We start from the raw sequence: 144,179 nt of genomic DNA, 5'->3' as shown, positions 1-144,179 counted from the left end.
ACCTGCTAGAGCAGTACTGTCAGACCTGGGCCTTGGCAGTAAACCCCCACAGCACCTGGCCTACAACAGAGCCTGGACCTGCTAGAGTACTGCCAGACCTGGGCCTTGGCAGTAAAACCCCACAGCACATGGCCTACAACAGAGCCTGGACCTGCTAGAGTACTGCCAGACCTGGGCCTTGGCAGTAAACCCCCACAGCACATGGCCTACAACAGAGCCTGGACCTGCTAGAGCAGTACTGTCAGACCTGGGCCTTGGCAGTAAACCCCCACAGCACCTGGCCTACAGCAGAGCCTGGACCTGCTAGAGCAGTACTGTCAGACCTGGGCCCTGGCAGTAAACCCCCACAGTACATGGTCTACAGCAGAGCCGGGACCTGCTAGAGCAGTACTGCCAGACCTGGGCCCTGGCAGTAAACCCCCACAGCACATGGCCTACAACAGAGCCTGGACCTGCTAGAGCAGTACTGCCAGACCTGGGCCTTGGCAGTAAACCCCCACAGCACATGGCCTACAACAGAGCCTGGACCTGCTAGAGTACTGCCAGACCTGGGCCTTGGCAGTAAACCCCCACAGCACATGGCCTACAACAGAGCCTGGACCTGCTAGAGTACTGCCAGACCTGGGCCTTGGCAGTAAACCCCCACAGCACATGGCCTACAACAGAGCCTGGACCTGCTAGAGCAGTACTGCCAGACCTGGGCCCTGGCAGTAAACCCCCACAGCACATGGCCTACAACAGAGCCTGGACCTGCTAGAGCAGTACTGCCAGACCTGGGCCTTGGCAGTAAACCCCCACAGCACATGGCCTACAACAGAGCCTGGACCTGCTAGAGTACTGCCAGACCTGGGCCTTGGCAGTAAACCCCCACAGCACATGGCCTACAACAGAGCCTGGACCTGCTAGAGCAGTACTGCCAGACCTGGGCCTTGGCAGTAAACCCCCACAGCACATGGCCTACAACAGAGCCTGGACCTGCTAGAGTACTGCCAGACCTGGGCCTTGGCAGTAAACCCCCACAGCACATGGCCTACAACAGAGCCTGGACCTGCTAGAGCAGTACTGCCAGACCTGGGCCCTGGCAGTAAACCCCCACAGCACATGGCCTACAACAGAGCCTGGACCTGCTAGAGCAGTACTGTCAGACCTGGGCCCTGGCAGTAAACCCCCACAGCACATGGCCTACAACAGAGCCTGGACCTGCTAGAGCAGTACTGCCAGACCTGGGCCTTGGCAGTAAACCCCCACAGCACATGGCCTACAACAGAGCCTGGACCTGCTAGAGCAGTACTGTCAGACCTGGGCCTTGGCAGTAAACCCCCACAGCACATGGCCTACAACAGAGCCTGGACCTGCTAGAGCAGTACTGCCAGACCTGGGCCTTGGCAGTAAAACCCCCACAGCACATGGCCTACAACAGAGCCTGGACCTGCTAGAGCAGTACTGTCAGACCTGGGCCTTGGCAGTAAACCCCCACAGCACATGGCCTACAACAGAGCCTGGACCTGCTAGAGCAGTACTGCCAGACCTGGGCCTTGGCAGTAAAACCCCAGAAATACTAAAATAATGATTTTCCAGAGAAGATCCAGATCTCAGGGAATTAGATTAAAGTTCTCAATTGGTACAAAATACATAGAGTACTGCACAAACTACAATTACTTAGGTTTAAAAATAAGCTCAACTGGACACCTTAATGAGGCAGTGAATGAACTGAGAGAGAAAGCACGCAGGGCATTCTACACCATTAAAAAGCTCATTCAAATTCAAAATACCTATTCAAATTTGGCTACAACGAATTGAATATGTCATTGAACAAATTGCACTTTATGGCAGCGAGGTGTGGGGTCCCCTTGCAAAACAAGATTTCATCAAATGGGACAAACACTCCATTGAAACCCTGAATGCAGAGTTCTGCAAGATTCCCCTACATGTCCAGAGGAAAACTACAAACAATGCATGCAGGGCAGAATTAGGCAAATATCCACTAATAATAAAAACTCAAAAAATAGCAATGCAGTTTTGGAAACATCTAATATACAGTGACCACCTCTCATATCATTACCAAGCCCTGCAATGCCAAGAGCTGAGCAAAGAAAAGAGTCCCCCCATCCAGCTAGTCCGGGGGATGAGTTCACAAACCTGTTCTACTAACACACTGAAGCCTCAGGACCAGAACATCCAATCAATCAGAATAAACCAAATTACAACACAGTCAAAACAAAACTATATTGCTTATTGGGAAACACAAGCACAAACACAAACAAAATGCAGTACTATCTGGTCCTAAATCGACAGTACACTGTGGCTAAATATTTGACCATGGTTACTGATCAAAACCTGAGAAAAACCTTGACAAAGTACAGGCTCAGTGAGCACAACCTTGCCATTTAGAAGGGTAGACACAGGAAAACCTGGCTCCCTGTAGAGGAAAGGCTGTGCAACCACTGCACAACAGCAGAACCTGAGACGGAGCTGCATTTCCTGACAAAATGTCAAAAATATAAAACAATTAGAGAGTGTCATTTTCCCAAATTTGAAACCCTTATTCAAGGTTTCAAAGACCTCACTGATGAGAGTAGGCAACCCGTCCTGTTGGGGGAGGACGCAGAGAGCTGTGGGTTGGCAGTGCACTACATTGCTGCCTGCCATAAGTTGAGGGACAGTGTCTGACAGACCAATCAACCTGCACATGTACTCTACTGTATGCTTATTGTTATTGTTGAATGTATGGTTATTTTGACACTTGGTTATTGTTGTTACTGTTGTCCCGTTGACAATTTGATTCTCATTTTTATATTGCAAATATCCAAAAAAAGCTTTGGCAATATGTACATTGTTACATCATGCCAATAAAGCAAATTGAATTGAAATTGAATGAGAGAGAGAGAGAGAGAGAGAGGGAGAAGGAAAGAGAGAGAGAGAAGGAAAGATAGAGAGAGAGAGAGAGGAGAGAGAAAGAGAGAGAGAAGAGAGAGATGGAAAGAAGGAAGGAAGGAAAGAGAGAGAAGGAGTGAGAGAGAGAATGAGAGAGAGAGAATGAAGGAGAGAGAAGGAAAGAGAGAGAGAGAGAGAGAGACAGCGAGAGAGAGAGAGAGAGAGAGCGAGAGAGAGAAGGAAGGAAGGAAGGAAGGAAGGAAGGAAGGAAGGAAGGAAGGAAGGAAGGAAGGAAGGAAGGAAGGAAGGAAGGAAGGAAGGAAGGAAGGAAGGAAGGAAGGAAGGAAGGAGAGAGAGAGAAGGAGAGAGAGAGGAGAGAGAATGAGAAAGAGAGAATGAGAAAGAGAGAGGAGAGAGAGAGAGAGAAGGAAATAGAGAGAGAGAAGAAAAGAGAGAGAGAGAGAGAGAGAGAAGGAAGGAAGGAAAGATAGAAAGGGAGAGAGAGAGAGAGAGAGAGAGAGAGAGAGAGAGAGAGAGAGAGACGCCTTTACTATGTTGAATCACTAAACAATATGGAAAAAGAAGGAACAGCACGCCAGAAATCAGCTCAATGTAATTGAAGCATCCATAGACTCTTACCACTTCTGGGAAAATTGGAAGACACTAAACAACAACAACACAAAGAATTATCTATCCAAAACGGAGATGTTTAGGTAAACCACTTCTCCCATCTTTTTGGCTCTATAACAAAGAACAAACAGCAAAAACATATACATGATCAAATACAAATCTTAGAAACAACTATTAAAGTCTACCAGAACCCAGTGGATTCTCCAATCACATTGAATGAGCTACAGGTCAAAATAAAAACCCTCCAACCCAAAAAGGCCTGTGGTGTTGATGGTATCCTCAATGAAATGATCAAATATACAGACAACAAATTCCAATTGTCTATACTAAAACTCTTTAACATCATCCTTAGCTCTGGCATCTTCCCCAGTATTTGGAACCAAGGACTGATCACCCCAATTCACAAAAGTGGAGACAAATTTGACCCCAATAACTAACGTGGGAAATGCGTCAACAGCAACCCTGGGAAAATCCTCTTCATTATCATTTACAGCAGACCCGTACATTTCCTCAGTGAAAACAATGTACTGAGCAAATGTCAAATTGTCTTTTTACCAAATTACTGTACAACAGACCACGTATTCACCCTGCACACCCTAATTGACAAACAAACAAACCAAAACAAAGGCAAAGTCTTCTCATGCCTTGTTGATTTCAAAAAAGCCTTCGACTCAATTTAACATGAGGATCTGCTATACAAATTGATGGAAAGTGGTGTTGGGGGAAAAACATATGACATTATAAAATCCATGTACACAAACAACAAGTGTGCTGTTAAAATAGGCAAAAAAAATCACTAATATCTTCCCACAGGGCCGTGGGGTGAGACAGGGATGCAGCTTAAGCCCCACCCTCTTCAACATATATATCAACGAATTGGCGCAGGCACTAGAAAAGTCTGCAGCACCCGGCCTCACCCTACTAGAATCTGAAGTCAAATGTCTACTGTTTGTTGATGATCTGGTGCTTCTGTCACCAACCAAGGAGGGCCTACAGCAACACCTATATGTTGTGCACAGATTCTGCCAGACCTGGGCCCTGACAGTAAATCTTAGTAAGACCAAAATAATGGTGTTCCAAAAAAGGTCCAGTTGCCAGGACCGCAAATACAAATTCCATCTAGACACTGTTGCCCTAGAAAACTATACATACCTTGGCCAAAACATCAGCGCCACAGGTAACATCCACAAAGCTGTGAACGATCTGAGAGACAAGTCAAGAAGGGCATTCTATGCCATCAAAAGGAACAAAATTCAACATACCATCTAGCTAAAAATACTTGAATCAGTTATAGAACCCATTGCCCTTTATGGTTGTGAGGTCTGGGGTCCGCTCACCAACAAAAAAAAATCACAAAATGGGACAAACACCAAATTGAGACTCTGCATGCAGAATTCTGCAAAAAAATCCTCCGTGTACAACGTAGAACACCAAACAATGCATGCAGAGCAGAATTAGGCCGATACCCGCTCAAAATTCCGAAAAGAGCTGTTAAATTCTACAACCACCTAAAAGGAAGCGATTCCCAAACCTTCCATAACAAAGCCATAATGTACAGAGAGATGAACCTGGAGAAGAGTCCCCTAAGCAAGCTCGTCTTGGGTCTCTGTTCACAAACACAAACACACCCCACAGAACCCCAGGACAGCAACACAATTAGACCCAACCAAATAATGAGAAAACAAAAAGAGAATTACTTGACACATTGGAAAGAATTAACAAAAAAACAGAGAAAACTAGAATGCTATTTGGCCCTAAACAGAGAGTACACAGCGGCAGAATATGTGCACACTGCCCATAAAATGAGGTGGGAACTGAGCTGCACTTCCTAACCTCCTGCCCAATGTATGACCATATTAGTGACACATATTTCCCTCAGATTACACAGATCTACAAAAAATTTGAAAACAAACCTGATTTTGATAAACTCCCATATCTACTGGGTGAAATACCACAGTGTGCCATCACAGCTACAATATTTTTGACCTGTTGCCACAAGAAAAGGTCAATCAGTGAAGAACAAACACCATACAACCCATATTTATGTTTATTTGTTTTCCCTTTTGTACTTTAACCATTTGTACATCATTACAACACTGTACATAGCCATAATATGACATTTGTAATGTCTTTATTCTTTTGAAACTTCTGTGAGTAATGTTTACTATTAATTTTTATTGTTTATTTCACTTTTGTATATTTTCTACCTCACTTGCTTTGGCAATGTTAACATATGTTTCCCATGCCAATAAAGCCCCTTGAATTACATTGAATTGAATTGAGAGAGTGAGAGAGAGCATGGCCACAGCAATTAAAAATCCTCGACCAATTGACTGTGCTCATGGAGTACGGGAGGGAGGGGGTGGAGCTGGGGCCTTGAGTGTAATGCCTAATGAAAAAATGAGGGTGTATGCAGATTGAAGGGCCGCGGCTGAGGCCATTAACTGGCCATTTATGGGCGATTAGGACTCTGAGCCCCCGAGGTTTCCCCTAACCCCTGGGTTCCTTAATTAGAGACCCCAAGGACACAGACACACACACACACACACACACACACACACACACACACACACACACACACACACACACACACACACACACACACACACACACACACACACACACACACACACACACACAGATGTGTTCCAGCTTCCAACTCAGAAACACAAACACGTACAGCCTAGACCAGGGGACGAAATGAGAATGATAAATCGTTTTTTGACACGCGGCCCTCCTGTCACATCGATGACAATGTCGAGGCGGGGACAAGTGATCTCAGCAGCCCTCCTCGAGTGGGACTGACCTCTAGGAGGAGACAGCAGTGTCTCGTTAATGGCAATTAGGCCTAATTAATAATTATGTGAGCTGGCCATTCCTGTAGGCGATTTAGGGAACACACCCTATTATGGAGTGAGCTTATACCTACGCAGCTAGTAGGGTACTGGTCTGGTCTGATACCTACACAGCTAGTAGTGTACTGGTCTGGTCTGATACCTACACAGCTAGTAGTGTACTGGTCTGGTCTGATACCTACACAGCTAGTAGTGTACTGGTCTGGTCTGATACCTACCCAGCTAGTAGTGTACTGGTCTGGTCTGATACCTACACAGCTAGTAGTGTACTGTTCTGGTCTGATACCTACACAGCTAGTAGTGTACTGGTCTGGTCTGATACCTACACAGCTAGTACTGTACTGGTCTGGTCTGATACCTACACAGCTAGTAGTGTACTGGTCTGGTCTGATACCTACACAGCCATGTAGGGCACTGGTCTGGTCTGATACCTACACAGCTAGTACTGTACTGGTCTGGTCTGATACCTACACAGCTAGTAGTGTACTGGTCTGGTCTGATACCTACCCAGCTAGTAGTGTACTGGTCTGGTCTGATACCCACACAGCTAGTAGTGTACTGGTCTGGTCTGATACCTACACAGTTAGTAGTGTACTGGTCTGGTCTGATACCTAAACAGCTAGTAGTGTACTGGTCTGGTCTGATACCTACACAGCTAGTAGTGTACTGGTCTGATCTGATACCTACACAGCCATGTAGGGCACTGGTCTGGTCTGATACCTACACAGCTAGTAGTGTGCTGGTCTGGTCTGATACCTACATAGCTAGTAGTGTACTGGTCTGGTCTGATACCTACACAGCTAGTAGTGTACTGGTCTGGTCTGATACCTACCCAGCTAGTAGTGTACTGGTCTGGTCTGATACCTACACAGCTAGTAATGTACTGGTCTGGTCTGATACCTACACAGCTAGTTGTGTACTGGTCTGGTCTGATACCTACACAGCCATGTAGGGCACTGGTCTGGTCTGATACCCACACAGCTAGTACTGTACTGGTCTGGTCTGATACCTACACAGCTAGTAGTGTACTGGTCTGGTCTGATACCTACCCAGCTAGTAGTGTACTGGTCTGGTCTGATACCCACACAGCTAGTAGTGTACTGGTCTGATCTGATACCTACACAGCTAGTAGTGTACTGGTCTGGTCTGATACCTACACGGCTAGTAGTGTACTGGTCTGGTCTGATACCCACACAGCTAGTAGTGTACTGGTCTGATCTGATACCTACACAGCCATGTAGGGCACTGGTCTGGTCTGATACCCACACAGCTAGTAGTGTACTGGTCTGGTCTGATACCTACACGGCTAGTAGTGTACTGGTCTGGTCTGATACCTACCCAGCTAGTAGTGTACTGGTCTGGTCTGATACCCACACAGCTAGTAGTGTACTGGTCTGATCTGATACCTACACAGCTAGTAGTGTACTGGTCTGGTCTGGTCTGATACCTACACGGCTAGTAGTGTACTGGTCTGGTCTGATACCCACACAGCTAGTAGTGTACTGGTCTGATCTGATACCTACACAGCCATGTAGGGCACTGGTCTGGTCTGATACCCACACAGCTAGTAGTGTACTGGTCTGGTCTGATACCTACACGGCTAGTAGTGTACTGGTCTGGTCTGATACCTACACAGCTAGTAGTGTACTGGTCTGGTCTGATACCTACACAGCCATGTAGGGCACTGGTCTGGTCTGATACCTACACAGCTAGTAGTGTACTGGTCTGGTCTGATACCTACACAGCTAGTTGTGTGCTGGTCTGGTCTGATACCTACACATCTAGTAGTGTACTGGTCTGGTATGATACCTACCCAGCTGGTAGTGTACTGGTCTGGTCTGATACCTACACAGCTAGTAGTGTACTGGTCTGGTCTGATACCTACCCAGCTAGTAGTGTACTGGTCTGGTCTGATACCTACACAGCTAGTAGTGTACTGGTCTGGTCTGATACCTACCCAGCTAGTAGTGTACTGGTCTGGTCTGATACCTACACAGCTAGTAGTGTACTGGTCTGGTCTGATACCTACACAGCCATGTAGGGCACTGGTCTGGTATGATACCTACCCAGCTGGTAGTGTACTGGTCTGGTCTGATACCCACACAGCTAGTAGTGTACTGGTCTGGTCTGATACCTACCCAGCTAGTAGTGTACTAGTCTGGTCTGATACCTACACATCTAGTGGTGTACTGGTCTGGTAACTTTTCGATTCTTGCACAGGTACATGCTAATAGAATGTCCGCTATAGTTCTTTCTTTCTCTGCCTCGATCTTGTTTGCTTATGATTTTTTTTGTCCATTAACAATACAGTTTATGGAATCCCATTGCTATTGATATAGTATTGTGTGTTTTGCTAACATATTAGAATCCTTTCTACATTCAAACCTTCCTGCAATACGCACTGTTTTGAGAAGTGCACTAACTGTACGGCTCTATCTAAGTATGTACAGAGGTTTTGTGCTTTCCCGTTCTCTTCTACCATTCCCTCCCTTCACTCATTAGTGACATTTGATGTATTAGTGTTGGGCTATAGCAAACATGTGCCATGGCGGAGTTGGGAAACACTTCTCTGGAAAGTCTTGTCTGGCATAATAGTATAGCATCCATGGCTGCAGGCAGTGGAGCAGGGTTTGGGCTGTGTTGAGATGACCTCTACTGGTCTACTGGGTGAATGACATCACCAAAGCCAGGGTCCATATCCATGAAGCCTTTCTGAGTAGATGTGCTGATCTAGAATCAGTTTCACCTTTTATATCATATTGAATAAGATCAAATGGACAGGTTGGGATCCTACATCAGATCTCCTACTCACATGCTTCGTGGAATAGGGGTTAGATGTTTAGCTAGCATTTCTCATGCACAGTTAAATAAAGGTCAAATAAATGTTTACAAATTAACTGTGAAATACACCATAAGACAACTGTTTCTGTAAATTTCCACAGAACAGGAGAAACAAAGCATTTATAGGAATCAAATCAGATGCAAACTACAAAAAATATAATTTTCATTCACATTTCTTGTAATGGCAGTTGAGTTGATACATAAAGTACAATTTGAATCTGGACTTTCTGCCCAACTTCCTGGTTAATGGGGACACTTCTTGCTGTACTTCCTGGCCACTGGTCACTTCTAGTAATTGTATTTCTATATATAACATCACGAAATACCATCACAAGAATCATATAAAGGACACTTAACTAGTCCTTGTTAAAATTAAATATGAGTTTGGCACATTCTTAATATCTGAAAATGGGAGCAATATCTGCCAAGCCAAGAACATAAATGGACATTAATCAACACTAATATCAGTTATGACATTATTCCATTATCCCTGTGTCAGTACCGAACCAGACACCATACCTTTATGACACATAAAGCCAAATCCTCAGCCTAACGTATTATCGATTGGTCCAACCCTCCAACCAACCGTACCTTTACCCTGTTACAACAAACACAGTGATAGGCTATTCATCTAGCTCACGTCTCCGGGGATGACCATGTATATTAGAAAGGTTGCAATCAAAGGAGAGGCCAATTATTTTGGTGTGTGGGATGAGGTGTGTGTGTGCGTGTGTCTGTGTGTGTTCGAGAGGGCTAACTGATTTCCACAGGGTTCCTTCAGAGGATAGTAGCAGTTTATCAGGAGCTTGTTGGCCCATTATAAGTCAATTGAACTGGTGACACATGAACTTCACAGTATGCAAGCTTTAAAGGCCATAGGTATACAGTTGAAGTCGAAGTTTACATACACTTAGGTTGGAGTCATTAAAACTCGTTTTTCAACCACTCCACAAATGTCTTGTTAACAATCTATAGTTTTGGCGAGTCGGTTAAGACATCTACTTTGTGCAAGACAAGTAATTTTTCCAACAATTGTTTACAGACAGATTATTTCCCTAATAATTCCCTGTATCGCAATTCCAGTGGGTCAGAAGTTTACATACACTAAGTTGAATGTGCCTTTAAACAGCTTGGAAAATTCCAGAAAATGATGTCATGGCTTTAGAAGCTTCTGATAGGCTAATTGACATCATTTGAGTGAATTGGAGGTGTACCTGTGGCTGTATTTCAAAGCATACATTCAAACTCAGTATCTCTTTGCTTGACATCATGGGAAAATCAAAAGAAATCCGCCAAGACTGCAGAAAAAAAGACCTCCACAAGTCTGGTTCATCCTTGGGAGCAATTTCCAATTGCCTGAAGGTACGACATTCATCTGTACAAACAATAGTGTGCAAGTATAAACACCATGGGACCACACAGCCGTCATACCGCTCAGGAAGGAGACGCTTTCTGTCTCCTAGAGATGAACGTACTTTGGTGCGAAAAGTGCAAATCAATCCCAGAGCAACAGCAAAGGACCTTGTGAAGATGCTTGAGGAAACAGGTACAAAAGTATCTATATCCACAGTAAAACGAGTCCTATATCGGTATAACCTGAAAGGCCGCTCAGTAAGGAAGAAACCAGTGCTCCAAAACCGCCATAAAAAAGCCAGACTACGGTTTGCAACTGCACATGGGGGACAAAGATCGTACTTTTGGAGAAATGTCCTCTGGTCTGATGAAACAAAAATAGAACTGTTTGGCCATAATGACCATTGTTTTGTTTGGAGGAAAAAGGGTGAGACTTGCAAGCCGAAGAACACCATCCCAACCGTGAAGCACGGGGGTGGCAGCATCATGTTGTGGGGGTGCTTTGCTGCAGGAGGGACTGGTGCACTTCACAAAATAGATGGCATCATGAGGTAGGACAATTATGTGGATATATTGAAGCAATATCTCAAGACATCTGTCAGGAAGTTGAAGCTTGGTCGCAAATGGGTCTTGCAAATGGACAATGACCCCAAGCATACTTCCAAAGTTGTGGCAAAATGGCTTACAGACAACAAAGTCAAGGTATTGGAGTGGCCATCACAAATCCCTGACCTCAGTCCTATAGAAAATGTGTAGTCAGAACTCAAAAAGTGTGTGCGAGCAAGGAGGCCTACAAACCTGACTCAGTTACACAAGCTCTGTCAGGAGGAATGGGCCAAAATTCACCCAATTTATTGTGGGACGCTTGTGGAAGGCTACCCGAAACGTTTGACCCAAGTTAAACAATTTAAACGCAATGCTACCAAATACTAATTGAGTGTATGTAAACTTCTGACCCACTGGGAATGTGATGAAAGAAATAAAAGCTGAAATAAATTATTCTCTCTACTATTATTCTGACATTTCACATTCTTAAAATAAAGTGTTGATCCTAACTGACCTAAGACAGGGATTTTTACTAGGATTAAACGTCAGGAATTGTGAAAAACTGAGTTGAAATGTATTTGGCTAAGGTGTATGTAAACTAAGGTGTACAGTTGAAGTCGGAAGTTTACATACACCTTAGCCAAATACACACAATAGGTCTCTCTCTCTCTCTCGCTCTCTCTCTCTCTCTCTCTCACAGTTTCAAAGGAATGTAAAGATTAAACACAGCGTGTTGTTCAAGGTTAAACACAACGTGTTGTAAAGGTTAAACACAGCGTGTTGTAAAGGTTTAACACAGCATGTTGATCAGGTTAAACACAGCGTGTTGTAAAGGTTAAACACAGCGTGTTGTAAAGGTTAAACACAGCGTGTTGTAAAGGTTAAACACAGCGTGTTGATCAGGTTAAACACAGTGTGTTGATCAGGTTAAACACAGCGCGTTGTAAAGGTTAAACACAGCGCGTTGTAAAGGTTAAACACAGCGTGTTGTAAAGGTTAAACACAGCGTGTTGATCAGGTTAAACACAGTGTGTTGATCAGGTTAAACACAGCGCGTTGTAAAGGTTAAACACAGCGCGTTGTAAAGGTTAAACACAGCGTGTTGTAAAGGTTAAACACAGTGTGTTGATCAGGTTAAACACAGCATGTTGTAAAGGTTAAACACAGCATGTTGTAAAGGTTAAACACAGCATGTTGTCCAGGTTAAACACAGCGTGTTGATCAGGTTAAACACAGCATGTTGTAAAGGTTAAACACAGCATGTTGATCAGATTAAACACAGCATGTTGATCAGATTAAACACAGCATGTTGTAAAGGTTAAACACAGCATGTTGTAAAGGTTAAACACAGCGTGTTGTAAAGGTTATTCACAGCGTGTTGTAAAGGTTAAACACAGCATGTTGTCCAGGTTATTCACAGCATGTTGATCAGGTTAAACACAGCATGTTGATCAGGTTAAACACAGCATGTTGATCAGATTAAACACAGCATGTTGATCAGGTTAAACACAGCATGTTGATCAGGTTAAACACAGCATGTTGTCCAGGTTATTCACAGCGTGTTGATCAGATTAAACACAGCATGTTGATCAGATTAAACACAGCGTGTTGATCAGATTAAACACAGCATGTTGATCAGGTTAAACACAGCATGTTGATCAGGTTAAACACAGCATGTTGATCAGGTTAAACACAGCATGTTGATCAGGTTAAACACAGCATGTTGATCAGGTTAAACACAGCATGTTGATCAGGTTAAACACAGCATGTTGATCAGGTTAAACACAGCATGTTGATCAGGTTAAACACAGCATGTTGATCAGGTTAAACACCGCATGTTGATCAGGTTAAACACAGCATGTTGATCAGGTTAAACACAGCATGTTGATCAGGTTAAACACAGCATGTTGATCAGGTTAAACACAGCATGTTGATCAGGTTAAACACAGCATGTTGATCAGGTTAAACACAGCATGTTGTAAAGGTTAAACACAGCGTGTTGTAAAGGTTATTCACAGCGTGTTGTAAAGGTTAAACACAGCATGTTGATCAGGTTAAACACAGCATGTTGATCAGATTAAACACAGCGTGTTGACCAGGTTAAACACAGCATGTTGATCAGGTTAAACACAGCATGTTGATCAGGTTAAACACAGCATGTTGTAAAGGTTAAACACAGCGTGTTGTAAAGGTTATTCACAGCGTGTTGATCAGGTTAAACACAGTGTGTTGATCAGGTTAAACACAGCATGTTGTAAAGGTTAAACACAGCATGTTGTAAAGGTTAAACACAGCATGTTGTCCAGGTTATTCACAGCATGTTGATCAGGTTAAACACAGCGTGTTGATCAGGTTAAACACAGCATGTTGATCAGGTTAAACACAGCATGTTGTAAAGGTTAAACACAGCATGTTGATCAGGTTCAACACAGCATGTTGATCAGGTTAAACACAGCATGTTGTAAAGGTTAAACACAGCGTGTTGTAAAGGTTATTCACAGCGTGTTGATCAGGTTAAACACAGCATGTTTATCAGGTTCAACACAGCATGTTGATCAGGTTCAACACTGCATGTTGATCAGATAAAACACAGCATGTTGTAAAGGTTAAACACAGCATGTTGTAAAGGTTAAACACAGCTTGTTGATCAGGTTAAACACAGCATGTTGATCAGGTTCAACACAGCATGTTGATCAGATTAAACACAGCATGTTGATCAGGTTAAACATAGCATGTTGATCAGGTTCAACACAGCATGTTGTAAAGGTTAAACACAGCGTGTTCTAAAGGTTATTCACAGCGTGTTGATCAGGTTAAACACAGCATGTTGATCAGGTTCAACACAGCATGTTGATCAGGTTCAACACAGCATGTTGATCAGGTTAAACACAGCATGTTGTAAAGGTTAAACACAGCATGTTGTAAAGGTTAAACACAGCATGTTGATCAGGTTCAACACAGCATGTTGATCAGATAAAACACAGCGTGTTGATCAGGTTAAACACAGCGTGTTGTAAAGGTTAAACAGAGTGTGTTGATCAGGTTAAACAGCGTGTTGATCAGGTTAAACACAGCGTATTGTAAAGTTTGAAATCCTGGCCAATGGTGTGCCTATGACATGTACACACACACGTGCTGTCTCGTGCTTTATAGGGTCTTTATAGGGACCTCCTTGGATCCCACATGGAGACCTCCCTGTACAACAACTGTGTAGCGGACACTCAATTACACCCCTCTCTCTCTGCCCCACCTTCTTTAGTCATCCACCTCCTTTTCCTTGTTGTTTTGTTTATCTGACGTCTTGCTCTTGACACTTCTCCCTCTGTCTCCCTCCCTCTCTATTTCTGTCTCGCTCCCTCTCTCCTCAGCCATTTCTCCCTCTGTCTCTCTCTCACTCTTTTTCCACTCTCTCTCCCTCTCCTTCTCTTTCCCCTCTCTCTCATTCCCTTGGCTGCCTCCTCTCTCTCTCTCTCTCTCTCTCTCACTTTCTCTCCCTCACTCTCTCCCAAACACAGCCATCCACACACCCTTTTAGGAATGTCTCTCTAACTTTCTGTCTTGCCTCTCGTTCCCCTGTACTCCCTTTATCTCTGTCTGCCCTTTTTCTGCTCTCTCTCTCTCTCTCTCTCTCCCTCTCCCTCTCTTACCCTCTCTCTCTCAAACCCTTGGTTGATTAATCTCTCTCTCTCTTTCTCTCTCTCCCTCTCTTTCCCTCTCTCTCAAACCCTTAGTTGACTCATCTCTCTCTCTGTCTTTCACTCTTTCCCTCTCTCTCAAACCCTTGGTTGACTCACCTCCCTCCCTCCCTCCCTCCCTCCCTCCCTCCCTCCCTCCCTCCCTCCCTCCCTCCCTCCCTCCCTCCCTCCCTCCCTCCCTCCCTCTCTTTCCCTCTCTCTCAAACTCTTGGTTGACTCATCTTTCTCTCTCTCTTTCTCACATGGTCTCTTTCTCTTTCTCTCTCTCTGACTTTCTCTCTATCGCTCTCTCACTTTATCTCTCTCTCCTGGGCTGTCTCCCCTCTCACCACAAAGCTTGGGAGCTGACTCCCCCTTCAGTCCTGTCACTCACTCAGGTGAAGGGGGTGCTCTGAAAGGGGACCTATAGTAGCTCCATCGAGCCCTCCATGCTCCAGGCTCTTTAATGGGCCACACTGGGAGGAAAGGCTGTCCCATAGCATCTGCCTTTGTCCCTTCCAACAACCCCCTCCTGCCCTCCCCTGGCAGCCAAAGAATGAGCCCCTGGTGAATAGAGGAGGATGTTCGTCTCTATTAAGGGGCATCTCTTCAGTCTGCTGCCCAACAAGGCTTCACACAAAGCTTTTAATTCACAGGGGCAAGCTTTTCTCCTCCTCCTCTTCCTCCTCCATCCTCCTCCATCTCCTCCTCCTTGCTTTTCTCTGGCTGTCCTCTTCTATTGCTCTCTGTCACTTGTTCTCTTTTGAGAGGAATTAGAGCCATTTTTGACAGATAGGAGTTTTTTGTGTTGAATGTATCTTTGGGGTTTTGTAGTCGGCTAAAGGGGTTCATCCTGCTGTCAAGGTTTCTTAAGGTTGTGAATGGGTTTGAATGAGGTTTGCTCTCTGCAGGGTGTTTCAGGGTTTCTGGGCTTTGAGAGAGAGGTCGCAGACGGGGTTGAACCGAGGTCTGTCCATCCCGAGACATACAAACGCTCTTGTGTTTGTGTGTGTGAATGTGTATGCGTGTTTGTGTGTGTGTTTGTGTGTGTGTTTGTGTCATCTCTTACTTTGTTGATTGAGAAAACGGATGCATTATTTATTATCATAAGTTATACATTCCTATTACAATGTTTGCCCAGGACAAAGTGGAGAAAACAATCCAAGCCAAGCTCCAACATCAGCAGAGCTGAGGCACATTGGGGAAGATTTCCAGAGACCGGGAGAAGTGGAGAACCTTTGTTGCGGAGCAATGCACCAGCCGATGAGACAGAAGAGTGAGCCATTACAATACTCTCTCCCTTCAACGTTTTCTACAGACAGAGAGAAATAGAGAGAGAGAGAGAGAGAGAGAGAGAGAGAGAGAGAGAGAGAGAGAGAGAGAGAGAGAGAGAGAGAGAGAGAGAGAGAGAGAGGAGAGGAGAGGAGAGGAGAGGAGAGGAGAGGAGAGGAGAGGAGAGAGAGAGAGAGAGAGAGAGAGAGAGAGAGAGCTCTGTTTTAGCACTGTGAGGGGTTGTGTACTGCAGTTGCATATTTGAGGTGTCAGTATAACTAGTGAGAGAACCAGAACCAGAGGGAGAATCAGAACCAGAGGGAGAACCAGAACCAGAGGGAGAATCAGAACCAGAGGGAGAACCATAACCAGAGGGAGAACAAGAACCAGAACCAGAGGGAGAAGAAGAACCAGAGGGGGAATCAGAACCAGAACCAGAGGGAGAACCAGAACCAGAGGGCGAATCAGAACCAGAAGGAGAACCAGAACCAGAGGGAGAATTAGAACCAGCGAAGGCCCTTAATTAAAGATATGAAATGCCGGTGTCAAACTGTACATCAACACACACAACAACAACAGTAAATAACTACCTCGTCATGTACGCATCACTTTTTCATTCCAGGAACTGCATTGCAAATGTCTTGACCAAATTAGCTAGCCAAATGTCACCTAAGTTTGTGTGTGTGTGTCTGTGTGTGTGCACATGCACTTAGATGTGTGTGTGTGTGTATGTGTGTGTGTGTCTGTCTCTGTTTCTCTGTGTGAGAGAATGTGTGTACGTCTCTAGGACAAAGAATAATGAAATACACGATATATGCACATATACACACATTCACAAACATACTCTCCCATCCTGGGCTTCAAAGGCTCTTTGATCACGATGCTGTCATCTCATATCTCCAATCCTTCTTCATCAGAAGAATATCATATCTGACGGCTTTGACTTTCATTTGGCGTTCGCTCCTCAAACCTAGAATAAGAAGTCAGTTATGTTCATGTGCATCTAGTCAAAGTTTTGTCACTTTAAGCCGCCCACGTCTACGGGAGAGTATGTACAGTAGGAAACAGAATAGTATAATATAGAGCAATATCAAAAAAATGCACACAACCCCCCCACAGACGCACACAGACAAACACACACATACAAGTACGCATGCAAAACAACAGGCATGCATGCACACACACGCATGTACGCACACACGTACATACACAGGCCGTGTAGGAAACGCCATAATTTTGAGTATCCGATAAAACAAAGTTTTATAGTAAGTGACATTTTTTAAATATAGTATGCTTTAAATGCCAGGATGTCATTTTTCATCAAGTAGAATTTACTGTTAGCCAGCAGATTCCGGCCCTACCGTTATTCTTGTTTACACAGAGTTGCACTGGGGTCAGAACGCAATCATGGTAACATTAAGACACTGTGGAGCCAGACTGCCTTTTTGGAATGACAGTGTCAGCTAATCAGCTCCTTTGATTTTCAACACAATGTGCCATTCCATAATGGCTGCTGTTACTACCGCTAGCTAGCATGACGATTAAAAGGGAAGTTTTCTTGGAAAACTAGCAGTATTTCAAGCTTCTCGATGGAGCAGTGTGAACAACGGTAACATTTGGAGTAGAGTGGCATATCCCATCCCTGCATTGAGGTACGTTTTCCGACCCATATCGCGCGCCGGCTCAACGGTGTCTTATTAACGCAACCATGATTGCATTCGGACACAGTGCAGATCAATGCAGAAAGTTGTCAAAAGTAAGAGAGAATATCTTTAAACAATACACATTTATTTATAAAGCCCATTTTTACATCAGCAGCTGTCACAAAATGCTTGTACAGAAACTCTAAAAGAGAGTCTAAAACCCCAAACAGCAAGCAATGCAGATGTAGAAGCACGGTGGTTAGGAAAAACTCCCTAGAAAGGCCAGAACCTAGGAAGAAACCTAGAGACGATCCAGGCTCTGAGGGGTGGCCAGTCCTCTTCTGGTTGTGCTGGGTAGAGACTAGAGTACATGGCCATTAAGGCCAGATTGTACAGTTACATTCTAGATGATTCTGTGCTTCCAACGTTGTGGCAACACTTTGGGGAAGGCCCTTTTCCTGTTTCAACATGACAATGTCCTCTTGCACAAAGTGTGATCTTTAAAGAACTGGCCCACAGAGCCTTGACCTCAACCTCATCCAACACCTTCGGGATGAATTGGAAGGCTGACTGCGAGCCAGGCCTAATTGCCCAACCTCACTAATGCTCTTGTGGCTGAATGGAAGCAAGTACCTGCAGCAATGTTTCAACATCTAGTGGAAAGCCTTCCCAGAATAGTGGAGGCTGTTGTGGCAGCAAAGGTGGTACCAACTCTTTATTAATGCCCATGATTTTGGAATGAGAAGTTCGACGAGCAGGTGTCCACATACTTTTGGTCATGCGGTGTAGATTATTGCGGCATAGATCTTTGAAAGGCCCCATTGTGTCATATCAATCAATCAATCAATCAAATATTCATAAAGTCCTTTTTACATCAGCAGATGTCACAATGTGCTATACAGAAACCCAGCATAAAACCCCAAACAGCAAGCAATGCAGATGTAGAAGCATGCAGTTACTGTAAGTGAGCATCTCAGTTGTTCTGTATGACCCTGAGAATAGTTTGTTTTCAAAATGTCTAACAACCATGATGATTGCTCATGTCCACAAAAGGGGAAAACTAAGTTAGAATAGGAAATATGACTACAGGAAACATGAGACTAATAAGACTACAGGAAATATGAGTTAGGCTGATCTGTCAGAATACATGTATGTATCATTCACCTCTAAAATAAACCCTTTCCTGGAGTCAGTTTGTTCCCAGGGACACTACCAAACATCTATGAAACTTACCATACTTTATGTGATCCAAGACCTGTATGGTGGGGAAAACTATGAAGGGGAAAAGAGATCACTGTTACAGCGTAATAAACACACAAATCACATTATATAAACACTGGACATATGTCAACAGTCAAGTTGTGTTGAAGAAATATATACATTTTGCGAATTTATCCACAGATTTTATCCAGAGTTGGATTAGATAGAAGAGGGATATACTGTAGCATGGAACGTAAAGTTGCATAGGCGAGGTTTGAATCTCTGCCTTCAGGATTAAGTGTAGACCAGGGGTGACATGATCTTCATCAGTTTTTAAAACTGCTGGGACTGGGTGTGTATATTTACTGCAGTCATGTCTTACCTTGTGTGTGCTATTACTTGCATTGTATTATTTTGTATGCAGTCCAACAAATGCAGTAATTATGTTTTGTATTTTTTACTGCAAAATCTGTCTAGACCGACAGCAGTTTCTAATACTCCAGGATGTACAGTGCATTTGGAAAGTACTCAGACACCTTGACTTTTTCCACATTTTATTACATTACAGCCTTATTCTAAAATTGATTAAATAAAAAATGGGCATCACCAATATACACACAATATCCCATAATGCCAAAGCAAAAACAGCTTTTTAGAAATGTACATAAGTATTCAGATTCTTTGTTATGAGACTCGAAATTCAGCTCAGGTGCATCCTGTTTCCATTGATCATCCTTGAGATGTTTCTACAACTTGATTGGAGTCCACCTGTGGTAATGTAACGGTTTTCTTCTGTTGAGGGAGAGGAGGACCAAAATGCAGCGTGGTTAGTGTTCAACATCTTTAATATAGACGATAAACGAGAACACTACAAAATACAAAACAACAAATGTGAAAACCAAAACAGTCCTATCTGGTGCAATGACACAAAGACAGAAGACAACCACCCACAAAACCCAACACAAAACAGGCTACCTAAATATGGTTCCCAATCAGAGACAATGACAAACACCTGCCTCTGATTGAGAACCATATCAGGCCAAACAACAAACCCAACATAGAAACACAAAACATAGAATGCCCACTGAGCTCACGTCCTGACCAACACTAAAACAAAGAAAACACAAAAGAACTATGGTCAGAACGTGACAGGTAATTTCAATTGATTGGACATGATTTGGAAAGGCACACACCTGTCTATATAAGGTCCAACAGTTGACAGTGCATGTTAGAGCAAAAACCAAGCCATGAGCTCGAAGAAATTGTCCGTAGGCAGGATTGTGTAGAGAGACAGATCTGGGGAAGGGTAAAAAAAAATGTCTGCAGCATTGAAGGTGCCCAACAACACAGTGGCCTCCATCATTCTTAAATGGAAGAAGTTTGGAACCACAAAGACTCTTCCTAGAGCTGGCCGCCCAGCCAAACTGAATAATCGGGGGAGAGGGGCCTTGTTCAGGGAGGTGACCAAGAACCCGATGGTCACTCTAGAGTTCTTCAGTGGAGATGGGAGAACCTTCCAGAAGGACAACCATGTCTGCAGCACTCCCCCAATCACATGACAGACCGCTTGGAGTTTGCCAAAGCCACCTGAAGGACTCTCAGACCATGAGAAACAAGATTATCTGGTCTGGTGAAACCAAGATTGCTATGTGGCATTAATGCAGGCATCACATCTGGAGGAAACCTGGCACCATCACTACGGCAGCGTTTTTCAGCAGCAGGGAATGGCAGACTAGTCAGGGTCGAGGGAAAGATGAACGGAGCAAAGTAGAAAAGAGAGATCCTTGATGATAAGCTGCTCCAGAGCGCTCAGGACCTCAGACTGGTGTCATGTATACTCCCTCTCCGGCACTCGATGTCGTCAGGTTGCTCATTATTACGCACACCTGTCACCATCGTTACGCGCATCAGTGCCTCATCAGACTCACCTGGACTCAATCACCTGCCTGATTACTTTCCCTGTATATGTCACTCCCTTTTGTTCTTTCCCGAGGCGTTATTGTTTCTGTTCCAGTGTTCATGTCTGTAAGCTACCTGTGTTTCTTGTTTTGTTTCTATGTTCATTTATTCATTAAATACACTCCCTGAACTTGCTTCCCAACTCCCAACGTACACGTTTACAACTAGGGTGAACATTCACCTTCCAACAGGACAACGACCCGAAGCACACAGCCAAGACAACGCTGATTTGGCTTCGGGACAAGTCTCTGAATGTCCTTGAGTGGCCCAGCCAGAGCACAGACTTGAACCCGATCGAATATCTCTGGAGAGACCTGAAAAAAGCTGTGAAGCAACGCTCCCCATCCAACCTGACAGAGCTTGAGAGGATCCGCAGAGAAGAATGGGAGAAACTCCCCAAATACAGAGTGCCAAGCTTGTAGCGTCATTCCCAAGAAGACTCGAGGCTGTAATCTCTGCCAAAGGTGCTTCAACAAAGTACTGACTAAAGGGTCAGAATGCCTATGAAAATGTGATATTTCAAAAACTTTTTTTATTTTTGAATTAGCAACATTTTCAGCAAACCTGTTTTTGCTTTGTCATTGTGGGGTATTGTGTGTAGATTGATGAAGAAAAACAACTATTTAATCCATTTTAGAATAAGGCTGTAACGTAATTATTTTGTGGAAAATGTCAAGGGGTGTCAGGCTGTGTATGAAGGCGAAGTCAGATGCAGGAGAGCAGAGTATGATTAAATAAAACGCACTTTATTATAGTTCCAAACCGGGAGCACAACAACAAAAAAACGCGCTCAAAAAAACAGAACAATAAAGTAAAGCGCTTAACAACCACAACATAACATGAAAATAATTACACACAAAACAGAGGGTTAAATACAAGTTGATTGATTGGGGAAATGCAAACCAGGTGTGTATGAAAACAAGACAAGACAAATGGATAAAAATGGAGCAGCGATGGCTAGAAAGCCGGTGACATAGATCACCGATCGCCGAACGCCGCCCGAACAAGGAGAGGAGCCGAAGTTGTGACAAGGTGTCTGAATACTTTTAAAATGTACTGTATTCTGATCAACTGGCTTGTTCTTGTGTCAGGAAAAGGACCTAATTAATCAGATAATATACCTGGCCATTACAACAGATCAAAGATTTCTGATCAAATTCGCAGTTACTGCGTTTTGCCTCTGTAGGTTAGTATGGTTCTTGCAGTATTTTGTATTTTCACAATTTTGGAGAACTAATTGCAAATCTGTCCAATATGTTTCTGTTTTGAACAGGCTTCAAGACAAATGAGCTGAAATCTCCTACTAATGAACCGGTCATGTACACCATAATTCAAGCTGGCTGTTGTTAAAACACATCTGATTTACACAACCTGAATAGTGTGTCTCAGCTAAAGGAGTCCCCGAAGTGAGTATTAAGGAAACAATGGTTCCCTCTTGATTCAGGCCCTATGTTTATTCTCCATTTACAAGCACCAAATGCACAGAGACACCTTAAATGCCATGTTGTTTTATTACACTCAGGCTTTGGGCTGCACGCACCCCGAAAATAGCTCCCCCTGGACCTCAACATGCAGGAACCTTTTAGATCTGACAGCAAGGCTCTTAACTAAACCATTGGGCCTTTCCTAGAGGGACAGAAGCTAAGGGACATTACATTCATCAAATAGCTTGTTGTTTTTCTCCCTCTCTCTGAACTGGAAAGAGATACCAACATCTCTGGATTAATGGAGAGATGGAAAGAGAGGGAGAAAAGAGAGAAAAGAGGGGGCTATTGCTGCTGGAGCCGCTGAACATGGCCTAACATAACTGAAGGAGCTTCTCTGAACATTTGCTTGTGTTTTCATACATGTTGTTTTTGTTCCAGACAGTGTATACATGTAATTAAACGATACAATGTGATCCGCTTTTCTCAATACAGTATTCATGCCATAAGGTTTTATTTCCCAGCGATTGATCTAGTTGAAACTGTGATTGCACTGATGTAAATAGTTCCAGTGTAACCCTGCAATTAAAGACTTGCTCCCAAATTTTGGCGATTAGCAAGTCTTTCTAAAACCTCCCAATTTGGGCTGGATGTGTCAAGGTGTAGTTCATACATGCATAATCTATAAGCAGATTTACTGTCTTACCTCAATTAGCCACGAAATCCCTAGATTGAATGCTGCTGTTTTCTGGAAGCTGTGCAGCACCATTTCCCCTACATTTTCTCACACATGGGCCTGCCCCCTAGCAATTTGAGTTCCAGCCAATGAGCTTCAGCCCCTCACCAATTGAGTGACAGCTAGCAAGATGCACAAACTGAAGAGTGAGAGAGCAAAGAAATGGTGAACATATATTTACATATGTGACGTAGTACGCAATGTTCGGGGACCACTTTTGACTCGTGAAAGCTACTTTCAGAACTACTGGCTAAAAGGTTGACAAAAGTACTTTCTTCAAGATGTTCAAATGTTCAGCAGGGTCAAATAATAATCACAGTGGTTATAGAGGGTCCAACAGGTCAGCACCTCAGGAGTAAATGTCAGTTAGCTTTACATAGCCGAGCATTCAGAGGTCGCGACAGCAGGTGCGGTGGGGGGAGGGGGGTGGAGCATACCTAAGCTCACACAGGACACCAGATAAGTGGAAAATGCCGCCGACGGACAGGGCTGCAGTGCTTCTAGCTCTTAGGAAACTTTGCAGTATTTTGTTTTTTTATGTGTTATTTTAAGCATTATTAGCGCATTCATTTTTTTGTGTTATTACATACTGCCGGGAAGAACTTTGGATATCAGAGCGATGGTAACTCACAAGCATTGCCAGCATTACGAAAAGGAATACGACTTTACCGAATCGGATCCTATATTCGAACCCTCCAGGGTAATTGTACTGATTTCAGAGGCTGTTCCAAAACACCGCAGGTGGAAAAGAGGTACACGGACTTCTAGTCTGACTCAGGAGGCGCACACCACCCACCGCTTCCGAGTATGCTACTCGCTAATGTTCAGTCTCTGGATAATAAAGTTGACAAGCTTATGGAGAGGATTTCCTTCCAGAGAGACATCAGGGATTGTAACATACTCTATTTCATGGAAATATGGCTCTCTCCATTCAGGGTTCTCAGTTCATTGCGACAGGAATACATATCTCACCAGGAAGAAGAAGGGCAGGGGTGTATGTTTCCTGATTAACTACTCATGGTGTGATTGTGATAACATATAGGAACTCAAGTCCTTTTGTTCACCCGACCTAGAATACCTCACAATCAAATGCCGACCGTATTACCTCCAAAGAGAATTCTCTTCTGTTATAGTCACAGCCGTGTATATTCTCCCTCAAACCGATACCACGAAGGCCCTCAAAGAACGTCACTGGACTTTATGCAAACTGGAAACCACATATCCTGAGGCCGCATTTGTTGTATCTTTGGATGCTAAGGACTATTCAACGCTGGTCTGACCAATTGGAATCCGCGCTTCAAGATTGTTTTGATCACACGGACTGGCATATGTTCCGGGTAGCCTCTGTGAACAACATAGACGAATACACTGGTGACTGAGTTTAGCAGGAGGTATACAGGAGATGTTGTACCCACTGTGACTATTAAAACCTACCCTAACCAGAAACTGTGGATAGATGGCAGCATTCGCGCAAAACTGCGCAAACCATCGCATTTAATCATGGCAAGGTGACTGGGAATATGGCCGAATACAAACAGTGTAGTTATTCCCTCCTTAAGGCAATCAAACAGGCAAAACGTCAGTATAGAGAAAAAGTGGAGCCGTAATTGAGGCTCAGACATGAGACGTATGTGGCAGAGTCTACAGACAATCACGGACTACAAAGGGAAAACCAGCCACATCGCAGACACCGACATCTTTCTTCTGGACAAGCTAAACACCTTCTTCGCCCGCTTTGAGGATAACAAAGTGGGCCGCTACCAAGGACTGGGGGCTCTCCTTCTCCATGGCCGACGTGAGTAAGACATTTAAGCGTGTTAACCCTCGCAAGGCTGCCGGCCCAGATAACATCCCTAGCCGTGCCCTCAGAGCATACGCAGACCAGCTGGCTGGAGTGTTTACGGACATATTAAATATCTCCCTATCCCAGTCTGTTGTCCCCACATGCTTCAAGCTGTCCACCATTGTTCTTGTCCCAAAAAAGCAAAGGTAACTGCATTAAGTGACTATCGCCCCGTAGCACTCACTTCTGTCATCATGAAGTGCTTTGAGAGACTAGTCAAGGAGAGACTAGTCCCCCCAATTTTTGGGGGGAGTGGCCTCCCGGTCTTTAGTGCCAGCCGTGACCCTGTGTAATCCCGGGCCCTCTTTCTCGCTGCCTCCGCCCTCCTCTCTGCTTCCACCTGCTCCCACGGCAGGCGATCCTTTCCGGCCAGGATTTCCTCCCACGTCCAGGATCCCTTGCCGTCCAGGATGTCATCCCATGTCCAGTCCTACTTTTTCCCACGCTGCTTAGTCTTTTGGTGGTGGGTAGTTCTGTCACGCCCGTTGCTGGAAGAAGACCAGCGTGTTGAGCGTACATTTATTTTTATTTAAGATAAATGTTGCCAACAAAACAACAAAACAAGAAAACGACCGTGAAGCTCAACAGGGCTAAGTGCCACAAACAAAGTTAACTACCCACAAAGACAGATGGGAAAAAATGGCTACCTAAGTATGGTTCCCAATCAGAGATAACGATAGACAGCTGTCCCTGATTGAGAACCATTCCCGGCCAAAACAAAGAAATACAAAAACATAGAAAATAGAACATAGAATGCCCACCCCACATCACACCCTGACCAAACCAATTAGAGAAATAAAACAGCTCTCTAAGGTCAGGGCGTGACAATGTCACAATTTGCTATACAGAAACCCTGCCTAAAAACCCAAACAGCAAGCACTGCAGATGTAGAAGCATGCAGTTACTGTAAGTGAGCATCTCAGCTGTGCTGTATGACCCTGAGAATAGTTTGTTTTCAAAATTCCTAACAACCATTCTGATTGCTCATGTCCACAAAAGGGGAAAACTAAGTTAGAATAGGAAATGTTTTATGAACAATGTTGCATTATAATACCTCTATACTGAGAGAAAAAGGAGAACCAGTTATCTAGCAATATATTACAATATTTATTGGTGAGGCAAAGATGGCGATAGTGAGCCACCTGAGACAAGCCTTGACGAAGACAATGTGAGCAAAACACTTGTAAGACTACAGGAAATATGAGTTAGGCTGATCTGTCAGAATACATGTATGTATCATTCACCTCTAAAATAAACCCTTTCCTGGAGTCAGTTTGTTCCCAGGGACACTACCAAACATCTATGAAACTTACCATACTTTATGTGATCCAAGACCTGTATGGTGGGGAAAACTATGAAGGGGAAAAGAGATCACTGTTACAGCGTAATAAACACACAAATCACATTATATAAACACTGGACATAAAGGTGACATATGTCAACAGTCAAGTTGTGTTGAAGAAGTATATACATTTTGCGAATTTATCCACAGATTTTATCCAGAGTTGGATTAGATAGAAGAGGGATATACTGTAGCATGGAACGTAAAGTTGCATAGGCGAGGATTGAATCTCTGCCTTCAGGGTTAAGTGTAGACCAGGGGTGGCATGATCTTCATCAGTTTTTAAAACTGCTGGGACTGGGTGTGTATATTTACTGCAGTCACGTCTTACCTCGTTTTGATGAATCACCCTGCTGTCTTCCCATTTATGCTTTTTGTCCTGGTTGGAACCCAAGGCAGCGTCAAGGCATTGCGGTCCTGTGACAATGATATGAAGAGGGAGAGGGGGGTGTATGTGGGCCTTTTAATGGTAAAGATATCACTAACATTATTCTAAGACCTTTCTTGTGGAGATGTTAGGAGTTGTTATTAGGCTTTTCGTGGCTGCTGTTTTGGTACATCATTATGTTCAAAATCGCCACTTGACCTGGATATCATGCACATAAGAAAAGATACGCAATTTATGGAGGCTTCATCATACCACTGACCCAGAAAAACCAAGGCATTTCTAGGTTCGGTGCTGCAATACTTCAATCCTCAGGGAGGTAGTAGCAACGCTAACTAAGCCATCCGCTTCATTTGGCAACAGTCTATCAGAGAGTGATGTGTGTGTGTGTGTGTGTGTGTGTGTGTGTGTGTGTGTGTGTGTGTGTGTGTGTGTTTGTGTGTGTGTGTGAGCATGCGCTTAGTCATGTGTTGCCTTAAGCAGCAGCAGCAGATTAGAAGCAGAGTGTGCTTCATTAGTTATTCATTAGTTATTTTGAGAAAGGACAGAGCAAGAGGGGCAAAAGAGAGAGAGGAGGAGGAATAGAGGAGGAAGAGAGAAGAGGAGGGAGAAGTGAGAGGTGGAGGAAGAGAGAGAAGAGGAGGTAGAAGAGAGAAGAGGAGGAAGAGAGAGGATGAGGAAGAGAGAGGAGGAGGAAGAGAGAGGAGGAGGAAGAGAGAAGAGGAGGAGGAGAGGAGAGGAGAGGAGGAGGGGAAAGAGAGAGCGAATTCAGCCAGAAGAGGTCTAGTTGTTGACAAGACACTCAACACGAGGACAGCAACTGTAGGCCCTACTAGGCTGATAGCACGCCAAACAACTACATTACGGTAACATATTGGACTTTGATCCAACCAGGGCATCTGTCATGATTGACGTGAAAGCTTTGAATCTGTGACACCTGTGTAAATCTGCAAAATTTGCCAAGTGACATAAACCCTAGTGCCATTTTTACATTTTAAGAACCAACGTCACTCTTATTGCTGCCATTAGTACAATAGTGTTATGTCATTTGTCATAAACTAACATCAAATCAAATTTTAGTGGTCGTGTATACAGATTTGCAGATGTTATTGCAGGTGGAGCGAAATTCTTGTGTTTCTAGCTCAAACAGAGCAGTGATACCCAGCAATTAAATGTAATCAACTATGCACACATAATAATTAAGAAATATAATAATTAATAATAAAAAAATATACACTGTATATATATATATATATATATATATATATATATATATATATATTCGGGTCTCTTACATTGCTCGTTCTGATATTTCTTAATTATTATGTGTGCATAGTTGATTAAATTTAATTGCTAGGTATCACTGCTCTGTTGAAGCTAGAAACACAAGAATTTCGCTTTACCTGTGATAAAATCAGAAAATCTGTATACGCGACCAATAAAATGTGATTTGATTTGATGTTAGTTTATGACAAATGACATAACACTATTGCACTAAAGGCAGCAATAAGGGTGACTTTGGTTCTTAAAATGTAAAAATAGAACTATGGTTTATGTCACTTGGCAAATTTAGCCGATACACAGGTGTCACAGATTCAAAGCATTCACATCAATCATGACAGATGCCCTGGATGGATCAAAGTCCAATATGTTAACGTAATGTAGTTGTTTGGCGTGCTATCAGCCTAGTAGGGCCTACAGTTGCTGTCCTCGTGTCCTGTCAACAACTAGAGCTCTTCTGGATCAATTCACTCTCTCTTTCCCCTCCTCTCCTCTCCTCCTCCTCCTCCTTCTCTTTCTTCCTCTTCTTCCTCCTCTCTTCCACCTCCTCTTTAAAAATAAAAAACGGAAATATTCAGACCCTTTACCCAGTACTTTATTGAAGTACCTTTGGCAGCGATTCTTGGGAAGAGACGCTACAAGCTTGGCATACCTGTATTTGGGGAGTTTCTCCCATTCTTTTCTGCAGATCATCTCAAGCTCTGTCAGATTGGATGGGGAGCGTCACTGCACAGCTATTTTCAGGTCTTTCCAGAGCTCCGGCGGGGCCCCTTCAGAGTCTTGTCCCAAAGCCATTCTTGGGTTGTCTTGGGTGTGTGCTTAGGATCGTTGTCCTGTTGGAAGGTTAACCTTTGCCCCAGTCTGAGGTTCTGAGTGTTCTGGAGCAGGTTGTCATCAAGGATCTCTCTGTACTTTGCTCCGTTCATCTTTCCCTCTATCCCGACTAGTCTCCCAGTTCCTGCCGCTAAAAAACATCCCACAGCATGATGCTGCCACCACCATGCTTCACCGTAGGGATGATATCAGGTTTCCTCCAGACGTGACGCTTGGCATTCAGGTCAAAGAGTTCAATCTTGGTTTCATCAGACCAGAGAATCTTCTTTCTCATGGTCTGAGAGTCTTTAGGTGCCTTTTGGCAAACTCCAAGCGGGCTGTTATGTGCCTTTTACTGAGGAGTGGCTTCCGTCTGGCCACTCTACCATAAAGGCCTGATTGGAGAGGAGTGGAATGGTGGAGTGCTGCAGAGATGGTTGTCATTCTGTAAAGTTCTCCCATCTCCTCAGAGGAACTATGGAGCTCTGTCAGAGTGACCATCGGGTTCTTGGTCACCCGCCCTTCTTCCCTGATTGCTCAGTTTGGCTGGGCGGACAGCTCTAGGAAGAGTCTTGGTGGTTCCAAACTTCTTCCATTTAAGAATGATGGAGGCCACTGTGTTGTTGGGGACCTTCAATGCTGCAGAAATTAGTTGGTTCCTCGACACAATCCTGTCTCGGAACTCTATGGACAATTCGTTCGACCTCATGGCTTGGTTTTTGCTCTGACATGCACTGTCAACTGTGGGACCTTATATAGACAGGTGTGTGCCTTTCCAAATCATGTCCAATCAATTGACTTTACCACAGGTGGACTCCAATCAAGTTGTAGAAACATCTCAAGGATGATCAGTGGAAATAAGATGCACCTGAGCTCAATTTCAAGTCTCATAGCAAAGGGTCTGAATACTTATGTAAATAAGGTATTACTGTTTTTTAGTTTTGATACATTTGCAAACATTTCTAAAAAGCTGTTTTCGCTTTGGCATTATGGGATATTGTGTGTATATTTTTATATACATTTTAGAATAAGGCTGTAATGTAACAAAATGTGGAAAAAGTCAAGGGGAGTGTAAAGATAGTATACGAATATAAAAGGTGTACAGCAGTAGTTATATGGGATAAGACATGAATAGAACACAGTATATACCGTACGTTTTAAAGTGGGTGAAATTGCATGTAAACATTATTAGTGACCATCTATTTCAAATAATCATCTCATCATCAAGCTTTGTGCACCCCTGGGAGGCCCCAGGACCGAGTTGAGGAAACCCTGTCCTACAGGATATGCAGGCCATGTTACTCATTCTTGTGTCAGAGACGTTATGAGCAAGTGTCTGCTTGTCCTACCACTCGCCTTCGAAAGCTGTGGGCCTCCGAATCAGTGCGATGCAACTAATTTTTCTGGGGAAAATATGTTTCACAACATGCACAGCCCCAGGGCATACAAGGCATTACACAAATCACCAGAGCACAACTATTGGGAATATCTCTGAACAAGAGTTCCTTTATGAGAATGTATCTATCCTTTAACTGTTGCTTGGCTAAAAGTCAGAGAGAGGTTAACATGTCAGTCTATCAATGCATAGCCTACTACAGAATGTACTGTGCTACACAGCTTTTTACAGTATGGACTGTATATATGTTGGTAGGTTTGAAGGACACTGGGGTTATTGTATGGTAATTTTGACCTAATCGTTTTTTTATGTTAGGTTTTATAAGGAAGGTCAACACACAAGATTACAGTTCAAAGAGATTTCTTGTAGATATTCTTGATGTAGAATGTCAAATTGATGTGTATAAATACATTTTTTATTGCCTTGATTTCACTTTTAAAATAAACAAATGAAATCAGTCAGGTGAGCTCTGACAAAACATGTTTGCCAAGTTATCCTCAGTCTGAACTGTTGACACAAGATACTTTATGATAACCATCCTTCCTTGCATAGTTCTCAACCAATGATCTGCTCCCAAGTGGCGCAGCGGTCTAAGGCACTGCATCTCAGTGCAAGAGGCGACACTACAGTCCCTGGTTTGAATTCAGGCTGAATCACATCCGGCTGTGTTTGGGAGTCCCATAGGGAGATTGGCCCAGCGTCATCCGGGATTGCCTGGGGTAGGCCGTCGTTCTAAATAAGAATTTGTTCTTAACTGACTTGCCTAGTTAAATAAAGGTTAAACATATATTTTATTAAAGATGTCTGAACATAGTCTATACAGTAATCGTTATATGCATAATTCAAAACAGTCACATAGAATAATCTAAACAACCTATGCGATCATACAATAATACAACAATACAAGTTGATAAATAAAATATGTTTGGTGTATATCATCAAGATAAAAAAGTGTGATATGGAAGTTACATAAATTAACTTTGTAGGTCCTAAATTATATCTGTATCGAAAGTGCATGACCATGCTTCACGTGACTGTAAAACTATTAGGTCTACTCTGAAGGAAAAAAAGCAGAATGGGTTTTATGATAGTGGTTCAAAAATATATACTTTTTGACCTAATTTTATGAAACTGAGTAGGCTATAGATACGCTACATTGGAAAATATTATCGCAGCCTATACCTCTATTCATCAGTAATATGCAGTGGGTTGAGTTTCTGTGCTATTTGACGTTTGACCCAATTTTCGAAAAACATGCAGTCCATGTGACGTTGATTCGCGCCCTCGACTATTGAATTGACTGCACGAGCGACCTTCCTCCTACAGTTTCTCCTCTCGGTAAAAGAATAAGTGTGGTCAGATTCGTTTGAGTGGCCTTCGTGGCATGCGACAGTAAAAGAGGCGCGGGACAGAGAGAGCGACGGAGAGAAAGAGAGAGCGACAGAGAGAGAGAAAGAGAGAGAGAGAACTTTAGAGCTGTAGAAGGGGGAGTTGCACAACACGGATTAATGTAACTCTGTTTACACCTTCCTTATTCCAAAACGTCAGCGTGAAGAGAAAAACTCAGCAAAATCAGGTAAAATACTCAAACGTGTTGAATTCATTACTTTTTTAGAACCATTGTCATTGTAGCCAACATAGTTGCAAACTTGAAGACAGCCCAGCACTTGACTTAGTGACAAAAGTTACAAAGTAGCGCGGGACTCGGCTGTCATTTCTGTTGCATATTTTGTTTCGTTCACGGAGTGTTTACCAGTGTCTCCCTGTGTCTCATGCGTTCTGGGGAATTGTCAAAAAAAGTTCTAAATCTAGATTTTGCGCGGAATCATTCGTCAAAGAATACTGTAGCTACAGGGTATGGCAGTTTGGCTGCGGTACGGACTGGCAGCATTAGCCAAAAACAAGGTTGGTCAAATTCGACAACCATACTGTAGTTGCATATGTTGCGACAGTTTACCACACCAACGCTACTTGAGTAAGTACGGGAAACGTTGTTTTTTTTATTATCAACTCACGCTCAAATTGTCTTTTTATAGCTGCTATAAATTTAGAATATTCTGACAATGTAAATTATATTTAGTCTAATTTAAAACATTTAATTGATATGGAAGGCTTTCACAAGAATACAGTGCCTTCAGATAGTATCCATACCCCTTGACTTATTACACATTTTGTTGTGTTACATTAGGAATACAAAATGTATTAAATATATTTTTCCTCTCACCCATATACATACAATGCCCAAAATTGACAAAGTGAAAACAAGGTTTTAGACACTTTTGCAAATTTATTGAGAATGACATACAGAAATATCAAATTTACATAAGTATTCACATCCCCGAGTCAATACTTTGTAGAAGCACATTGCCAGCGATTGCAGCTGTGAGTCTTTCTTGGTAAGTTTTCAAGAGCTTTCAACACCTGAATTGTGCAACATTTATCCATAATTATTTTGAAAATTATTCAAGCTCTGTCAAATTAGTTGTTGATCATTGCTAGACATTTTCAGGTCTTGTCATAGATTTTCAAGTAGATTTAAGTCAAAACTGTAACTCGGCCATTCAGGAATATTCACTGTCTTCTTGGTAAGGAACTGCAGTGTAGATTTGGCTTTGTGTTTTATGTTATTGTCCTGCTAAAAGGTGAATTGGTGGCAAGTAGACTGAACCAGGTTTTCCTCTGGGATTGTGCCTGTGCATTGCTCCCTTCTGTTTATTTCTTATCCTGAAAAACATTCCAGTCCTTAACAATTACATGCATACCCATAACATGATGCAGCCACCACAATGCTTGAAAATATGGAGAGTGGTACTCAGTAATGTGTTGCATTGGATTTGCCCCAAACATAACACATATTCAGGAAAAATAGTTAATTGATTTGCCACATTTTATGCAGTATTGCTTTAGTGTTTTGTTTTCGTTCTGTCACTTAGGTTTGCAATGTTTTGATCCATCCTCAGTTTTCTCCTATCACAGCCTCTGTAACTGTTTTAAAGTAATCATTGGCCTCTTGGTGAACTCCCTGAGTGGTTTCCTTCCTCTCCAGCAACTGAGTTAGAAAGGACGCCTGTAACTTTGTAGTGATTGGGTGTATTGATACACCATCCAAAGTGTAATTAATAACTTCATCATGCTCAAAGGGATATTCAATGTCTGCATTTGTTTTATTCCTCCCCATCTACCAGTAGTTACCCTTCTTTGTGAAGCATTGGTAAATCTCCCTGGTCTTTGTGGTTTGAATAAAATAAAAAAAAAGTGAAACAACAGCGTTACTAATGTGTAAAATAACAGGTTGTATTACACGTTCTCCTTTTCGACAACCAGAAAATGATAACCAGATGTTAGCCCAGGTTTCGATGTGAGAGATCCATTTGTTTACAGTGAAATCGGAGTATGATGCACGTCATGGCGATCCTGTTTATTTGTCATTGATGCGGTGGTATAAACGAATATGACGCGAATATGACGCGCGAAGGGTGGGTATGAGGGGAACTGTGTGGTGGTTGGAGGTTGTTAGGATGCCTGGGCATACCAGGCCCAATACCTCGCTAAAATTAGTCACGTGTCAGCTGCGTTGTGGGCAGGTGCTAGTGGTGAGTGCTACAACAAGGGTCTAACACCACCAGCATGTGGAAAGCGAACAGCCCCTCTCACCCTTTGGTTTGGAATAGTAATGGCATGATGTGCCAAGATGCAATGCACATTTCAGAGACCTTCATGCAATTCCCATGGGCTGCTACAATACATAGGCATCATGCTTATGAAAAGGCTAGGAGGTAATCAAAATTAACTGGGAAGTGACCTCTCCTTGTTTTGAACTGGTCTGGTGTTGATCCAGAGAACCAAAATGTCTGCTCCAAAAAGTGTTGACATTTGTTGCTATTTGCAGATGCTCATAGGTGGAACTAAAGGCCAAATATGTGTCTTTCTTTCAACTGCCTGAAACCACTCTGAGCCTGTGTGAGTACAGAATCCTCTTGTAGGGTCTCTTTCATAGAAAGCAGACCGTGGACTGATGGCTTTTACAATCTGACGCAACGCAGCTGTCACACAGAACACTACATAAATGCAAAAGGAGTGACCAAGAGGCCCGATATAGACGCTTGTATTTTTAGACCATCTCACCCATACTTTAACTCATTGCTCTTTGGTAATTGGATATCGCCCACTTCCACCCGCCCCACTCACCCGTACGCGTGGTTCGGCCCACTTGGGCCCTGGATGCAGTGAGGGCGTATGTCGGACAGCGCTCTTAAAATGGAACAGGCCATTTCTGGAAGCCGCTGTCATTCAAAACGGCACGAAAATACCCCATCGTCACTTGCAGTTATTTGAATAAACTGTAGACTGGGCACTGACAGTGTGCGTGATTGACAAAACTGTGGCCTGGAGTCAGAGGTGAAATACCAACGCAACAATTTTGGCAACTGCAAGAGGATGGGCAAAACAAATGTGGCCTCCGTCAAGCAGATCAACAGGGACCCGCGTGTCTGAAGAATCAGGCCAGTTCAGTCGTGACGACATACCCAAGACGATTAAAGTCATTATCTGCTTCATCAGTGTTATGAGAGCAACATGTATTAGATAACATCTGTGGTTTGTGGGATATAACTCACACACACAACCACCAAAAGGGAACCTAAGACTGTTCCTGGACTGAACTACACTTAGTGATCAAAAGATGTATGTCCTTATTACCAAGTATTGAGGAGGTTGACATTTATTGTCATGAGTCATGTCCCGGAGGCAGAAGTGAGCAATTTCTCCTTAGATAGGCCAGCTGCAAAGTCAAAATTGTCTATACTGTAAAAATTCATGAAAACAAAAATGAGCTTTAAGGTTAGGGTTAGGCATTAGAGTTAGCAGTATGGTTAAGGTTATGAGTTAAGGTTAGGGTTAGGTTTCAAATCTGATTTGATGACTGTGGCTGTGTCAGCTAGTGACAACTCTGTCGAGCTGCCCTTAGAACAAGATTCATGGCGAAAAACTCTAACATGCACGTAATTATGTATATTTGACTTTGGTGTTGTTTGTCTATGAACAACCGTTTAGTCTAGTATTAGCCAGGTTTAAGTATCAAGCTCCTCACCATAAGAATGACCGAAGACCCATTTTTCACTATGTATCACTATGTTGATTGGTGAACCAAGCTCACTTGATGAGTAAACTTGCCTTAAACCTGAAGATTTGTATAAGCCCCCCAGAACTAATGCATAAGCTTTTGCTCATAGGGCCAACACAGTCATGCATATGAGCTAGGTTCAAACCCCCGTCAGTCAAAACAACACATCATGCTATGCCATGATAGGAAATATTTCCTATGATTTTCAGTACGTTTATTCAGAAATATCCAATGGCTAGTAGAGAAAGGGCAGTTTAATTTTCCTCTCTTCCAGTGCAGTTGACAATAATACCATTAATGTTATCAAATGCACAAGGTGATAATAGTAAGAGAAGGTGAATATATGCGGTTCACAGAGTGACAAGGTCGGGAGGTGGGCTTTAAACTGGATGATGTTGACGGCACATCATCCAGTATAATGGACGAGTGTGGGGATGATGGACCAGTGAAGAATTGGTGGAGGGAGAAAGACTAATGTATGGGTATCTTTATGGAGGTATGGACCATAGCTACCTACCTCAGATGGTATTGCTGATTTGATACACATTATCATTATTTGATAAAAGACCTCGTGCTCAATCAACCTTATCTTGCCGGTTCCTTCCAATCTGAAACCTACTTCCTACCATACAAATGATCACTTCTTCATTGTCACTTCCCCTCTTATACCTGAGTCTGACTGCTCGGAAAATGAGTCTAAATCAACCAAGCATGCTAATTAAAATGTAAGACAAGACAGAAGTTTTGCAAGAAAAACATGCAAAATAAGCTGTTTTTCTCCTCCTCTGTGGTAGAGGGCTGTGCCTCAGCCATTGATATCCGGAGAGTCCCCCGTCTGTTCTCCCCCCTCAGAACTTTCCCAGGCATTCTTGGGAGGCTTGGAGTGTGTGGAGCTACAAGCTGACGGGAGAAGGGGAAACAGCTGCACGGGGCTGGAGCTGACACAATGTCACATATTAGTGTCGTCGCTAGCGCTCTGCGTCTTGCTTAGCTGCTCGCTCCCTTTTGAGATTTATTTTCACTGGTGGAGAGATGAAAGGAGAGTATAAGACGAGCACCATTTCTGGAAGGCACCTCCTGGAGTCCCCCCTGCTGTCATTGCCAAGATTATTTATTTGTTGATGTGTTTCTTTATTTGATTGGTTTAGAAGATTTAAAAGAGAAATTTCAGGGACGATCTACTGCTGCAGTTGCCTTCTTGGAATATTATTTCTAAGATGTACAGGAAGATGTACTTTGATACATGATTACTGTGTAATAATTGTAATTTCGAAACATGTCCCAGTCAGAGGGTATCAAAGTAGAACCCAAGACAAGCCCAAGTCTGAAGCCCAAGTAGCTAATTCCTCAATTGAACACCAAGTAGGGGACCTACTGCCACCACAATGGCCAAGTTAAATGCTTAGTAGCACCCCACTACACATGCATCTCTCTCAACATGTGCCCAACATCATGGCACCAGGCCCGGTTGTCATTTGTAACTAATCAACAGTTATTAATGCAGCTGTATTGGTAGTGCAGAGGAGGTTAAGGTCGCTTGCCAGTTGGCACCGGTCTCAGACTCCAGTAAGCAATTACGACTGACTCATCATCAGAGATCGAGAAAGAGAAAGAGAAAGATATAGAGGAAGAGAGAGAATGTAAGTCAAATGCAAAATAATGCTTTTAATGCTCGGAAGGACAGGAAAGACAAGTCTCGGCACGCCCATACTGTTATTGTTTAAGGAGCCATGTGTGATCCCTTTTTTTCTTAAGAACTGGATTTGTGACTCACATTTTCTTCCAACAAACGAGGTTGTTTGTAATTTGAATGTCATAAATAGTAATCTAGTCACATTTGCAGTCCTTATTTCACGACTGAGTGGAAAAAAAAGCAACTCCCCTCTGCGGAGGATTGCGAGGAACGAGAAAAGTGAGAAATATCTGCCAAACTGTCAAAAGGTCATGGACTGCTTCCCCCAGCTGAGTATGGCAGGTCGCCCCGTCACCCTGGTGACCACCTCCCATTCGGTGTCAATGACCCAGTCCCAGGGCAAAGCCAAGCCAACTGGAAATCATTAATGTCGCTCAGGTACCACTAGGGATCCATTGTCCTCTCCGTGCAGGATGGAAGCAGGGAATCCAGGGATCTAGGTCAGGCCCAGAACCATTGGCAGCCAGTAGTGGCCCAGTGCTTTTAATTGCCGTAATCCTTACATCTAAGCTAACATATGGAATTGTTTTAAGATGGTCATACCAAGGATCATTTAGCTATTTTATTTTGAATCACAGGCAGGGTTCCCCAACTGGCCGCTCCCCAACAGGTTTTATTTGGCCCCCCAAGTTTTCATTGTTGGACATAAAAGACTGTAAAAACACCAGGAAATCAGATCCAATGAATCTAGCTATCAAACTAAGCCAATTTGCAAATGCTAAAATCAATATCTATATATTTTTAAAATTAATTCATTTAAGAAATCTATTCCCATGTATTCCCATGCATAATAGAGACACATGATTGTATATATAAATGTAAACAAGGTTTGAAATGATTGTTTTAGTCAAACATTATATCTGTTTGGGCTTCTTATTCGTAATTATGTTCCGGCCCTAAGACCATCCTGTCAAGAGAATTGGTCCACGGCTGAATCTAGTTGATGATCCCTGCATTAAGGTATCAAAAAATATATATAAACAAAGAATTTGATGAAACTTTGAATTTGGCCTTACTGCTATTAGCCAATAGAATCGCAATGATTAACAGTGTCATACATGAATAAATAGATAGTAAAACAAATATATCCATAGGAAATTTGTTCTGAAGTGTCTGTCTTATATCTGAGAGATACAAGAACGATCAGGAACCAATGATAAAAACATTTTTTACATGTATTTATTTTACATAGAGTGCATTTGGAAAGTATTTAGACCCCTTGACTTTTTCCACATTTAGTTAAGTTACAGCCTTATTCTAAAATGTATCAAATAGTTTTTTCCCCTCATCAATCTACACATAATACCTCATAATGACTAAGCAAAAACAGTTTTTTAGAAATCTTTCAACAACAAAAAATATACAGTATATGGTCAGAAGTTTACATGCACAAAGGTTGGAGTCATTGAAACTCGTTTTTAAACCACTCCACAAATTTATTGTTAACAAACTATAAGTTTGGCAAGTTGGTTAGGACATCTAATTTGTGCATGACACAAGTCATTTTTCTAACAATTGTTTACAAACAGATTAATTCACTTATAATTCACTTAATCACAATTCCAGTGGGTCAGAAGTTTACATACACTAAGTTGACTGTGCCTTTAAACAGCATGGAAAATTCCAGAAAATTATGTCATGGCTTTAGAAGCTTCTGATAGGCTAATTTACATCATTTGAGTCAATTGGAGCTGTACCTGTTGATGTATTTAAAGGCCTACCAGTGCCTCTTTGCTTGACATCATGGGAAAATCAAAAGAAATCAGCCAAGACCGCTGAAAAAAAATTGTAGACCTTCACAAGTCTGTTTCATCCTTGGGAGCAATTTCCAAACGCCTGAAGGTGCCATGTTCATCTGTACAAACAATAGTATGCAAGTATAAACACCATGGGACCACGCAGCCGTCATACCACTCAGGAAGGAGACGCATTCTGTCTCCTAGAGATGAACGTACTTTGGTGCCAAAAGTGCAAATCAATCCCAGAACAACAGCAAAGGACCTTGTGAAGATACTGGAGGAAACAGGCACAAAAATATCTATATCCACAGTAAAACGAGTCCTATATCGACATAAACTGAAAGGCCGCTCAGCAAGGAAAAAGCCAGTGCTCCAAAACCGCCATAAAAAGCCCAGACTACGGTTTTCAACTGCACATGGGGACAAAGATCAATCTTTTTGGAGAAATGTCCTTTGGTCTGATGAAACAAAAATAGAACTGTTTGGCCATAATGACCATCGTTTTGTTTGGAGGAAAAAGGGGGATGCTTGCAAGCCGAAGAACACCATCAAAAAGTGAAGCACGTGGGTGGCAGCATCATGTTGTGGGGGTGCTTTGCTGCAGGAGGATCTGGTGCACTTCACAAAATAGATTGCATCATGAGGTAGGACAATTGTGTGGCAATATTGAAGCAACATCTCAAGACATCAGTCAGGAAGTTAAAGTTTGGTCGCAAATGGGTCTTCCAAATGGACAATGACCCCAAGCATACTTCCAAAGTTGTGGCAAAATGGCTTAAGGACAACAAAGTCAAGGTATTCGAGTGGCCATCACAAACCCCGGGCCTCAATCCTATGGAAAATATGTGGGCAGAACTAAAAAAGCGTGTGAGAGCAAGGAGGCCTCCAAACCTGACTCAGTTACACCAGCTCTGTCAGGAGGAATGGGCCAAAATTCACCCAACTTATTGTGGGAAGCTTGTTGAAGGCTACCTGAAACATTTGACCCAAGTTAAACAATTTTAAGGCAATGCTACCAAATACTAATTGAGTGTATGTAAACTTCTGACCCACTAGGAATGTGATGAAAGAAATGAAAGCTGAAATAAATCATTCTCTCTACTATTATTCTGACATTTCACATTCTTAAAATAAAGTGGTAATCCTAACTGACCTAAAACAGGGAATTTTTACGGGGATTAAATGTCAGGAATTGTAAAAAAAGTTTAAATGTATTTGGCTAAGGTGTATGTAAACTTCTGACTTCAACTGTATATATAAACTCAGCAAATAAAGAAACATCCCTTTTTCAGGGCCCTGTCTTTCAAAGATATTTCGTAAAAATACAAATATCTTCACAGATCTTCATTGTAAAGGGTTTAAACACTTTTTCCCATGCTTGTTAAATGAACCATAAACAATTAATGATCATGCACCTTTGGAACGGTTGTTAAGACACTAACAGCTTTCACTAACAGCTTAAAGAGGCCTTTCTACTGACTCTGAAAATACCAAAGAGAGATGCCCAGTGTCCCTGCTCATCTGCGTGAATGTACCTTAGGCATGCTGCAAGGTGGCACAAGGACTGCACTTGTGGTCAGGGCAATAAATTGTAATGTCCGTACTGTGAGACACCTAAGACAGCGCTAGAGGGAAATAGGACGGACAGCTGATCGTGCTCGCAGTGGCAGACCACATGTAACAACACCTGCACAGGATTGGACTGGACTCAGGGCTTGTAGGCCTGCTGTAAGGCAGGTCCTCACCAGACATCACCGGCAACAACGTCCCCTATGGGCACAAACCCACTGTCGCTGGACCAGACAGGACTGGCAGAAGGTGCTCTTCACTGACGAGTTGTGGTTTTGTCTCACCAGGGGTGATGGTCGGATTCGCGTTTATCGTCGAAGTTATGAGCGTTACACCGGGAGCGGGAGCGGGATCGATTTGCAGGTGGAGGGTCCGTCATGGTCTGGGGCGGTGTGTCACATCATCATCAGACTGAGCTTGTTGTCATTGCAGGCAATCTCAACGCTGTGCTTTAGAGGGAAGACATCCTCCTCCCTCATGTGGTACCCTTCCTGCAGGCTCATCCTGACATGACCCTCCAGCATGACAATGCCACTAGCCATACTGCTCGTTCTGTGCGTGATTTCCTGCAAGACAGGAATGTCAGTGTTCTGCCATGGCCAGTGAAGAGCCCGGATCTCAATCCCATTGAGCACGCCTGGGACCTGTTGGATCGGAGGGTGAGGGCTAGGATCATTCCCCCCAGAAATGCTGGCAGGGTGCCTTGGTGGAATAGTGGGGTAACATCTCACAGCAAGAACTGGCAAATCTGGTGCAGTCCCTGAGGAGGAGATGCACTGCAGTACTTCATGTAGCTGATGGCCACACCAAATACTGACTGTTACTTTTGATTTTGACCCCCCTTTTGTTCAGGGACACATTATTCAATTTCTGTTAGTCACATGTCTGTGGAACTTGGTCAGTTTATGTCTCAGTTGTTGAAACTTTTTATGTTCATACAAATATTTACAGATAACTTTGCTGAAAGTAAACGCAGTTGACAGTGAGTGGACATTTCTTTTTTTGCTGAGTTTTTATATTGTCTGAGGTACTGAGAGCTTTGGAGCAGGTTTTCATCAAAGATCTCTCTGTACTTTGCTCCGTTCATCTTTCCCTCGATCCTGACTAGTTTCCCAGTCCCTGCCGCTGAAAAACATCCCCACAGCATGATGCTGCCACCATCATGCTTCACCGTAGGGTTGGTGCCAGGTTTCCTCCATACCTGACGCTTGGCATTCACGCCAAATAGTTCAAACTTGGTTTCATCAGACCAGAGAATCTTGTTTCACATGGTCTGAGAGTCCTTTAGGTGCCTTTTTGGCAAATGACAAGCGAGCTGTCATGTGCCTTTTACTGAGGAGTGGCTTCTGCCTGACCACTCTACCATAAAGGCCTGATTGCTGTAGTGCTGCAGAGATGGTTGTCCTTCTGGAAGGTTCTCCCATCTCCACAGACGAACTCTGTAGCTCCTTCAAGAGTGACCATTGGGATCTTGGTCACGTCCCTGACCAATGCCCTTCTCTCTGATTGCTCAGTTTGGCCTTGCGGACAGCTCTTGGAAGAGTCTTGGTGGTTCTAAACTTCTTCCGTTTAAGAATGATGGAGGCCACTGTGTTCTTGGGGACTTTAAATGCTGCAGATCTGTGCCTTGACACAATCCTGTCTCGGAGCTCTATGGGCAATTAGTTCGACCTCATGGCTTGGTTTTTGCTCTGACATGCACTGTCAACTGTGGGACCTTATATAGACAGGTGTGTGCCTTTCCAAATCATGTCCAATCAATTGAATTTACCACAGGTGGACTCCATTCAAGTTGTAGTAACATCTCAAGGATGATCAATGGAAACAGGATGCACCTGAGCTGAATTTTGAGTCTCACAGCAAAGGGTATATATATAGACATTTGCGAAAATGTATAAAAAGCTGTTTTATCTTTGTCATTATGGGGCATTGTGTGTAGATTGATGAGGGAAAAAATGATTTGAAAACATTTTAGAATATGACTGTAACATATCAAAATGTGGAAAAAGGGAAGTGGTCTGAATGCTTCCCGAATCCATTATATTTCCATTCATTTTTTAAACTGGCACCTGGCTACCTTCAGCCTGGTATTGTGAGGCTTTTGTGTGTCCTAGAGCAAACCAGCCAACGTGTACGTGTTCGTGAGTGGCCCACCTTTCCTGTTCGGACGCTACGGACAAAAGTTGGCAGATCAGGCTGTACCGACTTTAGACAAGTCCCGTGATGCTTGTGGGTGTCGTAGAGCAAAACTGAAAACACCATTGTGTTCGTGAGAGTCTCACCTTTCCATGTAGTTTGTTTTTCTAGGCCAAACCGTTCGGACGCTACAGACGTTTTTGTGAGTATACCGATTTTCAGGATGTTTCATGGTCTGACAAACACCTCTCTAGCTCTGCCACCTTTTTCCTCAGATGCGGAAGGCTGACATCGGAAGATACGATTGATTGAGATGCAGCCAATGCAAAAAAACATATCTCTAGTTTAAACTGACTGATTCTTTATTATTATGCTAATTAGATTTCCATGGGGGCGTGTACATCGACTCTAGGGGGTTAATCAGAGGTGGGTGGGGGACAGGGGCGAGGGCGGAACGTGGTTTACAGAGACCGTCCCCATTAATGTGTAACCCCTATCTATTAGATGTAGGAGTTGTCATTTATTTTGCTCCTCCCTCACCCAGCCGTCACTGTGGTGAAATGGAGAGGTGGGGGGGGGGGGGGGTGGGGGCGGAGGGTGTACTGTATCTACTATGATGGAGTGTCTAATTAGGCTTGGTGGTTTAAGTGTGTTTGTCTATCACTGCATGTGGGTGTTGCAGTTTTGTATGACTAGGTGTGTATGACTTGAGTGTATGTCAGAAGTAGCCTTGAATGCAGTACTGTTGTACAGGGGAGTGACTTGTCTGTCTGCCTGTCTTGTCTGCCTGTCTGCCACTGGTCTTGGAAGCTTTTACATTGTCAGCCTTTACTGTGGTGCTGTCGTGGATGTTAGGGTGTGTGTCTGTGGGGGGGCTCCATTTGTGGTTGAGGCCCTGTCACGAAAAGGAGAGGAGTGGAGTGAAAGCAGGCCGCATCCTCATTGACGTTCAGAGGAAGAAGCAGCTGTGGCCCTTTGATCTGCCTAAAGAGGTTCTGGTCTTTACCATGACACTGTAAAAAAGTCTTAAAGAGCAGAAACAGATCAGCTTTTAACCAGCCCACTGTTTGGGAACGGAGCAGCTTTTAGCCAGCCCACTGTTTGGGAACGGAGCAGCTTTTAGCCAGCTCACTGTTTGGGAACGTAGCAGCTTTTAGCCAGCTCACTGTTTGGGAATGGAGCAGCTTTTAGCCAGCAAACTGTTTGGGAACGGAGCAGCTTTTAGCCAGCAAACTGTTTAGAAACAGAGCAGCTTTTAGCCAGCCCACTGTTTAGGAACATAGCAGCTGTTAGCCAGTCCACTGTTTGTGAACAGAGCAGCTTTTAGCCAGCAAACTGTTTAGAAACAGAGCAGCTTTTAGCCACCCCACTGTTTAGGAACATAGCAGCTGTTAGCCAGTCCACTGTTTGAGAATGGAGCAGCTTTTAACCAGCCAACTGTTTGGGAACAGAGCAGCTTTTAGCCAGCCCACTGTTTGGGAACAGAGCAGCTTTTAGCCAGCCCACTGTTTGAGAATGGAGCAGCTTTTAACCAGCCAACTGTTTGGGAACGGAGCAGCTTTTATCCAGCCCACTGTTTGAGAATGGAGCAGCTTTTAGCCAGCTCACTGTTTAGGAACGTAGCAGCTTTTAACCAGCTCACTGTTTAGGAACGTAGCAGCTTTTAGCCAGCTCACTGTTTAGGAACGTAGCAGCTTTTAACCAGCCCACTGTTTGGGAACGGAGCAGCTTTTAGCCAGCTCACTGTTTGGGAACGGAGCAGCTTTTAGCCAGCTCACTGTTTGGGAATGGAGCAGCTTTTAGCCAGCAAACTGTTTGGGAACGGAGCAGCTTTTAGCCAGCAAACTGTTTAGAAACAGAGCAGCTTTTAGCCAGCCCACTGTTTAGGAACATAGCAGCTGTTAGCCAGTCCACTGTTTGTGAACAGAGCAGCTTTTAGCCAGCAAACTGTTTAGAAACAGAGCAGCTTTTAGCCAGCCTACTGTTAAGGAACATAGCAGCTTTTAGCCACCCCACTGTTTAGGAACATAGCAGCTGTTAGCCAGTCCACTGTTTGAGAATGGAGCAGCTTTTCACCAGCCAACTGTTTGGGAACAGAGCAGCTTTTAGCCAGCCCACTGTTTGGGAACGGAGCAGCTTTTAGCCAGCCCACTGTTTGAGAATGGAGCAGCTTTTAACCAGCCAACCGTTTGGGAACGGAGCAGCTTTTAGCCAGCTCACTGTTTAGGAACGTAGCAGCTTTTAGCCAGCCCACTGTTTGAGAATGGAGCATCTTTTAGCCAGCTCACTGTTTAGGAACATAGCAGCTTTTAGCCAGCCCATTGTTTAGGAACATAGCAGCTGTTAGCCAGTCCACTGTTTGAGAATGGAGCAGCTTTTAACCAGCCAACTGTTTGGGAACAGAGCAGCTAATAATAAAAACTCAAAAAAAGAGCAATTAAGTTTTGGAAACATCTAAAATACAGTGACCCCCTCTCATATCATTACCAAGCCCTGCAATGCCAAGAGCTGAGCAAAGAAAAGAGTCCCCTCATCCAGCTGGTCCGGGGGCTGAGTTCACAAACCTGTTCTACTAACGCACTGAAGCCTCAGGACCAGAACATCCAATCAATCAGGATAAACCAAATTACAACACAGTCAAAACAAAACTATATTGCTTATTGGGAAACACAAACACAAGCTCAAAGGAAAATGCAGTACTATCTGGCCCTAAATCTACAGTACACTGTGGCTAAATATTTGACCATGGTTACTGATCAAAACCTGAGAAAAACCTTGACAAAGTACAGGCTCAGTGAGCACAGCCTTGCCATTTAGACGGGTAGACACAGGAAAACCTGGCTCCCTGTAGAGGAAAGGCTGTGCAACCACTGCACAACAACAGTAGAACCTGAGACGGAGCTGCATTTCCTGACAAAATGTAAAAAATATAAAACAATTACAGAGTGTCATTTTCCCAAATTTGAAACCCTTATTCAAGGTTTCAAAGACCTCTCTGATGAGGATAGGCTACCCGTCCTGTTGGGGAAGGACGCAGAGAGCTGTGGGTTGGCAGCGCGCTACATTGCTGCCTGCCATAAGATGAGGGACAGTGTCTGACAGACCAATCAACCTGCACATGTCCTCTACTGTATGCTTATTGTTATTGTTGAATGTATGGTTATTTTGACACTTGGTTATTGTTGTAACTGTTGTCCCGTTTGATTCTCATTTTTATTTATTTTTATGTTGTAAATATCCAAAATAAGCTTTGGCAATGTGTACATTGTTACGTCATGCCAATAAAGCGAATTGAATTGAATAGAATTGAATTGAGAGAGAAGAGAGAGAGAAAGAATTGTGTGGTTGTGGTGTGCATATTTTTTTAGTGAGTGGTGTGTGTCTAATAGGTTTGCAAAGGGTTGGAAACTTTCCGGTAAATTTCCGGAATTTTCCATGGGAAGTTAAACCCGGGAATTTTAGGAATTTTGCTTAAATTCATCAAAAAAGTTAGCTTATAACAGTGAACCTTTTTTGTGGGATACACATAAGGCAATTCTAGGTCTTGTGTCATATTTTGGTTAATCTAGCCCCAATTCAATGGAATTGCAACCCTCTGCATGCACAGCGCATTCTTCCATCACATGTGCAGTGCACTCACATGTACAGCTGATTCTCAAGACCTTGCACACTAATGAGATGCTATTGAGCCCACACTACTGCACTGTCTGAGCCAAGGACTACATGCTTTCTGGTAAGTTTTGATTACAATACTGGGTGAATATATTTCATATGACATACATTATTTATTTTTTAACTAGTAAATAGTATCCTACAGCAAAGGGTGTTTAAATCCTTTCTAACTTGTTAACAGTTTCTGCTAGTTTTTGCTACCATGTGGATTTTAGCTTGCTTGAGCCTGCTAACAGAGGAGTGTTAATTCACCTGTTTTCATACATGCTTCATTTTAAAACATGTATCATACAAAGGAGTTGTTTAATCTAACTGCATAACTATTTATCAGCACATGGAATTGTATTATTTATTTTTTAACAATTTTTTTTCTAACCTTTACAGGAAAATACCACGGGCACTATCTGATGTGTGGAGACATTTCAATGCAGCTAATGTAAAAGGAAAAGCTGTGTACATTTGCAAATACTGTGCGAAATCATATGTGAAGAATGCAACAAAGATGCAGCATCATCTGGCCAAGTGCATAAAGTTCCCTCAGTGCTCACAACAAGCAACCTCTGACAAAAGTCCCTCTACTTCTACTTCTATTTGACACTTCTATTCGAATGTGATGAAAGAAATAAAAGCTGAAATAAATAATTCTCTACTATTATTCTGACATTTCACATTCTTAAAATAAAGTGGTGTTCCTAACTGACCTAAGACAGGGAATTTTTACGGGGATTAAATGTCAGGAATTGTGAAAATCTGAGTTTAAATGTATTTGGCTAAGGTGTATGTAAACTTCCGACTTCAACTGTATGTTGAAAACGTTTTTGGAAGGTGCGATTGATCATTGTGGATCATTCAATATTCCCTTTCTTTTGTTTTTCAGTGAAATCATCCCATGTGAAGAGTCAACTCATTTAATTAAAGTTCAGTTCGTAACTAAATAGTTTTTTTAATTTCTATTGTAAGGATTTAATCATTTGCAATTATGTCTACTTATTATAAGGTAAAAGTTGTATGTTTCTGTCTCCATGTGATATGGTAAATATATCCAATGCAAAAAAACATCTACATTTAAATGCAATTAACATTATTTATTTGCGTATATTTCCTTTAATTCCCATGTATTCCCATTAATTCCTGTTAATTCCCATATATTCCCGTTAATTCCCACGGAAAGTTTACACCTCTGAATATTCCCCAAAATGTTCAACCCTCTTGTCTAATACTCATGTTTGTCTGTGTTTGTGTGTTGATGTGTGTATAGCTCGCATATGGTGTGTGTGTGTTCACTCACTGTAACTTGTGGTTGCTTCACGTAAGGTATTGTTGTCTCTACCTTTTTAACCTTTGTGCTGTTGTCTGTGCCTAACAATGTTTGTAACATGTTTGGGCTGCTACCGTGTTGTTGTCATGTTGTATTGCTACCATGCTGTGTTGTGTTGCTACCATGCTGTGTTGTCATGTGTTGCTACCATGCTGTGTTGTCATGTGTTGCTGCCATGATGTGTTGTCTTAGCTCTCTCTTTATTTAGTGTTGTGTTGTCTCTCATCTCGTGATGTGTGTTTTGTCCTACATAAAACATTTTTTTTTTTATTGCATAGCCTACAGTCGGAAGGGCCTGCAATTTGGGCAGAGTGCGTGGAAAATACCAAATACATGATTATTGAGTTGCGACTGTCAGTGAAAAGCAAAGGAGACCCAGCCAGGCATATCGTAATATTTAAAAATGCAATTGCGGAAAAACAGTTTGTAAAACAAATGTCTATTGCTGTAAAGAGAAGACACTGAAAATAGTCTAATCTGTCTTTTAGTTATCAAAATTCTCAACTTCATTGAGCGGAGAACATCAGCCATATGCCTGGTGAGTGTGCCTATTCACTGTCTTTATCATTGGGTCAATCCCACTTTTGTTTGTTTTAGGACAATCATTTCCTCCAGGTTAGATGGACATCATATTGTATTTGTGTGTCCCCTTTTCATAGGCCTTATAAATGGATCAGACGTAGTTTTTATTGATCTGTTTGTCAGTGTCAGCAGAGTAGGCTACCCTGACATTTCTGTTGTATTAAAACAGATTCTGCTAATGTCTCCAGTCATATAAAGTGTAGTAGAATTGCATGAAATGTGCTTTTTAAAAGCTAACATTTTCCTGTGAAAAGAAACGTCTTCTCTAAGTGGTGTGTGACACGCTGAATGAAGCCTGCCTATTTGCCCATGGCAAATGGGAAGCACACTTCAATTACCAGTTGAGAAATACAAATAGTAGCTCTTTATAATCGTGGCCATTGTTTGTTTGCTTTTCACTCGATTGCCTTTAGAATTGTTGCACAATGATTGGACTTATTAAAGCAATAATGGTCTGGGGCTGTTTTTCATGGTTTGGGCTAGGCCTAATGCTACAGCATACAATGACATTTTAGACGGTTCTGTGCTTCCAAAATTGTGGCAACAGTTTGGGGAAGGCTCTTTCCTGTTTCAGCATGACAATGACCCTATGCACAAGGTCCATACAGAAATGGTTTTTCGAGATATGTGTGGAAGAACTTGACTGGATGACGCCAATTGAGAACCTGCACAGAGCCCGGACCTCAATCCCATCCAACACCTTTGGGATGAATTGGAACTCTGACTGCGAGCCAGGCCTAATCACCCAACATCCGTGCCCGACCTCGCTAATGCTCTTGTTGCTGTATTGAATCAAGTCCCCAAAGCAATGTTCCAGTCTAGTGGAAAGCCTTCCCAGAAGAATGGAGACTGTTATAGCAGGAAAGGGGGGACCAACTCCATGCCCATGATTTTGGTATGAGATGATTGACGAGCAGGTGTCCACATACTTTTGATCATGTAATGTACGTTCCTCTGATTCCTTCAGAGTCAGTAATCACTAGAGGGAGAGAGAGAGAGAGTTCCAGAAATGTGGGGAAAATCCTGAGCTTTAGGGTCCACAGTCAACACTGCAAGCTTCTCTTTACTCTCTGCATTAGTATGGCAAGCTCTTAGAGCCTGGCAGAGTATTTTGATCAACAGCTGTTGATTGAAACTGTTGTTGATCAGACCTAAAGTGGTCGAGAGCATTTTGCTTTGAAAAACTATTGTTTTGTTGCAGGGCAATTCCATGGTAACAGAATTATACTGAGTGAAAAATCAATCTCAGCATAATTCCGTTACCTTGGAATTGCCCTGCAGTATACGGTTTGAGTTTAATTAATTCTGTAGGTATTTTAATTATAGACTGATTTCAAATATTTTCTATCTGCATGAGGAATTTCCATCTGGACCCACTCAGAAGACATAAATGCAACTACACTCTTAGACTTGGATTATACTGAGATGTAAATGCGAACATAGATTCAAATTCCATACTGCAGGATAGCATTCTTTAATCCTGGTCTCAGAATACCCAAGACCGAATTGCAATTGAACACAAAAGAAAATACAATGTTGATGATGCTAAGCAACTCCATGCCCACTGCTGCTGTAGTTTATAACAGTATGCTGCTGACTAAGTTCCAAGCGGCTACAGTGCAGGGAAGGGAAGGATCCAAACCTGGCTCTCTGTCTCATTGTCAAATGTCCGGGGTGCACGGCACCACTCTCTCATCTGAGGATCATGTGCTAGTCAGCCCAAAACTTGACTCGAGTTCAATTGGAGGTAGAGAGGGAGAGAGAGACAGGGAGAGGGAGACCAGGAAGAGAGAGAGAAAGAAAAAGAGATCCTGTCTTCCTTCTCCTCTCTTACCCTCAGCTTGTCTGTCTCTGAGTTTAGATCTGCTATCTGCCAGAGGGATTTCAGGCGACCGAGGCAGACTTGAACAATAACCATTTTGAAATGTTTCCTGGTAAATGGTGGCTGTGTGAGTCATTGGAGAGCACAATATTATGTGTATGTGTGCGTGCGTGCGTGCGTGCGTGTGTGTGCGCGTGGGTGTTTGTATGTTGGTGCAGGTGTGTGTGTGTGTGTGTAGTATTTACACTGTGTGTTTGTGCGCACGTGTTCATACAGTACCGCTTCGGTTTGTGCGCTTTTGGGTGTATCAGTGTTAAGGAACGACGGATTAGGCTTGCTCCACTTGGCAAAGAAACTGTTAAAGGAATTGCAGCAACAAAAAATAGAAGAACACCATGGTAGAACTAAAAGTAGTAACCGCATGAACCCATAAATAGAATAAGGCCTCCGATTCACTGCATCACCTTTCCTTGTTTGTCTCGAGATCAAACCGAACACTAGCATGTTCGTACAAGTTGAACAGTACTTAGAGCCCCACAAAAAAAGTCTCAAGAATAAGGTAGCAGAGTTGCCTTTACCTAGGATGGATAGGTTTTTACATCCGTGCGTGACAAACTACAGTGTTTCTGGCAGACAGGCAGGTTGTAAGCACATACTCATTTCAACATCTAGCTACTATCTGTCTCTCTACCTACAAATCCAGCAGCTTTTTTCATGTCGACGAGCAAGGAGACTTGTGGCAAATGGGGTTGTACTGTCAAAAGGTCAAAACCCCCAAAATATCTATCTACCCACAAATCTCTTTAATCCAATGAGTACCACAGCCTTTTCCATGTAGGAGGAACAGGAAGACTTGACCCAGATGCTATGTGGGAAGGGTTAGCTCACATTCTGGGAGTAGCGAAGGTAGATTGAACCTAGCGGTAAACTGATACAAACAGCTGCATTCCTTAATAAACTACTCCACGCCTCTTTTTCACCCAATCCAAGAGGGCCCCCTGCATTCAAACTCAGCTTGGATCTATTATCAGACGACCGGGTTTGCTCTTTTCTCTCTTATTAGCGGCCATTTTATTTGAGGGACCTATCTACATCTGCTGGGAGATGACGCAGCACTAATGGACAGTCGGAAGGGTGTGTGGTGATGGAGATGGTGGTGGGGTGTGGTTGTAAAAAAACACAGAAAACTATTCCTTAGAAGGGTTGAGCCATAACCCTTGATCCCCAACAGCACTGTACTATAGGTGTTAGATAGAGATATTGTACAGACCCTGTCAATTCCCATTAATTAATAACCCAGCATAGCTTCTGTCCATTAACTCACCACCCTGATAAGATTATAGTCATAGCCTGCCAATCCAGGTTAGCAAGCTCTAACAAACTAGCCTAGCATTGTTGTCAAAAAGTGAATGACTTTCACATAGGGAAATGGTTAAGATTGTTTTTTCACATTGAGGTGTGTGTGTACTTGTTTTCCTAACTTATCAGGAAACCAATGTCCTGACAGGGTTGTAAAACAATAACTTGGTTTGTGTCCAGAATATCTTCAAAAGCTATTTTAAGTTTAAGGTTTAGGGTTAAGGTTAGGGTTAGGTTAATGGGTAGGGATCGGGAAAATAGGATTTTTAATTGTAAAAAAAGATGTACTCCCCCAAAAGTCCTGAAATGTCATAAGAATAAAGCTGTGTGTGTGAATGTTCTCCCAGCAGTCCTGTACACAGTACTCTGATGTCGTAAACTGTGCTAAGTTAGTAAGTGCAGGTTGTGTGGTGTTAGAGTATTGGGTTGACACTTGAGAAGTGAGGAACTTTTGAACTGATATTGACGTCAGTCACTGGTGTGCGTGAGTGAAGAGGGAGAGTTTGGTTAGAGCCACAAGTAAGAGCTTAATCATTTCTCTAATCTGAGGTCACCTCGTGAGGTTTGGATTTCCACGTACATCAAGTTGACGAATTCCACAAATTTTGAAAGGAAACGCTGAAGAAAAGGTGTGAGCTGAGGCTAAAGAAAAAAGGTCAGGTGAACACGCTATTGGACTCTTTGTGAAGACTTTATCACGTATATTTTTACAAGTCTACTAAAAAAAAGCAGTAGTGAAGAGAAGCATTGATGATATGTTGATGAGAATTCCTTGTGATTGATATGCCCTGGTCTAAACGATACCTTACTTTTGAAGAGTTTTACTTGTGAAACTAATTTGTATGCCGTTCTATTCCCCTTGTATGTCGCAATAGAAGACACACTGGATAAGAATGTGGGTTGTAAAATGACTCAAATATGAATGTTTGTTTTTTAGGCCTAGCTGAGACTTAAGTGAGAAACAAATCTCATCGCCACACCCACAACATTGTTATAAGGATGGCATAGTGCTTGTCGGGAAATGCCACAACACATGACAATGGATGGATGTGTTTGATCATTAAAGGAGAAAAAAAAAATTAGGCATAGCGGTCAAAATTAATGAAGGTTAGGGGTTAAGGTTAGGTTTAAGAACAAGGGTTAGGTTAAAGCTGCAATGTGTAACTTTTTGGGTGAACTGACCAAATTCACATAGAAATATGTATTATAGATTTGTTTTCTCATTGAATGCAAGTCTAAGAAGTGGTAGATCAGTTCTATGTGCACTATTTCTATGCTTCCCGTTCTTATGTTTTTAAGCAGTACAATCCTCCATTGCAATTTCAATGACCAAGATTAAGGCTGGAAGACCTGAAAGTTTCAGACGTTGAGCTACTTTTACTTGGTTCCCCTTTTATCGCTCTGTCTCTCTCCCTCTCATTTCCTCGATCGTTACCATAGAAGTTCTGATATTAACCACCGGCGTGTGTGTGTGTGTGTGTGTGTGAAACTTCCGTGCATCATCGCAATGACTGTGTGGTTAGAAATGACGTGTGTGTAAAAGGCCATGCACCCTTTCAGTCCAGCGGTGAAACCCCACAATGAAACTTCTGTGAGCGGTGGCTTGCAGCGTTGCACCATGCAACTCTCGATTGGCGTCATCCACCTCCCTCCAATCACACCACCGCACGCACACAGTACTATTGTCCTTATGTAGGCACAGTTGGTGCCTGGGCCAAGGGAATTCACCAGATGGTCCGCTCACCAATCCCTTGGGCCAAGAGAATTCACCAGATGGTCACAGATCTGTCTCCCTATTCCTATTATCATTACCATGCAAAACAGTCTGGCCTCATAGCAATCTCAATGATGATTATGATTATGATGATGATGGTTGATGGTTGATAGCGATGATGTTAATGGTGATGAGGAAGATCATGGTTGATGGCTATGATTATGGTGTTGATGATGACGGGTAATGGTTGATGGCTATGATGATTATTATGATGATGGTTGATGGCTATGATGATGATGGTTAATGGTTGATGGTTGATGGCTATGATGGTTGATTTCCATGATGATGGTTAATGGTTGATGGTGATGAGGAAGATGATTGTTGATGGCTATGATGTTGATGGTGATGATGAAGATGATGGTTGATGGCTATGATGTTGATGGTGATAATGATGACGGTTGATGATTATGGTTGATGGCGTTGATGATGATGAGGAAGATGATGGTTGATGGCAAGGGACTGAAGATGATGAAGGCTGTAAACTCTATACACCACTGGATTTAACAGCTTCCCAAGCATTATTCTACTGTATTATGAAAACGGTCCTATCACTGACTTCCCAGACTGGATTATGTTATGGCTTTCCAGACCCACTGAGAAGTACAAGTCTGCCAAAGTCAGCACAACATTGTCGTAGGGATAAGAGTTCAGTGCATTCCTGTCTCAATAATGTTCCTAGGCCCACAGAGAGAGCGAAGAATACAATGGTAGGCAGGGTAAATTCAGGAGACTGTGTGTGTACTTGTAATCATAAAATCCTTGTATATCCAATTATGTATTATTGAGTTGAGAAGTCATGTAATGCATTCAGTATGTATGTCATGTGTCCTATGTGTGTGTGTGTGTGCGTCAGGTTGTGTGTGTCTGTGTCAGGGTTTACGTTAGCTGGCTTTTGACCGATTAAAAAATAAATAATAGAAAAGCTGATAATAAAATTGCCGCTAGCTAATTGTCCAGGAGAAGAAGAAACAATTATATTTCAAAATGCTGCTTCTTCAATGATGGAAATACCAGTTGATGGAAATACCAGTTGATGGAAATACCAGTTGATGGAAATACCAGTTGATGGAAATACATTTAACTTGTCATGCTTATTGGTCTGTAGTTTAATTTGCATCATTTTGTGGAATTAAATTTGTTATGTATCTTATTTATCACACATCTGTCAGGCAGCACAAGAGCTGCTGCTCCATCATCTCAAACAGAAAATCTAGGCAGGCTTCGTCAGTGTGTCACATACCACTTTGCAATGAGCTGGAGGCAGTATGCATTTTGAAAACATATACTTAATTGTTTGAAACCTGAATATTTTACCACATCTTACCTTGCTTCAAAGTAGCCTTTCCAAAATCAGACCATATACTTTCTTTCATTGTCCAGTAGCCAAAGCCACAATCCTAGTCATATTAGGAAAGGAAAGGGGGATACCTAGTCAGTTGTACAACTGAATTCCTTCAACTGAAATGTGTCTTCCGCATTTAACCAAACCCCTATTAGCAACCCATGCTAGTTGTTGCATATTAGATCTCCCCTCTTTCTCCCAAAATGTTTGTTAGTTTTACCTGTTTTTCATGATATCCAATTGGTAGTTACAGTCTTGTCCCATCGGTGCCACTCCCGTACAGACTCAGGAGAGGCAAAAGTCGAGAGCCACGCGTCCTCCAAAGCACAACGCTGCCAACCTGCACTGCTCCTTGACACACTGCTCGCTTAACCCGGAAGCCAGCCGCACCAATGTGTCAGAGGACACACTACAACTGCCTACCGTGTCAGCGTGCATGCTCCCAGCCCACCACAAGGAGTCACTAGAGCACGATGGGACAAGGACATACCAGCCAGCCAAACCCTCCCCTAACGATGCTCATGGGTCTCATATTCACAGCCAGCTGCAACACAGCCTGGGATCAAACCCGGGTCTGTAGTGACACCTCAAACACTGTGGTGCAGTGCCTTAGACCACTGCGCCACTCGGGAGGCTCTCTTTCTAAATTTCTAATAGGGTATTTTCATCTCTGTCACATGAAACTGCTTGCATGTGCCGTGCGCTGCTGACAACAGTGTTTTCCCATGAATTGCATTATGGAACAAACATTTGCTCGTAGCCTACTCTCTGCGCATTGCTGCACTTATAATATTAAGAATTAATAGTTGATCAACATTTTAAGCTAAAAATGTGGATCTGTTCCATCAGACTAATTGCTTTTTAACATTTTAATGTAGCCTAGGTCTACTGGTTTGAATGGTATGAATTTGGGATCGTCCAACAACTGTCCCAGAGTCTGTTTGGAATAGGCTATTTATTTATTTATTTATTGACAAGCTGACCAATAGACTAGGTAAACTTTTTTACTATGGGGGATAGTAGATTGGCAGGCTAGTGATTTTGCTGTTTGTTACTCATCTTGTTGGCTGAGGATAAGTAAATGTGGACAGTTAGTCTAACATCTTCAAAGTGCACATCAGAATTCGGTAAGAAGGGACCACACATCGTTGCTCCCTCGACCTGCATGTTCTGTTAATATGAATTACCATAATCTAAATGTGATTTCTGTTATTCTGAGCACTATGGGTGGACGCCCTAATCAGGTTACTCATCCAGTGCATATGGGTCCGGTAAATTTTCAAATGTCCAGTAAATGAAAATCCTGCCGGTCAAATGTCCGGCGCCAGATTTTCCGAACGGAAACCCTGGTTTGTTTGTGTGTGTGTGTGTGTGTGTTTCATGGCCTGCTTAAGAGGATGTGAGGGTGTTCTAGCAGTGCAGCTTTAAAGGAAGCAGGAAGGGGAAATGATGGCTATGGTGATTAGAGTGGAGCAGAGAGGTGAACTCCAGCAGAGAAGGATGTCATACTGTATACAATTGAATAGTCTTAGAGGGCTGACTCCTAACAGCCCTGGTGGTTAGAGCGTTGGACTAGTAACCGAAAAGTTGCAAGTTCAAATCCCGAGCTGACAAGGTACAAATCTGTTGTTCTGCCCCTGAACAGGCAGTTAACCCACTGTTTCTAGGCCATCATTCATAATAAGAATTTGTTCTTTTCTTCACTGACTTGCCTAGTTACAGTGCCTTGCGAAAGTATTCGGCCCCCTTGAACTTTGCGACCTTTTGCCACATTTCAGGCTTCAAACATAAAGATATAAAACTGTATTTTTTTGTGAAGAATCAACAACAAGTGGGACACAATCATGAAGTGGAACGACATTTATTGGATATTTCAAACTTTTTTTACAAATCAAAAACTGAAAAATTGGGCGTGCAAAATTATTCAGCCCCCTTAAGTTAATACTTTGTAGCGCCACCTTTTGCTGCGATTACAGCTGTAAGTCGCTTGGGGTATGTCTCTATCAGTTTTGCACATCGAGAGACTGACATTTTTTCCCATTCCTCCTTGCAAAACAGCTCGAGCGCAGTGAGGTTGGATGGAGAGCATTTGTGAATAAACTTAATACTAGACTTAGAAGGCTGAATACTAGGTTTAAAACGCTTACTACTAGTCTTAGGGGGCTGAATCCTAACTTAATAATGGTCTTAGAGGGCTGAATCCTAACTTAATACTGGTCTTAGAGGACTGAATCCCAACTTAATACTAGTCTTAGAGGACTGAATCCTAACTTAATACTAGTCTTAGAGGGCTCAATCCTAACTTAATACTGGTCTTAGAGGGCTGAATCCTAACTTAATACTAGTCTTAGAGGACTGAATCCTAACTTAATACTAGTCTTAGAGGGCTGAATCCTAACCTAATACTGGTCTTAGAGGGCTCAATCCTAACTTAATACTAGTCTAACACGGAACCCAAACCAGCTGCGCACGTGCTCCATCGTGCATAAATGTGTTTTGTCCCCCCACACCAAAAACAATCACGACATGCAGGTTAAAATATCAATTAATTACATTAGGTCGAAAGCATTAAACATGTATGGCAATTTAGCTAGCTAGCTTGCACTTGCTAGCTAACTTGTCCTATTTAGCTAGCTTGCTGTTGCTAGCTAATTTGTCCTGGGATATAAACATTGAGTTATTATTTTACCTGAAATGCCCAAGGTCCTCTACTCCGACAATTAATCCACACATAAAACGGTCAACCGAATAGTTTCTAGTCATCTCTCTTCCTTCCAGGCCTTTTCTTCTCTTGACTTTATATTGCGATTGGCAACTTTCATAAATTAGGTGCATTACCGCCACTGACCTCGTTCGTCACCCACGTGGGTATAACCAATGAGGAGATGGCACGTGGGTACCTGCTTCTACAAACCAATGAGGAGATGGGAGAGGAAGGACTTGCAGCGCGATCTGTGTCAGAAATAGAACTTCTATTTTAGCCCTTGGCAACTCAGACGCTCGTTGGCGCGCGCTAGCAGTGTGGGTGCAATAATTGAATAACATGGATTTCAAAATGTATTTTGCAACGCTCGTGCATGCTGCGTGCGGTGTGGTCAGCCTATTAGAAGGATGAATCCTTACTGAATACTAGTCTTAGAGGACTGAATCCTAACTTAATACTAGTCTTAGAGGGCTGAATCCTAACTTAATACTAGTCTTAGAGGGCTGAATCCTAACTTAATACTAGTCTTAGAGGGCTGAATCCTAACTTAATACTAGTCTTAGAGGGCTGAATCCTAACTTAATACTAGTCTTAGAGGGCTGAATCCTAACTTAATACTAGTCTTAGAGGGCTGAATCCTAACTTAATACTGGTCTTAGAGGGCTGAATCCTAACTTAATACTGGTCTTAGAGGGCTGAATCCTAACCTAATACTAGTCTTAGAGGACTGAATCCTAACTTAATACTAGTCTTAGAGGGCTGAATCCTAACTTAATACTAGTCTTAGAGGGCTGAATCCTAACTTAATACTGGTCTTAGAGGGCTGAATCCTAACTTAATACTGGTCTTAGAGGGCTGAATCCTAACTTAATACTAGTCTTAGAGGACTGAATCCTAACTTAATACTGGTCTTAGAGGGCTGAATCCTAACTTAATACTGGTCTTAGAGGGCTGAATCCTAACTTAATACTGGTCTTAGAGGGCTGAATCCTAACTTAATACTAGTCTTAGAGGGCTGAATCCTAACTTAATAGTGGTCTTAGAGGGCTGAATCCTAACTTAATACTGGTCTTAGAGGGCTGAATCCTAACTTAATACTAGTTTTAGAGGGCTGAATCGTAATTTGCTATCGTCATTTTGGTGTTAAAAATAAAGTATTCAAATTCCCTTTAGGAGCCCCTTGGCAAGGTCATTACAATAGGGCATCATTACCTGTCTCACACCAGCAGCGCAGGCAGACCTCAATGTATATCATCTGGATGGATTTGCTACATACGCTTCGGGCCTTTTCAAATACTACTGTCAGTTGAAACGGTCACACTTTAAATAAAGTATATTCTATGTAGGCTTTATAAAGGGTTTATGAAGGCTTCACTCGGCCTTCATAAGATACACTTTGTTCAAAGTTTCCCAGTTGAACCTTACGACCCCTAAGAAGACAGGGAACTCTTTTTTTATACTATGTGCTTTCAAAAGACTCGGGACACAATAATATCTTTGAAAATGCCATAAATTCCAATAACTCCCAAAATATGTTGATACAACGCAAAGTCCAAGGACACATTATTTTATCTGCCCTGGAAGAATGGATCATATTTTCTTGCTGCCACAACCTACGGCTACAATGTTAGTACAGATGCAAATCCTGTAACACACACACACACAAGACCTGCGTTCAGATACTGTTTATTGTATTTCAATTACTTTCACATATATTTTAAAGTGAGTACATGTATTTGGGAAAAAATGTATTTGAAAATGGAAATAGCTGAATATTGGAATGTATTTGAAAACACATTTGGAAAGGATTGGCAAATATTTGAACTCATGCCTGTTTGGGTATTTTAAATGTATTTGGAAATAAGTATTTAAAAATAGTATTTTTATAGGAAATTATTTGAAAATACTTCAAATAGACAGAAAATAAGTGTTTAAAATACAAGTATGAAGGTATTTTAACCCACAAATAAAAGCCTGAAAATACAGGAAGCTATTATCAATATTCAAAACCTGTGAATAACTGCATAGACTGAAATAGACACACACACATACACACACTATCAAACTGCTCAGTGGTGTAAAGTACTTAAGTAAAAATACTTTAAAAAAACGACTTTACTATTGATATTTTTGACAACTTTTACTTTTACTCTGCTATATTCCTTCCATACATTTTCCCTGACACTGAAAAGTGCTCGTTCCATTTTGAATGCTCAGACAGGACAGCTATATGGTCCAATTCACACACCTATCAATATTAATGCTCTGTCATCCCTACTGCCTAAACACATACTAAACACATAAACGCGTACCGGCATTACAAAAATGACCTTTTTTGGAAAGCAATTATTATTTTGGGAGAAAAAAAATTGTTCTTCATCCTATAATGTCTCAAACATCGTTACCCCTTAGCAACAGATGTGGGATAAATACACACACCCTTCCCACAAACAATCACAAGCTCAGATGTTCAACAGTTATTCCACCCCCGAGCCCAACTCAACAGAAGACTTGATGTCTGAATGTATATACAGTTGTAGCTGTTTGAGAAGACATGCAACATTGAGCAAGAATGGAAGATTTGCTTAACCAATGATGGATGTCAGATACGTCAAGTCCTACCTGATGGAGGTCAGATATGTCAAGTCCTACCTGATGGAGGTCAGATACGTCAAGTCCTACCTAATGGAGGTCAGATACGTCAAGTCCTACCTGATGGAGGTCAGATACGTCAAGTCCTACCTGATGGAGGTCAGATACGTCAAGTCCTACCTGATGGAGGTCAGATATGTCAAGTCCTACCTGATGGAGGTCAGATACGTCAAGTCCTACCTGATGGAGGTCAGATACGTCAAGTCCTACCTGATGGAGGTCAGATACGTCAAGTCCTACCTGATGGAGGTCAGATACGTCAAGTCCTACCTGATGGAGGTCAGATACGTCAAGTCCTACCTGATGGATGTCAGATACGTCAAGTCCTACCTGATGGATGTCAGATACGTCAAGTCCTACCTGATGGAGGTCAGATAAGACAAGTCCTACATGATGGAGGTCAGATATGTCAAGTCCTACCTGATGGAGGTCAGATATGTCAAGGCCTACCTGATGGAGGTCAGATATGTAAAGTCCTACCTTATGGAGGTCAGATATGTCAAGTCCTACCTGATGGAGGTCAGATATGTCAAGTCCTACCTGATGGATGTCAGATACGTCAAGTCCTACCTGATGGAGGTCAGATAAGACAAGTCCTACATGATGGAGGTCAGATACGTCAAGTCCTACCTGATGGAGGTCAGATACGTCAAGTCTTACCTGATGGATGTCAGATACGTAAAGTCCGACCTGATGGATGTCAGATACGTCTCTTTCCCCTGAAACACACACATGCTGGTCCCTCGTTGTGACCATTTTCCCAAGCATCTCTGAGCAGTCAAACCTTTTGATTATTTCGTACCGCCAGGGCCACAATAATTTGCTCCCTCTCTGATTGTCCGAGTGTGACCCCCTCCCATGTGTTACTGCAGCTAGTGTCACCAGCACTGCCACTACCTCATTCCACATGGCTACCCCTACCCCGGTCAACTGCCCGGCACCCTCCACAGCAACCAGCAGAAGCCCCCACCATTTCTCCTTTACCCAAATCCAGATAGCTGATGTTCTGAAAGAGCAGCAAAATCTGGACCCCTACAAATCAGCCGGGCTAGACAATCTGGACCCTCTCTTTCTAAAATTATCTGCCGAAATTGTTGCAACCCCTATTACTAGCCTGTTCAACCTCTCTTTCGTATCGTCTGAGATTCCCAAAGATTGGAAAGCTGCCGCGGTCATCCCCCTCTTCAAAGGGATGACACTCTAGACCCAAACTGCTACAGACCTATATCTATCCTACCCTGTCTTTCTAAGGTCTTCGAAAGCCAAGTTAACACCTAAGCCACGCTCAAGGTTCTAAACGTCATCATAACCGCCATCGATAAGAGACATTACTGTGCAGCCGTATTCATCAACCTGGCCAAGGCTTTCGACTCTGTCAATCACAACATTCTTATTGGCAGACTCGACAGCCTTGGTTTCTCAAATGATTGCCTCGCCTGGTTTACCAACTACTTCTCTGATAGAGTTCAGTGTGTCAAATCGGAGGGCCTGTTGTCCACACCTCTGACAGTCTCTAAGGGTGTGCCACAGGGTTCAATTCTCGGGCCGACTCTCTTTTCTGTATACATCAATGATGTTGCTCTTGCTGCTGGTGATTCTCTGATCCACCTCTACGCAGACGACACCATTCTGTATACTTCTGGCCCCTCCTTGGACACTGTGTTAACTAACCTCCAGACGAGCTTCAATGCCATACAACTCTCCTTCCGTGGCCTCCAACTGCTCTTAAACGCAAGCAAAACTAAATGCATGCTATTCAATCGATCACTGCACGCACCTGCTCGCCCGTCCAGCATCACTACTCTGGACGGCTCTGACTTAGAATACGTGGACAACTACAAATACCTGGGTGTCTGGTTAGACTGTAAACTCTCCTTCCAGACTCACATTAAGCATCTCCAATCCAAAATTAAATCTAGAATCGGCTTCCTATATCGCAACAAAGCATCCTTCACTCATGCTGACAAACATACCCTCGTAAAACTGACCATCCTACCGATCCTCGACTTCGGTGATGTCATCTATAAAATAGCCTCTAACACTCTACTCAACTAACTGGATGCAGTCTATCACAGTGTCATCCGTTTTGTCACCAAAGCCCCATACACTACCCACCATTGCGAACTGTACGCTCTCGTTGGTTGGCCCTCGCTTCATACTCGTCGCCAAACCCACTGGCTACAGGTTATCTACAAGTCTCTGCTAGGTAAAGCCCCGCCTTATCTCAGCTCACTGGTCACCATAGCAGCACCCACTCGTAGCACGCGCTCCAGCAGGTATATCTCACTGGTCACCCCCAAAGCCAATTCCTCCTTTGGTCGTCTTTCCTTCCAGTTCTCTGCTGCCCATGCCTGGAACGAATTGCAAAAATCTCTGAAGCTGGAGACTCATATCTCCCTCACTAGCTTTTAGCACCAGCTGTCAGAGCAGCTTACAGATCACTGCACCTGTACATAGCCCATCTGTAAACAGCCCATCTATCTACCTACCTCATCCCCATACTGGTATTTATTTATTTATTTTGCTCCTTTGCACCCCAGTATCTCTACCTGCACATTCATCTTCTGCCGACCTACCATTCCAGTGTTTAATTGCTATATTGTAATTACTTCGCCACCATGGCTTATTTATTTCCTTAACTTACCTCATTTGCACTCACTGTATATAGACTTTTTGTTTTCTTTTGTTCTACTGTATTATTGACTGTATGTTTTGTTTATTCCATGTGTAACTCTGTGTTGTTGTATGTGTCGAATTGCGACGCTTTATCTTGGTCAGGTCGCAGTTGCAAATGAGAACTTGTTCTCAGCTAGCCTACCTGGTTAAATAAAGGTGTAATAAAGAAAATAAAAAATACCCACCGCCTAGGGACAAGGTACATTTAAAACCAGATACCTTTAGACTTTTACTCAAATAGTATTTCACTAGGTCAAATCAAATCAAAATGTAATTTGATTTGATTAGGTGCATTTTACTTTTACTTGAGTCATTTTCTATTACCGTATCTTTACTTTTTCTGAAGTATGACAATTTAGTACTTTTTCCACCACTGAAAGCACTAGCCTGGAACTTTTTCCTCAGAAATCCTTTTCTAAGAACTGAATGTGATGCAGTGTTCAGTTTCTCTAAACTAAGATGAAATTGTTTCCATTCTGTGAAGTCAGAGGTGCAGAATAAAATGTGAGTTTTGTTGTTGTATCCCACAGGCCAGATTTCAATTATAAGATGAGCGACGAACCCTGTGTGAGCCACACGTTACAGTTCTCTGTGAAAGCGCACATACACACATCTGCACATACACTTACACACATCCGCTTAAACACACACCCACTCAAATATACACACAGCCACTCAAACACACACATACCCACTCAAACACGCGCAGTGATTTTGAGTTGCAAACACTACCCATCCTCTGCTATAGTGTATAGTCACACTCTCTCTCCTCTCTCAGACTCACTCACTCTCTTTTTCTCTATTTTTCTCTCTTTTATCAATCTTTCATTTGTACCTCACACAGAACAAATCTGTTTCTCTGTACTGTATATCTCCAATCTCTTCCGATAGGTCAGACAAAGATGAGCTCAGAAAAACTGATACAACATCGACCCCTCCCCCCTCTGTACCTCCATTGATTACGAATTGAAAACGTATCCTTCTAGAAAGCTCAATGAGTCAAAAAAAGACCTTGGGCTTAAGCCCTTAACCCTCAGACACACATACAGTATATATTAAACATACAGTATATATTAAACAAATAAGCTGAATCACCCCTACAAATATCCGTTCCAGGCTGGTCGTATGGCTTCTCACAGCCGTGCATGTTCAAGTCTATAACAGTTTATCTAGAGCCCTCACAGATATGGCAGATATGGATATTGTGTGTGTGTGTGTTCATAAGTGTCCATATACACTACCATTCAAAAGTTTGAGGTCACTTAGAAATGTCCTTGTTTTTGAAAGAAAAGCACATGCTGATGCTCCAGATACTCAACTAGTCTAAAGAAGGCCAGATGTATTGCTTTTTAATCAGACAAGTTTTCAGCTGTGCAAACATAATTACAAAAGGGTTTTCTAATGATCAATTAGCCTTTTAAAATGATAAACTTGGATTAGCTAACACAATGTGCCATTGGAACACAGGAGTGATGGTTGCTGATAATGGGCCTCTGTACGCCTATGAAGATTATCTATAAAAAGTCTGCCGTTTCCAGCTACAAGTCATTTACAACATTAACAATGTCTACACTGTTTTTCTGATCAATTTGATGTTATTTTAATGGACCAAAAATGTGCTTTTCTTTCAAAAACAAGGACATTTCTAAGTGACCCCAAACTTTTGAACGTGTTACGGTTTTCTTTATCTGAAGTAGAGTCGGACCAAAACGCAGCGTGGTAATTTTGATACATGTTTAATGAAGACGAAACACAATCAATACAAAAACAATAAACGTACCGTAAAAACCTATACAGCCTATCTGGTGACAACAAACACAGAGACAGGAACAATCACCCACGAAACACACAACGAATATGGCTGCCTAAATATGGTTCCCAATCAGAGACAACGATAAACACCTGCCTCTGATTGAGAACCACTGCAGACAGCCATAGACTTACCTAGAAAACCCTACTAAGCCACAAACCCAATACGTACGAAAACCCCAAGACAAAACACACCACATAAATAAACCCATGTCACACCCTGGCCTGACCAAAATAATAAAGAAAACACAAAATATAAAGACCAGGGCGTGACAGAACGGTGGTGTATATCCATGACCTGTGAAATGTTTGAATCCATCTCGACTGTGACATGATTTGTGGATTCAAATAAAGAATGTGTGTTAAAAGCCATGTACATGTAGCTCTTTCTGCCAGTTGAGTTCAGATAAAACCATCTGATTTGTATTGCTCCACATTACATCACAGGGTCAGGGTTAGACTGTTAGGGTACAGTTTACTCAGTTCAGCCCTTTGGAATAACTATGGCATGATGATTATAATGTAAGTCGTAAGATTGTTCAGTGTCTTGCCAGCTGATGGCAGAAGTAGGGCTGGGCTGTATACCGTATTTTACGATATACCCCTATTGATGCACAGATCAGTTAGTTTTTCTAACATTACCTTCTATAACGGTATTTGCATGGTTGGTTTGTCAAATGTGATACGCCATGTTTCACGTCCATTTTTAGTAGTTTAGTAGTTTTTTTATAGTTTACTTCGTTACTTGAGTCATCTCTCTCCGCTCACTTTCTCTCCATCAACGTGTGGGTGGGTGTGTGTGGGGGGGCGGAGGGGGGTGAGTGTGTGCATGGCCTTGGTTTTGTATAATCTGCATTTTCTGCTTACGCCTTCACAATGTGGCCCACTTCCTCACCTCTGTAAATAGGGTGTAAAAGTGTGTACTCGGCAGAAAAATAGATGTGTGTGTGTACACAGATACATAGGGATCTCATCATTCATTGGACTATTATCTTATATTATCTTATATCTCGTATGTTTTACATTCACTTTGGGTTACTTAGGTAGATAATACATATCTGTGTGTTTTGGTATGTGTGTAGCAGTTTGGCTTATTGACCGGTCTATCCTCATGTGGGTATAGGATGCTGTGTGTCTCTGGCAGTCTAATCTGTCTGAGGCAGTGGTATAGGATGCTGTGTGTCTCTGGCAGTCTAATCTGTCTGAGGCGGTGGTATAGGATGCTGTGTGTCTCTGGCAGTCTAATCTGTCTGAGGCAGTGGTATAGGATGCTGTGTGTCTCTGGCAGTCTAATCTGTCTGAGGCGGTGGTATAGGATGCTGTCTCTGGCAGTCTAATCTGTCTGAGGCGGTGGTATAGGATGCTGTGTTTCTCAGGCAGTCTAATCTGTCTGAGGCAGTGGTATAGGATGCTGTCTCTGGCAGTTTAATCTGTCTGAGGCGGTGGTATAGGATGCTGTGTTTCTCTGGCAGTTTAATCTGTCTGAGGCGGTGGTATAGGATGCTGTGTTTCTCTGGCAGTTTAATCTGTCTGAGGCGGTGGTATAGGATGCTGTGTGTCTCTGGCAGTCCAATCTGTCTGAGGCGGTGGTATAGGATGCTGTGTGTCTCTGGCAGTCCAATCTGTCTGAGGCGGTGGTATAGGATGCTGTGTTTCTCTGGCAGTCTAATCTGTCTGAGGCGGTGGTATAGGATGCTGTGTTTCTCTGGCAGTCTAATCTGTCTGAGGCGGTGGTATAGGATGCTGTGTGTCTCTGGCAGTCTAATCTGTCTGAGGCGGTGGTATAGGATGCTGTCTCTGGCAGTCTAATCTGTCTGAGGCGGTGGTATAGGATGCTGTGTGTCTCTGGCAGTCTAATCTGTCTGAGGCAGTGGTATAGGATGCTGTGTATCTCTGGCAGTCTAATCTGTCTGAGGCGGTGGTATTGGATGCTGTGTGTCTCTGGCAGTCCAATCTGTCTGAGGCGGTGGTATAGGATGCTGTGTTTCTCTGGCAGTCTAATCTGTCTGAGGCGGTGGTATAGGATGCTGTCTCTGGCAGTCTAATCTGTCTGAGGCGGTGGTATAGGATGCTGTGTTTCTCAGGCAGTCTAATCTGTCTGAGGCAGTGGTATAGGATGCTGTCTCTGGCAGTTTAATCTGTCTGAGGCGGTGGTATAGGATGCTGTGTTTCTCTGGCAGTTTAATCTGTCTGAGGCGGTGGTATAGGATGCTGTGTTTCTCTGGCAGTTTAATCTGTCTGAGGCGGTGGTATAGGATGCTGTGTGTCTCTGGCAGTCCAATCTGTCTGAGGCGGTGGTATAGGATGCTGTGTGTCTCTGGCAGTCCAATCTGTCTGAGGCGGTGGTATAGGATGCTGTGTTTCTCTGGCAGTCTAATCTGTCTGAGGCGGTGGTATAGGATGCTGTGTTTCTCTGGCAGTCTAATCTGTCTGAGGCGGTGGTATAGGATGCTGTGTGTCTCTGGCAGTCTAATCTGTCTGAGGCGGTGGTATAGGATGCTGTCTCTGGCAGTCTAATCTGTCTGAGGCGGTGGTATAGGATGCTGTGTGTCTCTGGCAGTCTAATCTGTCTGAGGCGGTGGTATAGGATGCTGTGTGTCTCTGGCAGTCTAATCTGTCTGAGGTGGTGGTATAGGATGATGTGTGTCTCTGGCAATCCAATCTGTCTGAGGCGGTGGTATAGGATGCTGTGTGTCTCTGGCAGTCTAATCTGTCTGAGGCGGTGGTATAGGATGCTGTGTGTCTCTGGCAGTCTAATCTGTCTGAGGCGGTGGTATAGGATGTTGTGTGTCTCTGGCAGTCCAATCTGTCTGAGGCGGTGGTATAGGATGCTGTGTGTCTCTGGCAGTCTAATCTGTCTGAGGTGGTGGTATAGGATGCTGTGTGTCTCTGGCAGTCCAATATGTCTGAGGTGATGGTATAGGATGCTGTGTGTCTCTGGCAGTCTAATCTGTCTGAGGCAGTGGTATAGGATGCTGTGTATCTCTGGCAGTCTAATCTGTCTGAGGCGGTGGTATTGGATGCTGTGTGTCTCTGGCAGTCCAATCTGTCTGAGGCGGTGGTATAGGATGCTGTGTTTCTCTGGCAGTCTAATCTGTCTGAGGCGGTGGTATAGGATGCTGTGTTTCTCTGGCAGTCTAATCTGTCTGAGGCGGTGGTATAGGATGCTGTGTGTCTCTGGCAGTCTAATCTGTCTGAGGCGGTGGTATAGGATGCTGTCTCTGGCAGTCTAATCTGTCTGAGGCGGTGGTATAGGATGCTGTGTGTCTCTGGCAGTCTAATCTGTCTGAGGCGGTGGTATAGGATGCTGTGTGTCTCTGGCAGTCTAATCTGTCTGAGGCGGTGGTATAGGATGCTGTGTGTCTCTGGCAGTCTAATCTGTCTGAGGCGGTGGTATAGGATGCTGTGTGTCTCTGGCAGTCTAATCTGTCTGAGGCGGTGGTATAGGATGCTGTGTGTCTCTGGCAGTCTAATCTGTCTGAGGCGGTGGTATAGGATGTTGTGTGTCTCTGGCAGTCCAATCTGTCTGAGGCGGTGGTATAGGATGCTGTGTGTCTCTGGCAGTCTAATCTGTCTGAGGCGGTGGTATAGGATGCTGTGTGTCTCTGGCAGTCCAATATGTCTGAGGTGATGGTATAGGATGCTGTGTGTCTCTGGCAGTCTAATCTGTCTGAGGCAGTGGTATAGGATGCTGTGTATCTCTGGCAGTCTAATCTGTCTGAGGCGGTGGTATTGGATGCTGTGTGTCTCTGGCAGTCTAATCTGTCTGAGGCGGTGGTATAGGATGCTGTGTTTCTCTGGCAGTCCAATCTGTCTGAGGCGGTGGTATAGGATGCTGTGTGTCTCTGGCAGTCTAATCTGTCTGAGGCGGTGGTATAGGATGCTGTGTGTCTCTGGCAGTCCAATCTGTCTGAGGCGGTGGTATAGGATGCTGTCTCTGGCAGTCTAATCTGTCTGAGGCGGTGGTATAGGATGCTGTGTGTCTCTGGCAGTCTAATCTGTCTGAGGCGGTGGTATAGGATGCTGTCTCTGGCAGTCTAATCTGTCAGAGGCGGTGGTATAGGATGCTGTCTCTGGCAGTCTAATCTGTCTGAGGCAGTGGTATAGGATGCTGTCTCTGGCATTCCAATCTGGCTGAGGCGGTGGTATAGGATGCTGTCTCTGGCAGTCTAATCTGTCTGAGGCGGTGGTATAGGATGCTGTGTTTCTCTGGCAGTCCAATCTGTCTGAGGCGGTGGTATAGGATGCTGTGTTTCTCAGGCAGTCTAATCTGTCTGAGGCGGTGGTATAGGATGCTGTTTTTCTCAGGCAGTCTAATCTGTCTGAGGCGGTGGTATAGGATGCTGTCTCTGGCAGTCTAATCTGTCTGAGGCAGTGGTATAGGATGCTGTCTCTGGCAGTCTAATCTGTCTGAGGCGGTGGTATAGGATGCTGTCTCTGGCAGTCTAATCTGTCTGAGGCGGTGGTATAGGATGCTGTCTCTGGCAGTCTAATCTGTCTGAGGCAGTGGTATAGGATGCTGTCTCTGGCAGTCTAATCTGTCTGAGGCAGTGGTATAGGATGCTGTCTCTGGCAGTCTAATCTGTCTGAGGCGGTGGTATAGGATGCTGTCTCTGGCAGTCTAATCTGTCTGAGGCGGTGGTATAGGATGCTGTCTCTGGCAGTCTAATCTGTCTGAGGCGGTGGTATAGGATGCTGTGTGTCTCTGGCAGTCTAATCTGTCTGAGGCGGTGGTATAGGATGCTGTCTCTGGCAGTCTAATCTGTCTGAGGCGGTGGTATAGGATGCTGTCTCTGGCAGTCTAATCTGTCTGAGGCAGTGGTATAGGATGCTGTCTCTGGCAGTCTAATCTGTCTGAGGCGGTGGTATAGGATGCTGTCTCTGGCAGTCTAATCTGTCTGAGGCAGTGGTATAGGATGCTGTCTCTGGCAGTCTAATCTGTGTGAGGCGGTGGTATAGGATGCTGTGTGTCTCTGGCAGTCTAATCTGTCTGAGGCGGTGGTATAGGATGCTGTCTCTGGCAGTCTAATCTGTCTGAGGCGGTGGTATAGGGGTAAAGCCCTGTACTGGCTTTTCTTTGTTTTACGGACACTTTTCCGGTCTGCAAATTGATTTTGAAGAAATAAAAAAAAACTGTGTGCCTCCGTTGAATTTCAAAAATCTCGATGTGACCCTAGAGACAAAATGATTGCCCATTCCTGGACTGACTCTATGCAAGGAGTCCCCATGGCTCAGAATAAGACTAGCTACACGTCTCACGTCTCACACACACACACACACAGACACACACACACACACACACACACACACTCTCAACCACGGCTAAGTTAGTTCTGTCTCTTGTCTCTACCAGGGGTGAAGGGGCCTGGTACTGTATGCCAAGTCCACCATGGAGGCACAGAACAGCCATCACCAGCACAACCTAGACAACCAGAACAAGAACCTCTACAAGATGCCTGGAGAAGATCAGGTGAGACGTCATATTCTAGTCTACACTGGGGTGTGTGTGTGTGTGTGTGTGAGAGCTTGTGTGCATGTGCGTGTGTGTGTGTGTGCATTCATGTCTGCTTTTGAATAAACAAATTCCAGTTAATTTTTACATTTTACAACATCAAATAATTTGTCTGTTGTTGTTTGTCGCTGTTGTTTCAAGACCTAAGTGTAATGCTAATAGATAAACGCAAAATGCATTTTCACAATGCTTCAAAGAGCATAGAAGGACTGAAGATAATTGACTGGGATGGAAAAAACAGCTCAGGTTTGCACGGAAGCCCTTGACAACACTGAGAGCTATGACTGTAGGCAAGCAGGTGTCACTCCCTAACTACATATTAGTAGAGACTATCTTAGCAACCCCGTCATTTAACAGTAGTCAAAGCCTGCTCTTGACTCTGCTCATAATGAGTGGTAATTGTTGAAGAAATTAGCCTTAATCGCCTCTTCATTGGCTTTCAACTGCGTGAGGGCGATTACGTGACAAATTGTTGTGCCGGCTTGATAGTGAGGTAATGGATGTTGTTGTGTTACTTGGTGGCGCGGTGCAGAGTCTGTCATTACGTAGTGTTTAAGTGCAATTAGCCAATGATATTGAACATCTGCTACGGTGATAGGAAGAAATGAAAACCTGTTCTGTTTAGCGTAATGCCATCATCATTTTCCATGATGGTACCTCTCTGACCACCTCTACCCCTTCTTCCTTCCTCCCTATAGTTGGGGCTTTTCAATGTGATGAGAGGGTCAAACTACAGCGTTTTGCCACAGATTATAGCCACTGAAGTTAAGAATTTGGTGACTGAAAATGTTCAACCTCAATTTCTTCAGTATTGATGGTATCGATGGTCTTTTAATTTGTTTGTTGAGGGTTTTACACATTTGATAAAATAAGTTCCCTAACGTCATTAATCTGTGTCAAGTCATATACCAGTCACCCTCCACCTAAATACAGGAATCGACCGCTTACAACAATTGCGCATATCTGCGGCCACCCCTTGAAACATCATCAGGGAGTCTCCCACAATCACTGCAGCACGGCGGCTGCCAGATCTGACACAGCACGTCACCGCCACTGCAGCAGCTAGCGAAGAGTACTTGAGTTAACACCACAGCCCAACGAGCCAAAGACCAATCAGCCAACGTCACTCTGGATTAGCTAATAGCGTCTCAAGACTCGGGGAGATCCGTTATGGCAAAGCCATTTGTTTCTCTTGATGCTGATTTTATGACGCTCCAAAGGCCAGAGAACGTAAAAAGAAAAGAAAGAGGGAAAGAAAAATGATGTTGATAGAGTTAGGAGCTATTGAGATTCTGGAAGAGCTTTTCCAGTTCACCCCGGGCTCTCGCCGTCAGTCGCAGTACAAAGTGATGAAGCACATGTGGATTGGAGCGGAGAGCTGAAAGCTGGGAGCTGGAGGGAAGTTAAGGGCTTTGACTCTATAATTCTCTCTCTCTCTCTCTCTCTCTCTCTCTCTCTCTCTCTCTCTCTCTCGATCTCTCTCTCTCTCTCTCTCTCTCTCTCTCTCTCTCTCTCTCTCTCGAGCAGTGTAGTAAGTCTCCACAGGGCATGCTCTACTGTTTCAATAGCCCAGTGAATGGCTAAACCCTCTTGAATGTCAGGAGTAATATGCATCCCCTGAGATTTTTCTTGGCCAGTGAGAGGAATTGAGAAAAAGAAAGAAAAATACAATTTTGCGTTATGGTATGTAATGATTTAATGTTAACTTCAGGCCTTTTTTGTGATGCACATTCAAGGAACAAAGACCCCATTGAGTCAAGGATACGTTTTGTTGACGTATCGATGCTGACAAGTGAATGCCAGATCGAGTATGGTAGATAAAACCTACATTTTTATTCGCTGTTGTTGTTTCATAGTAGATGATAGGTTCAAATGAAAGCCATTGTTTAAGTCAGCACTGGACCACAATGTAATTGAACAGGACATGCAGGCTAATTGTGAACCTAAGTCTCCTGGTCATGGCACAGCCTGGGATCAAACCCCAGGCTGTAGTGATGCCACAACACTGTGATGCAGTGCCTTAGACCACTGCGCCACTCAGGAGTCAAGGGTTTGTAAATCTTGGGATAAAGAACAGTTGAACATTGTTCCTGTTGAAATCCACTGTGTATCACATTCGATTCAGCACAGGGAATATTGGAATTAATCAAAAGCTCTGAACTCTCTCCTGTCAGCTCAGGTGTGTTGAATGGACCCCAGGTTTGAGGAGATGTAATCAATGCATTTGGGGGATGTAAGTCTGCATATCCTAGTACTTTTTAAAGCATCCCACTAATAGTGAGGTTTACTTCACAAACAACAAATCAACGACACAGATTTCTCCTCTATTGTTTTGTAATTAATTGATAGAAAAAAAGAACAATAACAGTTGTAGGTAGTGTTATACCAAATATGACAGAGCCACAGTTTTGGAGTATGGGGTTATATAATGACTAATCTAGGTAAAGATAGCAGCCTGGCTAGCATATTAGCATATCAGGCTAGCTCTAATTAGCAGTGGCACTCTAATAGAGCATGCTAATCTGGGTCAGCGCATATGTAAATGAGCAGCTGGGAATATTCCACGGCGCCAAGCATCAGAGTGTTTGTCACCCAGGGTTTGTGTCGCTCAGTATTAGCATCGACACACACAGACACACCCAAGCCCTCCCCTCGAAACAATTACGGCAATTACAAATAGCATCAATAACGGCTGGCTGGCTGTCAAAAAGGGGAGCCGTTGGGAGGCTTGTGCCACCGAGACAGACCGGTGGTACAGAAAGGACCACAGATGCTTTGATTTACCAACTGAACCACCCAGCTATGCTGGTCCCATGTTGCTCAGTTGGTAAGAGTGTGACACTAGCAATACCAAGGTTTTGGGTTCAATTCCCGTTTGGATCACATACTCAAAATGTATGCACTCACTTTCCTGGATAAAAATGTCTTCTAAGTGGCATAAAGGGAGATACTTTCCTCTCAGCATTGTATCTTGCCCTAGAAACCCTTCTTGCCATAGAAACCTTCTTGCCCAAGAAACCATCTTTCCCTAGAAACCTCCTTGCCCTAGAATCCATCTTGCCCTAAAAACCATCTTGCCCTAGAATCCATCTTGCCCTAGAAACCATCTTGCCCTAGAAACCTTCTTGCCATAAAATACATCTTGCCCAAGAAACCTTCTTGCCCTAGAATCCATCTTGCCCTAGAATTAATCTTGCCCTAGATACCATCTTGCCCTAGAAACCTGGGTGTGACATTGGCCACTATGGAACTGTATACAGAAGGCACATTGTTGTGTGAACTGATTTGAATTGGAACCTGAAATGTGACATGGTCAGGAACATTTGGTTGGCTGGGTACATGTACTGTGTGAACGACTGATGCTCTGTGTAAATGGAAGACAAACTGAACTATATTTTCAGCCTTGTCTATTGTCAGCATGTTAGCAAGTGTCAACACTGTGATACAGTATGAGTGAGAATCTTTTACAGAGTGACTGAGTGACTTGCGGACCCTTAGCTGTGCCATATAAACTCAGTAAAAAAATAAATGTCCCTTTTTCAGGACCCTGTCTTTCAAAGATAATTCGTAAAAATCCAAATATCTTCACAGATCTTCATTGTAAAGGGTTTAAACGCTGTTTCACATGCTCGTTCAATGAACCATAAACAAGTAATGAACATGCACCTGTGGAACGGTCGTTAAGACACTTACAGATGGTAGGCAATTAAGGTCACAGTTATGAAAACTTAGGACACTAAAGAGGCCTTTCTACTGACTCTGAAAAACACCAAAAGAAAGATGCCCAGAGTCCCTGCTCATCTGCATGGAGGCATGCTGCAAGGAGGCATGAGGACTGCAGATGTGGCCAGGGCAATAAATTGCAATGTCCGTACCGTGAGACGCCTAAGACAGCGCTACAGGGGGACAGGACGGACAGCTGATTGTCCTCTCAGTGGCAGACCACATGTAACAACACCTACAGTATCGATAAATTCGAACATCACACCTGCGGGACAGGTACAGGATGGGAACAACAACTGCCCGAGTTACACCCAAACGCACAATGCTCAGACTGTCTGTAATAGGCTGAGAGAGGCTGGACTGAGGGCTTGTAGGCCTGTTGTAAGGCAGGTCCTCACCAGACATCACTGGTAACAATGTCACGTATGTGCACAAACCCACTGTTGCTGGACCAGACAGGACTGGCAAAAATTGCTCTTCCCTGACAAGTCGCGGTTTTGTCTCACCAGGGGTGGTGGTCAGATTTGTGTTTATCGTTGAAGGAATGAGCGTTACACCGAGGTCTTTACTCTGGAGCGGGATCGATTTGGAGGTGGAGGGTCCGTCATGGTCTGGGGTGGTGTGTCACAGCATCACTGATTGCAGGCAATCTCAACGCTGTGCTTTACAGGGAAGACATCCTCCTCCCTCATGTGGTACCCTTCCTGCAGGCTCATCCTGACATGACCCTCCAGCATGACAATGCCACTAGCCATACTGCTAGTTCTGTGTGTGATTTCCTGCAAGACAGGAATGTCAGTGTTCTGCCATGGTCAGCGAAGAGCCCGGATCTCAATCCCATTGAGCACTTCTGGGACCTGTTGGATTGGAGGGTGAGGGCTGGGGCCATTCCCCCCAGAAATGTCTGGGAACTTGCAAGTGCCTTGGTGGAAGAGTGGGGTAACATCTCACAGCAAGAACTGGCAAATCTGGTGCAGTCCCTGAGGAGATGCACTGCAGTAGTTAATGTAGCTGGTGGCCACACCAGATACTGACTGTTACTTTTGATTTTGACCCCCCTTTTGTTCAGGGACACATTATTCAATTTCTGTTAGTCACATGTCTGTGGAACTTGTTCAGTTCATGTCACAGTTGTTAAATCTTGTTATGTTCATACAAATATTTACAGATGTTAAGTTTGCTGAAAATAAACGTAGTTGACAGTGAGTGGACACCTCTTTTTTTGCTGAGTTTGGTTCCTCGAACTGACAGACATGTTTAGTACACAGAATCGTTAGCTACTCTTCTACATTTTTCAGATGGGTTTTAGTTACTGTTGTGTCGCTAAAGGATGCTACAGACATACCAGTGCATGTATGTCCAACCTTGGATAAAACTGTAGCCATTGTCAAATGTTAATGCCACTGTTTATATGAATAACTCACCTGAGTGATATTAAGGCACATTCATTCAAATCCCAGAGAACTGTCACTCACGCACATCAATAGATGTGCCAATCCTATCCAAGCCAACATGGGCATATGAACCTTCTCTCTCAACAGGTTACTACAGTATTTCTCCCTAACTAAAACTGTCCATTCTTCTTCCCCTCACTGAGAAACATGCAGAGCCACCAGTACTGCTGCACGCTGGCCAACTTCCGCATTGAGAAGAAGATTGGCCGGGGCCAGTTCAGCGAGGTCTACAAAGCCACCTACCTTCTGGAGGGCCAGCATGTGGCTCTGAAGAAAGTCCAGGTACTATATTGAGTCCTATCCTTTTAGGCATTTACTCTATAGGTACATCTCAGTAGTCTAAAGTGGCTTCCTCTCCTCGTCTCTCCTCCTTCATGTGCACTGCTCTGTGAAACATAGAAAAGGGGAAGACGATATGGTGAATACCTGGCTCTACCAAACCAGCTATTTGTTTCACTGACATCGTCCTTTCACATCAGTGCTAATCAAGGACTATTGAGATACAGCCAAGGGTTGGCAAAGGCAGTTTGGTTCATGTCTGGGCCAGGAAGGCCACAGTGTGTGCAGTGTTTTTCCCCAGCCTAATGCTTGAAACTACTGAACCATGTTGGTTAGTGTTTGGGTCAGAGGCCTAGACACACTTCTGCTCTACAGGTCTAGACGTGAAGATCACTGGCGTTACGCTGAGCACTGGGGTTATGTGTTAGAGCTGGCTGAGGATTCTATGGAATACCTCTGACAATGCAGTCGGATAACGGTACAAACTTCGTTGTTCTTTTCTTTAGATATTTGAAATGATGGACGCCAAGGCTCGCCAGGACTGCATCAAGGAGATTGACCTGCTGAAGGTAAGGCTGGTGGAATTATTTCTCAGGGGGTGAATCTCAATTGTACTTCCTTGATTCCTTTAATCCTCTTTCCTTGCCTCTTTCCTCGCCTCCTTCTCAAAACCCATTGGATGAGAAGGTCAGAGGCAAGGAGAGAGAACGTGAGGAATCAAATAAATGAAATTGAGATTCTCTCTGGCTTGGTCTCTTCAGGGGTTTCTTATAATCTGGTTTAACTGTAGGATGCACTTAAATCCAGCAGGTGTAGGTAAGGAAGCATTTTAGAGATGAGGGTGATATTGTCAGGGAGCTTGGGTCTTATGCCAGTGAAATGGTAAGGTTTTAGAATGCTATGGCCCTTTGTCACAGGATCTGGGCCGAACGTGTGTGTTGGGGCAGCCTTTGTGTGGTTGTGACTGTGAGTGGGGCTGTGTCAATGTATGTGTTTTTAGTTAATAATACACACAGTCATATAAACACATTCATTGACACACACATACAGGTTTGTGCAGTGGCAGATGTATATACAGTACCAGTCAAAAGTTTGGACACACCTACTCATTCAAGGGTTTTTCTTCATTTTTACTATTTTCGACATTGTAGAATAATAGTGAAGATGTCAAAACTATGAAATAACACATATGGTATCATGTAGTAACCAAAAAAGTTTTAAACAGATCAAAATATATTTTATATTTGAGATTCTTCAAAGTAGCCACCCTTTGCCTTGATTACAGCTTTGCACCACTCTTGGCATTCTCTCAACCAGCTTCATGAGGTAGTCGCCTGAAATGCATTTCAATTAACAGGTGTGCCTTGTTAAAAGTACATTTCCTTCTTAATGCGTTTGAGCCAATCAGTTGTGTTGTGACAATGTAGGGTTGGTATACAGAAGATAGCCCTATTTGGTAAAAGACCATGTCCATATTATAGCAAGAACAGCTCAAATAAGCAAAGAGAAACAACAGTCCATCATGACTTTAAGACATGAAGGTCAGTCTTAAATTTAAATTTAAAGAACTTCGAAAGTTTCTTCAAGTGCAGTCGCTAAAACCATCAAGCGCTATGAGGAAACTAACTCTCATGAGGACCACAACAGAAAACGTACCTCTGCTGCAGAGCATAAATTCATTTGAATTGCCAGCCTCAGAAATTGCAGACCAAATAAATGCGTCACAGAGTTCAAGTAACAGACGCATCTCAACATCATCTGTTCAGAGGAGACTGTGTGAATCAGGCCTTCATGGTCTAATTGCTGCAAAGAAACCACTAATAGAGGACACCAATAAGAAGGAGAGGCTTGCTTGGACCAAGAAACACGAGCAATGGACATTAGACCGGTAGAAATCTGTCCTTTGGTCTGATGAGTCCAAATGTAAGATTTTTGGTTCCAAACGATGTGTCTTTGTGAGAAGCAAAGGATGATCTCTGCATGTGTGGTTCCCACCATGAAGCATGGAGGAGGAGGTGTGATGGTGTGGGGGTGCTTTGCTGGTGTCACTGTCTGTGATTTATTTAGAATTCAAGGCACACTTAACCATAATGGCTACCGCAGCATTCTGCAGCGAAACTCAATCCCATCTGGTTTGGGCTTAGTGGGACTAATTTGTTTTTCAACAGGACGATGACCCAAAACACACCTCCAGGCTGTGTAAGGGCTATTTGACCAAGAAGGAGAGTGATGGAGTCCTGCATCAGATGTCCTGGCCTCCACAATCACCCGACCTCAACCCAATTGAGATGGTTTGGGATGATTTGGACCGCAGGATGAAGGAAAAGCAGCCAACAAGTGCTCAAGCATATGTGGGAACTCATTCAAGACTGTTGGAAAAGCATTCCAGGTGAAGCTGGGAGAGAATGCCAAGCTGTCATCAAGGCAAAGGGTGGCTACTTTGAAGAATCTCAAATATAAAATATATTTAACAGTTATTTGGAAACTACATCATGATTTCACATGTGTTGTTTCAAAGTTTTGATGTCTTTATTATTATGCTACAATGTCTAAAATAGTAAAACATTTAGAAAAACCCTTGAATGAGTAAGTGAGTCCAAATTTGACTGGTACTGTATATATATATATATATATATTATATATATCACACACACACACACACACACACACACACACACACACACACACACACACACACACACACACACACACACTTATGCACACCTGTGTTTGGAGTATCATTAAGTGCGTATAGTCCTCCGTCTGTTCACGTGTGTGTGTTACTCTTTGTCATTGTACGGGATCAAAGAGAGCCTCTGTTCTGACACTCCAAGTGTGTTTGCTGTCATCTCACGCTGGCTGTGATGCTCTGTTTAGAGTCGGCAGTGTGTGTGTGTGTTTATGTCATCGCAAGGTGTGGGGGGAGGGACAGCCACAGAAAAAGCCATGAGAGGACGAGAAAGGAAGAGAGGGAGAAGAAAAAGGAGGGAAGGAGGGAGGTGGCCCTGTCAGGTCCTTGATCCCGCCCGCCTGTCAATGCCGCCTGTCACTTTAACGACCTGTCAAATCACACGCCCCATCTGCTGCTTGTTACGCCTCCCGGAGTGATTGGCGGCTGCGCTGGCAGTTGGGGTTTTATGGTGGCATAAATTAAAGTGGTTTGTTGTCATCATCATCAGGGGTGACATTTGTTTTGGTGCGGCGTGCGAGGCGGCCGGGCGGTAAAGTGGAGTTTATGACAGGGACTTGAAGTGTGCATCTGTGGGCAGAGACCCCTGTCAGGAAGAGTGGGTCAGATTAACATACACGAAGACTGACAGTGTGTGTGTGTGTGTGTGTGTGTGTGTGCGTGTGGGGCTGCCGTGATAAAGGAGTACATCACAACCAGTGCTTAATTTGAGCCGGATCCTACCGAAACCAGATCCGGCACCTCTCATTTTTGGAGTGTATCGTTCCGGAACCCATTTGACTCCTCTGTAATTCTCCTTCCCCTAAAGAACATAATGTGAAAACGTACCTGATATTCTAAGAATTGCGCAACATTGTAGCTAGCCTATATAGACCAACTCGTGGCCATTGTTGGGTTGATTGTTATGATTTCTTGAACTGCATTGTTGGCTAAGGGCTTGTGAGTAAGCATTTCACGATATTCGGCGCATGTGACAAATAACATTTGAATTGAGATAGGCTATTGGCACAAGCTTATCGGCCATCGACTGTGAGTGAGCTGCGCATCATTGGGTGAGTCAGTGAAACTGGAAAGCTTTTTTTAGGACTAGAACTTCCTCCTCATACAGTACAATATGTGTCTCCACACTTCTAGGTCTAGCCTATCGATTGTTTCAAGACCAGCTCGTTTTATTGATCCCAGATTCACTCAGTTTGTTAGTGTCAAAGTAGCCTGTCATTTCCATAATTTCTGCTGTATTAAAAAAGATACTGCTAAAGTCTCCAGTCATCTAAAATGATGGAGCATTACATGAAATGCATTTATAATTTACAAATAAATTCATTAAAAATCCTACATTGTGATTTTCTGGATTTTTTCCCCCTTTTTTCCCCCACCACTAACATTGAGTGGCTGCTGCCAACATACTAACTCAACCCCAGCCACTTTAATAATGGAAATTGATGAAAATTGATGTAAAAATGTATCACTAGCCACTTTAAACAATGCCACTTAATATAATGTTTACATGCCCTACATTACTCATCTCATATGTATATACTGTACTCTATATCATCTACTGTGTCTTTATGTAATACATGTATCACTAGCCACTTTAAACTATGCCACTTTGTTTACATACCCTACATTACTCATCTCATATGTATATACTGTACTCGATACCATCTACTGCATCTTGCCTATGCCGTTCTGTACCATCACTCATTCATATATCTTTATGTACATATTCTTTATCCCTTTACACTTGTGTGTATACGGTAGTAGTTGTGGAATTGTTAGGTTAGATTACTCGTTGGTTATTACTGCATTGTCGGAACTAGAAGCACAAGCATTTCGCTACACTCGCATTAACATCTGCTAACCATGTGTATGTGACAAATAAAATTTGATTTGATTTGAAATTTAGAACCAGGAACAGATATAGCCCTTGGTTCTCTGCAGACCGGACTGCCCTTAACCAACACAAAAACATCCTATGGCGTTCTGCATTAGCATCGAACAGCCCCCGTGATATGCAACTTTTCAGGGAAGCTAGAAACCAATATACACAGGCAGTTATACGAGTATGAAGTTAGCACCCACTGACTCCAGGTCATCTACAAGACCCTGCTAGGTAAAGTCCCACCTTATCTCAGCTCGCTGCTCACCATAGCAGCACCCACCTGTAGCACGGGCTCCAGCAGGTATATCTCTCTGGTCACCCCAAAAACCAATTCTTCCTTTGGCCGCCTCTCCTTCCAGTTCTCTGCTGCCAATGACTGGAACGAACTACAACAATCTCTGAAACTGGAAACACTTATCTCCCTCACTAGCTTTACGCACCAGCTGTCAGAGCAGCTCACAGTTTACTGCACCTGTACATAGCCCATCTATAATTTAGCCCAAACAACTACCTATCCCCCTACTGTTATTTGATTTATTAATTTTGCACCCCATTATTTCTACTTTGCACTTTCTTCCACTACCATTCCAGTGTTTTACTTGCTATATTGTATTTACTTTGCCACAATGGCCTTTTTTTTGTTGCCTTTACCTCCCTTTTCTGACCTCATTTGCTCACCTTGTATATAGACTTATTTTTCTACTGTATTATTGACTGTATGTTTGTTTTACTCCATGTGTAACTCTGTGTTGTTGTACGTGTCGAACTGCTTTGCTTTATCTTGGCCAGGTCGCGATTGTAAATGAGAACTTGTTTTCAACTTGCCTACCTGGTTAAATAAAGGTGAAATAAATCAATAAAATAAATTAGGAGAGAATAATAATTATTATAATGAGAATAAAATAACCAACAGAGTAGCAGCAGCAAATGTAAAAGTGTGTGAGTGTTTGTATTGTATGTGATTATGTGGGAGTGTCGATGTAGTGTGTGTGTGTGAGTTTGTCTAACCATGTAATTAACTTATTTAGCAGTCTGGCTATTCTTATTGCTTGGGGGTAGAAGCTGTCTCAGAGTCTGTTGGTCATTTGACTCTATACGAACGAAGAGAGGGCACACACACACACACACACGTAAATCATGTGCACAGGCTCACGGACCAACACTATATCTTCACACGATTACACTTACCCGGACGCTCACACACACACACACCCGTAGGTGAGATAGTATGATCCTATTTTCCTATCCCACCCATACGCTTCAGGGATTTCTGAGTGATGTACAGGCTGATTCTGACAGCCCAAACAGGGTGATAATACGGTCTACACCTCCTACAGCACCTTTGATGCCACACAGGCTACTGAATGCATTAATCGCTTCACTGCATTAGGGAGTAAGTAAGCCTTGTCTGAGTCAGAACGGCCTATAGGGCAGGATCCCATCTCCCGTTTTCCCTAGCGTGAGGCAAGTTGATGTACAAGTACTATCCCTGGATAGGACGCTAGTCTGTCGTAAAGCCTTACTCCCAATACTTCTACTTCTACTGCCAAGCAGAGGCATCAGGGCCAGTATTCATAAAGCATCTCAGAGTAGGAGTTCTGATCTAGGATCGGGTTCTCCCCGCCCATACAATCATATTCATTATAATCTAAAAGGCTAAACTGATTCTAGATCATCACTTCTACTTTCAAATCAAATCAAGCTTTATTTATACAGCACATTTCAGACATGGAATGCAACACAATGTCCGTCACAGGAAAAAAAAACAATTAAAATAGAAACTTGAAAATTTACTACACAACAAACATAAGAGGCCAAACAAAATAATAACAATCAAAAATAAACGACTACCAAGCACAGTAAGGAAAAGCAAAGCTAAAAAGGTGTGTTTTAAGATCTCTTTTAAATATGTCTACAGTTTCAGCCCCCCTCAGGTTCTCTGGCAGGCTATTCCAGAGGCTGGGGGCATAATAACTAAAGGCTGCCTCTCCATGCCTCTTGGTCCTAGGCTTTGGGATAGTTAAAAGGCCAGAGGACCTGAGGGACCTACTGGGTACATAACTTAAAATCATGTCTGACATGTATTGGGGTGCACAATCGTGGATTGATTTAAAAACCAATAGAATAATCTTGAAATTCATTCTAAAACTTAGAGATGCTTGATACATATGGGCCCTGGTCTCATTTTAAGAGTCTTTGGTATGACTCAACCAGTGATCCAACCCTCAGCCTGAGCTTCACTGTATTGGCTTACTGTTTATTTTGTTAGCTGTGTATTACTCCACCTAGCCTATAGCGTTCTATTCCTATCAGTCACTGTATTGGCTGACTGTTTATTTTGTTAGCTGTGTATTACTCCACCTAGCCTATAGCGTTCTATTCCTATCAGTCACTGTATTGGCTTACTGTTTATTTTGTTAGCTGTGTATTACTCCACCTAGCCTATAGCGTTCTATTCCTATCAGTCACTGTATTGGCTTACTGTTTATTTTGTTAGCTGTGTATTACTCCACCTAGCCTATAGCGTTCTATTCTAATCAGTCACTGTATTGGCTGACTGTTTATTTTGTTAGCTGTGTATTACTCCACCTAGCCTATAGCGTTCTATTCTAATCAGTCACTGTATTGGCTGACTGTTTATTTTGTTAGCTGTGTATTACTCCACCTAGCCTATAGCGTTCTATTCCTATCAGTCACTGTATTGGCTTACTGTTTATTTTGTTAGCTGTGTATTACTCCACCTAGCCTATAGCGTTCTATTCTAATCAGTCACTGTATTGGCTTACTGTTTATTTTGTTAGCTGTGTATTACTCCACCTAGCCTATAGCGTTCTATTCCTATCAGTCACTGTATTGGCTTACTGTTTATTTTGTTAGCTGTGTATTACTCCACCTAGCCTATAGCGTTCTATTCTAATCAGTCACTGTATTGGCTGACTGTTTATTTTGTTAGCTGTGTATTACTCCACCAAGCCTATAGCGTTCTATTCTAATCAGTCACTGTATTGGCTGACTGTTTATTTTGTTAGCTGTGTATTACTCCACCTAGCCTATAGCGTTCTATTCCTATCAGTCACTGTATTGGCTGACTGTTTATTTTGTTAGCTGTGTATTACTCCACCTAGCCTATAGCGTTTTATTCTAATCAGTCACTGTATTGGCTGACTGTTTATTTTGTTAGCTGTGTATTACTCCACCTAGCCTATAGCGTTCTATTCTAATCAGTCACTGTATTGGCTGACTGTTTATTTTGTTAGCTGTGTATTACTCCACCTAGCCTATAGCGTTCTATTCTAATCAGTCACTGTATTGGCTGACTGTTTATTTTGTTAGCTGTGTATTACTCCACCTAGCCTATAGCGTTCTATTCTAATCAGTCACTGTATTGGCTGACTGTTTATTTTGTTAGCTGTGTATTACTCCACCTAGCCTATAGCGTTCTATTCTAATCAGTCACTGTATTGGCTGACTGTTTATTTTGTTAGCTGTGTATTACTCCACCTAGCCTATAGCGTTCTATTCCTATCAGTCACTGTATTGGCTGACTGTTTATTTTGTTAGCTGTGTATTACTCCACCTAGCCTATAGCGTTCTATTCTAATCAGTCACTGTATTGGCTGACTGTTTATTTTGTTAGCTGTGTATTACTCCACCTAGCCTATAGCGTTCTATTCTAATCAGTCACTGTATTGGCTGACTGTTTATTTTGTTAGCTGTGTATTACTCCACCTAGCCTATAGCGTTCTATTCTAATCAGTCACTGTATTGGCTGACTGTTTATTTTGTTAGCTGTATATTACTCCACCTAGCCTATAGCGTTCTATTCTAATCAGTCACTGTATTGGCTGACTGTTTATTTTGTTAGCTGTGTATTACTCCACCTAGCCTATAGCGTTCTATTCCTATAAGTCACTGTATTGGCTGACTGTTTATTTTGTTAGCTGTGTATTACTCCACCTAGCCTATAGCGTTCTATTCTAATCAGTCACTGTATTGGCTGACTGTTTATTTTGTTAGCTGTGTATTACTCCACCTAGCCTATAGCGTTCTATTCTAATCAGTCACTGTATTGGCTGACTGTTTATTTTGTTAGCTGTGTATTACTCCACCTAGCCTATAGCGTTCTATTCTAATCAGTCACTGTATTGGCTGACTGTTTATTTTGTTAGCTGTGTATTACTCCACCTAGCCTATAGCGTTCTATTCTAATCAGTCACTGTATTGGCTGACTGTTTATTTTGTTAGCTGTGTATTACTCCACCTAGCCTATAGCGTTCTATTCTAATCAGTCACTGTATTGGCTGACTGTTTATTTTGTTAGCTGTGTATTACTCCACCTAGCCTATAGCGTTCTATTCTAATCAGTCACTGTATTGGCTGACTGTTTATTTTGTTAGCTGTGTATTACTCCACCTAGCCTATAGCATTCTATTCCTATCAGTCACTGTATTGGCTGACTGTTTATTTTGTTAGCTGTGTATTACTCCACCTAGCCTATAGCGTTCTATTCTAATCAGTCACTGTATTGGCTGACTGTTTATTTTGTTAGCTGTGTATTACTCCACCTAGCCTATAGCGTTCTATTCTAATCAGTCACTGTATTGGCTGACTGTTTATTTTGTTAGCTGTGTATTACTCCACCTAGCCTATAGCGTTCTATTCTAATCAGTCACTGTATTGGCTGACTGTTTATTTTGTTAGCTGTGTATTACTCCACCTAGCCTATAGCGTTCTATTCTAATCAGTCACTGTATTGGCTGACTGTTTATTTTGTTAGCTGTGTATTACTCCACCTAGCCTATAGCGTTCTATTCTAATCAGTCACTGTATTGGCTGACTGTTTATTTTGTTAGCTGTGTATTACTCCACCTAGCCTATAGCGTTCTATTCTAATCAGTCACTGTATTGGCTGACTGTTTATTTTGTTAGCTGTGTATTACTCCACCTAGCCTATAGCGTTCTATTCTAATCAGTCACTGTATTGGCTGACTGTTTATTTTGTTAGCTGTGTATTACTCCACCTAGCCTATAGCATTCTATTCCTATCAGTCACTGTATTGGCTGACTGTTTATTTTGTTAGCTGTGTATTACTCCACCTAGCCTATAGCGTTCTATTCTAATCAGTCACTGTATTGGCTGACTGTTTATTTTGTTAGCTGTGTATTACTCCACCTAGCCTATAGCGTTCTATTCTAATCAGTCACTGGCTTACTGTTTATTTTGTTAGCTGTGTATTACTCCACCTAGCCTATAGCATTCTATTCCTATCAGTCACTGTATTGGCTGACTGTTTATTTTGTTAGCTGTGTATTACTCCACCTAGCCTATAGCGTTCTATTCTAATCAGTCACTGTATTGGCTGACTGTTTATTTTGTTAGCTGTGTATTACTCCACCTAGCCTATAGCGTTCTATTCCTATCAGTCACTGTATTGGCTTACTGTTTATTTTGTTAGCTGTGTATTACTCCACCTAGCCTATAGCGTTCTATTCTAATCAGTCACTGTATTGGCTGACTGTTTATTTTGTTAGCTGTGTATTACTCCACCTAGCCTATAGCGTTCTATTCTAATCAGTCACTGTATTGGCTGACTGTTTATTTTGTTAGCTGTGTATTACTCCACCTAGCCTATAGCGTTCTATTCTAATCAGTCACTGTATTGGCTGACTGTTTATTTTGTTAGCTGTGTATTACTCCACCTAGCCTATAGCGTTCTATTCTAATCAGTCACTGTATTGGCTGACTGTTTACTTTGTTAGCTGTGTATTACTCCACCTAGCCTATAGCGTTCTATTCTAATCAGTCACTGTATTGGCTTACTGTTTATTTTGTTAGCTGTGTATTACTCCACCTAGCCTATAGCGTTCTATTCTAATCAGTCACTGTATTGGCTGACTGTTTATTTTGTTAGCTGTGTATTACTCCACCTAGCCTATAGCGTTCTATTCTAATCAGTCACTGTATTGGCTGACTGTTTATTTTGTTAGCTGTGTATTACTCCACCTAGCCTATAGCGTTCTATTCTAATCAGTCACTGTATTGGCTGACTGTTTATTTTGTTAGCTGTGTATTACTCCACCTAGCCTATAGCGTTCTATTCTAATCAGTCACTGTATTGGCTGACTGTTTATTTTGTTAGCTGTGTATTACTCCACCTAGCCTATAGCGTTCTATTCTAATCAGTCACTGTATTGGCTGACTGTTTATTTTGTTAGCTGTGTATTACTCCACCTAGCCTATAGCGTTCTATTCTAATCAGTCACTGTATTGGCTGACTGTTTATTTTGTTAGCTGTGTATTACTCCACCTAGCCTATAGCGTTCTATTCTAATCAGTCACTGTATTGGCTGACTGTTTATTTTGTTAGCTGTGTATTACTCCACCTAGCCTATAGCGTTCTATTCTAATCAGTCACTGTATTGGCTGACTGTTTATTTTGTTAGCTGTGTATTACTCCACCTAGCCTATAGCGTTCTATTCTAATCAGTCACTGTATTGGCTGACTGTTTATTTTGTTAGCTGTGTATTACTCCACCTAGCCTATAGCATTCTATTCCTATCAGTCACTGTATTGGCTGACTGTTTATTTTGTTAGCTGTGTATTACTCCACCTAGCCTATAGCGTTCTATTCTAATCAGTCACTGTATTGGCTGACTGTTTATTTTGTTAGCTGTGTATTACTCCACCTAGCCTATAGCGTTCTATTCTAATCAGTCACTGGCTTACTGTTTATTTTGTTAGCTGTGTATTACTCCACCTAGCCTATAGCATTCTATTCCTATCAGTCACTGTATTGGCTGACTGTTTATTTTGTTAGCTGTGTATTACTCCACCTAGCCTATAGCGTTCTATTCTAATCAGTCACTGTATTGGCTGACTGTTTATTTTGTTAGCTGTGTATTACTCCACCTAGCCTATAGCGTTCTATTCCTATCAGTCACTGTATTGGCTTACTGTTTATTTTGTTAGCTGTGTATTACTCCACCTAGCCTATAGCGTTCTATTCTAATCAGTCACTGTATTGGCTGACTGTTTATTTTGTTAGCTGTGTATTACTCCACCTAGCCTATAGCGTTCTATTCTAATCAGTCACTGTATTGGCTGACTGTTTATTTTGTTAGCTGTGTATTACTCCACCTAGCCTATAGCGTTCTATTCTAATCAGTCACTGTATTGGCTGACTGTTTATTTTGTTAGCTGTGTATTACTCCACCTAGCCTATAGCGTTCTATTCTAATCAGTCACTGTATTGGCTGACTGTTTATTTTGTTAGCTGTGTATTACTCCACCTAGCCTATAGCGTTCTATTCTAATCAGTCACTGTATTGGCTGACTGTTTATTTTGTTAGCTGTGTATTACTCCACCTAGCCTATAGCGTTCTATTCTAATCAGTCACTGTATTGGCTGACTGTTTATTTTGTTAGCTGTGTATTACTCCACCTAGCCTATAGCGTTCTATTCTAATCAGTCACTGTATTGGCTGACTGTTTATTTTGTTAGCTGTGTATTACTCCACCTAGCCTATAGCGTTCTATTCTAATCAGTCACTGTATTGGCTGACTGTTTATTTTGTTAGCTGTGTATTACTCCACCTAGCCTATAGCGTTCTATTCTAATCAGTCACTGTATTGGCTGACTGTTTATTTTGTTAGCTGTGTATTACTCCACCTAGCCTATAGCGTTCTATTCTAATCAGTCACTGTATTGGCTGACTGTTTATTTTGTTAGCTGTGTATTACTCCACCTAGCCTATAGCGTTCTATTCCTATCAGTCACTGTATTGGCTGACTGTTTATTTTGTTAGCTGTGTATTACTCCACCTAGCCTATAGCGTTCTATTCTAATCAGTCACTGTATTGGCTGACTGTTTATTTTGTTAGCTGTGTATTACTCCACCTAGCCTATAGCGTTCTATTCTAATCAGTCACTGTATTGGCTGACTGTTTATTTTGTTAGCTGTGTATTACTCCACCTAGCCTATAGCGTTCTATTCTAATCAGTCACTGTATTGGCTGACTGTTTATTTTGTTAGCTGTGTATTACTCCACCTAGCCTATAGCGTTCTATTCTAATCAGTCACTGTATTGGCTGACTGTTTATTTTGTTAGCTGTGTATTACTCCACCTAGCCTATAGCGTTCTATTCCTATCAGTCACTGTATTGGCTGACTGTTTATTTTGTTAGCTGTGTATTACTCCACCTAGCCTATAGCGTTCTATTCTAATCAGTCACTGTATTGGCTGACTGTTTATTTTGTTAGCTGTGTATTACTCCACCTAGCCTATAGCGTTCTATTCTAATCAGTCACTGTATTGGCTGACTGTTTATTTTGTTAGCTGTGTATTACTCCACCTAGCCTATAGCATTCTATTCCTATCAGTCACTGTATTGGCTGACTGTTTATTTTGTTAGCTGTGTATTACTCCACCTAGCCTATAGCGTTCTATTCTAATCAGTCACTGTATTGGCTGACTGTTTATTTTGTTAGCTGTGTATTACTCCACCTAGCCTATAGCGTTCTATTCTAATCAGTCACTGTATTGGCTGACTGTTTATTTTGTTAGCTGTGTATTACTCCACCTAGCCTATAGCGTTCTATTCTAATCAGTCACTGTATTGGCTGACTGTTTATTTTGTTAGCTGTGTATTACTCCACCTAGCCTATAGCGTTCTATTCTAATCAGTCACTGTATTGGCTGACTGTTTATTTTGTTAGCTGTGTATTACTCCACCTAGCCTATAGCGTTCTATTCTAATCAGTCACTGTATTGGCTGACTGTTTATTTTGTTAGCTGTGTATTACTCCACCTAGCCTATAGCGTTCTATTCTAATCAGTCACTGTATTGGCTGACTGTTTATTTTGTTAGCTGTGTATTACTCCACCTAGCCTATAGCGTTCTATTCTAATCAGTCACTGTATTGGCTGACTGTTTATTTTGTTAGCTGTGTATTACTCCACCTAGCCTATAGCGTTCTATTCTAATCAGTCACTGTATTGGCTGACTGTTTATTTTGTTAGCTGTGTATTACTCCACCTAGCCTATAGCGTTCTATTCTAATCAGTCACTGTATTGGCTGACTGTTTATTTTGTTAGCTGTGTATTACTCCACCTAGCCTATAGCGTTCTATTCTAATCAGTCACTGTATTGGCTGACTGTTTATTTTGTTAGCTGTGTATTACTCCACCTAGCCTATAGCGTTCTATTCTAATCAGTCACTGTATTGGCTGACTGTTTATTTTGTTAGCTGTGTATTACTCCACCTAGCCTATAGCGTTCTATTCTAATCAGTCACTGTATTGGCTGACTGTTTATTTTGTTAGCTGTGTATTACTCCACCTAGCCTATAGCGTTCTATTCTAATCAGTCACTGTATTGGCTGACTGTTTATTTTGTTAGCTGTGTATTACTCCACCTAGCCTATAGCGTTCTATTCTAATCAGTCACTGTATTGGCTGACTGTTTATTTTGTTAGCTGTGTATTACTCCACCTAGCCTATAGCATTCTATTCCTATCAGTCACTGTTTGGCGTCACTAGGCTCTCTCATTGAGGAGGACCTCATTGAAACCTCCATGATTTTTTTTATGGGAAGTCAACCATCACTCAGACGTTAAACAAAGCTCAGGACAGTCATGTTATTATGAGCCATAATACTCTCTTCAATGGAGATTAGTTATTGAACGTGTACAACGACTGGCTATCATGCTGCACTTGTTGTGGTGTACTGTGTCTATATTTGTCCAGAGGGGACATGTTAATACATTTGAGTGAGGACAACACAACAAGACATGTTAACCTTGTCTAACTGGAACAGTTTGGTTCATCTGATTTGAGATAGAAAACCCCACCTTCTCAAACAGACATGACTGTAGAACCTGAACTGGCATGCTCTTTTATTCTCCTCACAGCATTTGAACCACCCCAACGTGATCAAGTACCTGGACTCCTTCATCGAGGACAACGAGCTCAACATCTTGCTGGAGCTGGCGGATGCCGGCGACCTCTCTCAGATGATCAAGGTGAGAGGTCAGACTCCGACTGGTAACTGGTGGCTGGTCTCAGGTGGTGCATGGCAGGGTGAGGCTAAACCTTCAGGGGTTTGAATAACATCCCCCTGGCTCGTCTGCTGGGATGGACAGGACCAGGAGAGAGTGGGAGTGGGGAGAGGGGAGATGTGTGTGTGTGAGAGAGACAGATCAGGGGAGAGGAGAAAGAGAGAGAGATGAAGAGAGAGCGATAGACCAGGGGAGAGAGATGAGAAGAGTCCCCCAGGCTCTGACAGCCTGCTCTGACAGACATAACCTCTCCTTAGCCTCTCTGTACCTCCACCTGCCTGACGCTGTCACGCCCCATCACACAAACACACACACACACACACACACACACACATACACAAAAACATATATCCTCCACACAACCGCTTTCCTCATCTCTCCAGCTTTCCCTAACCGCATCTGTTTGTCTCTATCTCATCTCTCTTTTTCCTCTCCTCGTCTCTCTTTTTCCTCTCCTCGTCTCTCTTTTTCCTCTCCTCGTCTCTCTTTTTCCTCTCCTCATCTCTCTTTCCTCTCCTCGTCTCTCTTTTTCCTCTCCTCGTCTCTCTTTTTCCTCTCCTCATCTCTCTTTCCTCTCCTCGTCTCTTTTTCCTCTCCTCGTCTCTCTTTTTCCTCTCCTCATCTCTCTTTCCTCTCCTCGTCTCTCTTTCCCCTCGTCTCTTTCCTCTCCTCGTCTCTTTTTCCTCTCCTCGTCTTTTTCCTCTCCTCGTCTCTTTTTCCTCTCCTCGTCTCTCTTTTTCCTCTCCTCATCTCTCTTTCCCCTCGTCTCTTTCCTCTCCTCGTCTCTTTTTCCACTCCTCGTCTTTTTCCTCTCCTCGTCTCTTTTTCCTCTCCTCGTCTCTCTTTTTCCTCTCCTCATCTCTCTTTCCTCTCCTTGTCTCTCTTTCCCCTCGTCTCTTTCCTCTCCTCGTCTCTTTTTCCTCTCCTCGTCTCTCTTTCCTCTCCTCGTCTCTCTTTCCTCTCCTCATCTCTCTTTCCTCTCCTCGTCTCTCTTTCCCCTCGTCTCTTTTTCCTCTCCTCGTCTCTTTCCTCTCCTCGTCGCTCTTTCCTCTCCTCGTCTCTCTTTCCCCTCGTCTCTTTTTCCTCTCCTCGTCTCTCTCTTTTTCCTCTCCTCGTCTCTCTTTCCTCTCCTCATCTCTCTTTCCTCTCCTCGTCTCTCTTTCCCCTCGTCTCTTTTTCCTCTCCTCGTCTCTCTTTCCTCTCCTCGTCTCTCTTTCCTCTTTCCTTTCCTTGTCTATTTTTCCTCTCATTGTCCCTCTTTCCTCTCCTCGTCTCTTTTTCCTCTCCTCGTCTCTTTCCTCTCCTCGTCTCTTTCCTCTCCTCGTCTCTTTCCTCTCCTCGTCTCTCTTTTTCCTCTCCTCGTCTCTCTTTCCTCTCCTCGTCTCTCTTTCCCCACCTCATCTCTCTTTCCTCTCCTCGTCTCTCTTTCCCCTCGTCTCTTTTTCCTCTCCTCGTCTCTTTCCTCTCCTCGTCTCTCTTTCCTCTCCTCATCTCTCTTTCCTCTCCTCGTCTCTCTTTCCCCTCGTCTCTTTTTCCTCTCCTCGTCTCTCTTTCCTCTCCTCATCTCTCTTTCCTCTCCTCGTCTCTTTTTCCTCTCATTGTCCCTCTTTCCTCTCCTCGTCTCTTTTTCCTCTCCTCGTCTCTTTCCGCTTCTCGTCTCTTTCCTCTCCTCGTCATTCTTTCCTCTTCTCTTTTTCTTCTTATTGTCCGTCTTTCCTCTCATTGTCCCTCTTTCTTTTCCTCGTCTCTTTTTCCTCTCCTTGTCTCTCTTTCCTTTCTTTCTTCTCCTCGTCTCTCTTTCCTCTTTCTTCTCCTCGTCTCTCTTTCCTCTGCCTTTTCTTCTTAACCTTGCTTGTTCCTCATCTTTTCCTCTCCTTGTACGTCTGTCTGTCTTCTTCTATCCTCTCGTTCACAAAAAGTTAAAATCCCAAACTGATCCCTTTCCCATCTTCAGTTTGACTTTATTGTCGTCTTATCTTTTTAAGTCATCATTATAATGATGTAGAAAGAGATTCCTAATTCCAAGCTCTCAATTCAACCGATATGCAGATCACAGTCAAAAACATCTTGCTGGCGGCAAATGTCCTTGTAATTAAAAAGGTGTTTTATTCCAAAAAACCTGAAGAAGTTTGGGGATGGAAAAAAAGTTGAAAGAAAATACTAACATTTGTTGTTTTGGGGCATTAAACAAAGTTTTGGCAGTTTAATTAGCCAGATTATTGTTAATTAGGTGCTTGGCTCTGTGCGCTGGCAGTGTCAACTCTCGTTAGGCTACCTCTCCCAAATGGCTTCTCATTACCCACTCAAATACAGGGTAAATGGTAATGCACAGATTAATTCTTTAGATGTTCCGCACTGTTTTGGGGGCTGTCTGACATTGACTCAGGGGGTTTTGAGGCGAGTGTGTGTGTATGTGCACTTGTTGGGGAGAGAGGGATGGCAGTGTGTGTGTGCACTTGTTGGGGAGAGAGGGAAGGCAGTATGTGTGTGCACTTGTTGGGGAGAGAGGGTAGGCAGTGTGTGTGTGCACTTGTTGGGGAGAGAGGGAAGGCAGTGTGTGTGTGCACTTGTTGGGGAGAGAGGGAAGGCAGTGTGTGTGTGTGTGTGTGTGTGTGTGTGTGTGTGTGTGTGTGTGTGTGTGTGTGTCCGTGTGTGTGTGTGTGTGTGTCCGTGTGTGTGTGTGTGTGTGTGTCCGTGTGTGTGTGTGTGTGTCCGTGTGTGTGTGCGTGTGTGTGTGTATGTTGGAGAGAGAGAGAGAATCCAGGCTTTACTCACAGCTCTGTTTCTGTCTATTTTCCTAATTTCTCCTCTCTCTCTCGCAGCACTTTAAGAAGAAGAGGCGGCTCATCCCGGAGAGGACAATATGGAAATATTTTGTCCAGCTGTGCAGTGCCCTGGAGCACATGCACTCTCGTAGAGTCATGCACCGCGGTAAACAACCACTTTCATTAACTCCTCTTCCTCTCTCCCCTCTTACCATCATTCAACTCTATTAACCTTTCTTCTCTAATCCCCCTTTCCATTTCCCCCTTTTTTAATCAGTCCCACCTTTCCTCTCCCCCTCTCTCATTCTACACCTACACTGGCAGCTTCATTAAATAGTACCCGCAAAACACCAGTCTCAACGTCAACAGTGAAGAGGCGACTGCGGGATGCTGGCCTTCTAGGCAGAAAAATCTGTATCTCAGACTGGCCAATGAAAATAAAAGATTAAGATGGGCAAAAGAACACAGACACTGGACAGAGGAACTCTGCCTAGAAGGCCAGCATCCCGGAGTAATTTCTTCACTATTGACGTTGAGACTGGTGTTTTGCATGTACTATTTAATGAAACTGCCAGTTGAGGATTTGTGAAGTATAGGTTTCTCAAACTAGACACTCTAATGTACTTGTCCTCTTGCTCAGTTGTGCACCGAGGCCTCCCACTCCTCTTTCTATTCTGGTTAGAGCCAGTTTGCACTGTTCTGTGAAGGGAGTAGTACACAGCGTTGTACGAGATCTCCAGTTTCTTGGCCATTTCTCACATGGAATAGCCTTCATTTCTCAGAACAAGAATAGACTGAAGAGTTTCAGAAGAAAGTTATTTTCAAGCAAGATTTCTGGCTCTCACAGACCTGTAACTTCTTCTTTAAGAGTAGCAGTTTGGGTCTAGAGTGTCTCCCCCTTTGAAGACGGAGATGACCACGGCAGCTTTCCAATCTTTGGGGATCCCAGACGATACGAAAGAGAGGTTGAACAGGCTAGTAATAGGGGTTGCAACAATTTCGGCGGATAATTTTAGAAAGAGAGGGTCCAGATTGTCTAGCCCGGCTGATTTGTAGGGGTCCAGATTTTTTTCCACAACTGCATGGGTTGTTTGACCCTGACCTAAAAGACATAGCTTAGGTATTTGACAAGGGAAATTGGTTGCAGGTGTGCTCATAGCGTAGAGATGCAAAAAGGACTCTAGTGCCCAAAAGCCTGTATAAGTATGGGCAGCGCCATTGAGGACTGATACGTTGGGATATTTATACATCTCTATGGCTTAGAGGTGCCTGCAGTTGAAGGGACAGTTAACCAAAAAGTGAAATTAAAGGAAAGTTAACTAAAAAGCATACATACACCAGTATCCTACACACCACAGAGCCCCACACACACCACAGAGCCCCACACACCACAGAGCCCCACACACCACAGTGCCCTACACACACCACAGTGCCCTACACACCACAGAGCCCCACACACACCACAGAGTCCTACACACACCACAGTGCCCTACACACACCACAGAGCCCCACACACACCACAGAGCCCCACACACCACAGTGCCCTACACACACCACAGTGCCCTACACACCACAGAGCCCCACACACACCACAGAGCCCTACACACACCACAGTGCCCTACACACACCACTGTGCCCCACACACCACAGAGCCCCACACACCACAGAGCCCCACACACCACAGAGCCCCACACACCACAGTGCCCTACACACACCACAGAGCCCCACACACCACAGAGCCCCACACACCACAGTGCCCTACACACACCACAGAGCCCCACACACCACAGTGCCCTACACACACCACTGTGCCCTACACACACCACAGTGCCCTACACACACCACTGTGCCCCACAGTGCCCCACACACCACAGTGCTCCACACACCACAGTACCCTACACATTACAGTGCCCCACACACCACAGTACCCCACACACCACAGTGCCACAACACCACAGAGCCCCACACACACCACAGAGCCCTACACACACCACAGTGCCCTACACACACCACAGAGCCCCACACACACCACAGTGCCCTACACACACCACAGTACCCTACACACACCACAGAGCCCCACACACCACAGTGCCCTACACACACCACTGTGCCCTACACACACCACAGTGCCCTACACACACCACTGTGCCCCACAGTGCCCCACACACCACAGTGCTCCACACACCACAGTACCCTACACATTACAGTGCCCCACACACCACAGTACCCCACACACCACAGTGCCACAACACCACAGAGCCCCACACACACCACAGAGCCCTACACACACCACAGTGCCCTACACACACCACAGAGCCCCACACACACCACAGTGCCCTACACACACCACAGTACCCTACACATTACAGTGCCCCACACACCACAGTACCCCACACACCACAGTGCCACAACACCACAGAGCCCCACACACACCACAGAGCCCTACACACACCACAGTGCCCTACACACACCACAGAGCCCCACACACACCACAGAGCCCCACACACCACAGAGCCCCACACACCACAGTGCCCTACACACACCACAGTGCCCTACACACCACAGAGCCCCACACACACCACAGAGTCCTACACACACCACAGTGCCCTACACACACCACAGAGCCCCACACACACCACAGAGCCCCACACACCACAGTGCCCTACACACACCACAGTGCCCTACACACCACAGAGCCCCACACACACCACAGAGCCCTACACACACCACAGTGCCCTACACACACCACTGTGCCCCACACACCACAGAGCCCCACACACCACAGAGCCCCACACACCACAGAGCCCCACACACCACAGTGCCCTACACACACCACAGAGCCCCACACACCACAGAGCCCCACACACCACAGTGCCCTACACACACCACAGAGCCCCACACACCACAGTGCCCTACACACACCACTGTGCCCTACACACACCACAGTGCCCTACACACACCACTGTGCCCCACAGTGCCCCACACACCACAGTGCTCCACACACCACAGTACCCTACACATTACAGTGCCCCACACACCACAGTACCCCACACACCACAGTGCCACAACACCACAGAGCCCCACACACACCACAGAGCCCTACACACACCACAGTGCCCTACACACACCACAGAGCCCCACACACACCACAGTGCCCTACACACACCACAGTGCCCTACACACACCACAGTGCCACAACACCACAGTGCCCTACACACACCACAGAGCCCCACACACCACAGTGCCCTACACACACCACTGTGCCCTACACACACCACAGTGCCCTACACACACCACTGTGCCCCACAGTGCCCCACACACCACAGTGCTCCACACACCACAATACCCTACACATTACAGTGCCCCACACACCACAGTACCCCACACACCACAGTGCCACAACACCACAGAGCCCCCCACACACCACAGTGCCCTACACACACCACTGTGCCCTACACACACCACAGTGCCCTACACACACCACTGTGCCCCACAGTGCCCCACACACCACAGTGCTCCACACACCACAGTGCCCTACACACTACACACACCACTGTGCCCCACACACCACAGTGGCCTACACACCATCAAAGGAAAAGTGTTGCCACAGTGCCCACACACCACTACACACACCACAGAGCCCCACACACCACAGTGCCCTACACACACCACTGTGCCCTACACACACCACAGTGCCCTACACACACCACTGTGCCCCACAGTGCCCCACACACCACAGTGCTCCACACACCACAGTACCCTACACATTACAGTGCCCCACACACCACAGTACCCCACACACCACAGTGCCACAACACCACAGAGCCCCACACACACCACAGAGCCCTACACACACCACAGTGCCCTACACACACCACAGAGCCCCACACACACCACAGTGCCCTACACACACCACAGTGCCCTACACACACCACAGTGCCACAACACCACAGTGCCCTACACACACCACAGAGCCCCACACACCACAGTGCCCTACACACACCACTGTGCCCTACACACACCACAGTGCCCTACACACACCACTGTGCCCCACAGTGCCCCACACACCACAGTGCTCCACACACCACAGTACCCTACACATTACAGTGCCCCACACACCACAGTACCCCACACACCACAGTGCCACAACACCACAGAGCCCCCCACACACCACAGTGCCCTACACACACCACTGTGCCCTACACACACCACAGTGCCCTACACACACCACTGTGCCCCACAGTGCTCCACACACCACAGTGCCCTACACACTACACACACCACTGTGCCCCACACACCACAGTGGCCTACACACCATCAAAGGAAAAGTGTTGCCATAGCCGACTATACCAAAGTCAACTGCCAGTGCACAGACCTGAGGTGGAGAAACACTGACCTAGGACATTGATTTAATTTATTTGATAATTTAAAATGCTCCTAAAACTATCATGCCAATGCAGAGAACTTAGATGACCTACATATATAAACCCAGTATTGTTAACAGCCACAGCTACCATGATAAATAACATGAACCGTTTGCTCTTTCTTTGAGATAGACATCAAGCCAGCCAACGTGTTCATCACTGCTACAGGAGAGGTGAAGCTGGGAGACCTGGGACTGGGACGCTTCTTCAGCTCCAAGACTACCGCCGCACACTCCCTAGGTAACACAGACACACACACAGAAACGGAAACAATCATACACAGCAACATACACAGGAAAGTACACACAAACGCAAAAAAAAAACACACACACGAAACCTCATTGAAAAACACAAAAAAAATGCCTGTGACAGGCATTTGAATTCAGTAAACATCTACACATCTACACACTGTACGCAAAGCACACGGTCGTAGGCCTATGGCAAGTGACTGCGCTATAGTCAACTGATTTGGCACACATAAACACACACACACACATAAACACACACGCACACATAAACACACACACACACACACATATTTACTCTACGTTGTTCATGTGTTTCACATAACCTCATGACCATAAACAGTCTTCAGTGGTGTTATGTGGACTGTGTCAATCACTGGAGGCTGCTGAGGGGAGAACGGCTCATAATAATGGTCAGAACAGAGAAAATGGAATGGCATCAAACACCTGGAAACCATGTGTTTCATGTATTTGATACCACTTCACTGACTCCTATCCAGTCATTACCACGAGCCTGTTCTCCCCAATTAAGATGTCCTGTGGTCTATGTGTGCATCCCATAGGAAGTGCACCCCTATATATAAAACTAACACAAATGTATGGTTGTATTGGACATGTGAGGCTTGCACTTCTATGTTTCTGTACCATTCTCTGGATGATTCCGACTGTGTATCTCTCTTAGTTGGTCAGGATATCAATCCTGATAACACATCAACCCTGATAACATATCAACCCTGATAACATACCGACCCTGATAACATATCAACCCTGATAACATACCAACCCTGATAACATACCGACCCTGATAACATATCAACCCTGATAACATACCCATATAACATATAAACTCTGATAACATATCAACCCTGATAACATACCCATATAACATATCAACTCTGATAACATATCAACCCTGATAACATATCAACCCTGATAACATACCAACCCTGATAACATACCCTGATAACATATCGACCCTGATAACATATCGACCCTGATAACATATCAACCCTGATAACATATAAACTCTGATAACATATCAACCCTGATAACATACCCATATAACATATCAACCCTGATAACATACCAACCCTGATAACATACCCTGATAACATATCGACCCTGATAACATATCGACCCTGATAACATATCAACCCTGATAACATATAAACTCTGATAACATATCAACCCTGATAACATACCCATATAACATATCAACGCTGATAACATACCAACCCTGATAACATACCGACCCTGATAACATATCGACCCTGATAACATATCAACCCTGATAACATACCCATATAACATATCAACCCTGATAACATATCAACCCTGATAACATACCCATATAACATATCAACCCTGATAACATATCAACCCTGATAACATACCCTGATAACATACCGACCCTGATAACATACCAACCCTGACAACATAACATACCCTGATAACATATCAACCCTGATAACATGGTCTTTAACCCATTATATATTAATAAAGAGTAAATATAAACAATAAATATAATCATTGTGTTGATCCAGACACACATTTCCTGAGATTTACCAGAGATGAGTCTATCACTTGTGATTACTATAATGTTAAGCAATTTAACAACCTGTATAGCAATTGATCTAAGACAAGCTTATTTTCTACCTTTCATTTGAACATTCGCAGTCTTCCTAAAAATCATGACCACCTTGTTCATTATCCGTCTTCTCTCAATCATTCCATTGTTTCCCTTTCAGAAATATGGTTGACTGAAGAGACAACCTTGCTTTATGACTTGTCTCCTAATAATGCTGTTCACCACTGTACAACCTCAAGAGTGGGAGGAGAGAACATTTAGTTCATAAACGTTTTAAATTCTTTGTAAGAGAGGACCTCGCACTTACATCTGATAACATTGATGTTGAATCTCTTTTCATAGAAATTCCCTCCTGTTCATTTTTTGGGAGTAAAAAAGTGGTAATTACATGCATCTATCGGCCACCCGATTCTAACATTGGTAGATTCATGGATATCCTTGCATCAACCTTGGATTTCATTAATAATTCAAATAAAATGTGTTTTCTATTGGGTGATTACAACAAACTTACTTAAAAGTGAGAACCACTCACTGACATCTGACTTTTTGACTATGTTATCTGTATCTCCTCATCTACAGTTGAAGTTGGAAGTTTACATACACTTAGGTTTCAACCCAAAACATCTCTTGCCTTAGGTTCCAATATACAATACATGACAATCTATTACATTACATGAAGATCATATTGTAATTTTTCCTATAGAGTGCTGTAATGCATTTTAATTGTCAGCCATAGGGTACAGTTGAAATTCGGAAGTTTACATACACTTAGGTTGGAGTCATTAAAACTCGTTTTTCAACCACTCCACAAAATTCTTGTTAACAAACTATAGTTTTGGCAAGTCTGTTAGGACATCTACTTTGTGCATGACAAGTAATTTTTCCAGCGTTTGGTTACAGACAGATTATTTCACTTATAATTCACTGAATCACAATTCCATGGGTCAGAAGTTTACATACACTAAGTTGACTGTGCCTTTAAACAGCTTGGAAAATTCCAGAAAATTATGTCATGGCTTTAGAAGCTTCTGATAGGCTAATTAACATCATGTGAGTCAATTGGAGGTGTAACTGTGGATGTATTTCAAGTCTGGTTCATCCTTGGGAGCAATTTCCAAACACCTGAAGGTTCCACGTTCATCTGCACAAACAATAGTAAGCAAGTATAAACACCATGGGACCACACAGCCGTCATACCGCTCAGGATGGAGACGCGTTCTGTCTCCTAGAGATGAATGTACTTTGGTGCGAAAAGTGCAAATCAATCCCAGAACAACAGCAAAGGACCTTGTGAAGATGCCGGAGGAAACAGGTACAAAATTATCTATATCCACAGTAAAACGAGTCCTATATCGACATAACCTGAAAGGCCACTCAGCAAGGAAGAAGTCACTGCTCCAAAACCGCCATAAAAAAGCCAGACTACGGTTTGCAACTGCACATGGGGACAAAGATCGTACATTTTGGAGAAATGTCCTCTGGTCTGATGAAACAAAAATAGAACTGTTTGGCCATAATGACCATTGTTTTGTTTGGAGGAAAAAATGGGGAGACTTGCAAGCCGAAGGACACCATCCCATCATGTTGTGGTAGTGCTTTGCTGCAGGAGGGACTGGTGCACTTAACAAAATAGATGGCATCATGAGGTAGGACAATTATGTGGATATATTGAAACAACATCTCAAGACATCAGTCAGGAAGTTAAAGATTGGTCGCAAATGGGTCTTCCAAATGGACAATGTCCCCATACATACTTCCAAAGTTGTGGCAAAATGGCTTAAGGACAACAAGGTCAAGGTATTGGAGTGGCCATCACAAAGCCCTGACCTCAATCCTATAGAACATTTATGGGCAGAACTGAAAAAGTGTGTGCGAGCAAGGAGGCCTATAAACCTGACTCAGTTACACCAGCTCTGTCAGGAGGAATGGTCCAAAATTCACCCAACTTATTGTGGGAAGCTTGTGGAAGGCTACCCGAAACGTTTGACCCAAGTTAAACAATTTAAATGCAATGCTACCAAATACTAATTGAGTGCATGTAAACTTCTGACCCACTGGGAATGTGATGAAAGAAATAAAAGCTGAAATAATTCTCTCTACTATTATTCTGACATTTCACATTCTTAAAATAAAGTGGTGATCCTAACTGACCTAAGACGGGGAATTTTTACTAGGATTAAATGTCAGGAATTGTGAAAAACTGAGTTTAAATGTATTTGGCTAAGGTGCATGTAAACTTCCGACTTCAAATATATATATAGCCCCTTTTGAGGACTCAAACCTTTTCTAGAACACAAATTGTCTCTGTAGGGCCTGGCTACCCATAAAAACTTATGTTCACTTCAAAAAGTTTGTTGAAGGTTTACATTAACTATACGTGTAAAAATTGCTACTCAACTAACAACTCACTTCTATGCAACAAGAAGGTTTCACCCCCAAACAATTGCCTCTCAACTAGCAACCTACTTCTATACAACAAGAAGATTTCACAAAATCAGAGGCCTCCAACCTTTTAATAGTGTAAGGACTCCAGCCTTTTAATTGAGTGCCAAAGGACTAAACTCTGTAATAAAACAAAGTACTTGAACACTTATACATCACAGATACATATCACTCATTGCATGCACTATTTTAACCTGATTTGGTTATTTTAAAATGATATTGGTCTCGACTCACCCAGCAATTCTGCCATCAATCAGGAGAATAAGAGTTGACTCCCCAAAGCGGGTTGTGCACAGCCTTCTCTCTTTCCTCTGGATCAACACACAGTTGATACGTTTTCTTATTGTTGTTGTTCAGACCAATTCATTGGGGTCACGGCACCAAGTGTTAGCAATTTATGTTATTCTTAAATAACACAAACTCCAAAGCAAATCACTGGGAGAAAAATTGGTTTATTTGAGAAGGTCAAATCAAGATGTTATGCTGTGAGGTAGATGTTCAGATGTTTAGTCTCCCCTCTCCTCAGCTTTTCTCCACTGGACAAAGGAACAGGATACCATTTATAACCCCCCACCGTAGCCTGGGGTTGACCAATTAGAAGTCCTTGCAGTACAACTTTTCCAATGGCCAAATAAAAAGTATCCTGCTCTCGACTCAATGTACAGACCAATGAAATTGTGGCACACGTAGCTCTGAGTTCAGGACGGACATTCCACAGATTCTAAACAGATGTTGAACAGAAACCCAACTCCTATTTACATTGACAATTCCCTATTGACCATTAATTCTAGTACTCTCGTCCTCTCATCCTCTGCGTTGTGTATTTATCTTCAAAATATTTTGTGTTTTGGAAAGGCACACACACCTGTCTATATAAGGTCCCACAATTGACAGTGCATGTCAGAGCAAAAACCAAATCATGAGGTCGAAGGAACTGTCCGTAGAGCTCAGTGACAGGATTGTGTCGAGGCACAGATATGGGGAAGGGTACCAAATGGAAGAAGTTTGGAACCACCAAGTCTTCCTAGAGCTGGTCGTCCGGCCAAACTGAGCAATCGGGGGAGAAGGGCCTTGGTTAGGAAGTTGACCAAAAACCCGATGGTCACTCTGACAGAGTTCCAGTGTTCCTTTGTGGAGATGGGAGAATCTTCCAGAAGGACAACCATCTCTGCAGCACTCAACCAATCAGACCTTTATGGTAGAGTGGCCAGACCGAAGCCACTCTTCAGTAAAAGGCACATGACAGCCCGCATAGATTTTTGATAAAAGGCACCTAAAGGACTCTCAGACTATAATAAACCAGGTTCTCTGGTCTGATGAAACCAAGAACTCTTTGGCCTGAATGCCAAGCGTCTGGAGGGAACCTGGCACCATCCCCACAGCATCATGCTGAAAGGAGCAAATAATGAAAAGAGCAAAGTACAGAGAGATCCTTGGTGAAAACCTGCTCACCTTCCAACGGGACAACGACACTAAGAACACGTAGGAGTGGCTTCGGGACAAGTCTCTGAATGTCCTTGAGTGGCCCAGCCAGAGCCCGGACTTGAACCTGATCGAACATCTCTGGAGAAACGCGAACATAGCTGTGCAGCGACGCTCCCCATCCAACCTGACTGAGCTTGAGAGGATCTGCAAAAAATAATGGGAGAAACTCACCAAATACAAGTGTGCCAAGCTTGTGGCATCATACTCACGAAGACTCAAGTCTGTAATTGCTGCCAAAGGTGCTTCAACAAAGTACTGCGTAAAGGGTCTGAATACTTATGGAAATGTAATATTTCAGGTTTTTTTTATATAGATTTGCAAAGAATTTGCTTTGTCATTATGGAGTATTGTGTGTAGATTGATGGGGGAAAATGACAATTTAATCTATTTTAGAATAAGGCTGTAAGGTAACAAAATGTGGAACAAGTCAAGTGGTCTGAATACTCTCCTAATGCACTGTAATTGGTTATATAGTTATGTTTATGTTAGAGAATGATGTGTTGATGCAAATGGCTGTGCATCTACCAGAGCCAAGATATCTTGTGTTGTGCCTTTGTTATTCCTAATCTATATCAATGACCTTGCTGCTGGGTCTTCTACCGTACTTCCTATTCACTTTGCTGATGATACCAATTTTATTTTATCACAAAATAATTTTGAATCACTAATTAATGAAGCCAACTCAGGCATGGCCACATTTTCTGAATGGTTCCAGATAAACAAATTATCTTTAAATGTAAAAAGAAATCTAACTTTTTTGTATTCACTAGTAAGAATAAAAAATATAGTAAAAATAAAAGACCCAGAATCTCTATTGATGGGAATGAAATGGAACAATTCACAATTACTAGAGCTGGGCCTGAGTTTTAATTTATGAAAAGTTATACGGGAAAGATCATATACAATTTGTCTGCAGCAAAGTGATGAAATCTGTTAGGATTTTACCTTTACTTAACTAGGCAAGTCAGTTAAGAACAAATTCTTATTTTCAATGACAGCACCTTAATTGCCTTGTTCGGGGGTAGAAAGACAAATTTTTACCTTGTCAGCTCAGGGATTTGATCTAGCAACCTTTTGGTTACTGGCCCAATGCTCTAACCACTAGGCTACCTGCCACCCCCACTAGGATACCTACCTAGTATCATCAGAAAGATTAGTGTTTTAGTTCATCAGTCTTGCTTCTTAACTCTTTTCTATAGCTTAATTGACCCATATCTCAATTACTGGAATATTTTCTGGGCCAGTACATATATATGCATATGCAAAATACATTTGCAAGACTAGCCACCTCCTCTAATTACCTGGCTCCATCTGCACTGGGAGTCAGTCAGCCTGATGAACCAAACTGCTCAGTAATCTTCTCCATATAGCCGAACTCTCACACACTCACACATTTAAACAATCAATTCATTCATACATTTATAATTAGTATGTTTTGTTATCTGTTTTAACAAACTTGTTTTATTCTTGTACATAGGTATTGTATACATTTTTTTGTGGTGTGGTTTTCATATCAGCCCTTGGGCTTCCAACCACACCTGCACATTCTTTTTTATTTATCTGTATTGTTATCTATCACTCGTTTTCTTTGGTGCAAATAAATAAAACTCAAAACTAAAACTAGCCTCAGAGAGCAAGACCTTTTTAACAAACCCTCTCCGGTCTCCTTGGCAACTGCTCACAGTATCATGCTTTACTAAGGTTACTGACCTACGCATGCGTTTGCATATGTAAATATATTCTGTGTCTGCTTTCCCCCCTTTAGGTAGAGATGGAAAGATGGGCATGGTTTTAGGGGGTTTGGGCTGGAGATGGAATGATTGTTAAACCAATAGGTGGGCTGGGTTTTAGGGGGTTTGGGCTGGAGATGGAATGATTGTTAAACCAATAGATGGGCATGGTTTTAGGGGGTTTGGGCTGGAGATGGAATGATTGTTAAACCAATAGATGGGCTGGGTTTTAGGGGGTTTGGGCTGGAGATGGAATGATTGTTAAACCAATAGATGGGCATGGTTTTAGGGGGTTTGGGCTGGAGATGGAATGATTGTTAAACCAATAGATGGGCTGGGTTTTAGGGGGTTTGGGCTGGAGATGGAATGATTGTTAAACCAATAGATGGGCTGGGTTTTAGGGGGTTTGGGCTGGAGATGGAATGATTGTTAAACCAATAGATGGGCTGGGTTTTAGGGGGTTTGGGCTGGAGATGGAATAATTGTTAAACCAATAGATGGGCATGGTTTTAGGGGGTTTGGGCTGGAGATGGAATAATTGTTAAACCAATAGATGGGCATGGTTTTAGGGGGTTTGGGCTGGAGATGGAATGATTGTCAAACCAATAGATGGGCATGGTTTTAGGGGGTTTGGGCTGGAGATGGAATGATTGTTAAACCAATAGATGGGCATGGTTTTAGGGGGTTTGGGCTGGAGATGGAATGATTGTTAAACCAATAGATGGGCATGGTTTTAGGGGGTTTGGGCTGGAGATGGAATGATTGTTAAACCAATAGATGGGCTGGGTTTTAGGGGGTTTGGGCTGGAGATGGAATGATTGTTAAACCAATAGATGGGCATGGTTTTAGGGGGTTTGGGCTGGAGATGGAATGATTGTTAAACCAATAGATGGGCATGGTTTTAGGGGGTTTGGGCTGGAGATGGAATGATTGTCAAACCAATAGATGGGCTGGGTTTTAGGGGGTTTGGGCTGGAGATGGAATGATTGTTAAACCAATAGATGGGCTGGGTTTTAGGGGGTTTGGGCTGGAGATGGAATGATTGTTAAACCAATAGATGGGCATGGTTTTAGGGGGTTTGGGCTGGAGATGGAATGATTGTTAAACCAATAGATGGGCATGGTTTTAGGGGGTTTGGGCTGGAGATGGAATGATTGTTAAACCAATAGATGGGCTGGGTTTTAGGGGGTTTGGGCTGGAGATGGAATGATTGTTAAACCAATAGATGGGCATGGTTTTAGGGGGTTTGGGCTGGAGATGGAATGATTGTTAAACCAATAGATGGGCTGGGTTTTAGGGGGTTTGGGCTGGAGATGGAATGATTGTTAAACCAATAGATGGGCATGGTTTTAGGGGGTTTGGGCTGGAGATGGAATAATTGTCGAACAAATGAACATATGATGCATGTTGGTTTTGTGGATCGACTTGTTACCCAAAAAAAAGAATCAGTGTATTGTTGTTGTTGAGGTGTTTTATATATTGGTATTTGATTCTCTTTCCATTATTAGCTGCTGGTCTTGGGGCCCTATTCAATCAAATGTTGTCTAAATGATTTTGGGTATAAAAATATGCAGTAAGTCATGTCAGAAGCTAGCAGATTACTTACCAACAACAGCTGCGAATTCCATGTTTTGAAGTTCACTTTCCTTGTTTTGGCTAACAACACTCATGAATACTGCACTGTGGGTCAGAGTGCAGTATTTATTTGGTTTCATAGCACAAAGGTTTGTTAGCACATTTCTCACACTGGCTTTTAGCCACAGAGGGAACAGGCCTGCCCTGGCAAGTTCAGGGGGGTGCCTAGGAACACGTTCCTTGAAGGAAGTCAACATATGCATTGAGCGACAAAGTCCCATGATTTGTGAATCTGCTTGGACCGAACAGATTCACAAATCATGGAACCTCACTAGCACGACAGCTAAAATGGCTTTGAAAAAAAAAGATTTTAGCTAATAGAGAAACATATCTAACTAACTAACTACATTATGGCATTCACTAATCATAAAAGATTGACATATACAATAAATGTAGGTACATTTGTGGACAGAATTCATGTTTACTCAACCTTTTAAGTGTATTTTGTATTGTCACCATCCACTCCCCATTGGCAAATCAATTGGAATTGCAAAGTGTTGCGGTAGTCATCAGTAAAGCTATGTATTAATGATTGCTCAAGCCCCATGTATTTGTCTCAATTTCAAATGTACGATTTATTGTTAAAAAGCAGTTGTCTAAAACCAGACCTTTTTGTCTCAGTGGGGACACCGTACTACATGTCTCCAGAGAGGATTCACGAGGGTGGCTACAACTTCAAGTCAGACATCTGGTCCCTGGGATGCCTTCTCTATGAGGTAGGTATACTGCTTTTTCACTTGATTCATTTAGGAAACAGTCTTATCCAGAGCGACTTACAGGCGCAATTAGCGTTAGGTGCCTTGCTCAAGGGCACGTCAACAGATGTTTCACCTATTCTGCTCGGGGGTCTGAACCAGCGATCTTTCGATTAATAGTCCAACGCCCATAACCGCTAGGCTACCTGCTGCTTAACAGGTGAGAGTTAGTGCTCGGCTAGATCACACTCCTGCATACCCACTAGCTCTCCAGGAAACATTTACACATCTGAAACACAGTAGGGCTGCGGACACTCAAACTATCAATTAAACCAAATCCTGCTTGGCTGGCAGAAACACATCTAGATGGAGAGGCCTATGTAATTGTAGTTGAAACAATGATTCCCAATACAATTACAAATACAAATACTATTCCCAATACAATTCAATGGAAATTATACCCCCGGTTTGGCTGGGGTAGGCCATCATTGCAAATAAGAATTTGTTCTTAACTGACTTGCCTAGTTAAATAAAGGTTACATTTAAAAATAGAAAACATCCTTAATATTAGCGATTGCGCACCAGCTGTTAACAGAGACAGACCCCTGACCTGACATCGCCGTTCTGTCCAGCTAGATTTGTATTTTCCATATCCTTGTTCATCCACGACTCATGAAGCATAGGATATTATAGTTCTTCGGATCACGTTGATAGGATAGTCTCGAATGGAGCTCGTCCGGGTTAGCCGCACACAAGTATAAGATTACCATGCGTAATGCCAAGCGTCTGCTGGAGTGGTGTAAAGCTTGCCGCCATTGGACTCTGGAGCAGTGGAAACGCGTTCTCTGGAGTGATAAATCACGCTTCACCATCTGGCAGTCTGACGGACGAATCTGGGATTGGCAAATGCATAGCGCCAACTGTAAAGTTTGGTGGAGGAGGAATATTGGTCTGTGGCTGTTCCTAGGCATTTATGGGGCACCTGACAAGACACATTGTATCTCACCTCAGTGTTGTATAGCGACTGAGTTATAGTACAAATACAAATATAGTATGGAGAAAAGTGAGAATGTTTTTTACTTCTCTCCACTTCAGTTGTTGAAGTTTTTATAGTTTCCCTCCCCACTAATTATTTGCTGTACGGATGTGTGTGTGTAACTGTGTGTGTGTGTGTGTGTGTGTGTGTGTGTGTGTGTGTGTGTGTGTGTGTGTGCGCACACAAAATTAACAGAAACAGCTCATAATTCCATTATTCTGGATGCTGACACTGTCAGCGTAATTTTTCAGTTTTTGATTTGTTAAAAAAGTTTGAAATATCCAATAAATGTCATTCCACTTCATGATTGTGTCCCACTTGTTGTTGATTCTTCACAAAAAAATACAGTTTTATATCTTTATGTTTGAAGCCTGAAATGTGGCAAAAGGTCGCAAAGTTCAAGGGGGCCGAATACTTTCGCAAGGCACTGTAGTGCATTGCTTTTGACCAGAGCCCTATGGGCCCTGGTCATAAATAATGCACTACGTAGGGAATAGGGTTCCATTTGGGATGAAGGCTAGAGCTCGCTGGGCCTAAGGAGCTGTGTGCTGTGTTGTGAGGGAAGCTGAATGGTCAGCAGTATGTGTTGTGAGGGAGGCTGAATGGCCAGCAGTATGTGTTGTGAGGGAGGCTGAATGGTCAGCAGTTTGTGTTGTGAGGGAGGCTGAATTGCCAGCAGTTTGTGTTGTGAGGGAGGCTGAATGGCCAGCAGTTTGTGTTGTGAGGGAGGCTGAATTGCCAGCAGTTTGTGTTGTGAGGGAGGCTGAATGGCCAGCAGTATGTGTTGTGAGGGAGACTGAATGGCCAGCAGTATGTGTTGTGAGGGAGGCTGAATGGCCAGCAGTTTGTGTTGTGAGGGAGGCTGAATGGCCAGCAGTTTGTGTTGTGAGGGAGGCTGAATGGCCAGCAGTATGTGTTGTGAGGGAGGCTGAATGGCCAGCAGTTTGTGTTGTGAGGGAGGCTGAATTGCCAGCAGTTTGTGTTGTGAGGGAGGCTGAATGGCCAGCAGTATGTGTTGTGAGGGAGGCTGAATGGCCAGCAGTTTGTGTTGTGAGGGAGGCTGAATGGCCAGCAGTTTGTGTTGTGAGGGAGGCTGAATGGCCAGCAGTTTGTGTTGTGAGGGAGGCTGAATTGCCAGCAGTTTGTGTTGTGAGGGAGGCTGAATTGCCAGCAGTTTGTGTTGTGAGGAAGGCTGAATGGCCAGCAGTATGTGTTGTGAGGAAGGCTGAATGGCCAGCAGTTTGTGTTGTGAGGGAGGCTGAATGGCCAGCAGTATGTGTTGTGAGGAAGGCTGAATGGTCAGCAGTATGTGTTGTGAGGAAGGCTGAATGGCCAGCAGTTTGTGTTGTGAGGGAGGCTGAATGGTCAGCAGTATGTGTTGTGAGGGAAGCTGAATGGTCAGCGGTATGTGTTGTGAGGGAGGCTGAATGGCCAGCAGTATGTGTTGTGAGGGAGGCTGAATGGTCAGCAGTATGTGTTGTGAGGGAGGCTGAATGGCCAGCAGTATGTGTTGTGAGGGAGGCTGAATGGCCAGCAGTATGTGTTGAGGGAGGCTGAATTGCCAGCAGTATGCCTCTCTCACATCTTACATGCAGCATCACCAGGTCACTACATGGAATGTAATTCTCAACTATTCTCTCTCTCTGTCGGTCTCTGCTTATACTTACATATAAAATCTCCCTCTGTCTCCCCCTTCCTTGTCTCTCTCTTTTTCTTGCTCTTCTCTGCCATGGGACAAACAATATCGAAATCAAGAAAATTGATAGGGAGTTTCACAGTTTTAAATGGGAATCAGAGAGAGAACGTCAATGTTAAAGTGATTTGATTTTCATTCCAAGAGTCTCACTTGACAGACTGTTAACATACATTTTCTAATTGAGTAGCTGTCTAGCGCACGCAAGATTTTGGTTCTGGATTCTGAAATTACAATTCCACTGGACTAGAGCTATTTAGACTCAGATGTTTTTCCAAAGAAAGTACTGAAGAGAGAGAGATATATAATCATATTTCATGCAGACACCATGATAATCTTCAAAGAACCTGGCTGATTGATATTCAGATACACGGAAGGTGGGAGCCAATATAACCACATATAACCACAAATATAAATTTCTTTCACCATTTTCTTCCACTCATTAAAACAAAAATCCAGAAAATCACATTGTATGATTTTTAAGTAATTTTTTTTTTTTTTTTTTTTTTTTCACCTTTATTTAACCAGGTAGGCTAGTTGAGAACAAGTTCTCATTTGCAACTGCGACCTGGCCAAGATAAGGCATAGCAGTGTGAACAGACAACACAGAGTTACACATTGATTTGCATTTTATTGCATGACATACAGTAAGTATTTGATACATCAGAAAAGCAGAACTTAATATTTGGTACAGAAACCTATGTTTGCAATTTCAGAGATCATACGTTTCCTGTAGTTCTTGACCAGGTTTGCACACACTGCAGCAGGGATTTTGGCCCACTCCTCCATACAGATTTTCTCTTGATCCTTCAGGTTTCGGGGCTGTCGCTGGGAAATACGGACTTTCAGCTCCCTCCAAAGATGTTCTATTGGGTTCAGGTCTGGAGACTGGCTAGGCCACTCCAGGACCTTGAGATGCTTTTTACGGAGCCACTCCTTAGTTGCCCTGGCTGTGTGTTTCGGGTCGTTGTCATGCTGGAAGACCCAGCCACGACCCATCTTCAATGCTCTTACTAAGGGAAGGAGGTTGTTGGCCAAGATCTCGCGATACATGGCCCCATCCATCCTCCCCTCAATACGGTGCAGTCGTCCTGTCCCCTTTGCAGAAAAGCATCCCCAAAGAATGATGTTTCCACCTCCATGCTTCACGGTTGGGATGGTGTTCTTGGGGTTGTACTCATCCTTCTTCTTCCTCCAAACACGGCGAGTGAAGTTTAAACCAAAAATATCTATTTTTGTCTCATCAGACCACATGACCTTCTCCCATTCCTCCTCTGGATCATCCAGATGGTCATTGGCAAACTTCAGACGGGCCTGGACATGCACTGGCTTGAGCAGGGGGACCTTGCGTGTGCTGCAGGATTTTATTCCATGACGGCGTAGTGTGTTACTAATGGTTTTCTTTGAGACTGTGGTCCCAGCTCTCTTCAGGTCATTGACCAGGTCCTACCGTGTAGTTCTGGGCTGATCCCTTACCTTCCTCATGATCATTGTTGCCCCACGGGGTGAGATCTTGCATGGAGCCCCAGACCGAGGGTGATTGACCGTCATCTTGAACTTCTTCCATTTTCTAATAATTGTGCCAACAGTTGTTGCCTTCTCACCAAGCTGATTGCCTATTGTCCTGTAGCCCATCCCAGCCTTGTGCAGGTCTACAATTGTATCCCTGATGTCCTTACACAGCTCTCTGGTCTTGGAAATTGTGGAGAGGTTGGAGTCTGTTTGATTGAGTGTGTGGACAGGTGTCTTTTATACAGGTAACGAGTTCAAACAGGCGCAGATAATACAGGTAATGGTAGTGGAGAACAGGAGGGCTTCTTATAGAAAAACTAACAGGTCTGTGAGAGGCGGAATTCTTACTGGCTGGTAGGTGATCAAATACTTATGCCATGTAATAAAATGCAAAGGAATTACTTAAAAATCATACAATGTGATTTTCTGGATTTTTGTTTTAACGTCTCTCACAGTTGAAGTGTACCTATGATCAAAATGACATGCTTTGTAAGTAGGAAAACCTGCAAAATCGGCAGTGTATCAAATACTTGTTCTCCCCACTGTATATGAATAAATATGTGAATGCTTTCTGAAAGACAAGGAGGGTAGCAATATCCTTTCTGAAAGCATTGTATCTTAACAGTGCTGTATAGTTCCCCCTCCTTCCCTGTGTGTGTGTGTGTGTGTGTGTGTGTGTGTGTGTGTCCCTATCCTCTCCCTTTGCCTACCCTCTGTCTGGCCCAATCCCTAAGGCCTATGCACTTGTGGAGATTTGAGAGCATTTCCCCTTGCCCTCTGATAGGCTAGCTAGGTGGAAGTTTCACCATGTTGCTTATACCAATCATATCGTGCATAGGGTTTAGAGGTCTATTTGGGATTGGGCCACTGATCATGCTAATGAGCATGGGTCACAGCTCAGGGTCAAAGGTTACAATCGGATTCCTCCCTATTAAAAAATATAACCATCTCTATCAGGCAAGTCCACTCAGCCCATCTCACCATGACCAGGCATGAGAATGAAAGAAATGAGAGATTGAGAGATAATAAGTAATGATGAAATTAATGATGATGAAATACATTTCTTATTATACACTGGGTGGTTCGAGCCCTGAATGCTAATTGGCTGACAGTGCCAATATATCCTCCAAACACCGGCTTCAACGGATTATCACTTTATTATTATCACGAGTTACCAACATATTCAAATAGTGGTTGACATATTTTCATAAACTTTTAAAAAATTAATTTATTCATACTATTTCATCCTTCCACAAGACATAGTCCCGACACAAATCTAGGGTTGCTAGAGACGCGAACCAGTCATTCAGTCTCTTTGTTTTGTATCTATGGACGCGACCCAGTTGTTCAGTCTTTTTGTTCTGTATCTATGGGATGTGACCAAGTCATTCAGTCTTTTTGTTCTGTATCTATGGGATGTGACCCAGTCATTCAGTCTCTTTGTTCTGTATCTATGGACGCGACCCAGTTGTTCAGTCTTTTTGTTCTGTATCTATGGGATGTGACCCAGTTGTTCAGTCTTTTTGTTCTGTATCTATGGACGCGACCAAGTCACTCAGTCTTTTTGTTCTGTATCTATGGGATGTGACCCAATCATTCAGTCTTTTTGTTCTGTATCTATGGGATGTGACCCAGTTGTTCAGTCTTTTTGTTCTGTATCTATGGGATGTGGCCCAGTCACTCAGTCTTTTTGTTCTGTATCTATGGGATGTGACCAAGTCATTCAGTCTTTTTGTTCTGTATCTATGGGATGTGACCCAGTCATTCAGTCTCTTTGTTCTGTATCTATGGACGCGACCCAGTTGTTCAGTCTTTTTGTTCTGTATCTATGGGATGTGACCCAGTTGTTCAGTCTTTTTGTTCTGTATCTATGGACGCGACCAAGTCACTCAGTCTTTTTGTTCTGTATCTATGGGATGTGACCCAATCATTCAGTCTTTTTGTTCTGTATCTATGGGATGTGACCCAGTTGTTCAGTCTTTTTGTTCTGTATCTATGGGATGTGGCCCAGTCACTCAGTCTTTTTGTTCTGTATCTATGGGATGTGACCCAATCATTCAGTCTTTTTGTTCTGTATCTATGGGATGTGACCCAGTTGTTCAGTCTTTTTGTTCTGTATCTATGGGATGTGACCCAATCATTCAGTCTTTTTGTTCTGTATCTATGGGATGTGACCCAGTCATTCAGTCTTTTTGTTCTGTATCTATGGGATGTGACCCAGTTGTTCAGTCTTTTTGTTCTGTATCTATGGGATGTGGCCCAGTCACTCAGTCTTTTTGTTCTGTATCTATGGGATGTGACCCAGTCATTCAGTCTTTTTGTTCTGTATCTATGGACGCGACCCAGTCACTCAGTCTTTTTGTTCTGTATCTATGGGATGTGACCCAATCATTCAGTCTTTTTGTTCTGTATCTATGGGATGTGACCCAGTCATTCAGTCTTTTTGTTCTGTATCTATGGGATGTGACCCAGTTGTTCAGTCTTTTTGTTCTGTATCTATGGGATGTGGCCCAGTCACTCAGTCTTTTTGTTCTGTATCTATGGGATGTGACCCAGTCATTCAGTCTTTTTGTTCTGTATCTATGGACGCGACCCAGTCACTCAGTCTTTTTGTTCTGTATCTATGGGATGTGACCCAATCATTCAGTCTTTTTGTTCTGTATCTATGGGATGTGACCCAATCACTCAGTCTTTTTGTTCTGTATCTATGTACACGATCCAGTTGTTCGTTCTAAAATGTTCCATTGCCATACTGGCTGCCAACGTTCTTATCCCTTGCCTGCTAGCTATCCAACTACGGCTAACTTAGTCACGTCAAACAGTGCAGCCAGAATAACAACAAAGTAGTTACATTTGCACTTGTTTAAGCTGTTTTCTAGTGACACTTATTTCAATACATTATAACAATGAGCTAATGAGGCACGATTTCACCTGGCATAGCAAATGTGCTCACTCGTCAGGACACTGTTGTTCAGAGGAGCTAGCCAACAACACAGCTACAGTAACACACTCATTTTAAAATTAAGCTTGAAAGCCTGCAAATTAGCTGCGTTTCATTTGACCTTTTTTCAATAGAATTCTTGTTGTATATATCCATAAAAATGATGCCAGCCGATTCATGATTTCGACTGGCTAAGAAACGCTGTCTGTCTGTCTTGTCCCAACACGTTATTTACTATGGGACAGCTGGAGATCGAATTTGAATATTAAAACAATGTTGCAAATGTCAGAGAAACAGACAGCAAGTTTTATACAAATCTCTGCTGTTGAAAACCTCATTTTAGTCTAAAAGAAATGTGAGATAATGTCGAGATGCTTTTTATAGTGGACGCTCATATGGTCAGATGTCTGAGTTGGCTTCTTTAAATCTGCCTAATTTGTGATAATGATGGCTTGAGTTTAGCTTGAGTAAACACCTAGCTACTGCAAAAGCTGTGCACCAGTCCAGTGTCCTGTCATTTTTCTATGGAATTAATATCCTAACTAATGAGTCATCACAAGAGTATGAACTCTAAAGCACACAGCATGAATGGAATATTATCACCCAGGTTACATAATCCATACAACCACTCCTTCCAAACACATAGTAGTATGTCCTGTATATATTAGCCGTGTTTCTGAGCAATGACAAACCCAACATTCATACAATATAAATACTTTCAGGAAGGTGCACTTCCTTGCAGGCAGGAAGTGCAGTACAGGATATTGCTTCATCCTATTTTTATATATTTTTTTTGTACTTGTCCATTATGTCACTCATCCACCCAATAACCACTGGTGTGATTTTGTTATAATGCCGTTGTTATAATCCAGAATATTTTTTCTGTAACAGATGGCTGCATTGCAGAGTCCATTCTATGGGGACAAGATGAACCTCCTCTCTCTGTGCCAAAAGATTGAGCAGTGTGACTACCCTCCACTCCCACCTGACCACTACTCTGAGAAGGTAAGAACAGGTCAGAGTAGAACCTCCAATAACTCATTTGGAAGTTGCATTAAGTTGATTTTCACAATGTCATTCTCATTAAAAGCAAGTCTAAGAAGTGGTAGATCTGGTCTATGTGCGCTAATTCTTTGCTTCCCGGTATTAAGTTAAGTTTTTGCATCTTTTACTTTGGGTTTTGTACACCAGCTTCAAACAGCTGAAAATACAATGAAAAAGGGCCTCAGTCTGAGCCACTCTTTTCAGTCATTGGCAGTTTAAGAGAGCACAGTGTCAGAGACTGATTAGCTACAGCACTACTCCACTGGCACAGTATGACAGAAGAGGAGCAAGACTGACAGCACTTTAAATGAGGCCAGACAAAGCCTTGTACACCATCACTCTACCAGATTAGCCTTCCACACATAGCACTTTCTGCCCTTCACCACCATGCCTCTCCATCTCGCCCTTTCTCATTCTCTCTCTCATTCTCTGGTGTAGCCCCAATCTGTCTGCCTGCATGTCTGTCTCTCTGCTGCTCCATCTCTCGCTCTTTTGTCCCATTCTCTCTCTCTCCTCATCTTGTTCGCTGAGTGCAGCCCTTGTCTATTTTCCTCCCTTTTCCCCCCTCTCTCTTCTAGTGCTGCACCTGTCTCCCCTTTTCCATGTCTCTCCATCTCTCTCTCGTCTTGCTCCCTCTCCCCGGTCTTGTTTTTTGCTGAGCGAAGTGACAGCTCGGTGTTAGCTGCTTTGGCGATTTAAAGGTCAGGACTCCAACAGCTCATGTCGCCACTCAAATCAGAGCTCTGGAAATGGGGTTTAAGACAGGCGCAGGACACGCTGTGTCACTAAGGTGTTTCTCCCCCCCCCCATCGCCTTTGATTGGCATTAGAGGCCCTCTTTCTGTCGAAACTGACGAAACAACAAGGCACAGACCAACTACAACTTTCTGTAGGCATTACTCATACTTTAGGCACTTCCTGCAGCTGACAAAAGAAGTCATTGTTCGCCAATTCGCCGAAGCTTCTGCACATGGTTTTAAAATGCCAAAATGTCTTGTGATGAAATGTTAGCAGTCAAATAGATCTGATCCATCCCTATGTGGTTCAGTTACAGTTTAACTTTCTCTGTGCTCTGGAGTCCCTTGGTTAGGAAGTTCTGATCTTTTAAATGACAGCAGGGGCAGACTCTCCCAATGGATTGTATGTTCATGGACGCATTGAACTTAGCTTTAAGAATTACACTTCTTATGTAGGAGTTTTGAAAGTCCTCTTTAGTCTGTGACGTTTCTCATATGTTCGTGTTAGAATATTCTTAATGGTCTGTTATGTTTCGTACAATAAATAAACTGAATGCTTCTTGTGTCATCCACAGTTGCGAGACCTGGTCAGCATGTGCATCAAGCCCGACCCGGGCCAGCGCCCTGACATCGTGTTTGTTCTGCAGATCGCCAAACAGATGCAGCTGTGGACCTCCAGCACCTAAGCCCCCCCCTCCACTTACCTCCTCCGTGTGGACCCCCATCCTGACTGAACCACAGACCACCAGACCCACTGCCAACGTGCCTGGCTAGGACCAGGTTGTTTAGCTCGCGTCTCAGAATTCAAGGAACTGATGAAACGATTGAGAGACTGGCATGACTGGACTGACTTTTTCTTTATCTTCAAATGAGGACTTAGACTTAATGCTGCGTTCACGTTGCGTCGGAAACTCGGGACCTCCGAGTTAAGTGTAGAACTTCCTCCCAAGTGGGGAAATTCGGGATCCGACTCTTCCGCCTAGGTTAGCGAGTCGCAAATTTCCGACATTATGTGAACGTGGTTTAAGTCCAGTTGTTTTTGTCCTCAATGACCTGGGGAGTCACTTCGTTCGGTGGTCATGGAGATTTCTGTTTTTAGACTGTTGCGGTGATTCCAGCGGACAGCATCTTGTCTGGCCTCTTCGCTAACAGGAGAGAGCTCTGTCTCACAATGATGTCAGAGGGTTCTCTCATCAGCTAGGCAGGCCTTTTTTTGACTAGGCAGGGGTTGCATTCCAAATAGATCCTGACTTTTTCAGGTAAACCGTATGAATTGAAGGCCTAAATATAAATCTCTTTCAGTGCTGTTTATTTTTCTGCCTTACACACATTGTTTAGAAATAATTATTTTTTTAATGTTGCTTTAAATACCTCTGATCTGTATTTTGCATTCTTGTGTAGTGTCGTTTGTAATCCTAAGGCATTCAATTAAGTGGACTTTGTTTCATAATTAACCATAAGATACATGCAAAACATTTGAGTCAGCGTTAGGTCCTCCCAGGTCACACATCGTGAGTTCTCTGCAACATGAGACGCTTGCTACAACCACCAAGCAACACTGGTTTGAAATGGACTTCAGGACTTGATAACGTCTCCCTTTTCAAGGACCTCAAATGGCATAATATAGAACATTGTCAAGGCTTATGGCCCGAGCTTTGTACAACTTTAGACTAGGTTTTTTCAACAACAACAAAGTTATTTGCAGGAAACTGCCTGGGTGATGGGTGTTACGCTGTTGCTTGACACCCATGCTATATTGTAATTGCGTGTATAGATCATAAATGCAGTTGACTGTCCACTGATGACTTCGTTCAGAGAAGGATTTTAATTTGAGATGTACTGTGAAGTGATTTACATTATGTAGAAACAGCGAGAAGAACAGTTACAATTGTGCTGTAGAAACATTTAGAAAATGTTTTTGCCTTGACAGCACTAAGCGGCAGATAGACGCTAGATAAAGAGGGTAAGTGATTGAGTCAAAGTTTACTAGTTTAGAAGACTGCAAAAACCTCAGTACTTATATTTTAGCAATTCTATTATATGTGCTTGTAAAATATCTAGAGCTTTCAACGACTATTCTTTGTAATGATTTTTCACTCAAAAGTAGTGTGTAGGCTATGGTTTTATTTTGTAATTGTACTTTCCTGTGGGGATTTGACATGATTTTGTGGAATCACGTTCAAGTGTTTCCCTTTTTGCATTTTGTAGTAGATAAAAGGTTTATAAAATATTAATTCTTATACTCTTACATTTGATCCAATTTCAATTCCTTTCTTACCCGAAGTGTGTTATAAGACAATAAGTTGTATTTAACAACCATCAATGAATAACAGCCTACAATCTAAGTTATTAAAATAATGAATTTGATAGACAACTTAATTTACAAGGATTAAGGAATGTTGTGCTATATAGTGACTGGACAGCTGGCAAACAGAGATATCTGTCAATCCTGGAACAGCACTGACATTGGTTGACCTGTGATCTTGAGATACTCACCAAAGAGACATCCACCAGACCCACATCGTCGTTTGTAACGAGATGGTAGTTCACGCAGTGAGATCAATGAATTCACCAGCATACTAGTAAACATTCTGAATTTATATTTCCCGTTATTTTTTTTTATAGATTCCCTAAAACAGACCAACTTGTTCTCCATTGGTCCCTCTTCAAACTTCAATAATTATAACAATTCACGTGTTTGTCAAACTGCCAGCTAGCTAAGCAATTACATACCATTTGAGATGGCATCGTCACAAAACACTTAGGAGACATTGAAGACTCAACGCAAACTTTATTTTAAACCATGGAAAAACATGCCATCTCCACTGAAGGAAGTAAAGGCGAATTTGGGAAGTAACAACGGGGAAAACATCAGAATGTTCCGGTGAGGCTTCAAGAGGTATCCATAGTCTGAACCGTCTCCTCAACCACCTCCAGATCCAATTTGATCACGGACTTCGTCAGGACTCCGGTTGTTCCTTGCTTGTACTTGTAATTACCGGTTCTAATTGGAAAAATAAAGGAATTAGATTCTAATTTAAAATAAATAAATAAATAAATAAATAAATATATATATATATATATATATATATATATATATATATATATATATATATATATATATATATATATATATATATATACACACACATAATTCAATACAGCATAAACTGGTCTGATGAGCCTCTGGGAGCTAGTTCTTGGCTGTAAAATACAATGTAAAACACAAAAATGGCTTCCATGAGTCACGTGACTTTGGAGAATGCATTTTTCTCCAGCACTGCGCCACTGTGCTTTTTGGAGTTTACGACAAAAAACAAACGTGCAACTTAGTTCTATGAAATTGAACAAGCAGCAGAGGTCACGAGAAGCACAAACTTGCTGGGTTAAGTGGGTTAGTAGTCAAACAAGAGTCTTCAGGTGGGTGAGACAAAATGCTATGGTTAAAGTCTAGAGCACTCCACACAGAACTAGGTATTTATTACTCACTGGTGGGGCAAGGCTTCATGCTCATACACACATCTTCAAACACAACAGGCCAAAGGGATGGGTCATTCACCGTGCCATTACAGATGATTCATTACCAACAATGCATTCTTAACAAATTAAAAAAGGACACAAATAACTAGAACTCATTCAGAAATTGAATGATTAACAACAATGCACTGCTGTGGGGGAAAACATCCTCTGTCATGGGTGAATAAGGGTTTGGGAAGGAATAATACTCGAACCATGCAAATGTTCTTGCACTCAAAATATGAACAAATTTGTGCCATTTGTTATTGTGCTTGTATTGACGAGGCAATCCAGTCAGCAAGCAACTGTTCTCCAGACTGAATGAGACTGCTGTGACCAAGTGGGGACCAATAACACTGATGGGACATGGGAACCACATTAAGGTGACAAGTGAAGGGACATGAGGACAAATAATTGATCAAAATATGGGGACTATTGAGGGGAGATTGTGGGGACTGTTGGTGGGTAGGTGGCCTTACCGGACACCCTTCTTGTTGGCCATGTCGTGAGGCCTCAGGTAGTCCACCCTGCCCTTGGTGATGACACACAGGTCAATGTTGCTGCCGGAGCCAAGGTCGTTGAAGATGCCAGCCGCAATGGCGTCCCGAACCAGCCGCTTGGCATCTTCCTCCTGAGGAGAGGAAAAACAACAATCATTATTGTAAACATGATCAATATCATCTCTTCATGTACTGAGTGAATTAATCCAATGCTTATTCCACTACTGCTCAGGGTGGAGGGGTAGAGCAGCCCTACATATAAACCTTCTGCACAGGTCACATGGTTGTGTCTGGATCAGGCTATAGCTGGGGCTTCTTATGAAAGATGACAACTCAAGCTGAGCAAGAAGTAGTGTGGGGATTCCCACCCATCTACAAACACCATGGGAAAAGCAAGGGCTCCCTCTATTGACCATCATCGCTAAGAGCAGTAGCGCCTTCCTGAAGTACTGTAGAGCTAAATGCTAATTTTCAAGCGTCCCCCCCATCCTCTCCAGGCCATGTGATAAATGCATCTGTCACATCACGCAAGATAAATGGTCCTCCTCAGCCAGAGCGTTTTAACACGATGGCTAACGGAGGAGACGTGCTCCCCGGTGAGCTCTACCAGACTCCACAGTGGAGGCCATCGCCACCTCAGAGCTCTTCATCTAGTATCTGGGAGGAAGAGCACTTCATAATTCACCTTGGCGTTTAATGGGGGGTGGTGAGGAGTTGACACATTCTGACAAAGAATTGAAAAATAAATCAAATAAAAAAGACAAAATGCCGTGTGTCAGACTCATGGCCTTTCCTCTGTAGTCTGAGTGTTAAAGTTCAGCCCTGCTACAGGGGCCTTTAAGACCAGCAGTCCCTCTGTTTTGACAAGTTAAAGGTTTGACTATGTTAAGGTAGCTGATGTTGCAGGACGGAGTACCCCGTCACGTACTAAGGTTAAAGACATCTGCTAAATAAGCATATTTAGCCGTTACTTGGTGACCGCGTATCAAACTCCACTAGTGTATTGTGCCGTCTGTCCACAAGAACACCATGGTTACGATCCCACTCACAGAATTACAATTTACACAGCTGTTCAATATATCTTAATTTCATTGTTGTTTTTACCCCCACTGGGATTTAATAAGGCTAACTTGGTTTTAAGTCTAACCCTGCAGAGAGAGAGATGACTACGGTAATTAAACAACATGCCAAAATGTCTTCCTACCATTCCGACATCCTAAACAGGAAAATCGTTCCCGGTAGGGATGCATCTAATATCCACTAGCTTCAACTGCCGCCGGCAACACTTTGCCCACAGCTTGTGTCTCATCTAGCATGGAAGAGATTGGTTTAGGTTTGCAGACAGCCGAGGGCCTAAAGTAGTTTGTTCTATCATGGAACAGACCGTTTTATTCAGGTAATATCAACAGAGACAACGCAGAACACATCTGACTGGATGAGAAGAGATGAGTGGTGCACACACCCCTAGCTGTGTGGAAACCTGAGCAGTCTAATTCTCTTACACAAACACACACAAGATTTTAAGAAATATCCTCAGAGTGTGTTTGTCCTAATCCCCAGTGTGTGACACCACCAGCACAGTGCTAAGGTTAGCAGGGGCTGGGTCATGGTTCTCTAACCAGCAGTGGGCTGGGTGGCCTACTGGGACTTCATTACACAGACACCAGAAGACACCTGGTGTGTTTTTAAACAGCACCACTCAGAGTAAAACAAAACCCTCACAGTCCATGGTTGCTGGAGGAACCACACTAGTCAGGGTGTGTGGTACTGGTGTGGGTGAGAAAGAGACTGCTATGTTTCTACAAAGCGTCCGTGTGTCCACGGTTTCATCAATTATTCAGCATAGTCTGGCAGCTGCTGTGGGGCTGAGAGACACCCTAGTTCCTAAAATATGATTTATGATACAGGAGAGACAAAGACCAGGGGACGCGGCAGCTTTCAGAAATTTGCATTTTCAAAATGCAGCTTTTTTTGACGGACTGCGTCTTAAATCATTTCACCTGCGTTTTATATTGAAAGGTAGTTTGTTGTTGTTGCTTCAAGTGGAGTGATCAGGGCCATGCAACTCTAGTCATCACAAAATAAATTCATGCAAAAACATTTAGCAGAAAAAAATAGCATTGTTTTCATTAGACGACAACAGAAGTGCAACACTATTTGGCTAGCAGCCACACATTAAATCAGCTTACTATGAAAGTGCAAGTTATTTTTTGCAAAGACGATGCACAGCCGTCAGATATATTATGTTTACCATAGAAAGAATGTAGCCAGCTACATTTCCTAATGTTTTGCATTAAGTTAATATTGATTTACCGTGCTAAAACTAAGTGAGAAAATTAATCATCGCGTCCTTCCTCTCTGCCATTGGTCAAAGCACTGCCTGCTTTTGATTGGTCTGAAGACGAGAAAAGATTCATCAGTGTGAAAAACACAGCAGCGTTGCAGTTCTTGACACAAACCGGTGCGCCTGGCACCTACTACTATACCCCGTTCAAAAGGCAAAGGCACTTAAGTGAAACAAGCAAGACAAAATATTTATCTCAAGAGTTAAAAATCCTTCTTTAACTGGTCTCCTCCCCTTCATCTACAATGATTGAAATGGATTTAACAGGTGACCAATAAGGGATAATAGCTCATGGAAAGAGCAGGCGTTCCTAATGTTTTGTAGACTCCCTGTATATTATCATTTCAGATTGTGAATGTGTGATATGGGGTTAGATACATACTTATTTTGACATTCTAAAATAACCTTTTATAAACAATGCAACACTGCCATGCTGATCTGAGCCTTAGTGTTCGACTTTTGGCTGTCACAGATGCACCTCCAATTTCACGACTTCGTCTAGTCCGTTGCTTTCGATTCGCCACTCAAACTCGTAGAATATCTGTAGAGTTTCAGTTTTTCAAACTGGTTTGTTATTTTATTTCAGTTCACTAAATAGTTTTTTCATTATTAGTTTTAGTTCACTATAATAACATTGATATCTATATTGCCATATACCCATGACATCATTCAACATGGCTGCCAGCTCTGGGATGGACTTAAAATATCATGGACCCTGATAAGAATATAAAATAGTCCATCTAGCTAAGTCAAATCAAGCATGTTAATTATGTACCGTATAGGAGACAATCCAAAAGATCCTACCTGTAAACTGAAAAGCCCAGTTTGAGAGACCCATCTCAAGTAAGACTCGAGTGAAATAAAAATGCACACTTTAGTGTGTAAACGCACACTTGAGACACATGTATTCCCCTGCAATCAGTGTGTGAACAACATAACTGCTGCCTCCTGCCCCACATTATAATACAGCCTCCCCACGGCACCAACACACACCATTTCAATATTTCATAACCATATTAAATATGCCACAGAAGACAGTGTTCAACATCTGTCGTCTTCAGGGTATTGGCGACTCCCGGGAACGGGGGGCAGGCTTGATCTCTAATTGGGCCGCGTGCCAAATAAAAGCAGCAGTTTACTACACCGCTTTCCCATGGAGACCCCTTTACCAGACACCCCTTTACATATTGGTACGCAGCCGGTACCCCCCGACTTCTTGTCATATTCCATTTGTAATAACTAGAAGTCGTGTTGTGTGTGGAGATGCAGGAAGTGGAGGTTGAGTGACAAGGGGAGGAAAATGACAAGGCGTGTTCCAGATGTCTGTTCTGGTTTAGAGCCATTTCAACTTGCTGCTAATGAGGATAGAAAAGGAGGTCTGGGGTGGGGTCAAGAAAACAGCAGAATAAAAAAATATCTGCAAGTCAGTCAGATGCTAAACCAGATTTTGATGATCAGAATAGAGCGACAAGTCAATAATACACTAGGTGACACTGGCAGTGTTTCTCCAAACACACAACGGAGCCCCTTCTGGCACAGTTAGAATAGTTAACGGAGAAACATGTTGTTGGAGCAGGTCCCCAGATTAGCCCGTAACATCACACACCACTCACTTTTAAGATCACTAGGCTCAGAAAGAGATTTACAACAAAACACAGTTCATGACATCTCATGTCGAGAATAGATAAGCAGGGTTACTGTTTATTCTCCAGGAGAGAAAGAGTAGAGAAATATATATAAAAACACTGGGGAAGTATATAGGCCTAGAAGAGACTGACACTTTCACGCCGTCTCATAAAACCTCCTCAGTCCCACCAGAGGAGCAGAGGGGCACTTCATAAATCAGACAGACTCGTGGAGTGTCACTCTGGCTATGGGTCATCCATCTTACTGGGCCCAGGGCCTGTACTCTACTGCTCTCTGGGGGGCCAGAGGAGGCGGCTTGAACAGAACTGAACCAGGCCGTGACAGGAAGGAACAGCACCTCAACCTCAGCCTGCTACGCAGGGTGGAGTAGGACAAGGGGGAAGAAATGTGAAGACAAGGGTTGAAGATGCAGAGCGCGATTGCTACAAGGGTTGAAGATGCGAAGGAGTACACTGGGCCCACATCAGAGCACTTTTCTTGATGTATGTACATGCACTCATCAACTACAGTGCCTTGCAAAAGTATTCACCCCCCCATGGTGTTTTTCCTATTTTTTGTTGCATTACATCCTGTAATTTAAATGGATTTTTACAAAATAATCCAAATTGGTGAAGCGGAAAAAAAAGGAAAAAAAATGTGAATGTGTCTGCTCAAACGGTCAGAAACAGACTCCATGAGGGTGGTATGAGGGCCCGACGTCCACAGGTGGGGGTTGTGCTTACAGCCCAACACCGTGCAGGACGTTTGGCATTTGCCAGAGAACACCAAGATTGGCAAATTCGCCACTGGCGCCCAGTGCTCTTCACAGATGAAAGCAGGTTCACACTGAGCACGTGACAGACGTGACAGAGTCTGGAGACGCCATGGAGAACATTCTGCTGCCTGCAACATCCTCCAGCATGACCGGTTTGGCGGTGGGTCAGTGGGGTGGCATCCTCCAGCATGACCGGTTTGGTGGTGGGTCAGTGGGGTGGCATTTCTTTGGGGGGCCGCACAGCCCTCCATGTGCTCGCCAGAGGTAGCTTGACTGCCATTAGGTACCGAGATGAGATCCTCAGACCCCTTGTGAGACCATATGCTGGTGCGGTTAGCCCAGCGTTCCTCCTAATGCAAGACAATGCTAGACCTCATGTGGCTGGAGTGTGTCAGCAGTTCCTGCACAAGAGGAAGGCATTGATGCTATGGACTGGCCCGCCCATTCCCCAGACCTGAATCCAATTGAGCACATCATGTCTCGCTCCATCCACCAACGCCACGTTGCACCACAGACTGTCCAGGAGTTGGCGGATGCTTTAGTCCAGGTCTGGGAGGAGATCCCTCAGGAGACCATCCGCCACCTCATCAGGAGCATGCCCAGGCGTTGTAGGGAGGTCATACAGGCACGTGGAGGCCACACACACACACACACACACACTACTGAGCCTCATTTTGACTTGTTTTAAGGACATTACATCAAAGTTGGATCAGCCTGTAGTGTGGTTTTCCACTTTAAATTTTGAGTGTCACTCCAAATCCAGACCTCCATGGGTTGATAAATTTGATTTCCATTTATAATTTTTGCGTGATTTTTGTCGTCAGCACATTCAACTATGTAAAGAAAAAAGTATTTAATACGAATATTTCATTCATTCAGATCTAGGATGTGTTATTTTAGTGTTCCCTTTATTTTTTTGAGCAGTGTAAATCGCTGGAATTAATCGAACACATATTGGAGTGCCAACAAAAGAAGCTCGTCAAAGGTAAGGCATGAATTATATTTAGATTTCTGCATTGTGTCGCGCCTGCAGGGTTGAAATATGCCTTCTCTCTTTGTTTACGGAGGTGCTATCCTCAGATAATAGCATTGTTTGCTTTCGCCGAAAAGCCTTTTTTGAAATCTGACATATTGGCTGGATTCACAACAGGTGTAGCTTTAGTTTGCTATCTTGCATGTGTGATTTAATGAAAGTTTGATTTATTTGAATTTGGCGCCCGTACACACCACAGAGGTGGGCTTTATGGAAGAGTGGCCCAAAAAAGCCATTGCTTAAAGAAAAAAATAAGCTAACACGTTTGGTGTTCGCCAATAGACATGTGAGAGACTCCCCAAACATATGGAAGGTGGTACTCCGGTCAGATGAGACTAAAATTGAGCTTTTTGGCCATCAAGGAAAATGTCTGGCGCAAACCCAACACCTCTCATCACCCAGAGGACACCATCCCCACAGTGAAGCATGGTGGTGGCAGCATCATGCTGTTTTTCCCCATTGGCAGGGACTGGGAAACTGGTCAGATTTGAAGGAATGATGGATGTTGCTAAATACCAGGAAATTCTTGATGGAAACCTGTTTGTCTTCCAGAGAAAATCTGTGGTATGACTTAGATTGCTGTACACCAGCAGGAACCCATCCAACTTGAAGGCGCTGGAGCAGTTTTGCCTTGAAGAATGGGCAAAAATCCCAGTGGCTAGATGTGCCAAGTTTAGAGACATATCCCAAGAGACTTGCAGCTGTAATTGCTGCAGAAGGTGGCTCTACAAAGTATTGACTTGGAGGGGGAATAGTTATGCACACTCAAGTTCTGTTTTGTCATATTTTATGCGTTTCACCCTAAAAAATAATTAGCATCTTCAAAGTTGTGTAAATCAAATGATAAACCCCCCAAAAATATATTTTAATTCCAGGTTGTAAGCCAACAAAACAGGAAAATGCCAAGGGAGGTGAATACTTTCCCAAGGCACTGTAGATGGCCACTGCCCCAATGATAGGCAGTCCATGACCCCAATCTCCGCCCTCAATGAGAAACACCTGAACCCTTCAATAAGAACACTGCAACAAAAGCCTCCATATAAACACTAGCACAAAACCCCGTTAATGCCTTTAATTCAGTAGAAGTTGCTCTGTGACAGGCGTCTCCGGGGAATTCGCTACAGTATGTGCCAAGAGCAACAACCACAGCAGCCTTCCGCCGTCTTCAAATGGATGTTGATTACCAGCATGTTCACTCCATTGAAACGTTGCAGGTTGATGCACCTGAAAGCCCTACTTCAATGGAACGACAGAGACAAAAGGTTACGAAAAACAAAAACGGGGGGAGGCTACTCCACTCCTCCCTATCCTCTCACCCCCAATTACTGTTTTTCTATTATTGGTTCCCTCCATTATCCTGGCTCCAATTGTGCCCTGGGACAGGTAGCTAGCTAACACCCGTTGAGGGAGTAGAGACCCCCGGGATGTCTGCTGCTCTGCTCTCTCCGGCCACACACACACACACGTGAAGCCAGGTTCTGAGTGTATGACAGTCTCCATTACTCAGGTTGCCATAAAATACAATAGCATTCTGATAACTTGTATAACTGCGCACACACGCACGCCTCCCTCCCCCTACAACCCAACTGAAGATGTGCGAATAGCAAAAACGACTGTGGCATATTTCTGCTTCCTTGTTCAGCAAAGCCTTTGATGGCACTTAAAAAGAGGATAAAAAGTTCCTCTTTGGGTGAATCGGCAATGGAGAGGCAGAAATAGAGCCAGGATTTATATAGACACCAGTGTGGGAGGTAGGATAAAATATATTGTGTGTAGGGATGTGTTGGCGTGACACTATGTAGGGCTGGCACGGTAATTGTATAGTCATGAAAATAACCCTCATAACTAGGGTGAACGCATCACATAAACTGTCACCCAAAATTCCATGACCATCATAGCACTGTGTATGTAGCATGATTATTTGTGTGTGTTTTGATCAGTTTAACGGGAGTCCACTGAGAGGAGAACTGTGGCCCCATCTCCAACCACTAACACCCAGGGCCTTGCCGTGACCGAGCCATACAGCCAAGCTGTACCATCTTGGAGGGAGAGTTAAATGCTGGAGTCCAACAGGACAAAGTGGCTTAGATGTATATGCTCATAACATGACTATCCATACCGTTGACCCAGGGCTTCGCCAAATCCAGAGGAGCTTCACAATGAGGTAAAGCAGGTGTATATTCTCTGTTGTCGTAAGCATAGTCGACTTGTTTCAAATTGCGGGTTTGTTTAGACTATTGTGGTTTAAAATGTGTGCATGGCCATGTATTCCTCCATTTTGATACATGAAGATGATGCGTGGATGTACAAAATGGCGGATGGGCCAGGTCCAACTCACCTCCATGTCTTGCTTATAGCGGTCCTCAAACACAGCCATGGCAGCCAGAGAGCCAGAACCTATGAGAGAACAGAGAAACACAAAAACAGCATGGTTAATGACTTTTGGAGTGACCAGAATTAAACCATCGAAGATTTTTTTTTTAAAATTTTACCAGTGACCAAGACTACGGGTCAACTTACTAAGACATGGGCCAAACCGTTTACGACAGTCGCAGCGGAAAGTAAAATGTTGAGGACCATACAAAGTTTGAAAAGCACCACTTTCAAAAATGCTTACAAAGGTCCCTCCTGGTAACCATGACTGAATGTCTGGTTCAGGTTTCAGCTGACTGTTCATTTCCAACGCCCACTTCTTAAAGAAACACTATGTAACGACGCGCCTGGAGTCCATTTTCTAAAGCGCCTCAGATGTGGCGGGCAATTAGCTCGCTGAAGAAAGTGCTTAGCTGTGACAAAAGCAAGAAGCAGGAAGTTGAAGAATCCCTTTGTTTTGGTGGAGACTGGCCATTAGGACTTCTCTACAGCTGTGTCTCTTTTACAACAGAAGAGTCATTTTCTACCATACCTTCTCCCCTCTCTCCTTAACCCCACAGCATCCATCATGCCATCTTCCTCTCCGTGTGCGGCCGCTGTCTGGTGTTTTATAGCCAGGTTGCCAGGGGAATCATTAAGGAGTTGCACTGGCTGAGTTTCATTGTGATTTGCCAGTACAGTAGAAGGTGAAGAGGAGGGTAAAAGGCCTGGAGACCATCTAAATGGTTCGATGGAGGTAATAGGTTGACTTAAAAACGGAACAAAATGTGTGAAAGCATGGCCGTTGAGCCAAAGGCTCAACCAATGTTTATCTAAAGTCTACACTCAACATTCAAGTTTTTTTAATGTGAGCCATAGTAAGCTCACATAGGCATTCTGGTCTCTAGCTATTCTGTCGAGTTTGCTATGGCACACCGGTTTGCAACAGGAAACACTAATTACAGTTTCTTATTGGACAAGTACCGATGGCACCTCCCTGTAACACTCCGGTTCAGAGTTTCCTTCCACTTCGTGCCTACTGAACATGGCTCTGGTTACCCGGGCTCAGTCAGTCAGTCACCGGGCTCTCTGCTGGTTACCCGGGCTCATCAGTCAGTCACCGGGCTCTGTGCTGGTTACCCGGGCTCAGTCAGTCAGTCACCGGGCTCATCAGTCATTCACCAGGCTCTCTGCTGGTTACCCGGGCTCAGTCAGTCAGTCCACGGGCTCATCAGTCAGTCACCGGGCTCATCAGTCAGTGACCGGGCTTTCTGCTGGTTATCCGGGCTCATCAGTCAGTCACCGGGTTCTCTGCTGGTTACCCGGGCTCATCAGTCAGTCACCGGGCTCTCTGCTGGTTACCCGGGCTCATCAGTCAGTCAGTCACCGGGCTCTTTGCTGGTTACCCGGGCTCATCAGTCAGTCACTGGGCTCTTTGCTGGTTACCCGGGCTCATCAGTCACCGGGCTCTACTGGTTACACGGGCTCAGTCAGTCAGTCACCGGGCTCTCTGCTGGTTACCCGGGCTCATCAGTCAGTCCCCGGGCTCATCAGTCAGTCACCGGGCTCATCAGTCAGTCACCGGGCTCTTTGCTGGTTACCCGGGCTCATCAGTCACCGGGCTCTACTGGTTACACGGGCTCATCAGTCAGTCACCGGGCTCTCTGCTGGTTACCCGGGCTCATCAGTCAGTCACCGGGCTCTACTGGTTACACGGGCTCATCAGTCAGTCACCGGGCTCTCTGCTGGTTACCCGGGCTCATCAGTCAGTCACCGGGCTCTCTGCTGGTTACCCGGGCTCAGTCAGTCACCGGGCTCTCTGCTGGTTACCCGGGCTCATCAGTCAGTCACCGGGCTCATCAGTCAGTCACCGGGCTCTCTGCTGGTTACCCGGGCTCAACTGGTTACCCTGGCTCATCAGTCACTGGGCTCTAAAATGGTATGGTGAGACTTCCACTACATGCACGATATTCAATTGACATTGGTGCCGGGGGGGAATGTGAGGAGGCCATTGATCATTTCTCATGCATGTTTTACTCTCTAGAAGGGGCAGACATGAGCTCCTGGTGGGACTCCCTAATATGAGGCCTCGGCTCGCTGACATGCAACATACTGATACATGAATATGAATGAGCCGGGACGGAGAGGGGGAACGAGACAAAAATATAGTAGAGGGAGAGAAGGTGGAGAAGGGGAGTGGGTTGGTATAAATGAGGGAGAAAAACAGAGGGGTTAAGCGGTTGATATTTATTGTATATAGAGTAGGAAGGGACAAAAGAACCAAAACATTTTTTTTATTAAATGAAAAAACGAATAGTAAAATAACAATATAAGGAGTGGGAGAAAAAAGGAGACTTTCATATGTAGCTAGTCCCCCCAGTTTCTTACATTTTCATGGAAAGTCTGAGAAAGCAGACAATCTTGCAGCGTTGGCTGGAAAGGTGTAGTGAAAGAACCCCCATAAAGGTTCTTTGTCAGCACAACAGCCTTTCAAGTGACGGCCTCACGCCTCCTGAGTAAACGCCGGGGAAAGCGACTCTCGGAGAGAGGCAGGAAGTGTGTGTGTGTAACCTCTTCCTTTCTCCCAATCCTCACATGCCCCCTTTTATTAGTGACTGGATTTAAAACAAGCTTCTATTATTCATGTGGCTGAATATTCAGCCAAATTCCCTCCGCTTCCACGTAGCTCAGTAGAGAAATACCAGAGTCCAATATGAAGGAGATACACTTGTTTAAAAATCACCACAAACGAAAGAAAGCCAGTTCGTACAATGAAGCAACATTCGCCAAAACGAGTAAAGAAAAAACTATTTGTAGTAAGCTTGGGTGGTATATACTGTGTATAAATAGACATGATGGTTTTTCAATAAAGTCAAACCTATTTCTTTGACGTTTTTCTATACATTTCAATATTTGTAGCTACTTTTAAGTAAATATCTGCAGTCAACTTGTGCAATATATTAGGAGTTAAAGCAGATTGCGTTCTTCATTTCACCTGCCACATTATTTTACATTATGAAGCTGACCGTAGTTCCCCAGAACAGTTGAGCCAGTCAAGTGTTTGGAAATAGCACAACCGGAGAAAGTGGGAGCAGGTGAGTCCAGCTGTGTATTGACAGGGGTCGCGTTTTATATTGAAAGTCTGTTTTTTTTGTTTCAGGTGATCAGGGATGTGCAACTAGGAAGATAACCTACATACCGACAACCTAAAGTATGTGGACACCTGCTCATCGAACATCTCATTCCAAAATCATGGGCATTCATATGGAATTGGTCCTCCCTTTGCTGCTGCAACAGCCTCCACTCTTCTGGGAAGGCTTTCCACTAGATGTGGGAACATTGCTGCAGGGACTTGCTTCCACAAGAGCATTAGTGAGGTCGGGCAATTAGGCCTAGCTTGCAGTCGCCGTTCCAATTCATCCCAAAGGTGTCTGATGGGGTTGAGGTCAGGGCTCTGTGAAGGCCAGGTAAGTTCTTCCACACCGATCTCGACAAACCCTGTCTGTATGGACCTCGCTTTGTGCACGGGGGCATTATCATGCTGAAACAGGAAAGGGCCTTCCCCAAATTGTTGCCACAAAGTTGGAATCACAGAATCGTCTAGAATGTCATTGTATGCTGTAGTGTTAAGATTTCCTTCACTGGAACTAAGGGGCCTAGCCCCAAATATGAAAACAGCCTCACTGTTATTCCTCCCACACAAAACTTTGGTACTATGCATTCGGGTAGGTAGTGTTCTCCTGGCATCTGCCAAACCCAGAGTCGTCCGTCGGACTCCAAGACGGTGAAGCGTGATTCATCACTCCAGAGAACGTGTTTCCACTCCTCCATAGTCCAATGGTGACGAGCTTTACACCACTTCAGCCGATGCTTGGTATCGAGCATGGTGATCTCAGGCTTGGGTGCGGCTGCTCAGCCATAGTAACACATTTCATGAAGCTCCAGAACTAAGAGTTCTTGTGCTGACGTTGCTTCCAGAGGCAGTTTGGAACTCAGTAGTGAGTGTTGCAACAGAGGACAGAGGATTTGTACGTGCTGCACACTTCAGTACTCGGCAGTCCGCTCCTATGAGCTTGGGTGGCCTACCACTTCAAGGCTGAGCAGTTGTTGCACATAGACTTTCCCACTTCACAATACCAGCACTTAAAAAGTTGACCGGCACAGCTTTAGCAGGGCAACGTTTTTACAAACTGACTTGTAGTGTTTCTCATATGCGTTTTATATATTTTTCCCTGCATGTAAATTTAAGAATTCTGCGCTAACTACCAAGTTAAACTCAGGGGTCACGTTAACTAAGTAAATGGCTGAATTAATAAGGTGACGGGGCATCATATTGTGTTGGCTTTCTGCCGTGTTTGTGAAGTCAAAGCCTTTTGGATGAGTTCTGTACAGCTGCCACCTTTTGATTTCCTTGCGTTTTTTTCTCCTCTCCATTCTCAGCCTGTCTGCTCCTCCCCCATCTTCTCTGAACAGAGCAGACAGGCCCATTGCCCCGGTGAGTCCAGACTCCACACAAACAGTGTGAACACATGCTGCTCCAGAGCCAGTACTCTCTTCATTTGCACAAAGTCTCTTGTTCACATTCGCTTGTAAAATGGCCAAACTCACCAAAAATGACATTTGGTAGCACCTACCTATATATATGTATAACGTTATGAGCTGGACTGCCTGTCTATGCAATAATTCTCTCTCATTTGCGCTCGTTAGCTAGGAGCCGCCATGGAAATTCGCTATTATTAGCTCAATTTGTTTTTGCATTTTGGTAATAGATGCCCAATGAGCTTTTTCAGTTTTTTTTAAATAAAGTAAATCCCAGGATGAGTGATATGAAAATACAGATACTTCCCATCCCTAATTTGTAGACTAAGATAGACTTCTTTCGCTTATAGGCCACATTTCATAACATATTCAGGGAGGAAACCTCTGAGAGCAACAATTAACACTTGAAGCGGCCTAAACAATTAAAATTCTTGGGGCAATTGTCTTACCCAGCAAACATAATGAATACGAGGTTTAGCTGAGCTTTGGAGAAAAGATGCAGCCCACAGCAGAATTAAATAAGCATCAACCGGACGTGGGGATAGAGTTGGGGCACCAGGTGTTTGGTGAAAGGGGGGACTGTCCTCATATACCTGCAATGGAATGAGGGGTACCCGTGGGAACTGACCAGGGTCCTTCATTTCAACCCACACAGCTGTTCTTAAAAATGAGCTCTGTATGTATTTTGCAGAATGGCTCCTCTTGTCGACTTTTCCCATTTTCATTCAACTGAAAGAGGTAAAGCTGAATGGAGCCAGAAAAGCTGGACCAGGGTAGACTGAGTAGGAAGTGTGTAGATGTGCGTGGATGGGATCCCTGCTTAGTCTTGCGATAGAAATGAGGTCTGTGCTCGTGGCGGTTTTGACAAATCTTCCTGGCCTACCAAACTCACATTTTCTCTCTGAAGTGACTTGACAATACACTCATCTGACAGGATTGAGCACATCTGTAGATTGTAATGTGGTTTAACTGTGAATAACAGCTTCAGAAAAAGTTGAGTGCAAACAGCAGCAGCCTCTAGTGGAGCATGGCAGTATTAAAGACAAACAAAGAACAAAAAAAGGGAAGTAGTTAGCTGGTAAACTCACCCATAGTGACATAAGGAAGCTTGTCAGTGGAGCCGTGGGGGTAGATGCTGTAGAGATGGGGCCCGTTGCAGTCCACTCCACCCAGCACCAGGGCAGCGCCAATGTGACCCTGGTATCTGAGAACGCAACAAACTATTCCGTCTCTTCTATTGATTACTTTTCACAACAGACACCCAGCATTACTCTACATCAGGGCTGTCAAACTAATTCCATGGAGGGCCAAATGTCTGCTGTTTTTTTCCCCCCTTTCAATTAAGATCTAGACAAACAGGTGAGGGGAGTCCCTTACTAATCAGTGACCTTAATTCATCAATCAAGTACTAGGGAGGAGCAAAAATACACAGACATTCAGGGGGGGGCTGGATATGTGACATACCTAAAGAGCATCTGCTTGAGCATGCGGTTGGCAGTGGCCACGCGGGGCAGCCGGCTTGTAGAGAGGGAGTGCAGCTCCAGGTTAGAGGAGATGATCTGGGTGGTCATCTCAGTGTCTGCTGCCGTACCCGCTCCACAGCAACTGGATGAAATGGAGGTCAGGATTATGGAGTTGACGTGCATTTATGAAACAACACTTGAAATAAATGTTGACTTTAAATCACGTGATGCCTCTGATGTATACTAAAGTCTAAAATGTCAGGACATGTTCCAACCAGTGTTCACTGAAGCACTGAGATAAACAATAGACATGTCATTCCCGTTAACTCCTGTTACACAGAAAGTACACCACAACACTGTTAGGTCATTCATCCAAGGGCTGGCGATATACCTTATTTAAGCAATAAGGCACGAGGGGGTATGGTATATGGCCAATATACCACAGCTACAGTCTGTTCTTATGCACGACGCACTGAGGAGTGCCTAGACACAGCCCTTAGCCATGGTATATTGGTCATATATCACAAACCCCCGAGGTGCCTTATTTCTATTATAAACTGTGTACCAACAATTAGAGCAGCTTATAATTGACTATATACACACCGGTATTGATGCACGGACTGGTTTGGGTTTTTACTTTACCTTCTATAACAGTATTTTATTGTTTGGCTTGTTAAATGTGATACGCATCTCCAGCGCGTGTAATGTCCATTTTTACAGTTTACGCCCGTTTGTTACTGGAGTCATCTTTCTCCATCTCCTCTTGCTGCATGCCGCTTACCACGCCAAGCCCGGCCCGCCACTCAGAGAGAGAGCAGTTGCTCGAACAGAGTCAAGAGCACTTTCTTGCCGTTCACTCTGCATGATCAGATGGACGCAACAAGATGTTGGTGACATGCTGCTTTCCACTGTCTGCTAGTTTGTCTTTCCATAGCAAGTTGCTGCCAAAATAAATTGTGTTAGCAACTAATGCTTATCGCTAGTTAGCTGGCTAGCTAGCTTGCTAAAAGTACTAAAGAGTCAGAGCAAACCTTGCTAGCTAATACAGCCTGGTACCAGTGCTGGGGTAGGGCTAGATAAGATACTGTTGCACAAATATGCTTATCAGAGGAATAGGCGAAGTATGAGTATGTTAGCTAGCTAGCTACATGAGGTAAGAAAACATGTAATAGGGCCACCTGGAAACACTGACCAACACTTTGGTTCCTACTGTCAATAATTCCTCCCTGGCTTACTGGATCCATTTGTTGTCAAACAATGTAAGGTGCTGCCCACAATATTCCAACTATAGAATTAGAATAATTATTTTATTTCCATGATTCCAACAATTAACTAGACCTAGATGTTTGTACATAAAATGCAGCCATGTGTAGCAGTGGAAATTATAATAAAAATGCAGAAAGTGATGAAAATGCAGACAATATTGTTTGGAGGTGGATTGAAACAGTATAAAACTACCAGAATGGAGAAAACTTCATTGAAATAACTTGTAATTGATCTGTTGCCACCCTGGGGTCTAAATGTGCTTTATGAACTACTCAAATCAAATTTTATTTGTCACATACACATGGTTAGCAGATAACGCAGGTGTAGCGAAATGCTTGTGGTTCTAGTTCCGACAATGCAGTAATAACCAACGAGTAATCTAACAATTCCAAAATGACTACCTTATACACACACACAAGTGTAAAGGGATAAAGAACATGTACATAAAGATATGAATGAGTGATGGTACAGAACGGCATAGGCAAGATGCAGTAGATGGTATCGAGTACAGTATATACATATGAGATGAGTAATGTAGGGTATGTAAACAAAGTGGCATAGTTTAAAGTGGCTAGTGATACATTTTACATCGATTTTCATCAATTTCCATTATTAAAGTGGCTGGAGTGGAGTCAGTATGGTGGCAGCAGCCACTCCACAATCATCTCCTTTGTTTTGTTGACGTTGAGTGTGAGGTTATTTTCCTGACACCACACTCCGAGGGCCCTCGCCTCCTCCCTGTAGGCTGTCTTGTAATTGTTGGTAATCAAGCATACCACTGTAGTGTCGTCTGCAAACTTGATGATTGAGTTGGAGGCGTGCATGGCCACGCAGTCGTGAGTGAACAGGGAGTACAGGAGAGGGCTCAGAACGCACCCTTGTGGGGCCCCAGTGTTGAGGATCAGCGGGGTGGAGATGTTGTTACCTACCCTCACCACCTGGGGGCGTGGGTCTTTTGGAGTGGGTCTAGGGTGTCAGGTAGGGTGGAGGTGAAATAGTCCTTGACTAGTCTCTCAAAGCACTTCATGATGACGGAAGTGAGTGCTACGGGGCGGTAGTCATTTAGCTCAGTTAACTTAGCTTTCTTGGGAACAGGGACAATGGTGACCCTCTTGAAGCATGTGGGAAGAGCAGACTGGGATAAGGATTGATTGAATATGTCCATAAACACACCAGCCAGCTGGTCTGCGCATGCGCCGAGGACGCGGCTGGGGATGCCGTCTGGGCCTGCAGCCTTGCGAGGGTTAACACGTTTAAATGTTTTACTCACGGCGGCTGCAATGAAGGAGAGTCCGCAGGTTTTGGTTGCGGGCCGTGTCAGTGGCACTGTATTGTGCTCAAAGCGGGCAAAAAAGTTATTTAGTCTGTCTGGGAGCAAGACATCCTGGTCCGCGATGGGGCTGGTTTTCTTTTTGTAATCCGTGGTTGACTGTAGACCCTACCACATACCTCTTGTGTCTGAGCCGTTGAATTGCGACTCTACTTTGTCTCTATACTGACACTTAGCTTGTTTGATTGCCTTGCGGAGGTTAAAGCTACACTGTTTGTATTCAGTCATGTTTCCGGTCACCTTGCCTTGGTTAAAAGCAGTGGTTTGCACTTTGAGTTTCACGCGAATGCTGCCATCAATCCACGGTTTCTGGTTTGGGAATGTTTTAATCGTTGCTATGGATACGACGTCGTCAATGCACCTCCTAATGAACTCGCTCACCGAATCAGCGTATTCGTCAATGTTGTTGTTGGACGCAATGCGGAACATATCCCAATCCACGTGATCGAAGCAGTCTTGAAGAGTGGAATGAGATTGGCCAACCCGGGGTTGAACAGACCTGAGCACGGGAGCTTCTTGTTTTAGTTTCTGTCTGTAGGCTGGGAGCATCAAAATGGAGTCGTGGTCAGCTTTTCCGAAAGGAGGGCCTTATATGCGTCGCGGAAGTTAGAATAACAATGATCCAGGGTTTTACCAGCCCTGGTTGCGCAATCGATATGCTGATACAATTTAGGGAGTCTTGTTTTCAGATTAGCCTTGTTAAAATCCCCAGCTACAATGAATGCAGCCTCAGGATACTCAAACCACATTTAGAACTAGTATTATTCAAAAACACAACTGTAAAATACCATAAATTATGCGAAAAATACCATATGTTATATTTTAGCCAAATCACCCAGCCCTAAATCACACAACTAATATTAAAACAGAAAACTAACATTGGACAAGGGGTCACTTACTAGATGTTTGGGGAGATGTAGTGGATCTTGGAGCAATTCTTATCTGCCACAATCATGCCCTCTGTGGCCCTGGTGTCAGCACCAAGAACTATCCCATCCTACAGGGAAAAATAAATAAAAAACAAGAAGTATACATACCTCATTTTTAAAGAGTGATTGTAGGCATATTGCATGCATTTCTTGCTCAATGTTTGATGGCTCTTGAGTAAAAATGTGGAGTTTTATACATTAAATCAAACTTAACCACATACAGGATAAAGGAAGGAATGGTGGAATTATAGAGCGCTCAGTCTGAATTTAGGCTACTTCAGGAAAACACAGCAGCATGTATTTTCATCAGTACATTTGTAGTGTTATCTTCATCACTATGGTAGAGGTGAAATAAATATGTAAACAAAGTTATCCTTACCTTAAAAACAACCCCACAGATTGTGGTGCCTGTTTTCCGGGCAGATGGTATGTTGCATCCTAATTTGGTAACTTCAGCTTCCAAGACTGCATTCCTAAAACAACAGAAACATGGTCAGAAATTGTGCATGCTAGACAGTCATCGACACGTGACTTCAGAACTACATGGGCCCTTGATGACTATGCATCTTGTAAAATTGAATACGAATGTGTTGGTATGCCAATTCAATATCAAATTTAGCTAATCAAATATATGCTACACCCATTGCACACAACAATATTTGATAACGATCCGGCCAGGTAAATTGATAGGTCTCAAACTAAAAATCTGCTGTATCATCCGAGGGCAGCGAGGCGGGTTGAGCGCATGCCAAGCCAATGGGAAATGAGATGGATGTCAAACATGACACTAAAAATAAAATGTGACAAGTCAATATGTATTTGAATTTAGAAATTCAACACGGTTGTGACTAAACAACTTGTAGCTAGCCAGCAAGTCGGCTACCTTAGCCAACTAACTACGGTATGCATCGTTTTCCGTTAGCCGGCTATTACGGACAGGCTACTATTGGCCCTATAGCTAGGCTAGCTAATACACAAAATGTAGCTAACTTTTACTTCTGAGAGTTTGAAAACTGAGTATTCATCACCACGTGTAAATTGTCGCAGCCTACGAAATAATTTTGTAAAATCCCCCCCATTCTTTCATTCATCACATAACTAAAGAAAAACTGCGTTGAGAAATGTCTGAGTCATTCGAGGAGGCCGTGAAGAGAATGGAGCGGCCCGAAATCAAATAACTCAACACAGAGAATACATTTCTAAATAATTTCTAAATATAAAAGTCACTAAACACGTGGACATGCGCCGCTCTTTTTGAAATGTCACTGAATCCTTACCTCTTGCAATTTTCGAAACTGAAACCTCCAAGCTGCGGCTGGCACACTGACAGAGTCGCCATTTTCCTGTACTGAATTCCAGCTTCCGGGAAGCGAGGTTCACTAAAAGCGGTAACTTCTCCCAGGGTTACACTGATTGTCCTCCGGAATAACTGAATTAAATTAAGTTACGACAAATTATAGGTCCTTGTGACAAGTGGTTCAAATTTCTTCCTTACATATCTCCTCTTATTTTTAATATGGGTGCTGTAAAATATAAATTTCTTTAAAAACATATGAAGAGTGAGGCTAAGGGACAACGAAAAGCTATCAGAATCAGGTAGGCCTATCAAATTGGCTGAATAATGTCAAGTAGTCTGCCCATTCAACAGTACATAGCCCTAAATGAGATTCCATACCCATAAATAAGGAGCAGTGTGCGTTTACATTTTACCACTGGAGGTCAGTAGGTCCAAAGAATTGAACATAGCCCCGTTTCAACAGGAAACAACAGCCTAGTAGTGGATTGCTTGAGTAACCGCCACCCACACAGCCCACTGTCTCCCACCAGAGGGTCTATGCTGCCCCTTTTTCTCATCAAATCTAGGGTCAGTGTTGTGTGTCACGAAAGCACACCGCTCTTTGAACCAATCACTGCTGTCTTTATTGGTTATTAACAGGACCAGTTACAAGAGTTCCGAGCTATGGCATAAAATGCACCAATCATGTGTCAAGAGAACACAGCGCCTTGGTTATAAACCAAGATCATTTTAAAGACTAGATCCACAAAAGTTAAACACACTCACATTGAGACACACACATTGAGGTGTGCATGCATGCACACATACAAACACACACACAGCTATTCAAACACTAGGACTCAGAATGCTTTAAGACATAAGGGCAAGATCTATGACTGCGCTATATATTCAGCAAAAAAACTATTTGAACTCAGCCACTTCACAATGACCCTCCACAGAGCTCCTTTGCTGTCCTTTGCTCCAAAAGCTGTGGCCTTTATACCTGACCCCAAATATGGATAGAGAACATTAAAGAGCGAAGAGATTGTTGAGAACATTGAGAATGTTGATGAGGAGGTGAGAAACAGAAATATATAGCAGCTTTGAGGATGAAAAAAGCAATTTTATGAACACATTTATTATAAGAAGCTGTGACAAACACCTCTCATCCCTGGTACAGAGGCCTCTATCACAATGTGCCTAGAATAGATTTGTATTAAATCTGCCATTACCACAGACAATGTATGGAGCCCTGAATGGATGCGCTCAAGGCCACTGGGGTTTCAAAGCATGTAATGTTTTGAAGCAAACAATGGTTCACACTGCCCAAACCTTTCATCTATTGATTCTAGTCTGAAACACTATCTTGAAGTGAGGAAGTGCTCTTTCCTCATCATTAAGACAGCTCATTTTGCCCACTCAGTACTGTAATAGCGAGATTTGGAGACTACAGGTGTTTTGGCTAGGATTGGAATTATGATAAAACTTTAGCCTGCAGGTATAATGCATTAGCTCATGATTATTCAGACTAAATAACATACAGTTTCTGTTCAAATGTCCTACATAGAGACAGATAACATATTATAAACCTTATAATAGTGCTAATTATCTTGTAAATCCAGGAGGGGGCAATATGCGATAGCAGTCCAAAGTAGGTAGCATAATATTTTAATGTGTGAAGATACATGGCTTGCCCTAGCCTGATTTTTTTACGTGTCATAATCAACGACCCTTTGATTTAAAAAAATATGGGTATGGGAACCCTGTGTGAGAGAAAGATACCTATTTTGAATATCAATCAATCAGTTGTATTTTATAAAGCCCTTTTTACATCAGCAGTTGTCACAAAGGGCTTTACAGATACTCAGCCTAAAGCCCCAAAGAGCAAGCAATGCAGACGTAGAAGCACAAATCATCTAAGCTCATATTCAGAATCACTGTGCAAAAGTGATTGGCAACTCAAACTAAATTTTATATACTTGACTTACTTAAACACTTTTGCTGTTTGGGGAGCATAGGTCATCCACAATTAAACATACCCTAAATAAATTAAATGGGACAGGGACAGGGACAGTTACTAGGCAAACAATGGGCTGTCTGTCATGGTCTTGAGAATGTCTTCTCTGTGAATGTGAGCACAGATTCCAGCCCATAGAAATATAATCTATAGAAAGGGCTTGGAACCTCTAAGATTCTATTTCTATGTTTCAGCCTACCAGAGGTTATGGTTACAGTACATGTAGTGTTGTACTATAAAATACTATACAGTACAGTGTTGTACTGTTAGATACTACACAGCACAATGTTGTACTGTTAGATAATACACAGTACAATGTTGTACTTTAAGATAGTAAACAGTACAATGTTGTACTATAACGTACAATACAGTACAATTTTGTACTATAAAATACTATACGGCACAATGTTGTACTACTGTAAAATACAAACTTGACCAAGAAACTGAATTTGAAATTAGGATTATATTTTAGGAACAATTCTTGCTTTTCAATGTTAGTCAGAAAGTATCTTGTTCAAATAACTTTTTTTTTTATCAGTGCTGGATTATGGTGATATTGTCTATATGCAGACCTCAGCAAGGACCTTAAAAACTCTGGACACAGTGTATCATGGTGCTTTATTATTTATTACAAAGCTAAACCACTCACCCATCACTGTGATCTGTATACTATTGTGCAATGGACCTCTCTCTACACCAGGAGGCTAAAGCGCTGGTACATTTTTGTGTACGAAGCATTTATAAGGACAACTCCCTTTGTTTCCTCTGTTCTTTACTGACCAGATCAGTCACTCAATACAGTCTTCGTTCACAGTCGCTGCTGCCCTTGCCTGTTCCTAAGGCTAGACCTGAGATGGGGAAACAATATTTTTCCCATAATGCCCCTTCATCCTGGAACATGCTTCAAAAGATAATAAAGTTAGGGTAGTTAGTGTCCTTGTCTGTTATTAAGACTCTGATCACAACACTAATTGTGATAGCTGCAGTTGTTTCTAATCTTCAATTGTATCTGTAACTTGTGACACTTGGTCTTTTGTGTGTATTTAGTATTTTTCTGTAATATAATATTTTATGTACACACTACTATTTCCCTGTTTTGCCTTCTTGCCAGGTCGCTCTCACAAAAGAGGTTTTTAACCTCAATGGGTCTTACCTGGTTAAATAAAGGTTAAATCAAATAAATAAATAAGATACTATACAGTACAATGTTGTACTATAAAATACTATAGAGTACAATGTTGTACTATAAACAGGGTTGAGGAGTAACGGATTACATGTAAGGGATTACAAAAAACGGTAACTGTAATCCGTTACGTTACCAGCAAAAATATTGTACTCAGATTACAGATACTTTTGAAAAACTAAATTATTACTTAGAGGATGACTTTTAAATTCAGAAAGGAGGTTTGGAAAAAATCATCTTTGAGTATTTGACACTTTCCTCAACAACATTCAAATCAGCATTGTAAAAAGGTGCTAATTTAAATTTGTTCCACCTGAGCGAGTCTGACCACAAGTCAAAGACCACTACGATGACACACCAAATGGGTTTGATGGATTGCGGGAAAAGAGCAGAAATAGGCTTTTGTAGACTACAGTCCAAGCCATGTCTTCCAATAGTGTGACTGCTGTCGGTATCCAAAGAACATCCAACTTGAATAAACGCTTGGAGGTAAGGATGACAGCAGTGGTGTAGTCTACGGCGAGACGGATATCACTTATTATTGTTATCTACGTAGCGCATTGATGTGAAACACACTGTTGCTCTCATTTAGCTATTTGCGCCTTACGGATTGTGGTTGTTGTGGATGGCTGTTCACAAATCTACAGTGCCTTGCAAAAGTATTCACCCTCCTTGCCATTTTTCCTATTTTGTTGCATTACAACCTGGAATTTAAATAGATTTTTATTTGGATTTCATGTAATGGACATACACAAAATAGTCCAAATTGGTGAAGTGAAATTTAAAAAATAAGAATAAATTCAAAACATAAAAGTGGTGCGTGCATATGTATTCACCCCTTTGCTATGAAGCCCCTAAATAAGATCTGGTGTAACCAATTACCTTCAGAAGTCACATAATTAGTAAAATAAAGTCCATCTATGTGTCACATGATCTGTCACACGATCTTAGTATATATACACCTGTTCTAAAAGGCCCCAGAGTCTGCAACACCACTAAGCAAGGGGCACCACCAAGCAAGCAGCACTATGAAGACCAAGGAGCTCTCCAAACAGGTCAGGGACAAAGTTGTGGAGAAGGGATGGGTTACCAAAAAAATATCCTGGGTTCGAGCCCAGGCTCTGTCGCAGCCGGCCGCGACCGGGAGGCCCATGGGGCGGCGCACGATTGGCCCAGCATCGTCCGGGTTAGGGAGGGTTTGGCCGGAGGGGATATCCTTGTCTCATTGCGCACTAGCGTCTCCTGTGGCGGGCCGGGCGCAGTGCACGCTGACCAGGACGCTAGGTGTATGGTGTCTCCTCCGACACATTGGTGCGGCTGGCTTCTGGGTTGGATGTGCATTGTGTCAAGAAGCAGTGCGGCTTGGTTAAGGGCGCTGTACTGCAGCGCCAGCTGTGCCATCAGAGTCCCTGGGTTCGCGCCCAGGCTCTGTCGTAACCGGCCGCACCTGGGAGGTCCGTGGGGCGACGCACAATTGGCCTAGCGTCGCCCGGGTTAGGGAGGGCTTGGTCGGTAGGGGTGTCCTTGTCTCATCGCGCACTAGCGACTCCTGTGGCGGGCTGGGCGCAGTGTACGCTAACCAAGGTGGCCAGGTGCACAGTGTTTCCTCCGGCGTATTGGTGCGGCTGGCTTCCGGGTTGGATGTGTGCTGTGTTAAGAAGCAGTGCGGCTTGGTTGGGTTGTGTATCGGAGGACGCATGACTTTCAACCTTCGTCTCTCCCGAGCCCGTACGGGAGTTGTAGCGATGAGACAAGATAGTAGCTACTACAACACTTGGATACCACGAAATTGGGGAGAAAAAGGGGTAAAATAAAAAATACTTTTTTTTTATTTTTTAAAAGAAGCAGTGCGGCTTGGTTGGGTTGTGTTTCGGGGGACACATGGCTCTCGACCTTCGCCTCTCCCGAGTCCGTACGGAAGTTGCAGCAATGAGACAAGACAGGAACTACTACCAATTGGATACCACAAAATTGGGAAGAAAAAAGGGGGTAAAAAAATATAAAAAAATATCCGAAACTTTGAACATCCCAAGGAGCACCATTAAATCCATTATAAAAAAATGGAAAGAATATGGCACCATAATAAACCTGCGAAGAGAGGGCCGCCCACACAAACTCACGGACCAGGCAAGGAGGGCATTAATCAGCGAGGCAACAAAGAGACCAAAGATAACCCTGAAGGAGCTGCAAAGCACCACAGCGGAGATTTGAGTATCTGTCCATAGGACCACTTTAAGCCGTACACTCCACAGAGCTGGGCTTTACGGAAGAGTGTCCAGAAAAAAATAAGCAAACATGTTTGGTGTTCGCCAAAAGGCCTGTGGAGCCTCCCCAAAATTATGGAAGAATGTACTCTGGTCAGATGAGATTAAAATTGAGCTTTTTGGCCATCAAGGAAAACACTATGTCTGGCGCAAACCCAA

The 144,179-nt window shown here is 43.2% G+C and overlaps 2 protein-coding genes across 5 annotated transcripts; one reads left to right on the top strand and one right to left on the bottom strand.

Moving 5' to 3' along the window:
- The first annotated feature begins 31,314 nt into the window (after nt 1-31,314).
- Nucleotides 31,315-117,855, top strand: nek6 (NIMA-related kinase 6). Of its 3 annotated transcripts, none has more exons than XM_036976811.1 (10): nt 31,315-31,643; nt 69,390-69,506; nt 74,879-75,007; nt 75,511-75,573; nt 89,490-89,600; nt 92,459-92,567; nt 96,958-97,065; nt 106,572-106,666; nt 114,719-114,832; nt 116,183-117,855. In XM_036976811.1, exons 2-10 carry the CDS (start codon nt 69,426-69,428, stop codon nt 116,291-116,293), a joined length of 921 nt encoding a protein of 306 aa, XP_036832706.1. In that variant the 5' UTR covers nt 31,315-31,643; nt 69,390-69,425; the 3' UTR covers nt 116,294-117,855. The 3 variants fall into 3 exon arrangements, with proteins under 3 accessions (XP_036832706.1, XP_036832707.1, XP_036832708.1); XM_036976812.1 differs by lacking the exon at nt 31,315-31,643 and adding an exon at nt 51,592-51,734; XM_036976813.1 differs by lacking the exon at nt 31,315-31,643 and having other exon boundaries at nt 74,869-75,007.
- A 523-nt stretch (nt 117,856-118,378) lies between these two features.
- psmb7 (proteasome 20S subunit beta 7) lies at nt 118,379-138,713 on the bottom strand. Of its 2 annotated transcripts, XM_021601718.2 has the most exons (9): nt 138,558-138,713; nt 137,660-137,753; nt 137,251-137,348; nt 133,757-133,897; nt 133,381-133,496; nt 127,740-127,798; nt 119,603-119,754; nt 119,097-119,129; nt 118,379-118,611 (listed from the first exon to the last, which is right to left on the bottom strand). In XM_021601718.2, exons 1-9 carry the CDS (start codon nt 138,617-138,619, stop codon nt 118,500-118,502), a joined length of 867 nt encoding a protein of 288 aa, XP_021457393.1. In that variant the 5' UTR covers nt 138,620-138,713; the 3' UTR covers nt 118,379-118,499. The 2 variants fall into 2 exon arrangements, with proteins under 2 accessions (XP_021457393.1, XP_021457394.1); XM_021601719.2 differs by lacking the exon at nt 119,097-119,129 and having other exon boundaries at nt 118,382-118,611.
- Nucleotides 138,714-144,179: the final 5,466 nt, after the last annotated feature.

Source organism: Oncorhynchus mykiss, chromosome 5 (assembly GCF_013265735.2).
Source record: "Oncorhynchus mykiss isolate Arlee chromosome 5, USDA_OmykA_1.1, whole genome shotgun sequence".
NCBI lineage: Eukaryota > Metazoa > Chordata > Actinopteri > Salmoniformes > Salmonidae > Oncorhynchus > Oncorhynchus mykiss.
This window is presented reverse-complemented; position numbering and strand designations above follow the sequence as displayed.

Excerpts from the sequence above, each read along its gene's own strand:
- nek6 (XM_036976811.1), top strand. The coding sequence starts at position 69,426 with ATGGAGGCACAGAACAGCCATCACCAGCACAACCTAGACAACCAGAAC. Across the intron at positions 69,507-74,878 it reads AGATGCCTGGAGAAGATCAG|AGCCACCAGTACTGCTGCAC; the intron begins GTGAGACGTCAT and ends AGAAACATGCAG. Across the intron at positions 106,667-114,718 it reads TGGGATGCCTTCTCTATGAG|ATGGCTGCATTGCAGAGTCC; the intron begins GTAGGTATACTG and ends TTTCTGTAACAG.
- psmb7 (XM_021601718.2), bottom strand. The coding sequence starts at position 138,619 with ATGGCGACTCTGTCAGTGTGCCAGCCGCAGCTTGGAGGTTTCAGTTTC. Across the intron at positions 137,754-138,557 it reads AGTTTCGAAAATTGCAAGAG|GAATGCAGTCTTGGAAGCTG; the intron begins GTAAGGATTCAG and ends CTGTTGTTTTAG. Across the intron at positions 133,898-137,250 it reads TACATCTCCCCAAACATCTA|TTGCTGTGGAGCGGGTACGG; the intron begins GTAAGTGACCCC and ends CATTTCATCCAG.